The sequence below is a fragment of the Helianthus annuus genome, chromosome 4, assembly GCF_002127325.2.
Source record: "Helianthus annuus cultivar XRQ/B chromosome 4, HanXRQr2.0-SUNRISE, whole genome shotgun sequence".
In the NCBI taxonomy this organism is placed as follows: Eukaryota; Viridiplantae; Streptophyta; class Magnoliopsida; order Asterales; family Asteraceae; genus Helianthus; species Helianthus annuus.
In genome coordinates, this window is record NC_035436.2 from 194,905,260 (window position 1) to 195,049,438 (window position 144,179).

The 144,179-nt window shown below is 36.2% G+C and overlaps 11 protein-coding genes, 1 long non-coding RNA gene, 3 other non-coding genes and 1 pseudogene across 24 annotated transcripts; 12 read left to right on the forward strand and 4 right to left on the reverse strand.

The window, feature by feature from the left end:
- The first annotated feature begins 16,361 nt into the window (after positions 1 to 16,361).
- On the forward strand, positions 16,362 to 20,056 carry LOC110937728 (AT-hook motif nuclear-localized protein 1). Of its 2 annotated transcripts, none has more exons than XM_022180183.2 (7): positions 16,362 to 16,508; positions 16,612 to 16,649; positions 17,196 to 17,596; positions 18,098 to 18,159; positions 18,232 to 18,363; positions 18,432 to 18,593; positions 19,530 to 20,056. In XM_022180183.2, exons 3-7 carry the CDS (start codon positions 17,197 to 17,199, stop codon positions 19,812 to 19,814), a joined length of 1,041 nt encoding a protein of 346 aa, XP_022035875.1. In that variant the 5' UTR covers positions 16,362 to 16,508; positions 16,612 to 16,649; position 17,196; the 3' UTR covers positions 19,815 to 20,056. The 2 variants fall into 2 exon arrangements, with proteins under 2 accessions (XP_022035875.1, XP_035844631.1); XM_035988738.1 differs by having other exon boundaries at positions 18,232 to 18,324; positions 18,435 to 18,593.
- Positions 20,057 to 24,617: 4,561 nt separating this feature from the next.
- On the reverse strand, positions 24,618 to 29,797 carry LOC110937729 (transducin beta-like protein 2). The gene is made up of 10 exons (XM_022180184.2): positions 29,439 to 29,797; positions 28,161 to 28,266; positions 28,014 to 28,074; positions 27,642 to 27,925; positions 27,360 to 27,499; positions 26,850 to 26,924; positions 26,662 to 26,752; positions 26,369 to 26,572; positions 25,157 to 25,201; positions 24,618 to 25,010 (listed from the first exon to the last, which is right to left on the reverse strand). Exons 1-10 carry the CDS (start codon positions 29,649 to 29,651, stop codon positions 24,934 to 24,936), a joined length of 1,296 nt encoding a protein of 431 aa, XP_022035876.1. The 5' UTR covers positions 29,652 to 29,797; the 3' UTR covers positions 24,618 to 24,933.
- A 3,211-nt stretch (positions 29,798 to 33,008) lies between these two features.
- On the reverse strand, positions 33,009 to 36,187 carry LOC110937730 (vestitone reductase). Its single transcript, XM_022180185.2, has 4 exons — positions 35,960 to 36,187; positions 33,693 to 34,217; positions 33,419 to 33,614; positions 33,009 to 33,323 (listed from the first exon to the last, which is right to left on the reverse strand). Exons 1-4 carry the CDS (start codon positions 36,075 to 36,077, stop codon positions 33,173 to 33,175), a joined length of 990 nt encoding a protein of 329 aa, XP_022035877.1. The 5' UTR covers positions 36,078 to 36,187; the 3' UTR covers positions 33,009 to 33,172.
- A 3,926-nt stretch (positions 36,188 to 40,113) lies between these two features.
- Positions 40,114 to 40,696, forward strand: LOC110934105 (auxin transporter protein 1-like). Its single transcript, XM_035989515.1, has 2 exons — positions 40,114 to 40,409; positions 40,501 to 40,696. Exons 1-2 carry the CDS (start codon positions 40,114 to 40,116, stop codon positions 40,694 to 40,696), a joined length of 492 nt encoding a protein of 163 aa, XP_035845408.1.
- A 12,401-nt stretch (positions 40,697 to 53,097) lies between these two features.
- Positions 53,098 to 54,256, forward strand: LOC110934106 (protein PHOSPHATE STARVATION RESPONSE 1-like). The gene is made up of 2 exons (XM_022177297.1): positions 53,098 to 53,157; positions 53,954 to 54,256. Exons 1-2 carry the CDS (start codon positions 53,098 to 53,100, stop codon positions 54,254 to 54,256), a joined length of 363 nt encoding a protein of 120 aa, XP_022032989.1.
- A 13,365-nt stretch (positions 54,257 to 67,621) lies between these two features.
- Positions 67,622 to 68,780, forward strand: LOC118491615 (protein PHOSPHATE STARVATION RESPONSE 1-like). Its single transcript, XM_035989516.1, has 2 exons — positions 67,622 to 67,681; positions 68,478 to 68,780. Exons 1-2 carry the CDS (start codon positions 67,622 to 67,624, stop codon positions 68,778 to 68,780), a joined length of 363 nt encoding a protein of 120 aa, XP_035845409.1.
- Positions 68,781 to 74,569: 5,789 nt separating this feature from the next.
- On the reverse strand, positions 74,570 to 76,567 carry LOC110935213 (vestitone reductase). Its single transcript, XM_022177716.2, has 4 exons — positions 76,411 to 76,567; positions 75,753 to 76,274; positions 74,859 to 75,054; positions 74,570 to 74,781 (listed from the first exon to the last, which is right to left on the reverse strand). The coding sequence occupies exons 1-4, from the start codon at positions 76,523 to 76,525 to the stop codon at positions 74,634 to 74,636; spliced, it is 981 nt and encodes a 326-aa protein (XP_022033408.1). The 5' UTR covers positions 76,526 to 76,567; the 3' UTR covers positions 74,570 to 74,633.
- Positions 76,568 to 78,664: 2,097 nt separating this feature from the next.
- LOC110937738 (serine/threonine-protein phosphatase 5) lies at positions 78,665 to 83,447 on the forward strand. 6 transcript variants are annotated; one of them, XR_002590991.2, is made up of 9 exons: positions 78,665 to 78,820; positions 78,939 to 79,174; positions 79,268 to 79,393; positions 79,542 to 79,642; positions 81,540 to 81,655; positions 81,754 to 81,807; positions 82,145 to 82,201; positions 82,546 to 82,682; positions 83,249 to 83,447. XR_002590991.2 is itself a non-coding variant. In XM_022180195.2 (6 exons), the coding sequence occupies exons 2-6, from the start codon at positions 79,008 to 79,010 to the stop codon at positions 80,586 to 80,588; spliced, it is 387 nt and encodes a 128-aa protein (XP_022035887.1). In that variant the 5' UTR covers positions 78,665 to 78,820; positions 78,939 to 79,007; the 3' UTR covers positions 80,589 to 80,886. The 6 variants fall into 6 exon arrangements, 2 of the variants coding, with proteins under 2 accessions (XP_022035887.1, XP_022035889.1); XR_002590992.2 differs by lacking the exon at positions 82,546 to 82,682 and having other exon boundaries at positions 83,249 to 83,446; XR_002590990.2 differs by lacking the exons at positions 82,145 to 82,201; positions 82,546 to 82,682; positions 83,249 to 83,447 and having other exon boundaries at positions 78,939 to 79,040; positions 79,126 to 79,174; positions 81,754 to 81,994.
- Positions 83,448 to 85,111: 1,664 nt separating this feature from the next.
- LOC110934108 lies at positions 85,112 to 91,950 on the reverse strand (annotated as a pseudogene).
- Positions 86,742 to 90,555, forward strand: LOC110937737. Of its 2 annotated transcripts, XR_004890748.1 has the most exons (7): positions 86,742 to 87,568; positions 87,657 to 87,713; positions 88,572 to 88,720; positions 88,893 to 89,051; positions 89,171 to 89,205; positions 89,341 to 89,493; positions 89,609 to 89,847. XR_004890748.1 is itself a non-coding variant. In XM_035988739.1 (6 exons), the coding sequence occupies exons 1-6, from the start codon at positions 87,530 to 87,532 to the stop codon at positions 89,349 to 89,351; spliced, it is 450 nt and encodes a 149-aa protein (XP_035844632.1). In that variant the 5' UTR covers positions 86,742 to 87,529; the 3' UTR covers positions 89,352 to 90,555. The 2 variants fall into 2 exon arrangements, 1 of the variants encoding a protein (XP_035844632.1); XM_035988739.1 differs by having other exon boundaries at positions 89,341 to 90,555.
- A 5,438-nt stretch (positions 91,951 to 97,388) lies between the features above and the next one.
- On the forward strand, positions 97,389 to 103,230 carry LOC110937736 (probable protein S-acyltransferase 14). The gene is made up of 7 exons (XM_022180194.2): positions 97,389 to 97,767; positions 100,532 to 100,754; positions 100,850 to 100,941; positions 101,823 to 101,946; positions 102,045 to 102,130; positions 102,346 to 102,411; positions 102,761 to 103,230. Exons 1-7 carry the CDS (start codon positions 97,558 to 97,560, stop codon positions 102,884 to 102,886), a joined length of 927 nt encoding a protein of 308 aa, XP_022035886.1. The 5' UTR covers positions 97,389 to 97,557; the 3' UTR covers positions 102,887 to 103,230.
- Positions 103,231 to 104,369: 1,139 nt separating this feature from the next.
- TRNAL-UAG lies at positions 104,370 to 104,449 on the forward strand. Its single transcript has one exon. It is a non-coding gene; the product is annotated as a tRNA-Leu (tRNA).
- Positions 104,450 to 104,913: 464 nt separating this feature from the next.
- Positions 104,914 to 104,993, forward strand: TRNAL-UAG. Its single transcript has one exon. It is a non-coding gene; the product is annotated as a tRNA-Leu (tRNA).
- A 2,823-nt stretch (positions 104,994 to 107,816) lies between these two features.
- TRNAL-UAG lies at positions 107,817 to 107,896 on the forward strand. Its single transcript has one exon. It is a non-coding gene; the product is annotated as a tRNA-Leu (tRNA).
- Positions 107,897 to 109,443: 1,547 nt separating this feature from the next.
- LOC110937735 lies at positions 109,444 to 112,035 on the forward strand. 3 transcript variants are annotated; one of them, XM_022180193.2, is made up of 7 exons: positions 109,444 to 109,549; positions 109,803 to 110,013; positions 110,895 to 110,989; positions 111,093 to 111,173; positions 111,293 to 111,368; positions 111,445 to 111,577; positions 111,655 to 112,035. In XM_022180193.2, exons 2-7 carry the CDS (start codon positions 109,833 to 109,835, stop codon positions 111,776 to 111,778), a joined length of 690 nt encoding a protein of 229 aa, XP_022035885.1. In that variant the 5' UTR covers positions 109,444 to 109,549; positions 109,803 to 109,832; the 3' UTR covers positions 111,779 to 112,035. The 3 variants fall into 3 exon arrangements, with proteins under 3 accessions (XP_022035885.1, XP_022035882.1, XP_022035883.1); XM_022180190.2 differs by having other exon boundaries at positions 109,447 to 109,549; positions 111,445 to 111,537; XM_022180191.2 differs by having other exon boundaries at positions 109,549 to 109,648; positions 111,445 to 111,537.
- Positions 112,036 to 117,762: 5,727 nt separating this feature from the next.
- On the forward strand, positions 117,763 to 120,045 carry LOC110935212. The gene is made up of 4 exons (XR_002588956.2): positions 117,763 to 118,388; positions 118,491 to 118,710; positions 119,330 to 119,402; positions 119,882 to 120,045. It is a non-coding gene; the product is annotated as an uncharacterized LOC110935212 (long non-coding RNA).
- Positions 120,046 to 144,179: the final 24,134 nt, after the last annotated feature.

The following is a 144,179-nucleotide window of genomic DNA, read 5'->3' on the forward strand; positions in this document are numbered from 1 at the left end:
GAAGCCCAGTTCACAAACATGTGGTATATAAACATGTTTTTGTGATTAGGGTTTTAGAAGTTAGAGGGTTTTAGAGAGAGAAAGTCTAGAGAGAGATAGAATTCGAATTAGGGTTCTTGAGTCAAGATCACAGAGAGTGGCTGTGAGGTTGTAAGGTCTTGAATTGGTTGTAAAACTGCAAGTTTGGATAATCAATAGAAGACCGTTTGATTGTGAAATTCTGTTTCTACTCGTTTCTGTAACAAATCTGATCTAGAGGATTCCGCACTCTAGGTTAGATATACAATTCTGTGAAAGATCCATACATCAAGGGGACCTACATTCTGGTTAGAGGAGGTTCAGTTTCTGGGTCACATTGTTAATAGTCAAGGTATTCATGTCGATCCCGCGAAGATTGAAGCAGTTAAGAGTTGGATTACGCTCAAGAACCCGTCTGAAGTTCGTTCTTTTCTTGGATTAGCGGGCTATTATCGACGATTTATCAAAGGATTCTCTAAGATCGTTGTGCCGCTACCGCCCTTACTCATAAAGACAAGCCTTTTGTTTGGGGAACCGAACAAGAGACTACTTTCCAAACCCTCAAGCATATGTTTTGCAATGCTCCTGTTCTCACATTGGCCGACGGAAACAACGACTTCATTGTCTATTGTGATGCTTCCAACCTTGGTCTTGGTTGCGTTCTTATGCAGCGGGACAAGGTTATAGCTTACGCATCTCGACAGCTCAAAATCCACGAGAAGAACTATACGACCCATGATCCTGAGCTAGGCGCAGTTGTTTTTGCGTTAAAGATTTGGCGACACTACCTATATGGTACCAAGTGTACGATCTTCACCGATCACAGGAGTTTACAACACATCTTTAATCAGAGAGAACTCAATATGCGTCAACGCCGATGGGTAGAACTTCTCAACGACTACGACTGTGAGATTCGTTACCACCCAGGCAAAACAAATGTTGTTGCCGATGCACTCAGTAGATGGAGTTATTTGCTCGGTATTCGCAATACTCAAGCCTAACACGATCTCGAAACCCTCATCCGCGATGCTCAGCATGCTTGTTTTAATGAATGCACCTTGAAAAAGGAGAGAATCTATCACGATGGAACTCAGCTTGTAAGCAAATCAAAATTGGATCTTCTATTTTCTGGATCGAATTTGGATCCCTAAGCGGACCGAATTGCGAAAGATTCTAATGGATGAAATCCACAAATCCCGATATTCTATTCATCCTGGTGCCGATAAAATGTACCAGGACCTTCGCTACAAGTACTGGTGGCCGGGCATGAAAAGGGATATTGCTCTCTATGTCGGAAGATACCTGACTTGTGCAAGAGTCAAAGCTGAACATCAAAGACCTTCTGGCTTACTCGAACAACCGCCAATCCCCATATGGAAGTGGGAGAGTATAGCTATGGATTTCATAACAAAGCTTCCACCCACGCCATCAGGTCACGACAACACTGGGTTATCGTTGATCGTTTGACCAAATCAGCCCACTTTTTACCAATACGAGAAGACTACAAGGTAGAACGATTAGCCCGAATCTACACCGACGAGATCATTTGTAATCATGGTACGCCTCGCGACATCATCTCTGACCGTGATGCTCGGTTTACCTCGCGATTGTGGGAAACGTTTCAAGCAGCGCTTGGTACGTCGCTTAACTTAAGTACCGCATTCCATCCTCAAACCGACGGACAGACTGAAAGAACGATCTGTACACTTGAAGACATGCTTCGTGCGTGTGTCATAGACTTCGGTGGTAGTTGGAAAAAATACATGTCGTTAGTCGAATTCTCGTACAACAACAGTTATCATACCAGCATACAAATGACACCATTCGAGGCCTTATATGGAAGAGGATGTCGATCGCCTATTGTGTGGCACGATATCAGTCATTCGCAACTAACCGGTCCCGAGTTATAGTAAGAAACGACTGACAAAGTCCTCCAAATTCAAGACAACTTGTTGAAAGCTCGAAGTAGACAGAAAAGTTACGCCGATAGAAGACGCAAGCCCCTTGAATTTGACGTTGGCGACTACGTACTCCTAAAGGTATCACCTTGGAAGGGTGTGGTTAGATTCGACAAGAAAGGGAAACTAGCGCCTCGATATGTTGGACCTTTTAAGATTCTGGAAAGGATCGGAAAAGTCGCCTACAGACTCGAACTACCGGAGGAACTTAGTAACGTCCACCCGACTTTCCATGTGTCAAACCTCCGAAAGTGTCTGGCTGAGCATGATTTAATTGTACCTCTCGATGACCTTCAAATCAACGAAACGCTACACTTCGTGGAGAAGCCTGTCGAAATCATGGATCACCAAACCAAGCAACTCAGACTCTCACGCATTCCTATTGTGAAAGTCCGATGGGAAGGCAAACGTGGCGCAGAGTTCACTTGGGAACTCGAAAGCAACATGAAGGCGAAGTACCCGCAGCTGTTTAAGTGAAAGCCTAGAGAGAGAAAGTCTCAAAAGTGAATCACGGTGTTGTGCAGCTTTTGGCCTAACTTCGGGACGAAATTCCCTAAACAAAGGGAGGCTGTAACACCCCGTGTTTTCAAAAGTCAAAGTCAAGATTGAAGTCAAAGGAGGAAAAGATCGCTAATTGCGATCTGTCACTCCTTGTTCAATTACTGTTTTGACTTCTTTGACCGTAGTTAGTCTATTTTATGTTCACGGTGGTTGTATTATATGGAGTAGTTATAAAATCGAAGTAATCGAATGTTTATCGTTGCGAAACGCGTTACGACTGTGAATAATAGGAAGTAACAATGCGATAAAGTCAATTAATCAATAACCAAGTTAATCAAATCATCATCGAACTCGAAGCTCGAATTGTGCAACTTCGGTATTATTATTATACGTGTGTGTGTGCCTTATGTGTTACTTGTGCGTGTTTACTTTATGTTATGTGTGGTAATCAATCGAAACTCGCATCGAAATTGAAACCCAATCAAACTCAATCGAAATCGAATTATGATAACTGGTTGAGAAAAGACAGTGTAAGATATAGATGCTTGCATGTTAGATATAGTAGTTGGGATTTGTAACGCCCTGCTTTTTCATACTTTCCATAATTAGAAAGCTCGCCTTGTAATGCTATTTTTGGAAATCTTGTATTATTGTAGTCGCCTTTTCGTTGTAAAATCCGAGACTTGGATCATAAATAAAATTCGTATTTCTTTAAATTCACCATCTACATATTCATACATGTTCATACGTTCGAATTCATTGTACATCGAATCCTTATTTGTAATTCATACTTATACGATACTTATTCACGATGCATGTCCATGCTTGTCCTTAAATTGTTGATACCTAAAAACCCCTAATAATATGCTTATTTATACAATGGTTAATCATCTAATATGTGACATATACTTGTCACTTACAAACATGTTACATACTTGTACATTACACTTTTTACCTAGTTAAATCATGTTTTATTTCATATTTCACCTTGTTACAAGTTAGGGGAAACATTGTTGCATATTATTACACAACTTAATTAACAAAATTACTCATTATAATGTTTTAAAAAAATAAAAAAATAAAGAAATATGGCAGCCCCAATTCAGCAAAATTCAGCCCCATATAGTTGGGTTTTATGGGCTAGTTTCAAGGTGTAACCCCTTCTAAACACTTCCAAAGCCCAACCCATTGAAACCCTAATCCTTCCCCCTATAAATACCACTTATAACCAGCCTCCCTACCACTTTTGCAACACTAAAAACTCTCAAAACATCCTCCAAACCGTAGCTGAAAGCAAGGGTTCGAGCAGATTGACACCCCTTCACGAAAATGAGCATAACTCACTCAATTCTTATCTGATTCACTCGATTATTTTTCCTACTACTTTGTATTGACCTTATCTACGTTTCCATGGGTTTTTCACAGTAAATAAGTCCCTGGAACTCCGGCAAAAAGGCTCCAAAGTCCACTGATTGTTTTTGTTTTCATGAAATCCTTGTTATTTCTTACCAAACTTGAGTCTATCACATCTCAAACCTATGTCCTAATGCTTACAACACTTTAGTGGTTGGTTAGGCTTAAAAACAAGGTTGAGACACTTAAAAATCAGAGGATTAAACCTCATAAACTTGGTGTTTTGTTTAGGGTTTTTAACCCACAAGTCATGTCAAACTTTGTCTTTGATACATGAGTGATTATGGAACAACTTGGGTTGTCCAAACATACAATCCTCACATGATTTGATGATTTCTCTTAGTTAGTGTGTATATTTCTTATTCTTTATTGTATGTTCATGACCCTCCTTGGTTGTTTTTTTACATCAAGTGTAGTGGTGAACACATAGAGGTGCCTAAATGGAAGACTTGATCTTCCTACCTCCTACATGATTTCTATGACATTTAGAGCTACCAAAATGAAGATTTTAATCTTCTACCTCATGCTTGAACTATTGGACATATATTATATAACCTAAACATATTATTCGAATAATCGAATCTTTGATGATGAACTAGTGTTCATATGTCGGGGTACTAGATTACATCATCCTAGACTATGATAACTTGTCACGATTCTAATGGAACCTTGTTCCATGAAAACATCTAAACTCCTTCGAGTTTCCTAGTGTCAAGAACAAGCATCATATGTACTAAATGATTATTTTCCATGTTATTCTCATATCTTATTTTTATGTTGTTTTAAACACCGAATCTCGACTCTAAACATACTTGAACTTTAACCCTTATACATTCGGACTCTAAATCTCTACTCGTCAACAATTGGATAATCGGAAAGCATATGCAAGCCTTGTGAGTATACTTGACCCCTTTTTCGTTTACCACTTTTTGGGGTGTAACATGTTATTTATAAACTTACACACAAACTTTATCATAATACATAAACATTCCTATTACACGCATGCTTATTTGATTATTTGATACTTTAAACTTGGGTGATACTTATGTGTTGAACTTATCATTAACTTCGTACGAGCCTAACCGTGACATATGTAGCGCTATAGGATTAACAACCCGCCCGTAAACTTGTGGTTATGTCATGAGCATCTTCCGTTTCATTATTGGTTTGATATGTTAGACACATACCAAATTTATTGTTTATCTTGAATCGAATGCTTGCTATGAGGAATTGTTTAAAACTTATCTTTTGTTATGTACATATCAAACTTGTATACTCGCCTTTGCTTTTGCATTGAATTGTATTTTAAACATGTTACAGGTTGATGATGACGGTGCTATGAAAAGAAGTAGCGTTGATGCCTAGATACACATATAGACGTTTAGGTTTAATATGTTGTACCAATTTTGCTTATGTTGTTATGTACTTCTTTTAACTTGTTGTATTTGAATTTCTTGTAATGTTGACAATTTACTTTATGAAATGAAATCGGTTTATTAAATATTGTCACAAATAGCGTTATGATGTCTCTAGCAATCTTCACACTTCGTCTCATCCCGATGTTTCCGCCATTGGTTGGGTGTGACAGATTGGTATCAGAGCCATAACTATAGGGAATTAGGGAAAGTAGGAATGTTTTAGCCTAGTCTATAGTTTTAGAGCTTTATTCTTATGTTTTGCTTGAAACTACTTGCATGCTACCTTATTTGTTCTTATTTATTCCCTTTTGATCTTTTAAGCATACATGTCGCTTATGTGTTAACACTTGGCATGCTATATTTGCTTTGTTATGTGCTAATAGATGTTTTATTGTCCCATTCATTATGTGCTATTCTTAATATGTTTCATTGTGCGTTTAAATTTGTTTGTTTATTCCTTTAACATACTCTTTCCCTCATGCATTTTACTCGACTATTCTAAATCCGTAAACACTCGCATTATACAAATGAGACGAATTCACCAAAATAGGCGTGAAACCCACAATTTGGTGAACGACTCTCAATCTATCTATTCTTCTTTTTACACGAGATATCGCCATTAAGCTAGGAGTGAAATCCACATCTTAATGGTAAATCTCAAATTTCAAATTCTAGTGGACCCTTGTCAACATGTCGAAACTAAATTTTGACCCGACGAGTACCAACCACACTTAGGATACGAAATCGTCAAGTTAGGGGTGAAACCCGCACCTTGGCGACTAGTTCCACTCCTTGATATTTTTTTAATCCCGCCAAGTCTCGAAATTTCGATTGATTTGGGACATGTAGTAACCGGAAGGGTAAATACCGTTAACCGACTTATCGGCGAGAGTATTTTACCTATTAGGCCAAAGCATGCTCCTCAAATTCAAAAGACTTTTCGACCAGTTTGGTTAGTCAAAGTTCCGTTTTGGAACCATCCAAATTTTGATCAAACATGTGTTTCTATTATTTATTTATACGATGCAATCTTTCAAACTCGAGTTTACTTTCGATTTCTCTTTTCACACACACAACATATCGAACCTTTTCCATACATTTATATATATGCATGATTTCATATAATTTAAATTCATATTCCTTGTAATGACGAGTGGAGACATATCATTAAGATGGGAGTGATTTCCTTACCTTGACGATTAACTCCACTCCCATTTTCTTAAAAAAAACGACATCACCAACGAGTTAGGGGTGATTCACTTACCTAGGTGATCGTTACCAAAACGCCTCTTCAAAATATCTTATTATGCAAACTCGATCATATTTTATACCCAAATTGTTTATCATTATTCAAAATACCCACTCATACCGATTTCAAAATACATTGTTTTATCAAACGTACTTCTTATTCTACAATCTATTTTCACTCAACTCATATACACGAGATTCTTAATCATGTCTTAAAACGTTTTATTACTCGAACTCCAAAACCTTACGAAATGCTACCTATCAATTAAATCGGTCCAACGAAACTCTTGCCCATGAACTTCATATTCGACTTAATCACTAAAACTTGCTCACATTATATCGTCATACTAGAGACTTCCATTCTTAATTGAAACCAAACCAACCTTTCTCAATTACTTATAGGATCTTATAGATATTATGAGATTGTTTTACCAAAGAATATTTCCAACATCAACGAACCATTTGTCAAAACCCTTTAAAATGAACACTAAGACCTTTGATAGATCCCTTTTCCAAGGATCAACGTATTCACAAAAACTCCAAAATTTCTTGTTTTGATGAAACGAACTTACTTTTTCGAAGACCTTTTCCTACACCTATTTTCCAAAACACGTGGGCAAGAAGACTTCATGGGGACCGACCATCTTCGGATTTCGTAAACTCTTTTAAAACAAAGGTAGCATTTCCATTCATTACAAAATACGATATGCATGACCAATAAGTACTTTATATCCTCTTACATATGCAAACTATATTCTACCTTTTAAACCAAGCTCAATCTAAATTTGATTCAATAAACTCAACGTTTCGTTTAAACAACTATACATGCATATCATCATACACGTTTTTGTCGCTTCATCGCGACAATTTCACTTATATCGTTCGTATTTACATGCTCAACCTTTTGAGCACTCTTACATACGTAACTTTGTTATGTTTCAATTAATACTATATACGTAATCATTAGTATTTGTACTCACACTCTCACTCATATTCATAACAACGCATTTTATGCTTATACTTATAATCGTATTCATACTTGTACTCATGCGTTTTATGCTTATAATTATATTTATACGTTTCATGCTTACACGTATACTCATACTACTCGTACGTTTGATACCCATACTTACGTGTATATTCATACTTAAACATATACTTATGCTCATAATTTTGCTTATACTCATGATTCATACATTCGTACCTATACACGAGCGTAATCCGAGGGATTCGCTTGCGTGGGTCCCATACATACTTAAGCATGGAATTGCTTACATACTATATTCTTATACGTACACATTCTTATTCTTTTTATGTATACCCTGATTCATACACAACTAGTACAAGCTATGCAGATCATGCGACGATCAAAATAATCGCGGGTGCACACGGGATTATAGTAATAGGCGTATGAGAACCATAGAGTGTACTACAGTGTATGGTAAGACACGGAACGTAACCTGACACCGAATATGAGACAGACGTGATATGGTCAAAACATGGTGGATACGCCGCTGGTACTTCCTATATATAAGTGTTTCACCATGTTACCAAACCTTCGTAAAACGTGCCATGAGAAATTCAGTGTTTTGCAGACCCTTTGACCTAATACAAACTTTAAATAATTCACAAGCGCATTATATCCGATTGTCCATGACGAGACTTCATCTTTAACACGCTACTTTCGTCTATCTAATACTTATATCATTCATATACTTACATTCATTTAGTGTCAATTGTTCACCCCATACTCCTATTATTCTCCATTATCCTTTCTTTCATATGAACCCCGTTCGCAATCAAGCTTGTTTAAACATTCAAATCCTAACTTATCTCATTACCTTTAAAACCGTCTTCCTATTCTTTATTCTTATGTAAATGTACTTAGTATACCTTTAACGCGTTATTCAAAGTACCAAATCTTTTCGTAACTCTCAATAAACAATTTTTACGAAAATGTGATTTTTATACTATCCTTTAGACTCCCCATGCAAACAACCACACTTTTCATCAAAATACTAAACGCATTATACGAAAGTTATACTTCTTGGATATCATATTTTAAAGATACCTCTCCATTCTGGGACATTCAAACTTATTTAAACTCCTTTGCCTATGCGTACGCATACACGTTTTACCTATGCTTAAACGCCTCAACTCATTTTAGTCAAACAAATTCCTATCCTATCGTTCTTCAAAATTTCGTACTTTTCTAAACGTTTCAAAACTCCCAAGTCTCGATTCTTTTAGCCAAAATGCTTTTTCTCCAAGGTCTTCCTCTTGAATAAATTTCGGGACGAAATTTCCTAAAGGAGGGGAGACTGTAACGCCCTGCTTTTTCATACTTTCCATAATTAGAAAGCTCGCCTTGTAATGCTATTTTTGGAAATCTTGTGTTATTGTAGTCGCCTTTTCGTTGTAAAATCCGAGACTTGGATCATAAATAAAATTCGTATTTCTTTAAATTCACCATCTACATATTCATACATGTTCATACGTTCGAATTCATTGTACATCGAATCCTTATTTGTAATTCATACTTATACGATACTTATTCACGATGCATGTCCATGCTTGTCCTTAAATTGTTGATACCTAAAAACCCCTAATAATATGCTTATTTATACAATGGTTAATCATCTAATGTGTGACATATACTTGTCACTTACAAACATGTTACATACTTGTACATTACACTTTTTACCTAGTTAAATCATGTTTTATTTCATATTTCACCTTGTTACAAGTTAGGGGAAACATTGTTGCATATTATTACACAACTTAATTAACAAAATTACTCATTATAATGTTTTAAAAAAATAAAAAAATAAAGAAATATGGCAGCCCCAATTCAGCAAAATTCAGCCCCATATAGTTGGGTTTTGTGGGCTGGTTTCAAGGTGTAACCCCTTCTAAACACTTCCAAAGCCCAACCCATTGAAACCCTAATCCTTCCCCCTATAAATACCACTTATAACCAGCCTCCCTACCACTTTTGCAACACTAAAAACTCTCAAAACATCCTCCAAACCGTAGCTGAAAGCAAGGGTTCGAGCAGATTGACACCCCTTCACGAAAATGAGCATAACTCACTCAATTCTTATCCGATTCACTCGATTCTTTTTCCTACTACTTTGTATTGACCTTATCTAAGTTTCCATGGGTTTTTCACGGTAAATAAGTCCCTGGAACTCCAGCAAAAAGGCTCCAAAGTCCACTTATTGTTTTTGTTTTCATGAAATCCTTGTTATTTCTTACCAAACTTGAGTCTATCTCATCTCAAACCTATGTCTTAATGCTTACAACACTTTAGTGGTTGGTTAGGCTTAAAAACAAGGTTGAGACACTTAAAAATCAGAGGATTAAACCTCATAAACTTGGTGTTTTGTTTAGGGTTTTTAACCCACAAGTCATGTCAAACTTTGTCTTTGATACATGAGTGATTATGGAACAACTTGGGTTGTCCAAACATACAATCCTCACATGATTTGATGATTTCTCTTAGTTAGTGTGTATATTTCTTATTCTTTATTGTATGTTCATGACCCTCCTTGGTTGTTTTTTTACATCAAGTGTAGTGGTGAACACATAGAGGTGCCTAAATGGAAGACTTGATCTTCCTACCTCCTACATGATTTCTATGATATTTAGAGGTACCAAAATGAAGATTTTAATCTTCTACCTCATGCTTGAACTATTGGACATATATTATATAACCTAAACATATTATTCGAATAATCGAATCTTTGATGATGAACTAGCGTTCATATGTCGGGGTACTAGATTACATCATCCTAGACTATGATAACTTGTCACGATTCTAATGGAACCTTGTTCCATGAAAACATCTAAACTCCTTCGAGTTTCCTAGTGTCAAGAACAAGCATCATATGTACTAAATGATTATTTTCCATGTTATTCTCATATCTTATTTTTATGTTGTTTTAAACACCGAATCTCGACTCTAAACATACTTGAACTTTAACCCTTATACATTCGGACTCTAAATCTCTACTCGTCAACAATTGGATAATCGGAAAGCATATGCAAGCCTTGTGAGTATACTTGACCCCTTTTTCGTTTACCACTTTTTGGGGTGTAACATGTTATTTATAAACTTACACACAAACTTTATCATAATACATAAACATTCCTATTACACGCATGCTTATTTGATTACTTGATACTTTAAACTTGGGTGATACTTATGTGTTGAACTTATCATTAACTTCGTACGAGCCTAACCGTGACATATGTAGCACTATAGGATTAACGACCCGCCCGTAAACTTGTGGTTATGTCATGAGCATCTTCCGTTTCATTATTGGTTTGATATGTTAGACACATGCCAAATTTATTGTTTATCTTGAATCGAATGCTTGCTATGAGGAATTGTTTAAAACTTATCTTTTGTTATGTACGTATCAAACTTGTATACTCGCCTTTGCTTTTGCATTGAATTGTATTTTAAACATGTTACAGGTTGATGATGACGGTGCTATGAAAAGAAGTAGCGTTGATGCCTAGATACACATATAGACGTTTAGGTTTAATATGTTGTACCAATTTTGCTTATGTTGTTATGTACTTCTTTGAACTTGTTGTATTTGAATTTCTTGTAATGTTGACAATTTACTTTATGAAATGAAATCGGTTTATTAAATATTGTCACAAATAGCGTTATGATGTCTCTAGCAATCTTCACACTTCGTCTCATCCTGATGTTTCCGCCATTGGTTGGGGTGTGACAGGATTAAAAGTAATTTGAATAGGAAATCCTATCGTACTCGTATCGTCCTCAATCGAAATCGAAATTTCAAAAATGTCGCACCAAACACTCAAATCAGGAAGCTGAACGATCAGGCTTCTAGCCGATCGAACAGCCAGCCGATCGGACAGGCTGTCCGATCGAGCTGCCTGATCAATCGGCCAGCCCTTTCCTCATTTGGCATCCTATAAATACCCCTGTCATTGTCATCCTTTCCACTTTTGGAAACCTCTGTCCGACCAGCACGCTCAACTCAACCTTTACTTAGATTTCTCTCGATTCCGGTAAGATCTCATCCTAAATCTTGTACTTTCTTGATCTACACGCACTCCTACACCTTTCTATCTTTCAAATCTTAACTTTTAACCGTGAAATCATCAAGATTCAAGTGTTCTAGGATGATGTCATCATGGTATTCTTGAAGAACTTCATGTTTTGGCCTCAATCCACCAAGAATGACTTAGATCTAGCCGATTTCCACATAAACAAACAAAGATCTGTTATAGATCTAAACATTTACACGGTGAAAAGGATTGAAAGATGGTTTTCCAACATTCTTTCAACTCTTTTACACCCAATGCCTTCAAAAACCGATAGAACGGGGCTTGTGCCGACTTGCTAATCATTCCGGTGGTTGCATGGCTCAAGATCCGGATTCTATCCACGAGGTTCACCGATTTCGGGTTAAACGTCAAACAACCGTCCCGAACAGTTCACTGACCGGGTTTGGGTGATTCCTGTCCGATCAGGAGAACCAAGTAAAGGCGAGTTTTCTGTTGTTCAACTCGTTCTCAAAATACCTCAATAAAACGACAGACAAATCAGAACAGCCAAGTGTTAGACGAACAGGCCGACAGGTCAGGATGTTGACCGATCGGACTGTTGTCCGAACGAGTAGCCAGCCGATCGGATAGGCAGCCGATCGACCGGCCAGCCGATCGGCTAGCACATGGTCCCACACCTAATCTACTTAGAAGTCTAGTATTGAACGAACTGCTGTTCGATCGGACTACCGTCCGATTGGATTACTCTTCGGATCATGAGATACTATACTTTAACACTTAATCAATTTTTCAACATGTTTAACTCGCTAGGAGTGCCACCCGATCGAACAGCCGTCCGATCAGGTGACACCCTGCTGAGAACTTATTTGCTGGAGTACCTAACCGATCGGGCTGCCGGCCGATCGAACAGCCGTCCGATCGACCGACCTGAAAGGTAAAGATACTTCAATGTTTTCAAATACCGCAACAAAAACCTCAAAAGGTCAAACCATCATACACAAACACATCTTACTCAAAGGAAGAAACAATCCACTCGAACAGCCATCCGATCGGTCTACCGACCGACCGGACAGACAGTCCGAACGGACTGTCGACCGAACAGTCAGCCGTCCGATCGACCAGTTGTCCGACCCTCCAACACTTGTTTCCGTTTTACGCGTTGCTTACCGTTATGCTATCAAACTGTTCAGGCTAACCCTACTCCCAAGCGTTCCCTTCAATCCATCAACCAATCGCTGTGAGTATACTCGATCCCTTTTTGCTTTTAGCACTTTTGGGTGTTACATACGTTACTTATCAAAATCACCATCGAACACACTACTCAATTATTTGAACGCTAACCGATTATGCATGTATTACGTGACTAAATGAATGCTTGTTGATTGTGTTTACACGTGGAATGCTGTCTACCTGCCTTAACGACGATAGTACTATAGTTTGGACTCAGCACCCGTTCACACGGGGGTTGTTAAGGACAATTACTTGCATGGATTACGGTGGTAATCATGTATTGCGAACTGCCTCGGGCAGTTAACCCGCAGTCATTGGTATAGATAGATCCATGTCGATAATTAACATGCATCGTTTTCCTCTGTGTACGTGCTGGTTATGCGTAAACTATTTTGAACTCTATATGCTATTATCAAACTTGTATGCTCACCTTTACATTTTATGTATTGACTTTATTTTAACGTATGTGACAAGTGTTTAAGATGCTTATCTGCTAGGAAGGCGAGGCTAGAATAAAAGTCTAGAGCATAGTTGTCTGTAGATCTTGCAGCATGAGTCTCTAGACATAGATAAACAATATTTATATTTAAATCTGAGTTGTCGGAACAGAATATTTGCCTGGATTTTATCTATAATAATTTGTTTGCTATTTGAGGTACGGTATGGGACGTATTATATAAATTGAATAGTAATGATAATTGTTATGGAAACTTCTGGACAATCTGTTTCGCACAGTGTCATGCCCCGATGATTCCGCCATCGGTTGGGGTGTGACAGGAAAGCCTTTCTTTCGACTTGCTTGGACTTGTTGGAAGAAGTTGGAAGTGATAGGTACTACGATGGCAACGATTTATGAGGATGTAAACAGGTCAGCCAAGCCCACGAGTGACTCCAACATCTCTTTACTGATTATTATTTATAATTTTAGGGTAATAACACCAGACAATAATTCAACATGCTAAACAATTTTATAGGCGTCACATAACTCAAAATCAGGATCAAATCCAAATCTACAAAAATCCATGTTTCGATATCAATAAATTGTATGCAGATTAAAAAGTCGCATTGTAGGATGAGATGCAACTTCAATACTAATTTTCATCAAGTGAGTAAAGATATGAGGGTATTCTACAATAACCATAATCGTCGTCATCGATTATTTAACCAAATGGGTAGAAGCCAAGCCGTTGGTAAGTATAACAACTACATAAATCAAGAAGTTTTGTAAGAGTTCATCATTTTTCGGTTTAAATTACCTTTTTATGGTCAACTATAGTGAAAAACAATTCATGGACAAATACCCACTGGAATGATACGTTGAGCTTCATATGCAGTACATATTCACGTATGTGGCGCATCCTTAGGGTAGGGACCAAGTCGAAAGAGCTAATCAAAGCATTATCGAGGGAATCAAGACGCATTTAGAAAGAGAAGGCCCTATATGGAATAAACCATGACCAAAACTAACAGTAGCAAAACCTTGTTCAGCCTCACATACGGGACGGAAGCTGTGATTCCCACCAAAATTGGCATCCCGTCTGCACGCATCCTAACCGCAGATGTTAAAGCCGCTTTCTCGACCTTAGCCTATGCTAAAGGATTCGAGTTGGGATTGTTGGAACCCATAGTTTAGAAATAACTAATAAATTGTTGTATAAAAAAAATTAAAGTAGGATTTATTTGTTGTATAAAAATAATAATAATTAAAGTGGTATTTACTGGTGAAAATGTGATTTAAAAAAGTATAGAAATAATAATAATTAAAGTGGTATTTATGGGTGAAGAATGTGATTTTAAAAAAGTTACTATGATACAACGTTCATAGCGGGAGATTTGACACTTAAAACTATTCATCGGAGGTCCGCATGAGAGATGAGGTGCTACCACACGGCATCGCGCATAACACATGGCCTTGTTGTTTTTAAATTAAAAATGGACCAAATATAAATTTAACGTGATAGTTAAAAGTAACGATATGTTTTTCCACTATTATTTTAAATAAAAAATGGACCAAATATAAATTTAGCGCGATACTTAAAAAGTAACGATATGTAATTTCCAACTATGAGTGTCAAATCTTGTAAATTAATTGAAAAGAAGGGGTATAAATTTATGGCAATAACAGACAAAAATATGGTCAAAGGACGTTGAACATGATCTGACTATTTTTTCTGTTTTTCTCTCTCCGCTTTTATTTTCTTTATGTACTATCATCATCCTTTCTTTCCTGAAAAAATCTTCTTTTTTTCACTCAATAATCATTTTTATCGTTAACTAATGCAGAGTAATAAACATAAAATAGTAATAAGATGAACTTGCAAATTGATACCTATTAAGCATCAATTCTATACGTATAACAGTATAACGATAAAGTGTTAACAAAGTTACCAGATTAAATTTCTATATATAACTAAATGTAACATTTATGTATAAATAAACACCATTTTAAGTAACCATCAATCTGTCTATTCAAGAAAAACATTTGAACCAATACTTTTTTCGAACGGTGAGCCATTAATGATTTAATTCTCTGAAATCGGAATTAACACGAAAAATGGCAAAATTATAAATTCATGTACTCGAGCGTGTTTGAGGCGTTTTTTTGCTCAATCTCGCCCCCATACGCCCCCCCCCCCCCTCCCCGGGGCGTTTTTGAAGCAAAAAAAATCCATTTGACGTGATATTTTCCACACCCGTACTCCCATTTGTTGTCCAATCACCCTTTATCTTTCTATTCTTTGTCCAATAAGATTTTTTTGATGGTTTTTGTTTTATTTAATTATATTAAATCTCATTTAACATAATGCCCCACATCCATGCTACACTCATTTTAGAAAACGCCACATAATACTCCATTGCTGACTGAGTTGCCACATGATTCAAAACGCCAAAGGGTAAAGGCATTACCACTACACATGGTCTAATAGTTTCACTAAATCAAACTGTAGTTGTAGTTAGAATATTTTCAATATTTTTTGTATATTAAAGTTAGTATTTTTTTTTAAGTTTTACGTTCTTTAAGGTTTTATTACAACGATCTATTTCTTTGTCATCTATGTGACTTGAATTCAAAATCTTCGAATATAGGTTTTGGTAAATGCTTTTTCTTTGCTAATAGACTACTAACCCATTGGTTTTATGTTCTTTAAGTTGATCTTTGTTTTTATAAAATAAAATATTAATATACAACAAAATGCTATACATAACAAATTGAAAATAATAAAAAATAAAATAACTTATATACAATTACCGGTTTTATATATGCTATGCGTGTGTGTGTATATTGTAACTTTTTATTTAAATTTGGTTCTATATTAAAAGTTAACTATTGTCCATAAGTTTTTATATTCATAGCAAAAATGTTTTATTTAATAGTTTATTATATGTATGTAGCATCAAATAAAAAAAATATAACATTTCTTTTCACCCCGGACTTGAAAATTTTCAATTAATCACAATTTACTTTTAACAATTTATTTTTGAGAATTATTATTACCTTTTGAGCCCTTTAATCAATATTTATTTATCTCTATATTCTTTTTATTATTATTACATTTACACACAGAATCGATGCCCCTGTGAAAATTTTCACAGTAGTTTCTTTTCTGGGTTTCAGTGTGTTCTTTTTGCTCCGACAGCCCCTGAAATTCCCTCATTTTCATCGAAAACAGTAATGTGTTGTTCAAAATTTGGTTTCTTAGATGTTTTTTGTTGTTTTATTTCAGTTTCTAGGGTTTTAATTATTATTTTGTTGTTTTGTTTCTGCATTTTAGCTTGCCTGATTTGAAGAGATTCTGGCAAAAACTACTGTGTAAGTATTAAACTTTTGATTTTTTTATCTTGGAACTACTGATAATGTAGAATGATTCTTTTTCTAGTTTTAGATCATCTGGTTTTGTAGTTATTCTGTTATTATTATATTATCAAAAACAGAAAAATGAAGTCTTTTTTAAGATTATGGAGTCTTGAGTCTGCTTTTGTTGATTTAATATATTAATGTATGATTTTCTTTTTGTACTAATATCTGGCAAAATCAAAGTTGAAAGTTGGGTTTCTAAGATCGGTAATTATAGGATTATTTACATATAAAGCCGATTTTTTTTTAATAATTTTTTGATTATTTAAAGAAGAAGGAATTCAAAGTTTTATATATTTAAAAAAAAAAAATATCTAGAGAAGAAGGAATACAACTTTTATAATTTTCTTGAATATTTAGAGAAGAAGGAACTCAAATTTATATATATATATATTTGAATATTTAGAGAAGAAGGAATGAAAATTTTATTATTTTCTTGAATATTTAGAGAAGAAGGAATTCAATTTTTAATTATTATTAATTTTTTTTTTGAATATTTAGCATGGATTCAGCTGAAAATATGAGGCCAGCAGTAGAAACATTAGCACCGGATGCTCCATCAAGCTACCAATTGGCTCCAAGGACCGATAACTCTACTCTGCTGATCGGGCCACCGGGTTTTTCACCGCCTATGGGCGGTGGAAGCCTGGTGAAGAAGAAGAGGGGTAGGCCAAGGAAATATGGCCCAGACGGGGTGGTTGCTGGTAGTGGTGGCGAGACTGGCCGCACATTGTCACCGATTCCCATCTCTGCTGCGGGCCCGCCAATATCCGGTGGTTACTCGGAGATAAAGTTTGGTGATTCGGAAGGAAGTGGTGGCAGTTTGTTTGGTGAGAAGAAGAAAGTGAAAATGAGTTCTGTAGAGACCAAGTCAAAGCATGGTTATGGGAGTAAGGATTTAGGTAATGTTTTTTATATCATGTTCATATTAATAACTTTAGGTGATATTCATTTAAGTTTTACTAATATATAACCAAAAGTTTCATTTTGATACATTTTAGTATGTTACATATTATGGTTTAATCTGGCATTATGGTACTTATGATTGTTTTGAGTTAAAAGCTATACTACAGTTTAAATCATGACTCTGTTGACCAGTGGCGAAGCTTGAGATTTCCGACCAGGGGTCGAAAACATATATACCAAAAAGTTTCTATAAAACCGGGGGGTAAAAAACGTATATACCCAAAAAATTCTATACAAAAACTACATACTCTCCACTACTAAGCGAAAAGTTCATGGGGTCGGCCGCCCCCTCCCGCCCCCACTAAGCTACGCCAATGTTGTTGACTAATAGTCAACCACTTTCATTGGTACCATTGACATAATTTGTCTAATGTCTACATTTCATTTTGTATGATTTGTATCAACTTATCTAACAAAATTAATATTTAAAATTGTAGGTGACAGGATTGCATCTGGTGGAAGTTTTACGCCTCACATGGTTACTGTTAATCCGGGCCAGGTATGTTGACCTGAAATAAAAATGCATACCATAGTCGTTGCGCTTTTGAATAATCGTTAGTTATATTTGCAGGATGTTACCTCTAAAATCATTTCGTTTACTAAAGACGGGCCTCGGTCAGTATGCATTCTCTCAGCCATCGGTGTTATTTCACATGTGACTTTGCGCCATGCCAGTTCTTCTGTAGGAACCGTAACATATGAGGTGAGGAACGTAATTTGAATAATTCTGTGAAATTATTTCATTTAACGGAAATATATGGTTTCTTGTAGGGAAGATTTGAAATTCTTTCGTTATCTGGATCTTTCACACCAGGCGAGTTTGGAGGATTATCATCTTGTGAAACTAAGATGAGCATAACGTTATCGAGCCCTGATGGACGTGTGGTTGGGGGCCAGCTTGGAGGAGTTCTCACCGCTGCTGGTCCCGTTCAGGTACACCGTTTATTTTACTTTTTTTGATGGTTCATGATCACACATTGGTACAGTTTACTTTCGTGTTTCCACTTCTCACTGCTGCGGATTGAGTAACGGGTCAAGTTGGTTTGACCAACCGACATATATTTTTATGTATAAATTCCATACATAGTTAGCATACTAAGTTGTTAATACTTGATACATTATATAGGAAATGGTCAAATGAGCCTTTCATACATATTTTCACTTACAGCTTCCCGAAACCTTTTATATTAGAAAACTATGTTATTACCAAAATGATATATAAGATTCAAAAGTTGGCCAAAAATATGTTGGCGGGTCAACTCTAACAGATTTGACCCACACATAAAAGCTACCTGTTTTGACCCATTACCCAATTCTAGGGGTGCAAACGGCTCGAGATCGGCTCGATAAAAAGCTCCAAACGAGTTGAGCTTGAGCGTTATCGAGCCCGAGCTGAGCTTGAGCCAAATATAAAGCTCGTTTATTTATCGAGCCCGTGCTCGAGCCTGGCATGTGAAGCTCGTCAGGCTCGTCAAGCCTTAGTGTAATATTAGTTTATATTAATATTTAATAGCGTTTACCACTTATTTAAAGTTGTCTCGTAAATGAGCCGATCAAACTTATTTTAACTTGTTTACGAGCCGAGCCCAAACTTAAAAATAAGCTATTCTAGTAAACGAGCCTGAGTTTCATTTATAGAGCTCGCGAGCCTAAACGAGTCTATTATTTATATTATTTTTATTAATAGATAATAAACGAGCCGAACTCGAGCTTGAGAAACTACCAACGAGCCTAAGCTTTAAAAACAAAGCTCAAGCTCTCATAACAAAGCTCGGGCTCGGCTCCGCTCGGCTCGTTTGCACCTTTACTCAATTCCACCTCTAAAAACAGACTTTTTTCGTCTAATTTCCTGTGTATTGTTTTTGTTAGGTTGTTGTTGCCAGTTTTCTACCGCACATAGGCAGTCCAATTGAGCCAAAACCGAAAAAACAAAAGCCAATCATTAAATCCCTGACCCCCACCCTACCCCTCACTGAATCTCGTGCTGACGTGGACTATCAGAACCTAAACGAGCATGCGCGAGTAAGTCCCAAGGCAGAATATCCCAACTCTACCCCTACGCATAACTTCCAACTAGAGAACCGCACAACTGTAAGCGTGCATGATTGGAGAAGAGCTGTTACGGACATGAATGTGTCATTGAATGAAGATTAGTTGTGTCATATCTATTGCTCTTTTATAACTTTGTTCATTGATTAACTGATTTTAGTTGCATAGTGGCAGATGCTAGGATATTTGAGGTTAACAAGGGTTTTTAATCTTATTGTGGCTTATTTTTAGAAGTCAAAGTGAAAGTCAAAGGGTAGGAGTTATTGATATTGTATGGTGATTGTTGTTGTTGCTTGTTTTTTGAACCCTTTTAGGAATCAATGGGAATGAGTTATTGTTGCTTGTTGTATTGTTGTTGCTGCTGCTAGAAATAAATAACTGAATGGAGAACATGCATATCAAGAATCTCATACATGTAAAAGAGATACTAAATTATATATGCAACTTGTGACACTTTACATGCATGTTGAAGAGAGTAAATATATTCATGATCATTTGAAAGATATGTACTTCAACTCTCACACTAGTCTTTGAAGCCAGATTTTAAATCGGGGTCGCGGGGGGGGGGGGGGGGGGGGGGGGGGGTGTAGTAATTTCTTGATTACTAACATAGTCCTCATTTGTTGACTTTTGTGTAGCAGTAGGTTTGTTCAATCAAACAATATCGTTCATAATTTTGGTATTTGTCAAAAGATGCCATACCAAGGTATAGATGACAAACTTATTCATTTTGGTATTTGTCAAAAGATGCCATACCAAGGTATAGATGACAAACTTATTGTAAGTTGTCGAGAAACGAATTGTCATTTTGACTAACAATTTTATTAGTAAATTTTTGTTTACTACACAATTTTTGGTTACTAGCAAATAGTTGTAGTAATTTCTTGATTACTAACATAGTCCTCGTAGTAATTTTTTGGTTACTAGCAAATAGTTGTAGTAATTTCTTGATTACTAACATAGTCCTCATTTGTTGACTTTTGTGTAGTAGTAGGTTTGTTCAATCAAACAATATCGTTCATAATTTTGGTATTTGTCAAAAGATGCCATACCAAGGTATAGATGACAAACTTATTGTAAGTTGTCGAGAAACGAATTGTCATTTTGACTAACAATTTTATTAGTAAATTTTTGTTTACTACACAATTTTTGGTTACTACACAAATAGTTGTAGTAATTTTTTGGTTTGAACGACAAAAAATAGGTCGTTAAATAATTGTCAATAGATGCCATGACAAAAGCTTTTGATGTATTAGGTATATCTACATGACTCTTAAATTACTTTGAAATATTTATATTAATATCTCCTTAAGCATTTTTATAAACAACTGTTTTACAAACAAACACAAACATAATCGATTAACCAATATCGAAATCAAATGATTTATACTATCGCAAACAAATGATTCTTGTAATCAAAAAATCTAGTCAACAAATGACTACTAAAATGGATTTCATTTTCCAATTCAATTCATCGACGAATTGTGTCGACAATTGTCATGTAGATATACCTACTACATCAAAAGTTTTTGTCATGGCATCTATTGACAATTATTTAACGACCTATTTTTTGTCGTTCAAACCAAAAATTTACTACAACTATTTGTGTAGTAACCAAAAATTGTGTAGTAAACAAAAATTTACTAATGAAATTGTTAGTCAAAATGACAATTCGTTTCTCGACAACTTACAATAAGTTTTTTCCAAAAATAAATACTTTTCATGCCTATTTAAGGAGCACATACCCTTCAAACTAAAGGCATCACCAATCACTTTCACAAACAGAAAAACTTATTTTTGAAAAAATGGAGAATTTAAAGGCTTTACGCCTAAAAGAAAAAAATTCTTTTGATAGAACTAAAAGCTATTCGAGATCACTACATCAAAAGTTTTTGTCATGGCATCTATTGACAATTATTTAACGACCTATTTTTTGTCATTCAAACCAAAAATTTACTACAACTATTTGTGTAGTAACCAAAAATTGTGTAGTAAACAAAAATTTACTAATGAAATTGTTAGTCAAAATGACTATTCGTTTCTCGACAACTTACAATAAGTTTTTTCCAAAAATAAATACTTTTCATGCCTATTTAAGGAGCACATACCCTTCAAACTAAAGGCATCACCAATCACTTTCACAAACAGAAAAACTTATTTTTGAAAAAATGGAGAATTTAAAGGCTTTACGCCTAAAAGAAAAAATTCTTTTGATAGAACTAAAAGCTATTCGAGATCACTACATCAAAAGTTTTTGTCATGGCATCTATTGACAATTATTTAACGACCTATTTTTTGTCGTTCAAACCAAAAATTTACTACAACTATTTGTGTAGTAAACAAAAATTTACTAATGAAATTGTTAGTCAAAATGACAATTCGTTTCTCGACAACTTACAATAAGTTTTTTCCAAAAATAAATACTTTTCATGCCTATTTAAGGAGCACACACCCTTCAAACTAAAGGCATCACCAATCACTTTCACAAACAGAAAAACTTATTTTTGAAAAAATGGAGAATTTAAAGGCTTTACGCCTAAAAGAAAAAATTCTTTTGATAGAACTAAAAGTTATTCGAGATCACTACATCAAAAGTTTTTGTCATGGCATCTATTGACAATTATTTAACGACCTATTTTTTTGTCGTTCAAACCAAAAATTTACTACAACTATTTGTGTAGTAACAAAAAATTGTGTAGTAAACAAAAATTTACTTATGAAATTGTTAGTCAAAATGACAATTCGTTTCTCGACAACTTACAATAAGTTTTTTCCAAAAATAAATACTTTTCATGCCTATTTAAGGAGCACATACCCTTCAAACTAAAGGCATCACCAATCACTTTCACAAACAGAAAAACTTATTTTTGAAAAAATGGAGAATTTAAAGGCTTTACGCCTAAAAGAAAAAATTCTTTTGATAGAACTAAAAGCTATTCGAGATCACTACATCAAAAGTTTTTGTCATGGCATCTATTGACAATTATTTAACGACCTATTTTTTGTCGTTTAAACCAAAAATTTACTACAACTATTTGTGTAGTAACCAAAAATTGTGTAGTAAACAAAAATTTACTAATGAAATTGTTAGTCAAAATGACAATTCGTTTCTCGACAACTTACAATAAGTTTTTTTCCAAAAATAAATACTTTTCATGCCTATTTAAGGAGCACATACCCTTCAAACTAAAGGCATCACCAATCACTTTCACAAACAGAAAAATTTATTTTTGAAAAAATGGAGAATTTAAAGGCTTTACGCCTAAAAGAAAAAATTCTTTTGATAGAACTAAAAGCTATTCGAGATCACTACATCAAAAGTTTTTGTCATGGCATCTATTGACAATTATTTAACGACCTATTTTTTGTCGTTCAAACCAAAAATTTACTACAACTATTTGTGTAGTAACCAAAAATTGTGTAGTAAACAAAAATTTACTAATGAAATTGTTAGTGAAAATGACAATTTGTTTCTCGACAACTTACAATAAGTTTGTCATCTATACCTTGGTATGGCATCTTTTGACAAATACCAAAATTATGAACGATATTGTTTGATTGAACAAACCTACTACTACACAAAAGTCGGGGGGGGGGGGGGTAGGTATGGTTCACAAAACCTAACTTCTTTTTAGTGAAATGTTCTTTTGAATGACGTGAAAGGAATTGAAATTTGAATGAAATTGACGTCCATAAGGAATCAATAGACTACTTATGACGTCAATAAGGATCAGTTATTATACACATAATTTGCAATTCTCAATATTTGATGGCAGACATTAGAGGAATCTTTGGAGATATATTTAGTTGTCGTTTATAATTATGTAACTTTTGAATTTTATATTTTTTTTTCTTTTTTAGAATAATGTTGGATCCATTGTTAGACGTTTGTTAGTAGTCATAGTGTTGACGTCTATATAGAAGGCATTTCGTTCAGTATAGAGATATCCAAGAAAATAATAAGACTTTCCATTTATTCCACTTTCATGACCATCTAAACTTCTCATCCACTCTCTTTAATTCATCTTTCATAAGTTCTATTTCTTTTCCATATACTTCATGTTATATCCCTTACAAAATACACACACACAAAACATAACTTCTTTTTGTTGATTTGGAACATGTCAAATTCTTTTGAATGACTAAGGAATACGTAAAAGGAATTGAAATTTGAATGAATTAATGTCCGGAATCAATATACAATAAGTAATGGCTTATCAATTATTATAAATTTAATTTGCAATTCTCAAACTAACAAACACTAGAGGAATCTTTGAAAGATATATTTAGTTGTTGTTTATATTTATGTAACTTTTGATTTTATTTATTTATTTATTTGCAGTAATATTAGATCCATTGTTAGACATTTTGCAATTACTCATGGGCTAACTCAAATTACGCATGGGTTAGGTTAACCCTAGTTACGCATGTTATATTACATAATTACGCATGTTATTCGCCCACTTCGCATGTTAAAACCCATCTGTGTTTAAAACTTTCACTATATAGCAAATTATCAATAGAAGAAACAGGTTGATAATCAAAACTATCGATCATATAAATTTTATTATATAAATAATATTTATATTAATTATTTATTAAAATCAAAAACAAGTGAGCAGGTGGAGATCGCTAGTTCGATCCTTAAACTGAGTGGATTTTACCTCACCTCCGAAGACAGTTTATTGTCCGTTATAAAGTGGCAAAAGTGACCAAACTCATCAAGAAGCATCAATCACACAATGCAGGAGGTCAAAGACGCCTCCACATTATCCTGTCAGACGAATGCTTCACCGACCACAACGCACTCTCACCCTTTCTTACCCTGTTGTATGTGTTGCTATAAACCATCAATCGCATATGGTCTTAGGTCAAGGGAGTCTATTTCATTTTAGTTTTTACAACAAATTAAAAGAAAACAAAAACAAATTAAGTTCAAAATGTATAGCAACAACCAAAAGTTAGAACCTGTAAAAAAGAGCCGGTGTTTTTCGTTATTCAAAAACAAACTCGCATACCTACTAAACTACACTGATGTTCAAGATGGGAGTTTGAACCCCCGACCACTTCACACAACTCATGGTTGAAACACATGTGGTTTCTAGTGTAGGATCCTTGTGAGATCTGTAATCTTCCAAAACCCGAAAGAACTTTATAAAAGAGCTTTCATGCCGGTTGGTTGGTTGGTATAAGATTGTACCGTTGCAAAGTGCTTCCGGGGTCATCAAAGCGTGGGGCTCGCCCACAGCTTCACTTTCTTGTCGACACTTGATGAGGCTAATATACTGACGCGTTTGTCTCCTGTTGAGATATATAAGACTTCGTTAGAGGAAACACATTTCAAACCAAACTTATTCTGACATTTTCCCAACCGGACCAGCTAGCCATATAGTTTCTCGTAAAAATCTTAGTGGTATGGTGGGATCAGAGGGCGTAGTAATACTAACCTACAGGAATAGGTTTAGGTGCCCATGCGATGTCCGTGATGTCACCTGTATACATACAAGTAAACATTAAAACAAAAATATATCAATACTGAAAGAAGTTACCAATAAAGTAATATGAAAATGTTTATGTTAGGTAATTGGTATCAACTTACTTTTGTATATTAGTAACCATTGTAAAATATTACCCACCAAGGTAACCGTGGCAAATTGGGCGAGTCACGAGGATAGCATGTGGAAATGAAAACATTTAGTGTGTCCAAATGGCTAGGGTCGTGTCTGGCCGACCCACAAAACATCTTAATTAACCTTTTTTTATTTACTTTTTAGCTGAAAAGAAAATGTCTCAAATAGGTCAACTAGGTCAAAATCACCCGAAATGTTCTCAAGTGCTTTAGATCTCATAATTAGCTTTGTAAAAACAATGAGAATATTAATTAAAAGACAAAGTTGTTAATTTTTAGTTGATAAATTAATTATTTAGAGTTAAGTTCATGTAAAAATAAAATTAACGTACTAAGCGTACGAATTGGGGGAAAAAGCAAAAAGTGGCGGTGACATTTTGGTAATTATCAGCAACTTCAAAATTACTCTAGTAGAGTAATTTTGAGCTTCTGTAGAGTAATTTTGTAAATGTTCATGTAGAGTAATTTTGGTTGTGTAGGGTAATTATCAAAATTACACTAACCCCCCCCCCCCCCACAACCCCCCCCCCCCCCCAAAAAAAAAAAAAACCTAAACCCCCCACTCTACAAGACATTTTCCAAAATTACTCTACAGAAGTCAAAATTACTCTACTAGAATAATTTGATAATTATCCTACATTTCCCAAAATTACTCTACTGATGCTCAAAATTGCTGATAATTACCAGATTGCCACCGCCACTTTTTGCTTTTTCCCCAGTAATTTTGAAGTTGCTGATAATTACCAGATTGCCACCGCCACTTTTTGCTTTCTCCCCCAATTCGTACGAACGTACAATAATTTTATTTTTATTTGATCCTTTACCTAATTATATAACCTATACCAATGGTGGACCGGCCAACCTTTTTTTGACCCAAACCTGTTCCAATCTGTTACCAACCCACCGTATTTCAACCATCACTTTTTTTCCTTTAAATATAATAGATAAAACGTCCATTTCTTCTATAAGAAAAAAAGGAAAGTTTGACAGAAGAAAGCATGCTATACGATTAGAAGGGAATTAGAAATACCGTCATGTGCTTTATCAGCGGTTTCTAATACTTCCCCAGTTTCAACAGATAGCCATTGTAGTAATGAGCCATGAGTTACAGCCAAAATCTTTCCATCGGGGGATATACTGAGACGATCGTAATGCAATGCAGTACCATTTGAGTCATGAAGTGGAATCGGAAACACTTTCAAAGTCTTTGGGTCCTCATCAAGATGATATCGAACTTCAAAAATAACAATTCTGACATGTTAGAAGAGAAGTTTGTACAATAATAGCAGTCATCAAAAACTAGTTATTTACAATTATACATACCATTAATGTTCCACACTCTTATTGAGCCATCCTTTGATGCAGTAATGATCCTTTCCGAGTCGGGTGTAAACGACAGCCATGTAACAGCACTCTGAACATTTCCCAAATCAAAAGTTAAAAAAAAAACATCGTCAATGTGTGTGTGTGTGTGTTAGAGAGAGAGAGAGAGAGAGAGGAAGCTAAATGACCTTATGGCCTTTCAGTTGCATAACTTTTGTAACCTCTTTAACTGAACTATCCTTCGAATACACTATCTCCCAAACCTGTCAAATAAGGCATCAATACAATATTAGACACATATTACTTAACGACAATGCGCACACCAAGTAAAATATCTAAGGATCTGCCACTTAGTGTTTGAAGTCTTCTGCTAATTGTTCAGTCTTGTATTAAATTACAGACCAATTAAACACCATTAGAAAGATGCAAAAAAAAAAAAACTAGAAAGAAGTACCTTGATGGATAAAAGCAGATAAAAACGTAACGATTTATGCGCAAGGCAAAGGAACGTAAATGTTTTGTAATGATTTGAAGAAGATGTACATAAACTCACACTAGCATCAATAACCATAATCTTAAGCCTAAATATAAAGCATTTCCAAAAGAAAACTATATGCATAGTTCTACAAGCAAATTGTCTAAGAATTTAATTTACACATAATCTGAAAAAAAAAATATATGTCATTCGAACATGTCACCTTAACATCAGCCGTGAAAGCGGCGGCAGCAATAAATCGGCCATTTGGAGATACAGTGGCCATATTGTTTTTAAGCTGATTTGTGTCGACAAATCCCAACATCTTTCCGGACTTTCCATGCCATAGTTTAATATCAGTTCCTATGAAAAAAAAAATCAATCGAAGATTTCAATAACAAATGTTACTTGTTTACTTCTTGAGATAAAAGAACATGACAACTATGCCCTCTCAACTTTAAGTTCGTTTAAATAGCTATCAATGAAAAAGAAGGATAGAATATACCCTCTGAACTTGATGCAACTATTGTACTTCCATCAGCAGCACCATGGGTAGCTTTAGTTCCAAATAAAGTGAGAATATACTTTTTCTCATGAGCATTATGTTGCTCCCACTTAAGTTCAGGCTTAAAGTGCTGCCGATTTTCACCGCCTTTTGGGTTGTCTTCTCCATACATGTATAGAGAAGCTCCGGTGAGACTTTGAGAAGCCACAACAACCGAAGAAGCATCATCAACAAATGCAACTGCAGTTGGATGACCTCCAGCTGGCAGGTTGATTCTCATAAACCTACATTGGAACAACCAAGTGACATATATTTAGATAGTACGTAAAACATTTGATACGTGTTGAAGGTAATAAGATTATGAACTCTTACTTGAAGCTTTTGCTTGAAGCGTCATCCAGCTTGAATACCCTGACTACACCATCATCACAAGCTGCGAGCACACACAACAAGCAGCTGATTTTAAGATATACTATATGGTTTCTTCTATAAACATACTAAACGTGTGACGAGAGTTACCAGTAGCCAAACTATGTCCGTCCGATGAGAAGCATAGGCCATTGACGGAATCCCCATGACCTTTTAAAGTATTTAAGTCTAATGGGTGATGGCGCTTGTTCAAATCCTACATCCACAACCATTAGTGATATGAGCTGACAAATATGAATAAACAAATTATCTTGGCACAAATATACAGAGAACAACAATTAACAGCATCTGTGCATCCCGGATGTGCTTGCTAGCCAAAAGATAGATAAAGACATTACACCTTACACTAATATATCAAATTTATTACAAAACTATATGTACTTGTAAATTTTTCTCAAATCTATATTCATACAAGTCTTTTAAAAAGCCGGATAATCTACGACTCTATCATTACACCTTACCAAAACAAAGTTCTCGACTATCACAGTTTATAAAAGAACTGTACCGAATAAATGGTTACAAGTTTGGAGACCAATAGAAAATCAACCAATCTTGTTTCAAATTTGCATAAGTATTTCAAATAATTTCTATAAGCCCAAAAATGTATGCGCATTGATTGCATCTTACTAGTACGTGTGTGGATATTTAACCATAAAGCATAAAGTTTTATAGTTGATCAAATATTCAATTAATATGATATGAATATGCTGGCACCTTCGAATCGCTTATCACAGTTTAACAATACAAAGTAACTAGATCAGTAGTTTAATATTTCAGTCATGTACATACAAAACCGGGTTTGATTTAACTAATAATTCTTTCCATAATCCAGACCAAATATAATCATTTAACAACCATATATCCATCTCAATTAAAAAAAAACATTATGCTCTCTCACAATATGTTTACAACTTACAAAACCTTAGCCTGTGAACAGAAACGAGTTGTACACTTTCGACAATGAGATCAGGTTCATATCTCTTAACTTCAGTATGATATCATTTAATAAAAAATATATCAATCTATACTGCGAGACAATAATAATGAAAGTAGTTCAAATCTCTTAAATCACTTTAAATCTCTCTTGTATCTCAAATTACACAACTGTGTATGTCTGTATAAATGAACAAAAAAGCATCCGTAACAGAAAACAGTGTATAAACCCTAGAAATCAAAATTAAATCGGTTTTATTATTTATATTCATTCCTTACACGAAACTCAGCATAAACATTCATCAATGATCTCATATTATTTCAATTTAGGTTAAATATGATACATAATCTCAAATTCAACTTCAAACAACAGATTCATCTCAAATTCATATAACCTAAGAAACACATATCTAAATGTTGATTAGATTCGTTTACCTTATCAGCATGAGATTGATGAGGTTTAGCGTGAGATTTTTTAGTTTGATGAGGCTTTGAATTCTTCAGATTCAACGGCGCCGTATCGGCGGGATTAGCGATGGAAACGATTTCGGATTTGCGGTTGCGAAAGTAGGTGCCGAAGGCGATAAAAGCGATCAGAGCTCCGAGAATGAGAGAGGTGACTACGGCGATTGACACGATCGGTTCCATTTTCAGTTAGATCAGCAGATATGCAGAGTATTATGATCGACGGCTAGAAGATTCAGGAAACAATACGCATAAGAACGTGTGCTCAACAGAAATGAACTCCTCTATTTGGATTTGGGATTTGGGCTTCTGATTTCTATAAACCCTTCAAAAAGTATAAAAATGTAAATATCAAATAATATGTAGGAAAAATGTATTTTAATAAGAGAAAAATGCCCGGATAGTCCCTGTGGTTTCGTCTTTTTTCACCTATAGTTCCTAACTTTCTAAAATTACCTAAATAGTCCCTAAGTTTTCAATTTTTGTTCCCGGATAGTCCCTGGGTCTCAGTTTGTTTTCTCTGTTAAGAGGGTGTGAAATGTCAAAAATACCCTTTCCTTAAAAAGGCAAACCACAGGGACTATCCAGGTATCTTCTTCATTTTTATTTATAAAACTCCACCACCACACTTCATCTTCAACCTCCACCCACCATCACCCTCCTCCACCCTCCACCATCACAGAGGTGAGTGAGCCGCAACAGCCACAGCACCGGTCAAACGGGAGTAACCGGACCAGTCCCGGGCATTTTTCTCTATAAGAGTGGTCAAAATAACTTTTACACTTTTACCCCTATACGTGTTATAAGAAAGACCACAATTTTCTTCTTCTTCAGACACCACATGCGGAAGCCATGGAAGCAACCGTACACGTGGACGAACTCACCTCCGGCGTCAGTAACCGTATCATTCCGGTCTGCAAAAACCTCCACCGATCATTCTTCTCCTCCGCCTCCGCCCGCCGTGCACTCATCTTCCTCCAATCAATCTTCCTGTGGTTCATTTTCCAGCTCCGCCGTTTCCAGCGCCCTCAACACCGTTCTCCGCCGTCATCCAAGTAGAAATTCTCTTTCCGGTGAAGAGATGTTGAATATGAACAGGACGTTCTCCGGCGAAGAGCGCTCACGGAGGAAATTCGGATGATTACGTCATCGATCGATGTTGATGACGTCACTAACCAGTGTCGAGCTGACACGTGGATGTTTGTTGGTACCAGACGTAATGCTTCGTTTTGCCGGTCGTGGATTCCGGTGTGTGATGAGATCAGGTAGCTAATATTTGCCTAATTTTTGTGTAATTAATTATTAATTATTAATTATTATTATTAATAGAAAATTTATTTTGGAAACTTTGTGTTATGAAAATTATCAAGCGCTGTGAATTATGATACTGTGTATGTAATTACACGTATTTGATTCGGTTTTTGTAAATTTTTGAAGGTGATTGTTGGAAATTTGGTGATTTGTTTATTTGTTTATTTGTTTTGATGTTGTTTGTGCTTAAACTCAGCATGCAAAACTGTTTGAGATTAATTTTGTTACTAGATGCAGTGCCGCAGCTTTCAAGGGGCCGGGTGCCGTGGCTGTTGCGGCTCAATCACCTCTGTAATGGTGGAGGGTGGAGGAAGGTGATGGTGGGTGGAGGTTGAATATGAAGTGTGGTGGTGGGGTTTTATAAATAAAAATGAAGAAGATGCTCGGATAGTCCCTATGGTTTGGCCTTTTTAAGGAAAGGGTATTTTTGACATTTCACACCCTCTTAACAGAGAAAACAAACTGAAGTTAGACACAGGGACTATCCGGGAACAAAAATTGAAAACTTAGGGACTATTTAGGTGATTTTAGAAAGTTGGGGACTATAAGTGAAAAAAGGCGAAACCACAGGGACTATCCGGGCATTTTTCTCTTTTAATAATCTAAACTAGTGCTGCAAACAAATCAGACATTCGACGAACAGTTTCTGAATTGTTTGGCAGGAAGTTTGTTTGTGTTCGTTCATTTATTATACAAACGAACACGACAATAAGTTTCGTTCGTTTAGTTAAATGTTAAATGAACGAACATGAACGGAGGGCGCGCTCGTCCATTTATGTTCGTGAACGTTCGATAACGTGTTCATTTATGTTCAATAGTTCATTAGTGTTTTTAGTTTTTACATTATTTTTAAATACTTCAACATTTCGACAAATAATATATTTAATATGTGTCAATTTGTGTTCATAAACATTAGTTTGTGTTCATCAACGTTTGTTTGCGTTCGTTTGTTTCTATTTGTGTTCGTGAACATTAGTTTGTGTTCATCAACGTTTTCATTTGTTGCTTCAAATTAACAAATGAACACAAACAAACACGAACACGTTAATTTCTTTAACAAACGAACACAAACATTAAATTTCGTTTGGTAAGTGTTCATGAACAGGTCGTGGACACATATATTTTTTAACAAACAAACATGAATAATGTCTTGTTCGTGTTCGTTCAATCCGTTTGCAGCCCTAATCTAAACTATAATTTATTGTCGGATAATATTTATATCGACAATCTAATCAATAATACTTTTAACATTTACTTTTGTTTTTTGATAACAATATCACTCACATAATTATCATGGATTTGCATTTGAGTTCTCATTGATTTCTCTCATAATGATGATTGTAAGCAAAATGAGGAAACAGTCTTTTGTGACTATGTGAGCTAAATGTGATTGCCATTGACAACAAAAGTGAAACGTAAAAGTGTCGTTGATCATATTACTGTCAGTTTGTCAATAATATAAAACAAAGATTGTTGACTATAAACAATACGATGAAACACACATGTTTGGATTATAGTAAATTGAACTTTAATGATAGAAATATACACTTGATATCTATTCATAGGTTCTAAAAACAGGCTTGCTTTTTCACACTTGACATTTTGATTTTCTTCGTGGAATACAACATATACACATAGTAACATAAATGTTTTTTTAACATATTGTGAGGCAATACATGTTTTAAGATGTTGCTTACTTTTTCCACCTAAAAGGCTTTAGAGTTTAGATATATAAATTTTAAGATATGATGTAAAAAAATCATGTTTTCGTCCGAAAAAACACACATTATCCTTCATTAAAAGTCATATTCTTCTAAAAAAGTTCATTTTTGTTCGGCCAGCAAACTTTGGAGGGTTTAACTTATGTTTTCCTAATATACAACTTTTTAACATAATAGCAAAATTATGGAGATTTTCAACTTTTAAAAAGAAAATATGTAACATGAAACTCTTGAAGACTTGAACTCGTTACTCAACTGGTCATGAAGTATGGTTTATTGGGCTCAAATAGCAAGTTTGGCTGATCGCCTAAACTTGGGCTGTTTAAATGACTGGCCTGTTTGGAATCAGTTTTTGTCTGTATACACATTTTAAAAGTTGATTGCATTGAAATAAAACCTTGATATAGAATCATATGATAACATGTACCATTAGAAATTTATTTTACATGTTATATTTTTCCTGTGTTCTAACATCTTCATCTATTTTTGTATTTATGTTTAGAAGACTCCAATAATGAAAATATGCCATTAAAAATAGTTAAGAAGGGAAGACATTGGATTGGTTTTTATCATCAAAGTTCTAACACTACAATTACCCAATAAGTTCTATTTGCTTGGTTTAGCACATCAAACCCGCAAGCTTTATTTAGAAGTCTTGGATCTCCTATCAAGTTATAGTATGTTGTTTCGCTTACAGCATTCAATTGCATCATCAAACATCTCTTCAATCCCATATTTGAACTCAAATCCAGTACCCAAGAGCTTTTTCGATGAGACGCTAGGGAACATCAGTTTATCATAATCATCATCCGACTTCACAAAGCTATTGAAAACACGGTTAGGAGCTAGAGTTATTGTTTGTTCTAACAAAAATATGCTAAAAGATGATTTACAAGATATAACGATGTTAAAACTTACTCAATACTTGGTATTTTATACTCTGGATATTTGGTTGATAATAGTTTGTACACTTCCTCGATAGGAACTTCAGTTTTCGAACAAATATATCTCCCCTTCGCATTAGGGTGCTCAAAAAGATGAATATGTGCGCTTGCTACATCATCAACATGAACATAAGGCGCTCTTCGTAGCATTGCATAAAGACGAGTGTCCCCTGTAATTTAAATTTAGTTACTCTATTCAGGATTATTTAACTTAACAATAGTAAGAATGTTTACTAATTATAACCCACCAAAGATCATAGCCATCACGTCGCGCACAGATTGTGGGCAGCGAGGGCCAAGAAATGGACCATGAATAAACGAAGGATGGACCGTCGCGACATCTAGTCCTTCTTTCTCACCAAACTCGAGGATTGCTTTCTCGGTTAGTGTCTTTGAAATATGATACCATTCTCCGAATTTAACATGAGTGCGAATATAATCAACATCACTCCAAAATTCCTCGTCTACAACGTCATTGTGTTTTTTTCCGTTAAACATTACCGCTGACACGCTAGATGTGTACACAACCTTCTTTACTGTCTTTGAATCAACGCATGCTTGTAAAATACCTAAACTGGCCTTCATTGATTTTTCGGTTACAACTTCTATAGCATCGTTGCTCCCATCCATCGGGTGGGCAACATGAAAGACACCAATGCAGCCTTTGATTGGTGCCTCGAAGGTCTCCGGTTTGCTTAAATCCGCATCGAAAATTTTAAGCTTCTCTGATGCACAGGGTAGGTTTGTAAGGTAGCTCACATCTTTCTTTGACCCTAGCAATCATAAGGTTTTCAGTCTGAGATTTTAAAGTAATGTCGACTGCATTTGGAAAAATAATACATATTTGATGTGATCTCCCCTATAAGTTTGAGCTTAAATTTAAGTTTTTAAAATAATAAAATTTAATTAAAATAAAATTTAGACGTCGATATAATTTTGGTTTTGAATAAGAAAAGAATGAGCTAGTTAGTTTTCAAAACATTTAGAAGCTTTTAATAAAGCAAATTTAATTTTAGCATTTTGGCTTCTGTATAATATATAATTTTACGGGTTAAGTTATTCTACAAAGCTCCTAATTTGAAGGAGTGTAAGAAGGATTTATAGAGTGACAAGTGTCCAATAACCTAAAACCTAAACCCACTACATCATCACCCAAAACCTAAATACCCACCCCCACCCCACCCCACCACCACCCAAAAACCTAACCCCCCCACCCCCACACACACACACAAAAAAAAACACTATACCTCATCAAAAAACCTAACCCCTCCTCCTCTCCCCCCCCCCCCCCCCCCCCCCCCGCGGCGGAAAATTTATTTTTTAATTTTTTGGTGAGGGTGGGTGAGGGTGTGGGCTTAGGTTTTTGGATGGTGGTGGGTGTTTAGGTTTTTTTTTTTTGTATAGTGGGTTTTTTTAAGAGCCTATACGCTTTCTTACAATTAGCAGCCTTTGTATTTGATCATAATCCATAATTTTACATCTTGATTCTTGAAAATACTATTTATTCATTTTTAATCAAATTTTATAAAGTTATTTACCAAGAAATATTCACACTCGTTACATGTGTCATCCAAAATCAGATATAATCATATAACGAGAAATAAGATATACAGCTAAGGATAATAATGAGACTCATGACTCATGCGTTTAATTTATATTTATAATAATTAAAATCTAAATCAAATAAAATCGAAAAAAAATAGTAAAACTCTTAAAGTCAAAATTCGGATGAACGTATCAGTGTAAAAGAGTCCAGATCGGTGAGATGTCTACCTTTCAACCAACTGACATTCTGGTCTTTGGATTGGTAGGAGGAAAACACGCCTGTGTGGATCTAACAGGGGTTTCCCCGCTTGTGGGCTTAGGGAGTAGTGCTTTCACAGTGGGCCAGACTCCTTTAAAGGCTGCTTCGGGTAAAGTGATCAAGCATGAGAAAGCGTGCCTTGACAACCAGCACGTATTTATCCCATTTGCTTTTGATACTTTTGGTTTTCTGGCGTCAAAGGCTGTGGACCTACTTAATCGAGTTCAAATGGTCATGCATAGTAATGTTATGACCCCGAGATCTATGGACGTAGTTTTTAAAAGGCTTAGTTTTGCTATTCAAAAAGGGGTGACGACGCAGCTTGTAGCCCTTTACCAACTATCTCGATGTAAATGTAAATTATTATTTATAAATATAGTGCATGAAGAGATGTGAAAAAAATTGAAAGTCAAAAAAAAAAAAAAGTGATCAAATTTAATGTTGGTTTCGAGTTGTGTTATTTTCTAAGTCTTTTGCATCGAGACTCCGCTAACTCTTGGATCAACTTTTTATCAAGATTTTTCTATGTTTCTTAAGACCAAAACAATGAACTTAACTTAGGTTCCATTTTTTATATACCGGTTACTTCGAATCGATCAGTTTATGTGTGTTAAGGTGTACTAGAAGATTGAATCATATTCGTATCCAAGGCAAAACAGAAAATAAATAAAACTTAATAACGATAATGATAATTAATAGCATATTATATACCTGCTGCATGAGATCTGATGGTGGTATTAACAGAATACCCATCCTGAAGCAGTCTCTTGATGATCCATGATGCTAAAAACCCTGTTCCTCCGGTCACACAAATGCATCCTTTCTCCATTTTGATCTTCAATTCTTATTTGTAACAATGAATTGAAGTGGTTGTTGTTTCTATATGGTTCCACTTGTCACATGTGACATGGATGGATTTATACCAATGATAGCCAACCAATCCATGTTTGACTCATTAATTATACAAAGACCATTGTAGTTTTTGTTTTCACCTCCACAATTATTATTATTATTATTATTATTATTATTATTATTATTATTATTATTATTATTATTATTATTATTATTACAATTAAATTATAGTTTTCTTATTGGTGGTGGACTCGGGTTACTCTCGGAGTACTCCGTTTGTCCAGTGGGTGCCCCGAGAATGCTCGGGATTGAGTTTGTTGGCCGTTCAAAAAAAAATAACTTGTAATAATAAGTGATCTAATTGTCTTTTTTTTCTATAACCTTTTTCACTGTTTTAAAATTAAATTATAGTTTTCTTTCTCTTTTAAAATTGTAATAAATAATACTTTAAAAAAGTCGTACAAGATTAGTTTTATCTACGATGCAATAAAAATTTATCACAAAAAAGAGTCGTATTTATTAACTTATATCAAAATAACACGTCACAAAAAGAGTCGTATTAAATAACTTATATTAAAATTAAGAAATGATTAACACATCACAAGAGTTTATGAAAAAATATTTTAAATATTACACAGGTTAAATAAAATAAATACAATTAATAATGAAGATTAAAATATGATAAAATGGTTTTTGTGATAAGATGTTATTGATTTTTATTAAAATTTTAAAATTGAAAAATAGAATCTAAAAGAGAGTGAAATAAAAGAAAAAATAAATCTTGGCTCGCTAAACAACAACAACAACAATAAAAGTATTTATGCAGTTTTGTAGATAATTAGTAGAAACCCATTTATCAGACGTCAGGATAGCGCTAGGCTATAAGTCAGTCATCTTTTATGTAGTTTCATTTGTGTAACAACAACAATAAAATCATGAATGAAGTAAATTTTTCTTTAGTTGGAATATATAAGAGAAACATAACCTTAATGATTTTAATAACTTTATGAAATTGATAAAGTAATCAAATAAATTCAGTTAGAAAATATATAAATAATATTTGAACCTAAAGAATACGTAAAATAAAAGAAAAACTTATTTATAATTATGGTTTATCACCTATCAGTTAGAAAATATATAAATAATACTTAAACATAAAGAATACGTAAAATAAAAAATAAACTCACCTATGGGTTTGAATCTGCGTTAAAGAATGAAAATGAAATTTGGTAAATTAGTATTAGGTATGGATACAGGATAAATTAGATTCATGTATTACATACCGACTTTTTGATAAATTTAATAATTACAAAACCTATAACCAATGGGATGATGATCTATTGGTATTGGCATATCATCCATTGATTTCCTTTATTATATAGTATAGATATGGTTAAAAATTACAAAAATTAAATTATACTTTTTATAAAAAAAAATAGAAAGGAAAAATAAAATGTGCAGCAAATAAAGTCAAAAGGTGATCTTAAATAGAGTAATGCAATCAAATCAAATCTATCTATCTATTATACTAAAGCAAAATAAAGGTTGACTATTTGACTTTGAGGTGGCTGCGTTCTTTGGCCAGAGAAATGGGTATTTGGGCGGCAATTCCTTTTCCTCATTCCTCGGCCATTTTGTTCCTTTCACACGGTCTCTCTCCAATCAGTTCAAGCTTTCCAAAATTATGCAATCGTTTCCTTTCTCAAATTTATTTCTAATAGAAAACCCTAAATGTTTTGCATCAACTACAATCAACAAAAAAACTCATTGGATTTCTCTCTGCGCGTTTCGTTATTTCAAATTCTTCTTCAGTCGGTAATTGTTTCAGAAGAATCCATCATATATTCTACCTCTTTGTGCACTCTAATTCGTTAATCGCATGTTTTGTATATGGTTAGTAACTTGGTAGAAGGGGAGAGATGCAATTGGGTATTTCAACATCTTCTTCAATCGGTAGTTACATTTGTTTTAGAGAGTGTTTTGCAGAGAGATACTTTGGCTAGAGATGCTTTGCAGAGAGTATAGATGGATTCATCGCTGTGGTGGCTAGAGATGCTTTGCAGAGAGATGATGTTAAACATCTAGGGTTTGGGAGTATATATGGATTCATCACAGTATGTTTGTTCTCCTTTGATCAAGGTAATTTCGTTTCCATTTTTACAAAATTAGGGCTAATTTTAACACTACCAAGTTAAAGGTTATCACAGTATGTTTGTTCTTGTGGTATCTACCCAGTTCTTTCGAGTGGTAAATCATTTGTGGGTGTTTGTGTTTTCTATTCGTCTAATGCATAGATTGATTTTATGTCGGTAGATTTTTTTTCAATGATTTTGTGGCATGCTGTTATTAATTTTATGATGATGAAATTGGGTATTGTTCATAAGCATTTTATTTATTCAGGATTAACAGTTTGAATATAATGTAATGTATTACAGTATTAGTCAGTGTATATTTCAAATTTTGAAGTGTTTATGTGTAATATTTCATCTAGCATACATATTGTTTAATCCAATAATATGTAGTGTATATCAGTTTCAGAGAGAGATAGAACATATTTGATCACCGGTGAAGGACCTCTGACCAACGAATGTAATCTTCAAACTCAAATCGCCGCCATGGTAATCTTCAAATTCTCTCACTTCACTATATTATCGTTAAATTCACAATCTTATATTCTATTTTCATATGTGTTGATGTTCTAAATTGAAGGTTTTTGGTGCGGAGCTTGGTAGCAAATGAAGAGTTTTTACATGACCTTTTACATGTTTGGCAGATCAAATCCTTTACAGGCGACTTCTCAAGCTGAGTTTTTCCAGTAGTTATGTGAAGTGCACAATGGTGTTAACATGAGGTAATTAATATATCTTCTACTAAATTCATTTGGTTCGGTTCAGCATTTAACTTAGACTAAAAGGCACTCAACATGTTTAGCTGGTTCATCATCTTGCACTAGATGTTCTTTAAATGATCATAGGCACTTATGATAGCAATTTTTGTTTGCATGAATACCACATTGAATGAGTTTTGATAGCAGTTTTTGTTTGCTTGAATACCGTTTCGTACTCTCTTTCATTAATAAAAAAATTGGAGAAAATCAGTTTTTAATTTTTGTAGTCATATCTCCTACCGGCATTAATGCTTGCGTTTGGTTTTGAGGAAGTTCAGATGCGATGGATGCTTTTAAGCTTTTGCAAATGAGAAATGTGACGTTTGGTCGGCCCGCTAAGGTTTCTTTTGCAGATTCTTTCATCGACCCTGGTGATGAGGTCATGGCCCAGGTAATTGATAGGTCCGCTAAAGTTTCTTATGTCTTTCATCTGATCAAGAATTTCAAGTGGGCCTCTTTTTTAGCTGTCATACATGTGTAACATAAAGTTGTTAACGGAGACAAACGAATGGAGTTAAAGGAGTAGGATGAAAATGACAAGATTTCGAATCTTTTTGATCCAGATGCAAAAAAAACCAACATTTGAACAAAAGTTGGAAAAGTGGCCAAATCTCAGGGACGAAAATGACATTTTACTCAAAAACTAAATAAAAATGATGTAAACCAATGAAAATAAGATGATTTGTTTTTACATACTTATTTGCTTCCAGTTGAGAACATAAACTTTGTTTTTTAGTAGTGGTAAAAAACCAAACCCATCAGTTTTCATGACATATTGCACCATGTGCTTATACACTTGTACTTTAGTTCTAGACAAATGCATTAAACTAAAACATCATTTGATGCATGTGATACATGCACCTATATGCCCTACATGATGCATTTTCCTACGACATATATACGCATCCCATACATACTTATATTCACTGGTTTGATGCAGTGGTTTGAACTTTGAAGTGGTAGATGGTCTTTTAGGCCCACATTGGAAAGCTGTGGGGTTAGCCTTCAACTGCACCTTCCTTCTCTTTGGCTCTGTCATACAGCTCATAGCTTATGCAAGGTCAGCTTATTTTTCACCATCATCCAAACTATATATTGATGTTATATATTGTGTGACACATCATATATGATCATATGCATCAATATATACTACATAAATGATCATTTGGACAAGAGGACATGGACGTATATATTCGGAGCCTGTTGTGCTATTACCGTCTTCATACCGTCTTTCCATAACTACCGAATTTGGTCGTTTCTCGGGCTCGGTATGACCACCTACACTACATGGTACCTAGCCATCACAGCCTTGGTCCACGACAAGGTTGAAGGTATGGGTCATTCGGGTCCTACAAAGCTCGTGTTGTACTTCACTGGAGCCACAAACATACTCTACACTTTCGGCGGACACGCAGTCACAGTGTAAGTAAACCGCTTTCTAATTTAATCATAATTTATAATTTTAGTTGAGGATAATATATTAATATTGATTTTGTTTACATGTTTATTGCAGTGAAATAATGCACGCGATGTGGAAGCCGAGGAAATTTAAATACATATATTTGTTTGCTACATTGTATGTATTCACATTAACTCTCCCATCAGCTGCCGCAATGTATTGGGCCTTTGGTGACCAGCTTTTAATTCCAACGCCTTTTCCCTTCTACCACGAACGCGGTTTCGTGATGCAGCTGTTATCCTCATTCTAATCCATCAGGTTCCAATTATCGGTTATTAAAACATTTAATTAAGTTACTAAAGTTTTTGATAAGTGTATTGAGCAATTTGGGTCTGTTATTAATTTATTATTTTCTTTTACAATTTATAACATTTGGTTTCGCGTGTACTCCGCTGTATTTTGTGTGGGAGAAAGTGGTGGGGATGCACGATACAAAGAGCATATGTTTACGAGCTTTGGCATATTCTCAAGAAATACGGGTCGGTGGGAAAAATTGAGCTAGCCCGTAACATGCCTTCTGCCAAAACAAAAGATTACGGGTTCTTCACATTTGGAACACATGATTTAGCTGTAACATGTGCTAAAATATCAATAATGAAGAGATCGGTGAAGGAGAGAACAAGGTTAGTGTTTTCTTTTTAGTGTATTAATATTATTTACTTATTAGTACTTAATTCTTTTCTCATTTTTAATTGTTTCGAATTTCATTATTTGGCGGATGATCTTATAAAAGTTTTTTCATTGTGCATTAATAATCTTGAAATATTTGTAGCTAGATAAATCAGTTTTAAATTTAAAAATTCTAGATCAAATTTGTTTTAGGTTTTCTATATAATGACATATTCGATGTTCCTTTGTTGATTACCATACACAAATCACAAGTGTTCTTTAGCATTAGGTGTTTTTATGTGTTTGAAAATGGAAATTTGTTAAAACATTAACATTAGCATCACGTGTTACTGAATATGTAGCTTCTTTTTTGTGTATTTTATTTTATTTTTATGTTTTATACAATTTCAATTGTTTAACCCATGTACCACACGGGTAAGATGCTGAGCTCGGTTAATTTTGACAAAAGATTAGAATATGGCAAGATAAATGGATTGGCTTCCTGTTAAGTGGCATATTGTTAAGGATCTGCTAAATAATTTGTTGAAGCACATTACCTTAGATAACAATGAGTATAAACCTATTATTAATAGCGGGGATTATATACTTGGTTATATAATTTGTTTGATGTTTTATTTTTTTTAATCCTACTTTTGGTTTGCTTATTTACATATTTTGTTTAGTTGAAGTTAGAATAGGGATTGCAAGTGTTAAAGATCTTTAAAGAGGAGTCTAGCAAGCAATGTAGGTTAGACAATTTTAACTTCTACGAAGATCGTTAATAGAGAATTCAAGAAAAGAAGGCAAAACATCAGTTCGAGAAACAGGTTTGGTCCATATGCCTAATCACTACATTTTATTCATCTTTTTTAAGTAAAATTTATAAAATATTAACTTTTTATTTGTTTTTCTTCTATTCACTATTCAGATGTGGGAAGGAAAACCCAAAGAGGGAATTAAAGTAGAGATTGTACCACCAAAATCTTATGAAATTCCTAAGAATTGTGAATGAAGCTACTTTGATTCACGTAAATGGAGACGTGAAACCTGCAGCGAAAAGTATTATTGCTGATGGTGTTACTAATGGTTGCTAAATTCAGGTGCATGGGTAGGTTTTTGGCTGATGGAGTTTTTAAACCGTCAAACTATCACTCTCGGAACAAGATCTAAAAATGTGCACACAAGTTGTTAGGAGGTTGCAGTGGCCATCTTGAGGTATGACATGTAAAATAGGAGGATCCTGATTTGAAAGTCTTGTGCTTGGATGCCTATCACTTTTCTTAGTTTTTCATCTTCTACGGTGATTTTTGTTCTTATTTAATCTTTTAATATTGAGATATAACATTACACAATATTTAATTATACCAATAGGTTATTTTAAAATATTCACTCGGTTTCATTTTTTTTTATTAAATCCGAATAAATTCAAAGTGTTTTCGTTTGTTAAACCGCGTGTATACGCGAGCTTTAACCTAGCTTTATTTGCTGACATTAAAAGTCATGCTTATGCAGCAGCTCATATGGAGATCAAACCAAATGTAACAGCAACAGGCGTAGAAGATGAAAAACCATATGGAGGTGTTGATGAGCTGATGCCATCGCTTCCATCAGCAACAGGCGTTAAGGTTATATCATTTTCACAACTAATTACTCAAGTAATTCAATAATTTTTTTTCTTTTGACAAAAGCTTGATTTCCGCCTTTTGATTACTAATTTCTCTGTCGAATAAATCGGTGCTTTTTTAGGGTACTAGCAACCATTACCCCTTTTGTCCACCAAAACCGGAGGATGTTGCTACAATATGCTATACAAGTGGTACAACTGGGACACCAAAGGTTTGTCACTTATACTCTACGGTTAATACCAATACTATAAAAAACCAGTATACTAACTTAATACCAGCATACAACCCATACCTCGACCACAACCCTTCATTTTAATCTGCATTAACATCAGATTTATCTAACCCAATACCCTTCACATACTCATTTCGTACTGTTCTCGACATATTTTAGGCCTGGGTGTTGAAATGGCCATGGTCATCTGCATCGAGCCGCGTCAAAGATGGAACAACCTTTTCTACTATTCGGGATATAGCTTATAATAACATGTTCACATCATATCTAACTTTTGATCATGGAGGTAAATAGGAAAGCAGTGAGATTAATCGTGTTTTTCTGTACATGTTCGTAGAAAGGTGTTTTGAGTTGGTTTTGTTGTTTTGGGTTTCGTATCACGTAGCAGTTTAGATCTAGATTGTTTGTTTTGTAATTAGAATTTGCCAAATTTGTTTTGTTGGATGACTTAATAAACAACAAAAGCAGGGAAGAAAAAACTTTTGACTATTTTTATTGGATGTTATAATATTTAATGTGGTATTGTCTCTATCTCAAATGATGTTTGTACCTTAAAAATGGTACATATGCTTATCTAATATGTGCTTTATCTAAAAACGACACATCATATTCTAGTATTTTCATTAAGTTTCTCTTGCATGAGTTAGCTGAACATCTTACCCTCCTTCGATGATGACCCCCGTTCCAAATGCTAACAAATGGGTTTGATAAACTTCGTATTTGTAGATTTATATTAATTATTATACTTATTAACTTTTCAATAACGAAAATTTTAATCTTAGCATATATTTGTGTAAGACCCTAACTCGTAATTGACAAAAAGTCGCAGCGGAAGTTTAAGCCATAAAATTTCTTTCATTATAAATACCTTAACTTGTTTAAAATTTAACTTTAACATAACTCCTTCACATAGATCCATCAATCGACTTATTTATTAAGTAAAAACATAGCTTATGTTTACTACATTATATACATCAACGTTCCCGTACAATCTCACTAGTGACTCGGTCCTTGATCTCTATCCCTTGAAGATCCTTCGTATCTCGTACTACCTGCGCTCACCACATAAAATTCATAAACATCAGTACGCATCATAAACATGTAAAATTCATTCACGTTTATTTTTCGTTCCGTTAACTCTTTACATTCCGGCTTTCCATCTGATCATACGACCCGCGGTGAGACTTCTTTGCTATTCCTGCGTTACACTTCATTCACCATGGCACGCCATTAGTAACATGACCATTCAAACATGTTAGAGCCAAATATATAAGCATATATACCAGATCCTTTCTTTCATGCACAACATATCCTACTTCATGGATAAGTACCTACACACGTATGTTCATACACATTTCATACCTACATACATACATGCATACATACTTACTTACATACATACATACATACAAGCTTTATTCCTTTGTGTACATTCAATCCCATTTAATACATATATACATACTTTCATATATGTATAGTCATACATCTATTTACATACACCCGAAAACATACATGCAAACATAAACTCATCTACACGTACATGCTTACATACTTACATATAGTTATATAATGCATATAACGTATTTAGATAGCCTTCACACAAGTTTAGAGTTGAAGAATGCGAAAAATATGAAAGAACCAGCAATTGGCGCAAGAAGAAACCAATCTGGCGCAACCTTGTGCCAGTTCTGGCGCAATACAGAAGACATCAGTCAGGGCGCAACCTTGTGCCAGGGGGGCGCAACCTTGCGCCTGGTTCAGACCTGCAACTTTCAGCATGACGAATTTTTACAGTTTTGGTCATAACTTTCTCATTTCTTGTCCGTTTTACCCGATTCTTTTTCCTACGTGATCGTAATTTAATCCTCTATCATATGGACTTGAAATCCCACATTCGGTTTAAGGAAATTCTTAACTTACGCGCTTTCGGCTTAATAATCATTTTCAAATTATTCGACCCGTTTATGTTTTCATCAAACCACTCATTTGTTTTAACCCAAAACATACATGAACATTATAACCATAATACTTTTATTTTATCCAGAGTTTCGTACTTGGGGTTTACGCACCTGATACCCGGTATTCATTAAACTCATTCATTCCATTTAAATCTACGAATCAAACTTTGTTACTAAAACCTCAACTTGTGCAAATGTATATCTATTAAACCAAACTCACATCTGAGTCTTTTGACTATTAAACCACATCCCCGATTCCCGGATTGCGTACTTATGTGCAATTCTACTCATTAACCGGTTATACTACCGTAGCCATTTCTTATACAACATTTCGATATAATCATAAGACCTCATTTTGACCCATTTGGCCTACTTAGAAAAATTCACCGATTTCATTCAACTAAATCCATATTTGACATTATACATCATGTTTAATTAATTAAAATGCTACATTACTTGAACAAACTAAGAAGTGATTACGGAATCACTTACCTTGTGCGTCCGAGTCCATGCTTAGCTTCCGTGTTTACCTTGACCCGTTGTCCTTCCATGCTTGTGTCCATGATGACATACCTCCTATCCGTACATGTCATCATATTCATATCATTATTAGCATTCATACACTTATTCAATTGTGTCCTAAAGCTCATTTACGGCATTTATACATAGTTGACTTCCAAAAGTCAACTATCCTAATTACATTCAAATCAAGAACATGACTCCGTTTTAATATGGTAGACCATAATATAAACATCATTTACATTCCACACTCATATTGTATGACATGTAAACCTACAAGATCATCCGATTATATACACGTGCACATTCCATTCCGTTCATACTAGCACCTATATGTCTTCATTACCAATAACAATCATCATTCCAAATTTTACTCCTTTTTCTAGGATTTGCATATACCTCACATCCACCATCATAAGTCATCATTAAGACAAAGCAAACAATCCATATTGTGTGCATCACACCCTCAAATCATATGTTACAAACTACTAATGCAAAATTCCACTAAACACTATTTCAACAAGGTTTCTCATATGGGTTCAATTAATCACACTTCCATCACGCATCTTATTGACAACTTTTACCATTAACACATTTTATACCCATTTACCAAGTTCTTGCACACACATTTTATCTTCTAACTTCACTTAGGCATTTCATCATACACTTGGTGTGCATAACATTTTCTAAGCTCATAGTACAAGTAGTTTAAGCATGTTTCTCCCAAAATTCATCTCATGAACCATTTTATTTGAACAAGGTCACATTGTCATCAAAATTACATTATGTTTACTATCAAAACTTACCACATAACATCTTGTGCAACAACATAATCATAATATCAATAATTGCATGTTCATCATAATCATTCTTGTACTCCTACACATGGGTTTCATTCTAAATCATCAAATGACATCTAAAACTCACATAATTCGTGTTCCATATAGTGATCCTAACATATTCTCATGCTTAATTTCACATAATTTCACGGATTGATCATAACCCACTTCACATAAGATCACCAAACCATAAGTTTCAACTTACCTTATGTTCAATATGCTTAGATTAGAGATTTCTTGGACTCATGCATCCGATTCTTGCTTGATAACACCCTCAATTGAAGTGATTTTATGAGCTAGGTTAAAGGAGAAGGGTTTCTCCTTCCCTGCCCTTCTTGCGTCGCACGTCCACACCCAGAATCACTGGGTTTTCATTTTGATGTTAATATTTATCACCACTTACACATTTAGCCCTTAAGGTTACCTTGTTGTCATGTTTGCACACATTTTTCATTCTTTATAAACTTACATCATAATTATTGAACTTCACAATTTAAATTAGATTCTTTAACATCAATTAATCTATTATAAATTTTGGGGTGTTACACTTTTACTTAAAAGTTAGCATTACATTTAACTAGGTTAAGTTTCCCTAGTTACCCAACATCATGTCATACTATTTAAGCACATGCCCATAGTCAAATTAGGGATTTTGGGGCGTTACAAGTCTACCCCCCTTAAAAGAGGTTTCGTCCTCGAAACCTTGTTCATTTTCATTTAAATTAATTTTCTTTTTCTTTCTCCTCATTAACTAGATCGCGAGCCCGTCTCAGTGACGACCTTCTAACTTCAAGAACTCGATCTGGAGTTCTGATTAGTATCGTATTCCCTTTAAAGTGCTAGTTCCTAGCACACATCATCACTAGTTGTTCATTCATCGACTTCATTCGAAATGTATAGTATCGTTCGTACAGGCCTAAGTTTACGGCTTCTTCCTATCTTTCTAGTTAAACATAATGCATTCGTATTCTTAATTATTTAACATAATTAGGTTCGTTTCATTCTATTCATATATTATATATATAATATTTCATTTTGTTCACCGTGAACAAACCTTAACATTCCAATACTAACATTCCTTCTAATTACCTTCATACCCATATGAGAGGTCAACATACTATCATACTCAATCTATGAGCATTGGCTGACTTGTTAGTCATTACAACATGACTACTTGACACGAGGGTTAAACATCATCCTACGTTTGTTGTTGTCACATGATGCTAAGTACATTCTTAGGTTATTTTCTAAACTCGGTCATTCACATCACCTCGTGTTGTCCATCTGTTTGTTTACACATTACTTTCTATACGCACATATATGCGTTATTCAACGACATTAAGTCTGAACTAAAACTTCATTCCTTTGTTGGCCTCTACAAGCCAAATCTTTCATACCATTTCATACTCGTGTCACCACCAGTTCGCATAGAAATATTGTTCAATATGTAACTTTCTATTTAACATCCACAAGTTAAACCATTTACTAACCTCGCTAATTTGGCACAAACCAACGTGTAACGACCCGAGTTGACTTGCTCCTTCATGAATCCATAACTTAATAGGGTTGATCTTGTCCATCGGGTATCATAAGCTTTCATTCATGAGCATTCTTTCACCGTCCTAGGTAGATTTATCGCATCATGATTCCTGCCAATCTCATTATAAAATTAGGGGTTTACACATTCCATTCGATTTCATTCAGACATGATGTTTATCACATCGCCTCATTTATATATTAATACTTTCTCAATTCCTTCGTAAGACATTAGTGTGTTAGACCTATTTATAACGGGTCAATACATGGCCATTTCTTAATATATCATTCTTATTATTTGACACGTTCTTGACGGGTAAATACATAACCATTATTTCGTAATTCTATAACCCATTTGGTGTACTACTCTACACATTTCCTTTCTTCTCTAGCACTCCCACGGTTTGAAATTAAATTATTTCTCAGCTTCTGCAGTTTGACTTTTCAAGGTCAAACTGCCACTTATCTCTTATTATATACATATATATACATGCGTACCGGAGTACATGTTTGTACCCCTTTTCAATTCAGACATGCTTGCGATCTCATCGCTTCACTGTTTCAGTGTTTTCTTGCAAACACTTGCCCTTCCCGTTTTAAAAGTTAGTCATAATACTTATTTCGCTTACAATACCAACATTTTAGTTCCATTCGCTTATATACTTTCATTTCTTTTTACGCATTCGATTACCCAATTAAATGGGTAATGGCATATACTCTCATAATGAGATTCAAGCATACCGCTTACGACCCGGTCACATCGGGTTAATTGCTTTCAACATAAATCTTTCGTTCTATCCGTATAACGGATTGAACTTCATACATTCGTTATTGCATTCACGACCACCCGTTCTAAACGGATGGTACCTTATCCTTACTCGACTTGTTCAACTTGAACTGGTCGACTTGCATAGCTTATCATAGCATTCGCTATCATAACCAAATCCGCAAGGGATTTGCATCATTCGTATCTTTCATTCCTTGAATCCTTCTCGCGGATTCAATCGTTTCATTCATATCTTGTTGATCCGTACTTTCTTACGGATTCAACATTCTTCATTCTTATCATTCATACTTTTCATTCTTACATAATACTCTCGATTTCCTGAGAGTCTCACTACCCATTTCACCCGCACGCCCACCTGTTACCCAATTCTAACGGACATACCTGCGATAATTACCATGGTCTCACGAACGTCATATGTTTCTTGCGTACTGGCCAGGTGCGCAATTCACATACTAGTTCATGCCTTCATGAAATCATCGCCTTATGTCCGAAGTAGTGGGTCCCAGTTCGTGCAACATTTTTTTTTAAAATCTTACCAAGACAATATCGTTGTCTTCCGTTTAATACTTACCCTCCCAAGGAGATTTCTTCCTCTTTATTTTAACACCGGTACCCATACATATTAATATTGTGTACCTGGAGTCCATCTGTCTATTTGCATCCTTGCCTGCCTTAGCATCCATCTTAGATTGCATTCACAAATCATCCTCTTCAAACTTTTAAGCTTACCTTGCACATACAAAACCGTTAGTTTCCTCATATAAATGCATACATACACGCTTTCATTCCATTTCTACCTTTAGATCTTGATCGAGTCATGGATTGTACGGGTTCCTTATCACAAGAGCACACAGGTTTGAGTTCAAGCATTTCTCTTCTCGTGCTTGATTCACTCAAACCGGGCTCTGATACCAACTTGTAAGACCCTAACTCGTAATTGACAAAAAGTCGCAGCGGAAGTTTAAGCCATAAAATTTCTTTCATTATAAATACCTTAACTTGTTTAAAATTTAACTTTAACATAACTCCTTCACATAGATCCATCAATCGACTTATTTATTAAGTAAAAACATAGCTTATGTTTACTACATTATATACATCAACGTTCCCGTACAATCTCACTAGTGACTCGGTCCTTGATCTCTATCCCTTGAAGATCCTTCGTATCTCGTACTACCTGCGCTCACCACATAAAATTCATAAACATCAGTACGCATCATAAACATGTAAAATTCATTCACGTTTATTTTTCGTTCCGTTAACTCTTTACATTCCGGCTTTCCATCTGATCATACGACCCGCGGTGAGACTTCTTTGCTATTCCTGCGTTACACTTCATTCACCATGGCACGCCATTAGTAACATGACCATTCAAACATGTTAGAGCCATATATATAAGCATATATACAAGATCCTTTCTTTCATGCACAACATATCCTACTTCATGGATAAGTACCTACACACGTATGTTCATACACATTTCATACCTACATACATACATGCATACATACTTACATACATACATACATACATACAAGCTTTATTCCTTTGTGTACATTCAATCCCATTTAATACATATATACATACTTTCATATATGTATAGTCATACATCTATTTACATACACCCGAAAACATACATGCAAACATAAACTCATCTACACGTACATGCTTACATACTTACATATAGTTATATAATGCATATAACGTATTTAGATAGCCTTCACACAAGTTTAGAGTTGAAGAATGCGAAAAATATGAAAGAACCAGCAATTGGCGCAAGAAGAAACCAATCTGGCGCAACCTTGTGCCAGTTCTGGCGCAATACAGAAGACATCAGTCAGGGGCGCAACCTTGTGCCAGGGGGGCGCAACCTTGCGCCTGGTTCAGACCTGCAACTTTCAGCATGACGAATTTTTACAGTTTTGGTCATAACTTTCTCATTTCTTGTCCGTTTTACCCGATTCTTTTTCCTACGTGATCGTAATTTAATCCTCTATCATATGGACTTGAAATCCCACATTCGGTTTAAGGAAATTCTTAACTTACGCGCTTTCGGCTTAATAATCATTTTCAAATTATTCGACCCGTTTATGTTTTCATCAAACCACTCATTTGTTTTAACCCAAAACATACATGAACATTATAACCATAATACTTTTATTTTATCCAGAGTTTCGTACTTGGGGTTTACGCACCCGATACCCGGTATTCATTAAACTCATTCATTCCATTTAAATCTACGAATCAAACTTTGTTACTAAAACCTCAACTTGCGCAAATGTATATCTATTAAACCAAACTCACATCTGAGTCTTTTGACTATTAAACCACATCCCCGATTCCCGGATTGCGTACTTATGTGCAATTCTACTCATTAACCGGTTATACTACCGTAGCCATTTCTTATACAACATTTCGATATAATCATAAGACCTCATTTTGACCCATTTGGCCTACTTAGAAAAATTCACCGATTTCATTCAACTAAATCCATATTTGACATTATACATCATGTTTAATTAATTAAAATGCTACATTACTTGAACAAACTAAGAAGTGATTACGGAATCACTTACCTTGTGCGTCCGAGTCCATGCTTAGCTTCCGTGTTTACCTTGACCCGTTGTCCTTCCATGCTTGTGTCCATGATGACATACCTCCTATCCGTACATGTCATCATATTCATATCATTATTAGCATTCATACACTTATTCAATTGTGTCCTAAAGCTCATTTACGGCATTTATACATAGTTGACTTCCAAAAGTCAACTATCCTAATTACATTCAAATCAAGAACATGACTCCGTTTTAATATGGTAGACCATAATATAAACATCATTTACATTCCACACTCATATTGTACGACATGTAAACCTACAAGATCATCCGATTATATACACGTGCACATTCCATTCCGTTCATACTAGCACCTATATGTCTTCATTACCAATAACAATTATCATTCCAAATTTTACTCCTTTTTCTAGGATTTGCATATACCTCACATCCACCATCATAAGTCATCATTAAGACAAAGCAAACAATCCATATTGTGTGCATCACACCCTCAAATCATATGTTACAAACTACTAATGCAAAATTCCACTAAACACTATTTCAACAAGGTTTCTCATATGGGTTCAATTAATCACACTTCCATCACGCATCTTATTGACAACTTTTACCATTAACACATTTTATACCCATTTACCAAGTTCTTGCACACACATTTTATCTTCTAACTTCACTTAGGCATTTCATCATACACTTGGTGTGCATAACATTTTCTAAGCTCATAGTACAAGTAGTTTAAGCATGTTTCTCCCAAAATTCATCTCATGAACCATTTTATTTGAACAAGGTCACATTGTCATCAAAATTACATTATGTTTACTATCAAAACTTACCACATAACATCTTGTGCAACAACATAATCATAATATCAATAATTGCATGTTCATCATAATCATTCTTGTACTCCTACACATGGGTTTCATTCTAAATCATCAAATGACATCTAAAACTCACATAATTCGTGTTCCATATAGTGATCCTAACATATTCTCATGCTTAATTTCACATAATTTCACGGATTGATCATAACCCACTTCACATAAGATCACCAAACCATAAGTTTCAACTTACCTTATGTTCAATATGCTTAGATTAGAGATTTCTTGGACTCATGCATCCGATTCTTGCTTGATAACACCCTCAATTGAAGTGATTTTATGAGCTAGGTTAAAGGAGAAGGGTTTCTCCTTCCCTGCCCTTCTTGCGTCGCACGTCCACACCCAGAATCACTGGGTTTTCATTTTGATGTTAATATTTATCACCACTTACACATTTAGCCCTTAAGGTTACCTTGTTGTCATGTTTGCACACATTTTTCATTCTTTATAAACTTACATCATAATTATTGAACTTCACAATTTAAATTAGATTCTTTAACATCAATTAATCTATTATAAATTTTGGGGTGTTACACTTTTACTTAAAAGTTAGCATTACATTTAACTAGGTTAAGTTTCCCTAGTTACCCAACATCATGTCATACTATTTAAGCACATGCCCATAGTCAAATTAGGGATTTTGGGGCGTTACAATTTGTATCCTGTTTACAAAGAGCAACTTTCTAATTAGATCATGTATTTATAAGTGTCCTTGAACATATGGCTTTGATATAACATGTATTTTTAAAATATTTCATTTTTATCATATGTATATAAGTATTTTTTAGAGTAAATTACGATTTTAGCCCCCGTGGTTATATCACTTTAACCCTTTTAGCCCAAGAAAGAATTTTTTTAACATCGGTTACCCCCCAACGTCTTTTTTTCTAACCTTTTTGGCCCCTAACGCAGGATTTATCGTCATTGGATTTGAAAAACTAAGTTAGTTTTTTCTTTACCTTTATGTATTCACATGAAATTGAGGATTACTCTCATTACTGTACTATGCTAGGTAGTTTATTACAGTTACTTTTTTATCACTATATTAAACTTACAACTCAACAAGCTTTCGTATACAACAGGAGTTCAGAGATGACTGAAGCGTTACGTCTACAGATCGAAGTTCAAAAAAGACGACACGAGCAACTTGAGGTATACTTTTTTTATAACTTGGGATTCCTTTCTGGTACTATTTTTTTACTACAGTTTTCCTTTTTCATGTCAATAATCAGTAAGTTGAATTAGAGATGACAAATTGGTAATTGTAACCCATTTAGTTTCAAATGGGTCAACTAAGGTTGTGCTTTATTAAGAGTCAATTAGGTAAAAAAAACACTGGCTACAAAGAAATGGGTGAACGGGTCAAAATTTCCCAGTTTTTATTTAGAGTAAAATGTCATTTTTCCCCCTGAGGTTTGGCCAGTTTTGCAACTTCAGTCCAAAGGTTTGTTTTTTCCGCATCTTAATCCATAAGGTTTGAGATCTTGCCATTTTCATCTGGCCCGTTAACTCCATCTATTTTTCTCTATTAAGTCGGGGGTATTTCTGTCTTTTTTGTTAACTTAAAGGGCAATTCAGTTTTTTTCAGGGGTATTCGGTCTTTTTACATAAAGTGAAAAAGACCGAATTGGCCTTTAAGTTAACAATAAAGACAGAAAATACCCAGGACTTAAAGGAGAAAAATGGACGGAGTTAACGAGCCGAATGAAAATGACAAGATTTCAAACCTTTTGGATTCAGATGTGGAAAAACCAACCTTTGGACGAAAGTTGCAAACCCGGCTAAACCTCAGCGACCCAAATGGCATTTACTCGAATATTTCCAACATAATCTATTTATAGTATGTTTCAAGAAGTTTAAGCAAAAATAGCATACATCAGTTTTTTTTGGGCATTTGACCAATATGTCAAGTCAAACATTACTACATGAACATTCATCTTTTATGCAGATTCAAAAGAATCTACAGATGAGAATAGAAGAACAAGGGAGATACCTCCAGATGATGATATTTGAGAAGCAATGCAAGTTTGGCATCGATGCATTCCAACCCGCTTCATCCACCCTAGAGAAATCAGAAACCGAGTTGACGAATGAGATCTCGAGTTCTCCAGCCCGAACCAAAATAGAGCCCGGCCCGATTAAAGTTATGTCACCATCATCAGAGAAGCAAGAGGAAGAACGTGAACCCTCGGAATCACAACCCTCAAAACGCGCTAAATTAAACGAGTCGTCATCAACTGAATCGTCATAAGAAACGTAACCATAAATGCACCTGTAGATGTTCTGGAACATAGATCGCATACCAATAACAATTTTGACCTACGACACTGTTGGTGCACTTGTGTCTGTACTTTGTCTGTATTCGGTCTATATGTAAACGATGTCCTAGTTAGTCTGTAAGTTGACCGAGTCAACCATCCTCCGGATTGACTTGGTCAAACAGTTTGTTATATGGTTGTTCTTGTTCTGGCTCGAAGGATGATCATCGAAGGATAAGTGTTATCCTTCGATGAACTCGAAAGATGAACCTTCGATGGATGGTTCGATAGATCATCCTTCGAGGTTCATGCAGATCCTTCGAAGACTTTGTAATCGATAGATGATCCTTCGGACCATCTGTCGGATCCTTCGGACCATCTGTCGGATCCTTCGGACCAGACATCAGATGCTGGATATATATATCCATGCAGTGTGTTGAGGACAGACGGAGATGCACACCAAGAGATAGAGAGAAAGTTGAGAGCATTATGTCCGAAACACACACACACATAGTGAGAGTTTGCAATACTGATTTGTAAACATTGTGCTTGTAACCGGATCCTTCATACGTATTAATACAGTGGTGTTAATCAGTGAATTCTTGTGTGTTTGTTTCTCTACTTGCTTCATCCCGGTTTGCTTACTAGCTTGGATTCCGCACTCGCTAGTGGGTTTGTATAACAAGGTTTAGGTTCGTCATCCTCCGTGAAAGGGACCTACAAGTGGTATCAGAGCCTTGGCTCTTTACCTTGTTTAAAACCGGGTTTGTTCAAGTTCTTGGTGTGTTTGGACACTAGGTTTAGCACCCGTTTTGGTGGTTTTTCTTGCATCTTAAAACTGAAAAACGAGTTCTAAACTTTCGGGAGTGTTCAAGGTTGGGTTGGGTAACTTGAAAACTTGTTTTTAAGTGACTTTGACTTTTCCGGCCAAGATTCCGGTTATCTCCGGTGACTGGACTTGTTGGATAAGATTTGCCTTTTTGGGAAATCTTGTTTGAAAGTCAAAAAGTTGGTGAACAATCGTGTGCAGAACATCCCTTCTGGCGAAAGTTGGTACACCAACCTGTCACCTTTTTCACCAACCTGTCACCTTTTCAGTTGTGTCAGAGCTCTTCGAAAGACATCCTTCGACATCGAAAGATAATCTTTCGATCAAGGAGGCTCGACAGATACCCATCCTTCGAATATCCTTCGAAGCCTGTGTTCTATCTTTCGAGCCAAGGAATCTTGTCGTAGGATACATCTTTCGAGCTACTTTTACTCATCGAAAGATAAGGATCCTTCGTATTGGTGAATCTTTCGAGATCTGTGTTCGAAATATAAGGAGAATCTTTCAAAATCATCTTTCGAGAGATAAGGATCCTTCGTGTGGTCAGTCCTTCGAAATCAATCTTTCAGAGTCTTTGCTCGAAACTCAACAGTGATCTTTCGAACACTGTTGATCCTTCGAACAAGTAGTGATCTTTCGAACCAGGTTGTATCTTTCATTTCGGATCTGTTGCACTTAACAGTTTGTGTTTGTGTAGGTTATCTATTAATATTTGATTAAAATGAGTTGTACAAGTCCTTGGGATTGGAGTTTGAACTCACAATCTAGTCAAGAACTAACTTCTGCTGATGCTTGGGCAAAGAGTATGTTTCCACCACCATCAATCAGTCCAAGTCAATGGGCTCTGGTATCCAATCAAAGTCAAAGCATTCAAAACCTTTTGATTAGTGAGAGCGAAACGGGCAGCAACAATCGTCCACCGAAGTTGAACCATATGAACGATTTTCCATCATGGAAAAACCGTTTTCACACGTATGTTCAAGGGCAAAGCACCGATCTTTGGACGTGTTTCATCAATGCGTTCAATACTAATCTTGAAACTGTCGCGTCCACTTCAGAAGGTTATGCCAACATGCTGGAAAATGACAAGAAGGCTTATGAATTGGAGAAAAAGGCCTTTGCTACACTTACACAAGCACTCAACAAAGATATCTATCATCAGTTCTCATACTGCAAGACCACGAAAACGTTGTGGGATGCCTTAGTAGCTAGAGGAGAAGGCAACGCAGCTGCTCGAAAGTCTCGTCATGATTTGTTGAAGAAAGAGTTTGAATCGTTTCAGTTTTTGGAAAACGAAACTCTAAGTGATATGACAACCCGTTTCTATCATCTGATCAGTGAAATGTGTGCTTATGGGGTTGTTTCTACTCAACAAGACATGGTGAATAGGTTTGCTGACGCTTTGCCTCCAAAATGGAGTTCATTTATTGAGCTGTTGAAGCATACTGGAACTCTAGACACGGTTAATATCTACGAGTTCATTCAGAAGCTGGAACATAAAAACGATGAAGAAATCAGGAAAGCAAGGCGTGCTCCCGCTCCTCAGAATACAGAAATGTACCTTCCAGGCTTCGATGCTTTGGCAAGATCCGCTGCAGCTCAGCAACAGCAACCTAAACTGCAGACTGCTTTTGTGTCCAACACAAGTTCCTTTCCGTTTCCTCAGTCAACGGCTGCTCCACCACAACCTCAATTCGATCCGAGGTCTTACATTCCTGTTCCAACACAGCCACAAGTTCAACCTCAACAACAACAACAGCAGGCTCATTATACAAACAATCCTCAACCTCAAAATCCTCACACAATCCGAGTCGACAATTCAAACCTTTCACACCTTAGCATTGAAGTTGCTAAGGAGCACATGGAAATTATTAACACAATGGTCAGTGCTTACTGTGGTTTGGTAGCAGGTCAGCTTGGAAACATCAACATGACCAATGAAGATTATCAACAGATCGACAAGGAAGAAATGGAGTTGATGGATATTAAGTGGGCTTTTGCAAGTGCGGTTAGAAGGGCCAAAGACTTTATGGCTCGTACTGGTAGAACTTCGTTGGAAGGAAAGAAAGATACGAAGTATGGGTTTGATATCAACGCCGTTACATGCTTCAACTGTGGTAACAAAGGGCACTTCAAACGTGAGTGCACTCTACCAACAAAACACGGCAATCACAACCCCTTCAGAAACCAGACGAGTACGACAAATGTGAATGCCCAGCAAGAGAACCGTGAAAGGAGGATGGTGGCAGTGAATAACAATCAGGGCCAGCTTGGAACTTCAAATACCAATAGGGCTCTGGCTGTTCAAGCTGATGAGGGATGTGACTGGTCAGTTCAGTTTGGTGATGATGATCAGAGAAGTGGAACAGCTTGTTATGCAAAGATCATCGAGCATGTTCATAAAGAAGAGTCTTCTGGAAGTGATGACAGTTCTGGTTATTCTGGAAGCTCAGATGAAGAAGGCTCTGTTTCTGGGGATAATCACTCAGAGCCTGATGTGAAGGAGGAAGAAGGTGAAGATATTCAGGATCTTCTGAATGAAGCTGATGAGCTTAAATGTCAGAAATCGATTCTGATTAGGAAGGCGGATACTGCATCAAAGGAAATGGAAAAGTTGTTTTCTGAAGATGGAGCTTTTTCTTTTCAAACTGCCTTTATGGCAAACGGTTCAGCCTCTTCTAGTCAGGTAAATTCTGAACCTCCTGTTCCTAGTGTTTGTAAATCATGGGCTGATATGAAGCTAGAATCAGAAAAGCTTCATAGTCATAACCAGAATTTGGTTATTGAACTGTCGAAATGCAAAGAGGCAAACATGGCTTTAACCCGGAATGAAAAAGAATTTAAATCTGTAATAGAAACATTAAAGAAAAATGTGTCCGAGGTTAACAAAGTAGTTTACCACAAGCAAGTAAGTATAAACGAATACATTAACATTGTGGAAGAAACTAAAAAGCAATTAGCCATTGCCCAATGCGAGCATGATGCGATCAAACAGAAATTGGATAGTTATTCTAACTCCCAATTTGTGCTTGATCACATCATCGATGTTCAACAACCAAAGGGAAATCAGAAAGGCATAGGGTATAAGAAATGTCCGCCCCCTTTGATGAACAACTATACCAAGATGCCTGATGAGGAGGAAATGCCTCGGTATGAACCCAGTGTGCCTCTTGATGTTGAGGAATTTGCTACTGGCCTTGGGTTCAAACCGGACAATTCTACAAACACATCCTCCAAGCAACAAGAAACTTCATCATCCATGAAGCAAAGTCCTCCAATTATCGAGGACTATGAGACATCGGATGATGAGTCAGAAGTGGATGTGGGTGAACAGGATAAATCACTTAACAAGATGAAAGGAGTAGTTATTCCACGAGAGAATCACATTCTTTGTGATCCTGATACTCCTGATGTTCCATCTGTTAAGAAGCAAGTGATTGATCCTGTCAAAGCTGATAAGACAGGTGTGACTACTGTTAAAAGCAGTAACGTGTTGTATACATTGGTTGGAGATAATAAAATCTACTCAGATCATGTTTTCCCAATTAAAAATGTAAATAAATCTTTGATTGACAAAGTCTTTGAAGACAACACAAACAAATTTTTGGGAAAAACACTTCCGGGAATTGTGGTAACACAATGTGATCCAATTCCTAAGGCTGAGATTAGAAAACAGTTTGGTAAACAAAAATCTTCAACCACTCAACAACCTGCTGCTTCTAATGGTATACAACCAGTCAAACGAGCTCAAAAGCATAAAGACTCTCAGATGAAGTCTGAAACAAAAGGAGCTCGTTTTCAAAAGAAAGCAAAAGATGTCAAGTTCGTGTCATCCAAGGGTACTGATAAGATTGAAACTTTTGAAAACAAATCTAACACGGATTTTGTAAAACAAGTAACAATCTTAAAGCGTAACAGTGATAACAATTACACTCAACGCACAAATGGGTGTGATGAAAAGGCTAGTACCTCGGGTTCCACGAGTTCGACATCTTGTGGTCAATTAAGTTCTCCCAAATGTGTTGAGAGGAGAACATGCTTTAAATGTGGAGAAATTGGGCACATCATCAGAAACTGCCCAAATGCTCCAAAGAAGAAATTTGTTGAGAAAGCTCCACCTGAAACAGTTCACCCTCAACGTCGGTCAGTTTCACTTAAACATGATAAACGAACTGTAAAAGAACAAGAAACTAAACAACGACGTAAGAACATGAAAACTGTTGAAAAGGCTTTAAAATCTGAAGTTAAAACAGTTCAAAGGGAACCGAGTAAATCACAACCTGTAAAACCAGAATATTCAAAAACTGGTAGACAAAAACGAACTTGGTTACCTAAGGGGGTTGACAATTCAGGGGGAGCAATTGTTCTTGAAAATCATCAAGAGATTGATATCACGTTTCGTGATGCTCAGGGACCACCCAAGACCACTAAGGCTTGGGTCCCCATTCTCAACTGATGTTTTAAATGACATGTGCAGGATGTTCTAGGAGGAACTATTAATAGCCATTGGATTGTTGATAGTGGAGCATCCAGGCACATGACTGGCGACTTACGGCTCCTATACGACGTGAGAAATATTAGAGGAGGGTATGTTGCTTTTGCGGGTGACAAAGGCGGTTTTATCACTGGAGAGGGAAGTATCTCCAACGGCATCGTGTGCTTCGATAAGATCAATTATGTTAAGCAAATTGATCACAATCTTCTCAGTGTGTCGCAAATCTGCGATAAGAAATTCACCGTGCATTTTGATGATGCCGGCTGCTATGTGCTGAAACATGGATTCAAAATTCCACAAGAATGGATTCTCTTATCGGCTCCGAGAGTTAATGATCTTTATATTCTCGACATGAGCCAAGCGATTACAACATCTGCACAAGTCACTTGCTTTGTCTCAAAAGCCACGGAAAAGGAGTCAATATCTTGGCACAGAAGAATGGGACACATTCACTTGAGGAAGATGAACCATTTGGTGAAAAATAATCTTGTGAATGGTGTGCCTGTGAGAAGTTTTCATTTACAAGATATCTGTGTCTCGTGCCAAAAGGGGAAGCAAACAAAGAAGAGTCACCCTTTGAAGAAAATCAACACTGTCAGCTTGCCTCTCGAACGTCTTCATATGGACCTGTTTGGACCTATGAAGCACAAGACAACATTCGGAGACGCCTATTGTTTAGTAGTTACTGATGACTACTCTAGATTTTCTTGGGTATCCTTTATGGCACACAAGAGTCAAACTCCTGGCATCCTCAAGGATCTTCTTACAATGTTGGAGAATCTCTATTCGTTGAAAGTGAAAAGGATCCGAAGCGACAATGGAACCGAATTCAAGAATCAAGTTATGGATGAGTTTTGTACTTCTAAAGGCATTCTTCATGAATACAGTTCTCGTTATACTCCACAACAAAATGGTGTCGCGGAGAGGAAGAATCGAACAATTATAGAAACTGCAAGAACAATGTTAGTAGAGTCGGAACTCCCTATTCAATTCTGGGGGGAGGCTGTATCGGCTGCATGCTACACGTTAAACAGAGTTCTTACAGTAAAGAGACATGGCAAGACTTGTTTCGAACTCCTTCAGAAAAGGAAACCGGATCTTTCTTACCTTGAACCGTTTGGTGCTCCATGTACTATGATTGAGCCGGATGGAAAGTTTGGTGCAAGAGCTATCGAGGGTTTCTTCCTTGGATATGCTACTCCGAATTTTCGTGTTTGGAATCTAGCTACCAAAAAGATTGAGCTTTGGAGTGAAGTTAGAGTTCAAAGGTACACGAGTCCTGTTAGGGCTCCGGGTGATCCGTGGATGTTCGATTATGATGGGCTATTTGACTCCTTCAATCTGCCAACCTTTGACGAAGAATCAGCAGCGGCTAGGATGTTGTTGGAAAGTGACAACGCTGCTGACTCGCCTTTGGTTAGACCTATTGTTGTTGATCCTCAAGTTTCTTCGTCTGTCAACAATATGGTTCAAAATGAGGTTTATGAAGATGCTGCTGATTATAATGACTCTTCTGAAGATGATGAATATCATGATGCAGCTGAAGGATCTTCAGCTCCAGCTGCTCCTGTTCAAGGTGCCTCTGGTGATACACCTCATACGCAGAATGTAGACACTGCTGAAGGGAATGCATCCACCTCTACTCACATTCCGGGTGTGGAGTTGGTTGTTGATCTTAATCTTACCAATTTGGGTATCAATGCTCGTGTGCCAGATAATCCTGAAATGAGGATTCATGATACCCATCCCCAGCAAAACATAATAGGAGATGTCCATCGCGGTGTGCAGACGCGTAATCAGCTGAGAAACAACTGGAATGCTGGTTTGTATTCAGCTATAAGAGAATCTGGTCAACAAAATGACTGGTCCTTCGCGTGTTACGTGTCACAAGAAGAACCAAAATCATGGAAAGAAGCATTGAAAGACAGTGCTTGGGTTGAAGCCATGCAGGAAGAATTGCAGCAATTTCACAAGCTTGGTGTTTGGAAGCTTGTTGAAAAACCTGAGAACTACAAGAAGATTGGCACTCGATGGGTCTTCAAATGCAAGAAAGACGACCGTGGAGTGGTTATTCGGAACAAAGCTCGTTTAGTCGTTCAAGGTTTTCGTCAGATTGAAGGGATCGACTACAACGAAGTGTATGCACCTGTTGCACGTCTCGAAGCAATTCGAATCTTTCTAGCCTATGCATCTTTCAAAGGATTCAAGGTTTATCAGATGGACGTCAAAAGTGCATTTTTACATGGTGTGGTTGAAGAAGAGGTATATGTCGAACAGCCTCCAGGTTTTGAAGATCCTGTCCATCCCGATCGGGTTTGGTTGCTCAACAAAGCTCTCTATGGTCTTCATCAAGCGCCACGAGCTTGGTATGCAACCTTATCTACATATCTGCTGGAGAACGGTTTTCGAAGAGGTCTTATCGATTGTACTCTCTTCATCAAAGAACAAGATGGAGATCTTCTTCTGGTTCAGGTATATGTTGATGATATTATTTTTGGTTCTACTAATGATGTCTTGTGTAGGAATTTCGAGCGCATTATGCAGGATAAGTTCGAGATGAGTGCTGATGTGTGTAAAATGCAACATATAAAACACATCAATTAAGGCATAAAACTAACCCTTTAAGTACTAATGTTGGAAAAAGAGTGTTTTTGTCTTCCTTTTGTATTTTCAGGATAAAATGAGCTCAAAATCACAAAAGAAGCAAAAAGACCACTAATTCTACCATAAATACAAGAAAAGGAACAAAAGTAGACTGCCCGGACCCTCAACGGCACCTCCCAAAGCAAAAAGGAAGAAACAGAGTCTGAACACGCCCCGTGTCCAGCGAACACGGGGGCGTGCCCAGGAAGCAGCAGAAAAGACAAACCAGTAGAAGCTTCCATTGCCCACCACGGGGCCGTGTCTAGCGAGCACGGGGGCGTGGTGAAAGTACAGCAGGCGCATTAATTGTAATTCGCAATTACAATTAATGAGGAGAGAGAGTGTCAGGCGGGCACGGGGCCGTGTCCAGCGGACACGGGGCCGTGTCCAGCCTTCTGTTCAGCCTATAAATAGAGGAGCTTGGCTTCATTCTCTCTCATCCCTTGGCACACCACCTCTCTCACACCTCATCCACCACCCACCACCACCATAACACCATCATCCACCACCATCATCCATTGTCCATCGTAGAGTGTGTGAGTCGTCTCGGGATCCAAGATTGATCGTAAGAGTTCTTGACAATCAAGGCCATGTTTGCCTAAGTCTCTTACATCACTTGGTGAAGACAAGTGTTTAGTATAATACTTTTTATTTTTAATCTTTTGCACTTTTTATTTGGTTTTGTATTAATGACTTTAATAACTAGTTACTTATGTTGAAGGTGATCTTTCCTTATCGTTTGTCCGTGGTGTCTTGGCGTTATTTTACTGTCTATATAAAATAAAAGATTTTCACCATTCATATCTCCACGGTCTATATGGAGGTATGTTGGCTACCTGGTCGGGGGTTAAGGGAACGGTTTGGTAAAGGTCTTGCCCTTGTTCAGCGTTTAGAGGTCCTGCTTGGGACCTGGGTCAAATTTAGTAGGATCTCCTTCAATGCCCATAGGTATTGGATGGCGGGGATCCAAACTCTTTGACCCCCTCATAAGTTAACTACTATTAATACTATAACCCGGCTATTTAGGACTGTATCCCTGCTGACTCAGACTACTTAGCCGAGGGTAACGTCACCGCCAAAAGCGGGGCCTACCATAATTTGCATTAATAACTTAATTCATTATCTTTCAATAATCCGACCATTTAGGATTGTATCCTTGCTGACTCAAACTACTGGATTGAGGGTAACGTCGCCTTCAAAAGAGGGGCCTACTACAATAACTAAGATAATCTCTTAAACAAGTGCAAAAGTGCGAAAATAATCAAAGGTTATACTAATACACGTGTCGGATCCAAGTGATTCATCTTGTCTATCTGTTTTTATTTTATTTTTATTTTCAGCATTTAGTTAGTTTTTATTTTTCTTAGTTTAAAACATTTTTCTAACTTTTTGATTTGATTAGACGTTGAGGATAAACCGGTATTAAAAGCTCTTGTGTCCTTGGACGACCTCGGTATCTTACCAACACTATACTACGTCCACGATGGGTGCACTTGCCCATATGTGTGTTTAGTGTTAGTGAATATCGTGTTTTATAAATTTAAAACTTGGCTAAAAGTGTAAAAAGGGCTTAAATATACATCAAAATAATATTACACCTAACGCACATCAAGTGCTATGGGGGAAATGAATTTCTTCTTGGGCCTACAAGTGCAACAAACGGAGTCTGGGATTTTCATCCATCAGACTAAATATGTTGGTGACATCTTGAGCCGGTTCCAGATGTCCGATGCAACGCCCATTGGTACCCCATTGCCAACTAATCACGGAATTACTCCTGACTTGAAGGGTGAACCTGTTAGCCCCTCATACTATCGCGCGATGATCGGATCCCTTATGTACCTCACAGCATCAAGGCCAGATATAATGTACCCAACGTGCCTGCTTGCCAGATATCAAGTTAACCCGAAGGCCTCACATCTTGCAGCTGTCAAAAGGATTTTTCGTTATTTGAAGGCGTACCCTGACACCGGTCTGTGGTACCCTAGGGATAATAACTTTGAATTGGTAGCTTTCAGTGATTCTGATTTTGGCGGATGCAAAATCGACGGCAAATCCACAACGGCTGGATGTCAGTTTTTAGGAAATCGCCTAGTCACATGGCAGTGCAAGAAGCAGACATGCGTCGCTACTTCAACATGCGAAGCTGAATACATTGCTGCCTCAAGTTGTTGCTCCCAAGTTCTTTGGATTCAACAACAATTGCGGGACTACGGTTTTGAATTCCTAACTACTCCTATTTACGTTGATAATTCTGCTGCTTTAGATATCACTAAAAATCCTGTGCAGCACTCAAAGACCAAACACATCGAAATCAAACATCACTTCATACGTGATTGCTTTGAGAAAAGGCTAATCGATGTTGTTAAGGTCCACACCGATGACCAACGTGCCGACTTATTTACCAAAGCTTTTGACAAATCAAGATTTGACTTTTTATTATTGGTAAACGGCATTAAGGTCAAGCAAGAGTAAAACCAACATCGGAAAATCATTTTTGTAAATATCTTTGTGTTTTAAATTTATCTTAGTTTATTGATTTTAGGGGGAGTAAATCCAAAAATCTGAAAATCCAAAAACATCGAAAAATGCGAAAAATATGAAAGAACCAGCAATTGGCGCAAGAAGAAACCAATCTGGCGCAACCTTGTGCCAGTTCTGGCGCAATACAGAAGACATCAGTCAGGGGCGCAACCTTGTGCTAGGGGGGCGCAACCTTGCGCCTGGTTCAGACCTGCAACTTTCAGCATGACGAATTTTTACAGTTTTGGTCATAACTTTCTCATTTCTTGTCCGTTTTACCCGATTCTTTTTCCTACGTGATCGTAATTTAATCCTCTATCATATGGACTTGAAATCCCACATTCGGTTTAAGGAAATTCTTAACTTACGCGCTTTCGGCTTAATAATCATTTTCAAATTATTCGACCCGTTTATGTTTTCATCAAACCACTCATTTGTTTTAACCCAAAACATACATGAACATTATAACCATAATACTTTTATTTTATCCAGAGTTTCGTACTTGGGGTTTACGCACCCGATACCCGGTATTCATTAAACTCATTCATTCCATTTAAATCTACGAATCAAACTTTGTTACTAAAACCTCAACTTGCGCAAATGTATATCTATTAAACCAAACTCACATCTGAGTCTTTTGACTATTAAACCACATCCCCGATTCCCGGATTGCGTACTTATGTGCAATTCTACTCATTAACCGGTTATACTACCGTAGCCATTTCTTATACAACATTTCGATATAATCATAAGACCTCATTTTGACCCATTTGGCCTACTTAGAAAAATTCACCGATTTCATTCAACTAAATCCATATTTGACATTATACATCATGTTTAATTAATTAAAACGCTACATTACTTGAACAAACTAAGAAGTGATTACGGAATCACTTACCTTGTGCGTCCGAGTCCATGCTTAGCTTCCGTGTTTACCTTGACCCGTTGTCCTTCCATGCTTGTGTCCATGATGACATACCTCCTATCCGTACATGTCATCATATTCATATCATTATTAGCATTCATACACTTATTCAATTGTGTCCTAAAGCTCATTTACGGCATTTATACATAGTTGACTTCCAAAAGTCAACTATCCTAATTACATTCAAATCAATAACATGACTCCGTTTTAATATGGTAGACCATAATATAAACATCATTTACATTCCACACTCATATTGTACGACATGTAAACCTACAAGATCATCCGATTATATACACGTGCACATTCCATTCCGTTCATACTAGCACCTATATGTCTTCATTACCAATAACAATCATCATTCCAAATTTTACTCCTTTTTCTAGGATTTGCATATACCTCACATCCACCATCATAAGTCATCATTAAGACAAAGCAAACAATCCATATTGTGTGCATCACACCCTCAAATCATATGTTACAAACTACTAATGCAAAATTCCACTAAACACTATTTCAACAAGGTTTCTCATATGGGTTCAATTAATCACACTTCCATCACGCATCTTATTGACAACTTTTACCATTAACACATTTTATACCCATTTACCAAGTTCTTGCACACACATTTTATCTTCTAACTTCACTTAGGCATTTCATCATACACTTGGTGTGCATAACATTTTCTAAGCTCATAGTACAAGTAGTTTAAGCATGTTTCTCCCAAAATTCATCTCATGAACCATTTTATTTGAACAAGGTCACATTGTCATCAAAATTACATTATGTTTACTATCAAAACTTACCACATAACATCTTGTGCAACAACATAATCATAATATCAATAATTGCATGTTCATCATAATCATTCTTGTACTCCTACACATGGGTTTCATTCTAAATCATCAAATGACATCTAAAACTCACATAATTCGTGTTCCATATAGTGATCCTAACATATTCTCATGCTTAATTTCACATAATTTCACGGATTGATCATAACCCACTTCACATAAGATCACCAAACCATAAGTTTCAACTTACCTTATGTTCAATATGCTTAGATTAGAGATTTCTTGGACTCATGCATCCGATTCTTGCTTGATAACACCCTCAATTGAAGTGATTTTATGAGCTAGGTTAAAGGAGAAGGGTTTCTCCTTCCCTGCCCTTCTTGCGTCGCACGTCCACACCCAGAATCACTGGGTTTTCATTTTGATGTTAATATTTATCACCACTTACACATTTAGCCCTTAAGGTTACCTTGTTGTCATGTTTGCACACATTTTTCATTCTTTATAAACTTACATCATAATTATTGAACTTCACAATTTAAATTAGATTCTTTAACATCAATTAATCTATTATAAATTTTGGGGTGTTACACTTTTACTTAAAAGTTAGCATTACATTTAACTAGGTTAAGTTTCCCTAGTTACCCAACATCATGTCATACTATTTAAGCACATGCCCATAGTCAAATTAGGGATTTTGGGGCGTTACAATTTGTATCCTGTTTACAAAGAGCAACTTTCTAATTAGATCATGTATTTATAAGTGTCCTTGAACATATGGCTTTGATATAACATGTATTTTTAAAATATTTCATTTTTATCATATGTATATAAGTATTTTTTAGAGTAAATTACGATTTTAGCCCCCGTGGTTATATCACTTTAACCCTTTTAGCCCAAGAAAGAATTTTTTTAACATCGGTTACCCCCCAACGTCTTTTTTTCTAACCTTTTTGGCCCCTAACGCAGGATTTATCGTCATTGGATTTGAAAAACTAAGTTAGTTTTTTCTTTACCTTTATGTATTCACATGAAATTGAGGATTACTCTCATTACTGTACTATGCTAGGTAGTTTATTACAGTTACTTTTTTATCACTATATTAAACTTACAACTCAACAAGCTTTCGTATACAACAGGAGTTCAGAGATGACTGAAGCGTTACGTCTACAGATCGAAGTTCAAAAAAGACGACACGAGCAACTTGAGGTATACTTTTTTTATAACTTGGGATTCCTTTCTGGTACTATTTTTTTACTACAGTTTTCCTTTTTCATGTCAATAATCAGTAAGTTGAATTAGAGATGACAAATTGGTAATTGTAACCCATTTAGTTTCAAATGGGTCAACTAAGGTTGTGCTTTATTAAGAGTCAATTAGGTAAAAAAAACACTGGCTACAAAGAAATGGGTGAACGGGTCAAAATTTCCCAGTTTTTATTTAGAGTAAAATGTCATTTTTCCCCCTGAGGTTTGGCCAGTTTTGCAACTTCAGTCCAAAGGTTTGTTTTTTCCGCATCTTAATCCATAAGGTTTGAGATCTTGCCATTTTCATCTGGCCCGTTAACTCCATCTATTTTTCTCTATTAAGTCGGGGGTATTTCTGTCTTTTTTGTTAACTTAAAGGGCAATTCAGTTTTTTTCAGGGGTATTCGGTCTTTTTACATAAAGTGAAAAAGACCGAATTGGCCTTTAAGTTAACAATAAAGACAGAAAATACCCAGGACTTAAAGGAGAAAAATGGACGGAGTTAACGAGCCGAATGAAAATGACAAGATTTCAAACCTTTTGGATTCAGATGTGGAAAAACCAACCTTTGGACGAAAGTTGCAAACCCGGCTAAACCTCAGCGACCCAAATGGCATTTACTCGAATATTTCCAACATAATCTATTTATAGTATGTTTCAAGAAGTTTAAGCAAAAATAGCATACATCAGTTTTTTTTGGGCATTTGACCAATATGTCAAGTCAAACATTACTACATGAACATTCATCTTTTATGCAGATTCAAAAGAATCTACAGATGAGAATAGAAGAACAAGGGAGATACCTCCAGATGATGATATTTGAGAAGCAATGCAAGTTTGGCATCGATGCATTCCAACCCGCTTCATCCACCCTAGAGAAATCAGAAACCGAGTTGACGAATGAGATCTCGAGTTCTCCAGCCCGAACCAAAATAGAGCCCGGCCCGATTAAAGTTATGTCACCATCATCAGAGAAGCAAGAGGAAGAACGTGAACCCTCGGAATCACAACCCTCAAAACGCGCTAAATTAAACGAGTCGTCATCAACTGAATCGTCATAAGAAACGTAACCATAAATGCACCTGTAGATGTTCTGGAACATAGATCCCATACCAATAACAATTTTGACCTACGACACAACATGACCAGTTCACTACATCTATATACTACATCTTCAATCATATTTAAAAACACATATCATGCTAATATGTATATTTTATTATGAGAAGAAATTTAAGGCCATCTGCCACTTTGATGGTTATTAAGATAATGGGTCTATGCCATCTAAATATGATTGTGACTATGCCTATCTATGTAAGTTCGTTTACTTAATTAGATGAATGGGAAGATTGGATAACTGATCACAATGGGTTCGGGTGGAAATATATTACATTTTTATTCGAGTTGAAATAGTTGAAGTTTAGTTGATATTAAGTACTCTTTGCTAAAGATAGTTAATTATTTTTGTACTTATTAATGTGTTAGATATGATTCGATAAGTTAAACTATTTAAGTTTGTTGTTTTTTTTATAATAACAGTTTATGGGAGTTTATGGGGCTTTATGCATTATGTACCACTTTGGTTGATTTTGAGCCATTCTAAGTAAACGGGTCAAAATGACCAACTTTACTAAATTCCAAGTATTGCTAAACTAAATTCAAAGCAATTATATTGTTAGACTAAGTTGTTCCACACATATGTTTATATGGCAAGTATCACTCAACTCATGTGGTGCTGCTTTGATAAGTGTAGGGTTTTCACTCCTTGAATAACTACCATGTTTATTATTATTTTCTTCTGTTTTATATATTGTAGAATATTGTGGATAAGTGAGATCCTTACTTTTGACTGGATTTTTTAGGCTATGATGGCCGTTAAAAATTATGGTCGCGGATAAAGGGATCACTCAATCAGGGGATTAAACGCTTGGAAAACCTGTAATTCATCTTGCTATCCTACTAGGTTTTTAAAGGAAAGGTATACAAGCATGTAACTGGGTATTTATTTTTGTAAGGATTCTAAAAGGAGGGAACAACTTGAAATGTGATGATTTATGGTGGTGATTGGTCAATGGTGTAGGCTTCGTTGATTTATGGTGCGGAGTTATAGTAATAAGGACTTAGGCGCATTTAATCCGAGAATAAAAGCTTTGAGCTTGGTTCATGTGGGTATTATAAGACTTTGAACAAATGATGTGTTGGCCTGGTGGTTGCAACGTAAGGTTTAGGTATGAGTCATGATAGTGTTATAATTCAATATATTTATTTCCTTCGTAGAATTTAGATCATCATAAACGTATAACGTTCTTTGAATCCATACCTCGAAAACATATTATTATGTACAACCCGCGTGAACTCATTGAACTGTATAAGTTTGATGATCAACAATTAACACAGCAAAACATAAACGTTTTGGAGGAGATGGTGATAATTCATAATGGCGAACGTACTATGTATCAAGTTTACGATGATGACAATTAGCAGCTTTGTCCACATCAAATAATTTGGCGTATTTCTCTGTTTCAAATCATTGCTACATGGTTCTTTGTTATAATCAAAATAATATATATATATATATACACACACACTTTGGTTCTTAGTATTAGGGACGTGCGATTAAAATCGACAACTCATGACACACTATAATCCTAACAAATTATTCTCATTTCTTAAAATCTATTAAGAAATGTAATCGTTAATTAATTTTTATAAGATATTATTTATCGTAATATTCGAACGAACCTGTAATAAAGTATTTACGTATTAAAGTATAATTTTTTTGTTGTTTAGCCACCCGTGTATTACACGGGTACTTAAACTAGTACTATATAATAAAAAAACCTGTTTTGGTACACTTGTCATTCTCTCATTTAATTGATTAAAATTATTATTAATACTAAAAATAATAATATTTAATCTAAATTAATACAAATTTTTATTATCAATAATATTTAATAAAATATAATAAGAATTCATACGAATTCCAAAGTTGATATTAACTTTCAAATAATTAAAAAAAATCCGCCTAACATCACAAATGTTTTTGTTAAATTCGATTAATTAATTTGTTCAACAATCACTATTATCTTTATCATTCAGTACGGTTAACCGATTTATCATAATACAACCTCCCACCTATTCAATCATATGATTTTTCAATCTTATATTAACTAAATAAATAAAGATTAATATTCAATCTTATCCTAATTTAAATATAAAAAAATCCGTTAGTTCAGATTAATATTCAATCTTATCCTACTTTAAATATAAAAAAATCCGTTAGTTTTTTTAAATATATTTTTTTTATTATTTGGTATATAAAATCATATTTATTCAACCCATGTAATACACGGGGATTTTTAAAAATATAACTTTTTTATTATTTGGTAAACAATGTTACATTTATTCAACCCGTGTAATACAATGGTTTTAAAGATATAATTTTTTTTTTATTATTTGATATATAATATTACATTTATTCAACCCGTACAATACATATGGTTTTTATAGATAAAACTTATTTTATTATTTAATATATAGAATTACATTTCTTCAACCCGTGCAATAAAGGAGACTTTTAAAAAGATAGTGTTTTATTATTTGGTATATAAAATTCATTTATTCAACCCGTGTAATACACGGGGTTATAACCTAGTAATGTATATTATGTTTTTACCTTTTTTTTCTTTATTTATTTTATTATTAGTAGTAGTATTATCATATTTATTTCACATAGTATTTAGTTTTATTAGGTTTTTATACCATTTTTTCTTTTTTTTAAAATAATCACATTTATGTTTTTTAAATATCCTTTTTTCTCCGGTTATTAACAATAAAAGTTTCTTTAAAAATATATATTTACAAAAGTAAGTAAGTTTATATTGTTATTCTATATATGTAAATAATGACTAAAACTCAGTTGAAAAACACAATGACTATAACTTTTGATATAATGTAAAAAAAACTCATTTTTGTTGTGTCATACATTGTGTTATAGGTTCCAATAATAAAAACACAATAAAAATAATAACATTGTGTTATATGTTATGACAATAACACAATGTATACAAACCATAATAAAAAAAACATAATGATAAAACGCAGTTGAAAAATACAATGACCAGAACTTTTAACATGATTCACAGAAACCCAATAAAAATGTATTCTTTTATTTTATTACTATATAGCAATATCATACTTATATTACAGATAAAAAAACACTCATTATTGTGGTGATTTTTTTTTTGTAAAAATTAATATCGTATGAAAAAGTTATGGACATGTGTTTTGCGTGTAGAAAGAGAAAGTAAAAAAATAAAAGATATCCCCTTTATGCCATTTCTCTAATTTTCTCGTTAAAACCCTGACGTCACCTTCACCGCTCGGGCGATTATCGAAGTTATGTTGGTACACTTCTTGGAACGCATGACACTTGTTATTGATGTCAGTCCATTTGCTAGAAATGGAATCTTTGTCCCGATGTTCGCCTTGACCCCACGTGCTATAAAAGAGTGCACGAACCCTATCCCAAAAAACGGGGCCCGTTTGAAAGTTTGCTACAAATTTAAAAAATAAAAGAAAATATAAGTTGTATGTTAAAAATAAAAGAAAAAATATAAGTAAATAAAATATAAAAGTTACCGGTTTCGTGGTCCTTCGAAATGTCGAGCCACGCCCGAGTCAACGCGAATTCCTCATCCTTCGTCCATTTAAGGTGAGTTTTTGTACGTCGAGGTTCGTCCTTTTCCTTCTTCTTATGCGACCTTCTGCCGCGTTTCCATTTCTCTTGCACCGGTTCGGATGACATCGGGTTCGGGTTCGTCTTGTTGTTGTGACGGTTGCGACCCGTCGGCTTGACCATAGCCGAAGGTGGGAGGCACGAACGGAGTGGCGCCACTCAAGTAAGCCGAGTATGTTAAAAAGCTCGGGTCCATGTCTTGAAGGTTATACGGGTGTTGCGGTTGGGTTGTGTTCGGGTTCGTGGGTCTTGCAGGGACACCAAAAGGGGGTCAGAATGGATGCATGATTGTATAAAAAATAGGAGAAAGTGGGGTTTTTTTTTTATAAAAAATAGGAGAAAGTAGGAGAGAAAGTAAGAGTTTTTTTATAAAAAATAGGAGAAAGTGGGTTGATATATATATATAGTGGGTAAATTTTTGAATTAAAAAAAGATAAAAATAAACACATTTGACCGTTGGCAATGGTTCATTCTCGCCCCCTATACAATTTCAGCGTTTTAGATAAAACGCCAAACTCAATTTTTTTCGAAAATAACGCCCAGAAACGCCGGGTGTAATGGGGGGGGGGGCGTTATCCGGCGTTTTTTTTTTTGAATTTTTTTTAAAAACCACGTCCCACTACGGGTAGTCTACGAGTAATGAAATAAAATCTTTCTCACTGTTATGCACTTTCTATTTAATCTTAATCCTCTTTTTGTTCATATAATTTATAATTTTTAATGTTTTCACTTTTCCTTTTGTTCTAGATAATAGGCCTTTAAAGTAAATTATCAAACCGGACTTCAAGTGTTCTATTGTCGTTATTATCTTGCATCGATTAGCTATCTAAATGGTTACACAAACTTTACTTGTTTTTTTTAACTGCAAATTTCTTTTATTTCTTTCTTTCGGATGACTTTCTTTCGGATGACTTGAATTCAAGACCTTCTTCTTTTAAGTTGTTTAAATGTTTTACCTTTGCTAATAGAGTTTTAGTGATTTCTACATCATAACTATTTTTCAATTTAAATATTTTAAATTATGGCATTTGCATAAAATAACACAGTATAATTTTATAAACATCAATTTATATAAGTTTTTAGATGACCATATATAGACGGACATACAATTACAATCATATTTTCCTTAAGTCGACACCCTAACGAAATAAATGAAATATTAATCGAACTCCTGCCGCGTAGCGTGTTGGAAAGTCGTTCTTGATTTTCTGGTAAGTGTTCAAAACGCCAAAATACAAGTCGTCAAAGTTGCTTATGTCCCAAACACGGGCCCTATATTATTATTGCGTATTGATTTGTGACATAAAATGGTGACCCAAAGTTGACTTGTTGTTTGTGAAGTAATTACACTGATCAGTCTTCATCTTTTATCTTTTATCTTTTATCTTTTATTTCTTACTTTATTTCTTATATCATACGACAGGATATGTGGTATGGACATTTATCAAATTTCTCTGAACGTATATTTTAAAAATATCATAATAATAATTTTGTTATATATATATTAATTTCGATATTAGTTCAAGCAAGTTTTTTCTACCTCTGCAATCATAAAATACTTAAAAATACTTTATGTTTACTTGCAACTGAAATGCATTGTAATGCACTAATTTGACCAACAAATTATTATTATTTTTCATTTATATGCAAAGTGTTTCTCAAGAATCTACTATTTTTCTGGTATCAACTTTAGTTATCTACAATATTATTTCATTTGTTTTCTTAGGGAGAGGGTCAATTATGTACATATATTTATTACATTTATATCGTATGTGAAAAGATATGGTTCCGGACCTCGAACGATTCCGGTCATCTCACACATCTTGGCTACAAGTCACCTGCGGAGCCAACTGCTCATAGAGTACACCCGGTGACCACAATGCCAAACTAAGAATGTTGTGCATGGGAAGACATCCTCATTATAGAGTGGGCCCAACCAGGTTAGACCCACCATTAACGGTTGTCACATGAGAGACCGCAAGGATATTCTGATAGCGACATTCCAACAATAAAAAAAGTTATTAGACATATAATTTTGTAAGTATAACATGTCAATAGTTATTGCAACTCATCATAATGTATCATATAATGTGAAACTTTATTGATTAGATGTGTAACAAAATTAAAAACATGTATCACCTTAACCATATTAAATTGAAACACAAGTTTCTATAATCTAGATTATATTGTTTCGTTTACAACAATCAATTGCATCATCAAACATTTCTTCAATCCCATACTTGAATTGGAATCCAGTGCCTAAGAGTTTTTGTGATGACACTTTAGGGAACATCATTTTCTCAGCGTCCTCTGGCTTCAAAATGCTATAAAAAAAGATAGTTAGCAGCGCTTTTCATTTGTTCCAAGACTATTTATAAGAAATCACGATATTACAACTTACTCGATATTTGGTATTTCATATTCTGGATATTTGGTTGATAATAGTTTGTACAATTCCTCAATTGGTACTTCAGTTTTCGAACAAATATATCTCCCTACCGCATTAGGATGCTCAAAAAGATGAATGTGTGAGCTAGCTACATCATCAACATGCACAAAAGGCGCTCTCGCTAGCATAGCATACAAGTGAGTATCACCTGAAATTTATTTTGAATCTTATTACACTATAAATGATCATATATTAACTTATGAGTTGTTACCAATATATAAGCATAGCACACCTTATACGACAATGAAAATGAAATCGGATATCTTCTAAATAGTTAATAACAAACATATAGTATATTAACTTAGAGTTGTTACAAATACGGATAGTCATTTTTTTTTGTAAGAAAAAGTTATAACCTTTATAATTGTTCAAATAAGATGAGCTTGTATGAGTAAGTATTATGGGTGTAAACGAGCTAAATCAAGGCAAGCTCGAGCTTAGGACGTTTCAAGTAATATATCTAAAACTTGAGTCCGGCTTGTGAGAACATATTAATCTTAAGCTCGACTCGTTTTAATTATTAACTACTATATATATATATATATATTGTGTAACATATATTGATTCTAATTAATGAATTTATTACCTTTTTATAAATAATAAGTTGGTTTAGGTTCAAGAGTCTAACCAAGTTTGGTATATAAATTTCAACACCAGGGTCGGCTATTAAACAAGCTTCAATATGGGCTTGAGCTTGTTTAAGTTTGGCTCGATTCGAGCTTTTAGCAAACTAACATGGAGTAACTCTCGGGCAGCTCAACTCGCTTCCCAAATCTCAAAAAACTAATTATATGCAAAAACTTAAAAGAGTTTTAATATAACGTAACAATGATAGGACAAACTCACCAAAGATCATAGCCATTACGTTGCGCACAGATTTTGGGCACTCAGGGCCAAGAAACGAACCATGAACAAACGTGGGGTGGATCGTCACAACATCTAATCCTTCTTTCTCGCCAAACTCAAGAATTGCTTTTTCGGTCATTGTCTTGGAAATATGATACCATGCTCCAAATTCCATACGAGAATTTATAAAATCAATGTCGCTCCAAGATTCCTCGCCTATAACTTCAGTATGTTTTTTCCCGTTAAACATAATTGCAGATATACTAGACGTGTACACAACTTTCTTCACCGTCTTTGAATCAACACATGCTTGTAAAATACCCAAAGCACCCTTAACTGTTTTTTCGGTCAACACTTCCACGCTATCATTACTTAATGTTGGATGCGCGACATGAAAGACACCTATGCAACCTCTGATTGCTGCCTCAAAGGTCTCGGGCTTGTTTAAATCGGCATCGAAAATCTTTAGATTCTCTGTGGCCTTAGGTAAGTTTGTGAGGTAGCTTACATCTTTCTTTGAGTCTAACAATAATAAGGTTCACATTTTCAAATGCACTATTTAGAATATGAAAAACAACACACACACCTTACAAACACGTTTAGCTAAATGTGTCATAGAACCAATATTAAGTAGAAAAGATTGAATAAACACGTATACCTGGATGAGATCTAACGGTAGTATTTACATAATATCCGTCTTCAAGCAACCTCTTGATCAACCATGATGCTACAAACCCATTGCCCCCGGTTACACAAACAATTCCTTTCTCCATCTTATTTATCTTGATTTTGTGTGTAAAGATGAAAATATATTTGTTGGAATTGTGAGTTGGTTATATATATTCCATTTGAGAGACAGAAAAGTAGGCAACAAACACAAGTTTGACAAGTTATTCAAAGTAGAACCAAGACAAAGTGCTGAAAAGTCAGATTAAATTTATTTATATTTTGTATTCAGTAATCAGTAGTGGGCGGTAATATTTTATTTAACAATACCAAAAGGTGATCAATGTTACAAATTACTATTTTCCTTTGAAAATGGGGTCTTCTGTATGACTTTTTCTTTAAATGAAGTTTAAACATATATATAATTACAATAAGTACGTATATGTTGATATTCCTTGATTTGATTGAAGTTATACACAATGGCAATGAATTTCACAAAATATGGGTTGTGTTGTGTTTAACCAATTCATGTTAGTTAACGAACATTTTAATCTTATTTTTGAACCTTCTTTACCCCATAGAGATATTGAATACAGGGGATATTCCTTTTTCCACTGTAATTTTGAAAATGAACGTTTAAATGTCCTTCAAAAGTAAGTAAATAGATCCGACACATATAAAATGCGGTGAATCCCGCCGTAGACCAAGCTATTATTGCAAAAATAGGTGAATACAACCATCATTCAGAATTTCATCAAGTCAATCTCGAATCAACCTAACAGGTTTACAGTTCACTATTGTACTATTACATGGTACTTTATAAAGACAAATTGGAAATAAATAATCTCATCTAACTCAATTTGGCCGATAATAATCACAAGTCGGTTATTGGAAATAAATAATCCGAACTGGTCAATTTTTTTTTGTAAAATAGTCCGTTGTTAAAATAGCTTAACGGAGTTAAGTTTTTTTCCGGATTACACACCAATGTTTTAAGGCTTTTGATCAGAACGAGGATACAAGTCGATTGATATAAAACTTACCTCGAAATTATGCTCGAAATGTCTTGATTTTTGTTGATTGGAAGTTTAAACACCCGAATTGAAGCACCGTTTTCGTGGGTTGGGGAAATATTTCGAGGTAAGTTTTACATCAATCGACTCGTATCCTCGTTCTGTTTAAAAGACCTAAAACATCGGTTTGTAATTCGGAAAAAAACTTAACTCCGTTAAGCTATTTTAACGGCGGACTATTTTACAAAAAAAAATGACCAGTTCGGATTATTTATTTCCAATAACTGACTTTGGATTATTATCGGCCAAATTGAGTTAGGTGAGATTATTTATTTTCAATTTGCCTTATATAAAAACCTTAACTTGTTGGATATTATTGTTAGTGTACAGTGTAGCTGAGTCGGTTTAGAGGTTGTTGAATTTGGTACATCGGTCTTTTATCAGTTTAGATTCCTCCCCTCACCTCATGTATATATAGAGAACATAGGTGGCTTGTACTAGTTATCACATTGTGTTCTAGTGATGAGCTTCATACCTGATTACCTGTTATCATAAGTTTCTTCGTATATCTATAGAAAAAAAATGTCAGAGAACGTTTTTATAGAAAATTGTGGTATAAATCTATAAATTTAGAGTAGTGATGTATTATCTATAGAAATTTGTGGCATAAATCTATAAATATAGAGCAGTGATGTATTAAAAACTTAAAAGAATACTTCTTTTTGAGTTAAACATGGATTATTTGTGTCAACCTGTGATACGAGATATACACGAGACATGGAGTGGCCGGTCTTACATGAACAGGGTTCAACCGTTTCCGGTCCGGTTTAACTTACTATAGTAGGTGGATGTTTGTCTAGTCGTTTACTATTTAGGGGGGGGGGATTTGTAAATGTGTTCGTTCATAAAAGTGAATGGATTTCCCAACGTCAATATTGTGATTATATGATAGATATTTAATATAATCATAGGGGAGTAATTTGTAAATGTGTTCATAAAAGTGAATGGATTTTCCAACGATACAAGCCAAATGATTGTGATTATATGATAAATTTTTAATATAAACATATCTATATCTATATATATATATAATAAACAAATAAGGTGTGGGACACGTGTCACTAGATTGTGCAACCTCACAAAATTTTGGGCGGGAAAATGAGGGAAATCTCTAATTTTTACACGGGATCCGTTTTTCTATCCAAACCCGCATGAATTGACCCGGGTATATAAGGAATTAAAAACCCTAATCATTCTAATTCCTTCATACGTTTCACCACCGCTACTTTGCAAAACCCTAGAAAACTCTTCAGATCTTGAATCCCAATCGTAATCTACTCTTCTTCGATCGTCGCCACCCACAAGTTGCCTCTAAAGATTGTATTCATGGTAAGTTTCCGTATCCGATTCGAAGTTCTTGACATTTGATTTTGATATATTCGTTTTCAACTCTTCGGATTTTCGTGCTTGACTCTCACCACCAGACATTTTCTTTGATTCTATTTAGGGAGATATATTATAGTTATCGGTTTCATGAGTGTTGTTTCAAACCCTAGCTTTCCTACCATTCCTGACTATGTTCCGCCAATCGCTGCTCAATCCGATCCAGGTTAACTAGACACATTTGTTTGTGTTTTTTTAAACCATTTATTATCCTTCTCTAAAATGTCACTTTTAGCACTGATGGCGTAAAGCTCTCTGTCATCAGAGCCATTGATTGGTTTTGCGAGCCCCCAGAGGAAGGTATATTTTGCTAATAAATATTTGTACTTATGTTGGATAACAAGCTGCTAATACGAGTTTTAGAGGGTGCATAAATTTTTATATTTTGTTTAGGGTTGATGTGTGAGATATTATGGAGTGGTCCTCAACCTAATCCTGGTAGAGGACCAAGCAAGCGTGGTGTAGGGCTCCCTTTTGGTGGAGACGTAACAAAACGGCTTCTGAAGGATAATAATCTAGGTAGTGTTATTATTTTATCAATCTCATAAAATTGTATCACGTTTTATGCATTTGTGACAGTTTTATGAAATGAATACGCTAGGTGTTTTGATGATATGAATTCATATACCTTACACGTTCTCATTGTTTTTTGTGATTTGTTTTTTAGATTTAGTTGTGCGATCTCATGAGGTCAAAGACGAAGGTTATGAAATCGAACATGATGGTAAACTCATGACTGTATTCTCTGCTCCAAACTACTGTGACCAGGTAATTTTGATGTTGTTGGTTTTTATGTTTTGTGGAGTTCTGTTATAAGTGGGTGGCACACGAGCCAAGCGGCTCGCTAGCTACTTAAGAAAAAGCTCGAAACGAGTCGAGCCTTATCGATCCCGAGCCAAGTTTAGCCTAAAATAAGAACAAATAGTTTATAGGGGTTTTTTTAATGGTCTTTGGGTTATTCGGGTGAACTTGAATCCAAGAAACAAGATTTGCTTACCAAACTCAAGATGAGTATTTGAGTTCGGGTATTAATAATAATTGGGTCCGGGTCGGGATCTTTCTTTTCAATATTTGAGTTCGGGTACAAAATGATTTAAGAAATTATATAACTTTGATAATAATCTTAGTTTGTCTAAAAAATAATTTAAGAGGTTTTTTCTTTTCTGCATTTAAAAAGATTTCACCCATTTTTAGCTGACTTCTCTATTTATTTGTTTGACCCGTTAAGGATATAACACAACTAGAATCAACCTGTTCATTAGTGAGTGGGTCTAATTGCTACTTGTATATTGAAACTGAGTTTGACTTTGGAAAATGGTCAACACTTGAGTATCTTTAGTTTCAGTTACCTGTAAGGTATGTGGCTATTCTTTCTTTGGAGAGCATTGATGACATCACCAAGGGCCGAAAGAGAAATATTAATAGCTTTTCCTTCTTCAAATCTTCTTCCCCACGCTTTCGTTTTCAAACGCGCTCACTTCCGCCCAAATCAACCATCCAAATTTTATTTGTAACTTTTCGTCTTTCGGTAGCATGAGAACAAGTCATTGACATGCGAATCATGCTGCAAATAATAATAAAAAAACATTTGTTTACGACATTATGATAATGAATTGAAGTTCTTGCTCTTATTCAGGAAAGAAGAGAAAAGAATCACCAATGTGATCTACTAGAAACTTTATTGGAATTTGTTGAAGTAGTTGATCTGAGTTGACTTCCGAGTCTATAAAGACTTATTGCATGATTAAAGTTGCTGACTTGGATGCTTACAAGATTATCGATCACAATCCTACCGTTAGGATCGGTTTGGATGGAAAGACAGTAAAAAGTTTCGATTTCACATAATTATTAGTATCTGCGAGTGATATGATGAGTGTATAAATTTTTGCCACATTATAAAGAGTAAAATGTCATTTTTGTCCCTGAGGTTTAGCCAGTTTTGCGACTTTCATCGCAAGGTTTGTTTTTCCACACCTGGATCCAAAAGTTTGAAATCTTGCCATTTTCATCCGGCTCATTAACTCCATCCATTTTTCTCCATTAAGTCAGGGGTATTTCTGTCTTTTTTGTTAACTTAAAGGGCAATTTGGTCCTTTTCATGGGTATTCGATCTTTTTACATAAAGTGAAAAAGATCTGGTTGCCTTTTAATTTATTGAAAAAAACACGGAAATGCCCCTGACTTAACGGAAAAAAATGGATGGAGTTAACGAGCCTGATGAAAATGGCAAGATTTCAAACCTTTTGGATCCAGATGCGGAAAAACAAACCTTTTGATGAAAGTCGCAAAACTGGCCAAACCTCAGGATCGAAAATGCCGTTTTAGTCTATTATATATATTAAACTCACTGTCGAGGTAAAGGATCAGTAGTTTTTCTTGCATGAGGTATGAGTAAATCTTTGAGTTGACCAAGGTAAATTTCAAGCATGCCCCGCTTAAAAAGATATGTATGGTTGCTATCTGCTGATTGCTTGAATAATGCTTCGATTGTGCGGGGAACTACCCCTGGACAATCTCGATTTCCTTCCTATAAATGTATTTGTTTATTACAAAAATGATAGGATATGTATCGAATGCATGTTCACTTTGGGCTCTACAGTACCCTAACGATTGATGACTTTAAAGGTTGTTATTTTTTTGTTAATTTTTTTTGGTTTTATTGAAGTAAAAATGCAAGCTCACAAGGAGGCTCCTCCTGACATGCAATGTAGGGACAAGTTTCTCCTTTAAAGTATAATTGCAAAGGCGGGAGCAACTCCAAAAGACATCACCCCCGAGATGGTAAAGAACAATTTCCATTTTATTGTTTCGCGTTTTCTTTATTTGACTGGTCAGTTGTCTTATTGGTTCATCAAAATTGTTATTGTGCTTGATTGTAGGGTTCAAAAATGCATGTAGATTCTCTTGACAAATCCTCAGAGTTGAGTCAATGCGTACGTGTGCCGTGTTGTGTTATGTTCTTTTCCGTTTTTTACAAGAACAGTGATTTATATGTAATAAAAAGACAAAGATAATGATCACTGGTAATTAACTGATTTGTTCTGGTTTGTATTATATGAACATAAAAAGGTCATTTTCTGTATTGCTACAACTTGCATTCATAATTCATTACTTTTAGTATTTCTGTTGGTTGCCATGATGCTATGTGGTTTGGCGGTTTTATGCTTTTAACGAGTTCCACATAGACACCGGGACATGATTATGGGTCCCCTTTTCATTAATGGATTCTCAAAAGGAATGAGTTGGATTAACATGCTCATGGATTTTCAGGTGAGATCTCTCATTTCAAAGTTGAGTGAGGAAAGAAACAGAATTTGACAAGAACTGGTGAGACCCTTTTCCCTTTTAACAAGATGTGTCGGTTCAGGTTTGTTGTATGCAAAATAGGCAAAAACTTTCTTTAAGTTACCTAAAACTCTAAAAGGTACTTTTGATGTATAATATCAATTAAATCATTTCATTTTAAAAATATTATTACTGAAATAATCTTATTTTTGTAATCGTATGTTGGACAAAAAGCATTTTGGCTCAAGCCGACTCGTATGAGAAACTACTTATTTCAGTTCACCTGTCCATTGTGCTACCTCTACTTGTACCTATATGCAACTCCTCCTTTGTTGTATCCTTTTATTTGGTAATAATTTAATTAGCACCTTTGTTGCAAATATTAGGACCTCTTGAGGCCCAGAAGCCACAAAAGCCAAGGAGGTGTTGCACCTTTGATGTCTATCATCATCGTTGGCTTGATTAGTTGGATTCTTGGGTACATCATGAAGAAATAATGTATCGTTCATCATCAGCTTGGTTGGTTAGTGGTTGCTTAGCTAACTTATTTTTTTTTCCCTTAAATGACTAGAACATGTAGGAAAGTAAAGAAGTTCATGAGTGGTTTGTGGTTTGTTAAAAAGATATCTCCTTAAAAGTAGTTTTTTTATGACAACCATATCAGATATGGTTCAGTTTACACATCTTTTGATGACTCTAAGTTTGCATGCCCCAGTGTTCCTTTAAAAAGTTTATAATACGCATGAAATGATCTATTTGTAATTTTTCCAAGGTTATAATGACTATTATGATTCAAAGAAAGTGGAAGTTTTTGAGTCCATTGGCGAGGCAACTATGGTTTTATGGTCAATGTCTTTGGTATGATATCACAACCTGTTAGTATGCAGTCGTAGCGGAAAAAAATCATCCTTCTTTAGATTTTTTTGTGTCTATTCCTATGAAGCATTGTCACTGGTAGTTTCTGTCTCATCGCCTACGGTTTCCTTTGAAAAACATACCATTGCGAATGAAATGGGTTTTTTATTGAGTTTTGAATTTTTCGTTAGTGAAATGGGTTTTTTTTTTTTAAGTTTTGAATTTTTTTTGCAGGTGAAATCAAGAGTAATGGGAGATTTAAGCTACACAAGCACAATTGATTGTTTTATTAAGACTTTAAAAAATGACTTAAGTTGTTATCTCCGGTTTGTATGAAGAAGTAAATGGAAATTTTGGTGTAAATCAAATTAGACTTATCAACTCAACTGAAAATAAATGTTAATTGTGGCACTAGGGACCTTTATCATTCTACAAGGGCTTCATTTATGATCATGTTTCTAACACTTGAACAATATGCATCTTTTTATTGTATAAAACATCAAGTCAAATTAGCTTCACCTTTACACTTTTATCCGTAAATGATGGAGTGCCAATGCAGTATAGATATGTGTGTATGTGGGAAGTGGACGTTGAAGTTGGCACATAAAAAGATTCAATTCATTGGTTATTATTTATAACATAAATAACTAAGCTAATAAAACAATATCACGTTTGAAAACATTAATCAATGAGCCTTAATAAAAGAAAAAAGAAACAAAATAAATATAATTTCCTAAATATGTTTATAAATTTTATTAGTTGAAAATTCAAGTAAAAGCATAATATAATGTATTTTAAAAACAAACAATATAACATTTTGTATGGGTTTACGAAATATTTTTATAGCTTTACACGAAAACTATGAATACACATGGAGACAAAGTTAGAATACTGATGAAACGGAACAAATAAATTATTGTGGGAAGGGAAAAAGATACTAATGAGTTTGACGTGGTTGTTTGATCTTTATATGTTTTTTTATATCTATGAATAAATCTATCATTTTTCATCAATATTTTTTTCTCCTATCAATTTAATCAACTTATGATATATCGTGTATAGATTTCATCACAATTATCAAAATAGTAATATAACATAATTAAAAAACAAACAGTATAACATTTTCTATCGGTTTACGAAACAACTTTTAACTCAGATCTCAATAACAATTAAAACGTAATAAGCTTTACACAAAAACTATGAATACACATGTAGACAAACTTAGGATACTGATGAAACGATACAAATAAATTATTTTCAGAAGGGAAAGAAGATACTAACGACTTTCAACTTTCAATATGTTGTTTGTGTACCTTTTATTATCCAAAACTAAATTCTCTTAACCCGGGATGTTCCCGGGTGATAGCCTAGTATTATATACATGAGGTGAGGGGAGGAATCTAAACTGACAATAGTTCATATAATTCAACGAATGTGATAACTAAAGAGAGAGAGAGAGAGATGTGTATGGCGGTGGACGGTGGTGATCTGTGGTGATGACGGTGGTGTACGGTGTAGAGAGAGGGAGAGAGAACTGAGAGAGAGAGTGTGTGGTGTATCTGTGTTGTTTTAGTGAGAGAGAGATCGAGGGTTATATATATATATATATATTATAATATATAATTAATTTTGTTTTAATTTAATAGAAGAGTAAAATCAGAATGACCAAAATGCCCCTGTACTAAAGGACAAAATATTCAGGTTTCAACAGTCAAAATAGAGGGTTTCTGGATTTTGGACTAAAATGGCAACAAAATGCAAACCACAGGGACCCAGATGTAAAAAGTTTGAGATTTGGACTAAAATGGCAAAAGTGCCCAAACCACCGGAACCAAAATGGCAGTTTACTCTATATTATATGATGTTAATTTGAAACGAAATGTTTTTTTTTTTTTTTTTTTTTTTTTTTTTTTTTGTAAAGAGTAGTTTTAATAAAAGTATAACAGGTTGTTAAAAAAGAGATAAATATGATTAGTTAATTGAAAAAAAATAAATAAAAAGGAATAGAGATAAGTATGATATGTTGTTGAAATTACTAGTTTGTTAAATACTAAAACCACACTCATTTGGTAAATAAGTTTTGCAATCACATCCATAAGCTTAAAACATGTATTTGTATATGAATGTTTATTAGAAAAAATGTACCATATCATATCCAAAGTTTTTTTCTTACACAATTAATATAGGTATTATACAACATCTGTATATGCTACAATATGTTGTGTTGTTTACAACAAGTAATTGCATCATCGAACATTTCTTCAAGCCCATACTTGAATTGAAAGCCAGTGCTCAACAGTTTTCTCGAAGATACTCCAGGAAACTTCATTTTCTCGGCATCCTTAAACGAGCTTATAAAACAACATAATCAACAAATATTGTCAGCAATAATGAATCAAACACAATTTGCGCAAAATGACAATATTGAAGCTTACTCGATATTTGGCATTTTATACTCCGGATATCTGGCTGACAATAGTTCATATAATTCAGTGAATGTGACTCCTACTTTTGACATATATACCTTCCTTTCGCATGTGGGTACTCAAGAAGATGAATGTGTGCTCTCACCACATCATCAACATGCACGAAATCGGTTTTCGTAAGCATGTCATACTTCGTAGTGTCACCTAACAATTATTTTGAGTTTGTTACATTATAAGTGTAAGTCATAAGCCTTATAGAACATAATGAAATTAAAACCTAGAAACCTAACATGAGAAAATTATCAATAACCTTAAAGAGAAATTTATATGTACATATATGTTTACCGACTTTCCAAATTTCATATATACTTGTTACTCACCAAAGATCATCGCCATTGAGGCACGCACAGAGCCCGGGCAACGCGAGCCGGCAAATGGACCATGGATATATGTTGGAATGATTGTCACAACATCCAATCCATTTTCCTCACCAAATCTTAGGGTTGCTTTTTCGGTTAATGTTTTTGAAACAAAATATGGGGCTCCAAATTCATTAAAATGAGTGTGGATAAAATCAATGTCACTCCAAGACTCCTCATCTAAGACCTCAGTGTGTGTTTTTCCGTTAAATATAAATGTGGATGCACTAGATGTGTACACGACCTTCTTTACTGTCTTTGAATCAACACATGCTTGTAAAATACCCAAACTACCCTTGATTGCCCTTTCAGTTTGCACTTGTTCGGGTTCCTTGCCCTCAAAATCAATCGGATGTGCAACATGAAAGACACCAATGCATCCTTTGATTGGTGCGTCAAAGGTCTCTGGTTTGTTTAGATCCGCTTCAAAAATTTTAAGCCTCTCATATGCTGCCGGTAGATCGGTGAGATAGCTCACATCTTTCTTTGACCATGACGATTTATTACGATTTCAATATTGATAATGTAAACTATTGTAATATAAATTCATAGAATTCGTTAGATATAATAAAATCCATAATCAAATAAACCTTTTTTTAAGTTGCATCCATCATATTCAAATCAAGTAACCCGACTAGTCATACAAGTAACATGACAAAATGTAACCATACAAACTAGCAGAATTCTAAAAAATAAACAAACTAGTGGGTAAAACCCATGTGTTGCGGCGGGAATGTTAAAATTTGTAAGACTAAAAAAAAGTTTATATACAATTATTTTATTACACAAAAATTGTATTATATATGTAACCCAAAAAAACAAAGTCGTATTTTACATCTATCGAAAATCATAAAATCAAATACCGAGTCAGTACTGGCTCGGTTCGTCACATCACCGCTATTTCCGATTATGCTTTTTCACTAAAATTTATATCGGAGTATCAAGAAAAAAAATCAAACGCAACGACGTTTTTAGTTTTTACATAAGAAAGTTTAAAAAGCGTAAAACTATTTAGTTAAAGCCGTAAAGTTATAGTATATAAAGTGTTTGATAATATTTTCCTGGTGGGTCTAAAATGATTAATTAATGTAAGTTTGACAAATTCACAAATTTAACATTTAGTATATAAAGTGTTTGATAATCTATAATACTATAAAAAGGAGAAGTGATGGACAAGATAGTAATTTTATTTGTGTATAAATTTTGAAGCATTATGTACAATAGAGAGAAGCCATTTTAAAGGGGCTAAAGTTGCAACTTTTCCAAAATTTTAAGACACCATAGGGGTGTTTTAGGGATTTGATCATGGAATAACCGTACATTAACTTCTCAGACAATTGAATCGTTTCTTATCCTGGAATTGAATATATATAACCCTAATACCCAAATCACAGTTTCCTCTCATCTCTTCACCTTCATCACGACTGAATCCTCCATAACCCTAATATCCCTGTAAAGACTGCAAATGAATCGTCCCACCTTCAATTTGTCCTCTCCAATCCCCCTTACGTTCTCACTCCACCCTCTGTCGGCGACAGTGGTTCCAGAGGCTGTGGTATTGGTGGTCGTCAAAGGCCAACGGCTAGGGTTTGCCATGAAACACTGTAGTTATCGAATTACACTCTCTATTTGCTGAAGATTTTTGATCGATTCTGTGTATTGTAGCAAGGATGTTGGTTACTTATTTTCATCTTTTTGGATTTCAACAAGTTTGTTCCTCATCAACACCTTGAATTGCATATATCGGTTCATTGTTTTATATGTTTGAAATTGAAACAATTTCCTTTTCAATCGCAGGTTCTAGGTCTTGAAACTGAAATCAGAATGTTGAAATCGCTAGATCTTAAGTCACTGGTAAGTGAATTGATTCGTTTCTGCATTTTTTTTTGACATTTCATTTATGTTTGCACGTCTATCTGTATGAAAATAGCAACAGTTCGATGATATGCATACTGTGTGGAATCTATGTTGTTATTTTAGAAAACATTGGAATTTAATTCTTTGACTCTTGGTCTGTACAATCAATTTGAATTTGATGGCTTTTGACCGCCATGAAATGTAATTTATGTTCACCATTATCCTAAAGATAGGTGGAACCGCGATTATAGAGACGATGGGCCGCCTAGAGTTGACCGGGTCATCGGTTCCTTGCCGTCTAGCTTCTCGCCTAGGTACCCTGGTTATGACTCTAGAGGGTCGAGTTATAGTAGACGTAGCCCGTTGATACGTGAAACGAGTTCGAGTCATGATGATGATCAGTGGCACCCTTACTCATCTGATTCTTCGTCTCACCGAAGGGCGCCATGAAGACCGCCACCATTGTAGTTGGCGGTAAGCTTAATCGCCATGGGGGCTGTTTTCTATTTAGGGCCAGAAAAAGCAACAAGTGTACATGGGTTAGATGAGATGAGTTGACAGTTGGTTAGCAAAAGATGCTTGTGCTTTTGTTAGTTTAGTCTCAGTCCCAGTATATTTTACAACCATATTCTTATGATCTGTGTTTTGTTTAACGGCTATTATTTGTACTTTTTAGACTATCATGTGTTGTAAACCATAGTGTTTGGTGGGATTAGCTATTTAGCTCTCATGGTTCCTTTCATTAGCAACATGTTTCTTCATCGCTTCTTCTTTTCTTTTCACTTTCTTTCATAGGCTTGAGCTCTTTGCCATGAAGCCTTATGCAACAAACCAAAAAATCTTTATTCTATGCAGGGGTTATCAAATAGGAGGACTAGAACTACAAGTATAAACATGGAGAGCTTGTGCTCACATAGTGTTTTCACTTGTGTTATTGAATCAAAATGCAAGGAAGGTCAAGGATTGAATTGTTCTGAATATCTTCAGGCTGACTTGTTAGACATGTATTGTATATCGTTACTCGTCAATAAATTTTTTATGTCGAAACCCTTATACCATCGTGCATGTTCTTTATATAGTACGTTTTCTAACATCGTAAATCCTATTAGTTAGTCATGTTTGTAAACAAAAATTATGTATGTTTAATGACAATTTTTTTCCGTTTCATGACTATAGATTGAAACGAGAACGGCACAGCGGGCTGGTGAAATACACTTATTTGTGTCAAAAATCGGGTTTTTTTGCATTCGATCATGAAGACTCTTCGGTTCTTGATGTCCAACAAGCACCTATTAGCTGTTTTAATGGCTTTTTACTCATGTTTTCTGAGCTCAGGTATTTATTACAAATGAATGTCTGGTTTAGTGTGTTTATTACATAATGAATGTCTGGATTGTGATTTTCATTAGTAATATAAAGTTTGTTGGTTGATTATGGATTTGTGGTTTTTGCAGCAACGCAATGAAAATGGGCACCCTTTCCAAATCAGGTTAATTAAATAAGACTCTGGTTAAAAAGAGTAAATTTTCAAGCTATTTATAAGATTTGTATGCATTGTCTCATGGAGTTAAGTACTTAACTTCTTTTTTTTTCGGCTTCTGATTTGGGGTTTTTTGACTGACAGAAAGTGGTTAGTTATATCAGCAAGTTGGCTGAGCTTTTGCACCATAAAACCTTTGAGTCAGCAACTACTGCTTTGGAGGTTGTTGAGGAGGCTTTGTCAATAAGCCGCTATTCAGAGAAACTACTTGAAATGAAAGAGGAGGCTCTCTTAATGGTATTTACTTTCACAAGTTAACCGGGAGTTTTTTATTAATAAAGTGATTTAGGTTATGATACTTTGAGACATTGTCACTCTCATTGTTGGCTTTATCTTATGTGGAATGTAACAGCTGCATAAGCATGAAGAGGTGATTCAATTGTGTGAGCAAACACTTACTTTTGCCGAAAAGAATTGTGTGACCATTGATGATATTGATCACATGCCAAATGAGGATCAACTCCAACCATTGAAGCTTCCGAGATGGAGCTTGATGGCTAGGTCCAACTTTCACATGGCTAAGTTTGACTTGGCCCTTTCTATCCTTGAGAAATATGAGCAACGGGCACCTTCTGAAACCAAGTAATAATTATCTACACGGACACATAGGTGTTGTTTAAAACGAATGAAGTTTGATTTGTTTTTGTAACTTTTTTGTCCCACATTGTAGAACTCAAGGCCCATCTTCCCTTTCATGTGCCACTATCAATTCTTTGTTTATACTCAATTGCTATATTAGTTGTGTTAACAAATTGGTTTTAAAAATAAACTGTGTGAACTCGTTGGGCAACGTGCGGCAAAAACTAATAAATACCCGCGGCAACGCGCGGGCCTTCCCACTAGTATTTTTTAAAAGCAGGTTTGTTGAATTATATCGACAAACTTATAATATATTCATTAGTATTCGATTCCTATGGAATTTGTTGATACTTTGAACGATAAATGTTTCAAAATTTAAGAAACACTACAGTATAGTAAATGTATAAGGCCCTAACTATCTACACACCCAGATTGCCTATCTACACATTTAGGGTTTACCTACGCTGCGTATTGACCTATACGCAGCGTATAAGGTTACCTCTATACGCTGCGTATAGAGCTATACTCAGCGTATATAAACCATGGATTTCAGAGCCTTATCAGCAATCATTGCACAGAAAATAAGAGTTATATACGCTGCGTATAGGTCTATACGCATCATATATAAACCATTAATTTTTTTTGAGTCATTTTGGTAGGTTTGAGGGATCATTTTTTCACAAAGTTTAAATACGCTGCGTATAGACCTCTAAGGAGCGTATATAAAGGTCTGAAAATGTCTTTTATATCCTTGTGTTGAGGCTATACGAAGCCAAATACAAGGGTAGTTGTGTCATTTTTGTCTCATACGCTGCGTAGGGACCTCTAAGGAGCGTATATAAAGCTCTATTTTTGTATTTTTTTATTGTGTATTCCTTTGTTTATTTATAAAAAAAAGTAAATTAACTGTGTGTATTTTGGGGTATTTCCATGTTTATTTATAAAAAAAACAATATTATTAAAAATAATACAAATATTATGAATTATAAGAATTAAAAATAATACAAATATTAGGTCCCGTATTGACCTCGTATAAGCCTATAAGACCACCCGTAGTGGGGCGTGATTTTTAAAAAAAATTGAAAAAAACGCCCCCCATCCATTACACTAGCCGTTATTTAAAAAAAAAATTCAGAAAATTAATTTTGCCGTTATTAAGAAAACGCTGCATGTGGCCAATGGGCATTATTCCCATGTTTGACTAGCCAATGATCATTTAGGTTGCCTTTTTTTTTTGTTTAATGATTGGAAGGGCATTATTTGGGCATTATTCCTACTACACCACTTTTGCAATAACGTCCCATGCTGACTGGACTGCCACGTGTCGGATAATGCCCCATGGTGGGGGCATTATTTTTCTTAACCACTACACATTATTCTTTTTTTTTTATAAATAAACAAAGGAATACACAATAAAAAAATACAAAAATGGAGCTTTATATACGCTCCTTAGAGGTCCCTACGCAGCGTATGAGACAAAAATGACACACTACCCTTGTATTTGGCTTCGTATAGCCTCAACACAAGGGTATAAAAGACATTTTCAGACCTTTATATACGCTGCTTAGAGGTAAATACGCAACGTATTTAAACTTTGTGAAAAAATGATCCCTCAAACCTACCAAAATGACCAAAAAAAATCTAATGGTTTATATATGCTGCGTATAGACCTATACGCAGCGTATATGACCCTTGTTTTCTGTGTAATGATTGGTTATCAGGCACTGAGATCCATGGTTTATCTACGCAGCGTATTGGTCAATACGCAGCGTAGAGGGTTAACCCTATACGTTGCGTATTGACCAATACGCTGCGTAGATAAACCCTAATTTTGCTAGGGTTTGGTGTGCCAATAGGCACACCCATGTATAATCCATATTTATATCGACTTAAACAATATGAATTCAAAATTCATATATATTTTTTTTTTATAATTATTAGGTTATCAAAGTATAAGCACGAATTCTTCAAAAACAAACAAGATACGATGAAAGGTAAATAAAACCTGCGTTAGATCTGATTGTAGTAATTACATAATATCCTTCTTCAAGCAACCTCTTGACATGATGCTAAAAACCCAGTTCCTCCGGTTACACAAACACTCCCTTTCTCCATATATGTGTGTTGTTATTTGATCCCCGTTTTATAAAAAGAAAGTACTTACGGGTGAAGATGATGACGTCGGTCTCAGTTAGAATGCAACACTTGAGCAAACTTTTTGCATGCGATCACAAAGCGGTCCACGTTAGGTGGTGTGGACTCCTATCGTTTTCAATTTTTGGTTAGGCATCTTTCAAATTCTTAAGTGTAAAATATATAAATAACTAGGTTAGAACCCCGTTATTAATGTAATTTTATATATTAAAAATGTAATTTTATATATCAAATAATAAAAAAAAGTTATATCTTTAAAAACCATATGTATTACACAGATTAAATAAATGTAATTTTGTATACTAAATACTAAAAACGTCGTATCTTTAAAAAACTCGTGTATAATCGGGTTGGATAAATCTACCAAATAATAAAAAAATTACTTTCTTAAAAACCCCGTATGTTACACGTGTTGAATATATCTAAAAAAGAGTTATATCTTTAAAAACCATGTGTGTTACACATATTAAATAAATGTAATTTTCTATGTTGAATACTAAAAACGTCGTATCTTTAAAAAAACCCGTGTATAGTCGGGTTTAAAAATCTACCAAATAATAAAAAAAAAATTGTATTCTTAAAACCCCCGTGTATTACACGTGTTGAATAAATCTAATTTTACATAGCAAATGATAAAAAGTTATATCTTTAAAAACTTCGTGTATTACACGGGTTATTTAAATGTAACTTTGTATAGTAAATAATTAAAAAATGTTATATTTTTAAAAACCCCGTGTTTTATACGAGTTGAATAAATATAATTTTGTATACCAAATAATAAAAAAAGTTATAATTTTAATAAATTAGGATAACATTTAATTTTAATTTATTATTTATATATTTAATATAAGATAAGTAGAAAATAGAGGTATTTGTTTTAAAAATATATTAAATTAACAATTTAGATTTAAGGATAATATTTTATTAAAGTATGATAAGATTTAATATTAATTTATTAAGATGTAATATTAATTTATTAATTTATTTAGTAGATAGATTTTGTATATATAACAAAAATTAAGTGATATAGTGTAAGACATTTGAAAATAGTCCGATTTAATCTATTGCTATTATATATAAATAAACTTTGAAACATACATTTGATTTAATTAATTAATATAAATTATTACATACATCTGTGCCAAGTCTTATTATTATTATTATTATTAAGGATACCTTCAATTAATGACACGTGTCCAAAAGATGGTTTCTTTTATTATAGTAGATAGATTAACAACCACAAAAAACCAAAAAAAAAAGTTATTTAAAAGCGATATGGTTTATTTGTTTTTAAAAAAAATCCTTATTATATGTGCAAAAAAATATACATAATTACAACCACAAGAAACCAAAAAAAAAAGTTACTTAAAAGTGATATGGTTTGCTATTTTTTTTAAGTAAACTCCCGTTTTGCATACTGTGGTTTGGTCACTTTAACGATTTTGCACCAAACTTTTAAAAATAGCAATTTTCCTCCAATATGTATACATGTCCGCGTTTATTAATTTTATACATTTCCGGGTTTAAAATGTATATTAGGTGTCTGAAGGGGTATGGTCCCAGATCTCGCGTCAGCATCGACCGCGAGTGACCATTACCCTTATCAAAACCCCCACTAGCTAACAACCTACTTGTGCCCATGCGGGAACACGTCGACACAAGGGTTGAATCCAATCTATCTAGTGATGAAGGAGGACTTACATGGAACATGAGAACGGTAGAGTGATGCGACATAGCATCACATCTGATGTATGAAAACGGAAGTATTCACAGCGATGCGGCCTCGCACCGCGTCCAGTGAACACTTCTATCAATACAAGGAAGCTGGATAACAGCAACAGTCACCACAGGCGATGATGCGGCCAACACCGCATCTCGCGTATTTCTTGATCACAAGCAAGAGACGCGATAACATCAGATGTTACCGCAGGCAGCGATGCGGCTAGCACCGCATCCTATACGCTCAACAAGTGGGACTGACACTACAGTGCAAGTGGAACCAATGGCAGTCACCTGTCAGGTCTACGTAAGCGACAGACTGACGTGGCGTCGTCTCCCCGGCCGACATGTCTGACACACCTGCAAAGGTGCAGCATGCCGTCAGTCTATCCTTCCACCTCCTCCTTCACTCCTCGGCTATAAATACCAACCCCAAACCAGGTTTGAGGTATCTCTTCACAACGCTCTCACTACTACTACTATCTTACTTTGCTTCCCAAGCAAACTACTGATTCTCACGCCGGAGAGTGGTAACAAGGAGCACCCCCCACCCCATCCTCCTTGTTACGAGTCACGGTTTGTTTCCTTGTGCAGGAGATCAACCCACCGGTGATCCAGCCAGCGATCCTCGAGAGGAAGGGATTAACCCTTCTTGACGAGAACAGTGTTAACCCTGCCCGGTTAACCATTGTTTCATCAGTGTCCCGAGTTTATGTAATCAGTTGGGGGTCCGAGCTTATGCCACTAGTTGGGCCGAAGTTATATTAATTGTTAGGCCGAGTAATATTAATTATTGGGCAGGGTTAATATAATTTAATGGGTCTTGAGTTTATCAAACGGAAAGGGCTCCAAACTTCTTTTATATAATGTCCGGATTTCTGTGAAGTATATACATAAAGTTCCGAATTTATTTATTAACTCCGAATTTATATAAGTAATACACGTTCCGAATTTGTTAAGTTGATTTCCAAGCTCAAGAGGGTTCCATGTTTGTTCCAAGTTTATAATTTATAATTGTTCCGAGTATATGATATTTATAACCAAGTTTATTGAATATATGACTAGGGTAAGGTTATTGTAAAAAAGGTTAAAAGTGTGGGAAATGTGAGAAATATTGTGGAGATGACATGTGTCCTCCATCAAAATTAATTCAAAAGGGTAAACAGATAATTTTATAATTAATTCAAAACTTACCATAACTGCCACCTTAATTATAGAAACATGATTTTTTTTTAAAAGATCTCTAAAAAAACACTACGAATAACACTGCAACCACCATTCAGTACATATATAACACCATTCAATAATTATATAACATCATTCAACAAGTATATAACATCATTCAGTAAGTATATAACACCATTCAGTAAAGAATATAACATCATTCAGTAAAAGAAATATAACACCATTTAGTAAAGAAATATATCACCATTCAGTAAAGAATATAACACCATTCAGTAAAGAATATAAGAATATAACACCATTCAGAAAAAAAATAACACCATTCAGTAAAGAAAATAACACCATTCAAAAAAGAAAATAAACACCATTAATTAAAAGAAAAAAACACCATTAATGAAAAAAAAATAACACCTTTCAGAAAAGAAAATAACACCATTCAGTAAAAATATAACACCTCTGTATCATGTTCTCCACTTCCGGCACCGTTCGATGTAGAGAGAGAGATCGCACGACCACCACCACTGCCACTTCCGGCACCACCACCGCCGCTGCCGCTCGAACCACCACCATCGCCGCTGCCGCTCGCACCACCACCACCGCCGCTGCCGCTGTCGTGTTTGATATTCCGATTGATTGAATATGGAAGAAGAGAGAGAGAGAGAGAAATGTCTTTAAGCTAAACACTTACATTATTTATGTTGATAGACATTGATGATGGCACAACAAACGAACAGTCATATCAGTATCGGGTTTATTATTCTTGACATGTCTTTAAGCTAAACACTTACATTATTTATGTTGAACAAAATTATGAACTCGCCAACTTTATGTTGACACACTTTTTTGCATGCTTGCAGGTCGTTAGATACATCATGTCTTGGAACTTGTAGTCTGGGAAGCTGGAAGTGTCATGGAGCGTGCTACTTGATGAAACATTTAATACTTTGCGCTTTTAAAACAATTTGATTTTGTTTGTCTTAAAACAAATACGATTGCTTCCGCTGAACGTATACTTTTTAAAACGTTTATTTTTTAAATGCACTATTCATGTTGAACATGATGTTTGTGTTTAATATTATTTACTATTAGTTCGACATCATTAGTGGCTAGATCCTGGTACGTCACACGCCTTGCGATGAAATTCGCATGTGGTATTTTGAGGGTGTGACACTAGTGGGTGTGGGTGTTGGTTTCTTGACCTTTTGGCCCTTTAACACGGGCTGCTCCACCCCTGGTTGGCGTTGGGCATGGTGTTGCCCCTTTGGCATGGAAATTGATCCTGGCGTGGGGCGGGGGCTGGGTGACATGATTGGCTTTGGTTGGCTGGGTGAAATTTTAAATAATTTAAACAAAAAAAAAAATCCACATGGCTTGCCACGCCAAGCTAAGCCACGCCACACCACACCCCTAGTTTTTGGGTATTACCTTGTGGATCCCACCCTCGCCACGTGTCGAGCAATGCCCCCAACCCAAACCCCTCCACACCCCATAGTCTTAAAGTCTTGTTTATATGAGAGTTGGAGTTTGTGTGTAAATGCCTAAATTGCCCTCGTAGTTAAAGAGCCTTGGTCGATGTTGTTAAAATTTTGAACTAAAAAGGTTACAAAATAAGTGATTAGAAACTCAGCGTTAAACATTTTAATCTTGGACTTAAATGATAGATACGCAAAAACTAAGTTTCTCTATTTACTAGGAAAACAACGAGGCTCAAGAAGATAAGGTAGAACACTCTTTGATATCTCCATAGTTTATATAATAAATTATGTTATATTAAATTAGGGTTGCTCACGAGACGAGACGAGCCGAGTCGAACCGAACCGGTCAGACCTTTGCTCGTGCTCGGTTCATTTACAAACCAATCTGAGCTGAACCGAACCGAGCGTTTTTTCATCCGAGCCAAAGTCGAGCGAGCGTCTTTCGATCCGAGCATTTTTCAATCGAACGTCGAGCGAGTATCGAGCGTCGCATAACAAACAAGGAAAGTGACGATGGGGGTGCTAGTTATTAGAATAAAGTGCAATTTTCATCCCTGATGTTTCGTCTAATAGAATACAAGTAAAAATTTAACAAATAACAAGGAATACAAAAACACTCAACTAGTTCTATCTAGATTAACTAAGCGGGAATATAAATCGTCGACCGATTGAAACATACCCTTGTTCTATCGAAAGTTTGAAATTGAAAGAACCGATTTAAGCAAAACCCTGGCGAGTTGGCGTCTTGGCGAGCGGCGATGGAGAAATTAAATAATGATGACCAATGGGGAGTTTTGATTTGGGTCTTGTACTTCTGAAGCGAATGGCGGGTTAAGACTTGAGTATTAATCGACACTTCTTGTTTTAGTGTTTGAAATTTGACTTAATTACTCGAACATTTAAGTCTTTGATAATAAACTACTGATATTAAACTTAAATTCTAATTACTTAAACGAGCTATATTGGAGCGAGTTAGCGTCTCTAGTTATTTCATTAAAAATTCATGACCTGACTCACAGAAACAAATGTTACTATTAAAAAATCCGAACGATTTTGGCCCACGTCACAAGATTCAGATATAATCAAAACCCAGAAACAAAAATCTTGACTTTTTAAAACCCTTTTGGGGGTTTGATTTCTTCCTTCAATTTTAAACTTTCGTTAATTTCTATTGATTCATCTGACGAGTGTTATGTATAGATCTGGAGTTGTGATGGCATGGAACGTGTTCAAATTCTGTACGGCCCTTCGAGGTTTAGGGTCGATCATGATCTTGTTGGTTCTTGGTGTTGTTGGTGTCACCTATTACGCCGTCGTTTTGTGTAATTACGGCCCTGCTTTGACCGCCGGTGGCTTTGACTCACTCGTTGCAGTTCTAATTTTAATCGTATTTCATGCTCTGGTAATAAGTTTTTTAATTATTGTTAAAATTTATATTTGTATGTGTTTTCTTAATTATTGTTAAATTTCAAGGTGTTTTGTGACTGTTTAATATTGCAAGTTAAGATTAATTAATTAATTCATTAAGTTTATATAAATATATTAGAAAAAATGAGGAATATAAGCTGCACAAGTTGTGATTTAATGAAAATTTAGCTGTGTAAACTGTAAAGTATAATTGAGTTGAAATTCTATTAAACTTAGTTTGATCATGTACAAAATGCCATGAATTTGATTGGATATAGAGTAGATGTTTGGTAATTTAAGGAACATTTTAGTGGTTAATAGTAAATTCTTTTTTCTGTTTTAGCTCACATTTAATTTGAGGAATTTAATTAAAAAGAAAAAAATAATATTATGATTTTCAAGATAAGATTGCTATTGACCTCACTTCAATGTTCTTATTTTTGTAATTTGAATTACTTGTTAATAAATATCATGTACTTATGTATGATTCGAGACGAGATTTAGGCTCTAATCGGGTGTTTGGATGTGCGGTTACGAACTGAATGTTGTGATTTTAAGGAATGGGTTCTGATACAGATAATGAGTTGTATAAAGTTATAGATAGCTAGGTAATGTCACACTTATCTCAATTCTCAGTTTTTTTTTTTTTTTTTTTTACGGTTTCTCCTTTCCTGTTATACAAATCTGATTATTTTGTTGATCATAGGTAGTTAGGAAATAACTTTAATTAGTTTAAACACACGTCCAAACACCCTGTAATTTGATACTTCATGTAAATGTTAGTTTCTTCATGTCTTTTATGTTTTTATGTTTTTGTTGAATATACATGTAAAAGGGTTGAGATCCTGTACAAACAGCACATACTGTGAGAACCATAAGAACAGATCTGAACCATCCAAATTCTAGATCAACGGTTTGTGTTGATTACAATTAAAAACCTTAGAATTAAAAGATATAATTATACAACCAGGGGTAATAAAGTAAATGTGCTATTTGTGGACCCCACTAAATCTCCGAACTATCAGATTGTTCCCCTTTTTACGTCCGTATCCAACTACAACTCTTCCTTCCTAATTCATTCATCGTTATCTGTGCTAATTAAATATAAAAAGAAATAAACTTCTATGAATCACAATTTATTCAATCATCCATCGTTGTTATCTGATCGACCGAGAAAGAACAAGGATACGAAGAGTGTGCTGATCGGCTAGAAGAGGTTCGATTAGATCGAGAAAAGCTTCAATCTGGTAAGCATTTATCCCCAACTGTTCATCTTCTTTTTTCTAATTTTTAGGGTTTTTTTGGGGGGCGAAGTTGAAGGGTGCTGGTTGTTGTTGAGGGAGATGTTCACGGCCGGCGGGGATGGTGCTGACTGTTCATGTTGATGATATTTTTGCCGGAGATGTGTGATATTGTTCACGGGTGCTGGTTGTTCTTGTTCAAAAAGGTGGTGCTGACTGTTCTTGTTCACGGATATGGTGCTGATATTGGTCACAGCGATTGTGCTGACTGTTCTTGTTGATGTGTGTTGAAAGTGTGCTGATTATTGTTGCTTGTTCGTGCCATTGTGCTGACTGTTCTTGTTGATGTGTGTTGAAAGTGTGCTGATTATTGTTGCTTGTTCGTGCCATTGTGCTGACTGTTCTTGTTGATGTGTGTTGAAAGTGTGCTGATTATTGTTGCCTGCGAAGATGAAGATCTCTGGAAAATTTCAAATTTTGATTTGAAATATTGCATGAATATAGGGGATAATTAAAATTTAGAATTAATTAAATACAAAAAGTCTTGTGGGTAAAGTCTAAAATACCCTTGTCTAATTTTTTTAATGAAGGACACATGTCTAATAGTGGTTGGTTCTTATAGTTCTTACCAATATTAAGGTTTGTATTTGATCCCATCTCACATGTAAAATAGTGTATATACCATGCATAGTTGTCAATAGTGAGCGTAGCGATTGCTATAGCGCGCTACGTAGTGTATAGGTCAAGGCTCACTATTAGGGTTGTAGCGATAGATAGCGATAATAGCGACAATTTAATTTAATTTAATTTTTTTGTTTTTTTAAATGTAAATAGCTATTACATATAGCTATAAAATAGCTGGATTTTAGGTTTTTTTTATATATACATGTAAAATAGCATATATACTAGGGTAGTTTGATACAATATACACATAAATTTTTTTAAAAAAATTTCTAGTGTATCGCTATTTATAGGATAGCCGCCCGCTATTCGCTATGTAGCATATAGGTACCTTATCGCTATTTGTCGCTATTTGCCATTAACAACCATGATACCATGGTATTTTGATATAATATACAATTATACATATAATTTTTTTTATAGTGTATCGCTATTTATAAAATACCGCCCGCTATTTATCGCTATTCGCAATGTAGCAGATAGGTACGTTTTCGCTATTTGTCACTATCGCCATTAACAACTATGATTATATCTATTAATTTCTTGAATAATTAGACATGAATAAACACTCAAACATCTGATTATTACAACTAAAAGGTTTAAACAAAGAAAGCACATCCAAACACACTCTCTTACAACCCGTTTTCTGACTACTGATTATTGAAAATCATATAATCGATTAATCACCCACATAATGAGAATCCTAGGTTCCTAACAATGAGTTTAGTCAAATTGTTTAACTACGTTAATAAATTATTTTTGCTTCTTCTTTCTGTGCACCAATTATAGTGCATGTATGCTTATTGATCCTATATTATAACAATTACGTTGATCCAGCTGGCGATGCTACTATGGAGTTATTTTTCTGTTGTCTTCACCGACCCAGGTGGCGTGCCACCTAATTATCGGCCACTCATAGATCAAGAAAGAGGAGAAATGGATCCATTGGAAGCGTCTGAGTCTGTCCCGTTGGCTACACCCGATTCAACTCATACAAGAATCCGTTATTGTCGCAAGTGTAACCAGTTAAAACCGCCCCGGTGCCACCATTGTTCCGTTTGTGAGTTCACTCTCTTACTTCATTGATAATCTTTGTATCATTCTATTTTTTTAATTTTTTAATGTAAAGAATGTATGTTTTGTGACATTTTATAGGTGGAAGGTGTGTGCTGAAAATGGATCATCATTGTGTGTGGGTTGTTAATTGTGTCGGGGCACTAAACTACAAGTATTTTCTTCTCTTCTTGGTACGTTCGTTATTCTATCTTCATGTTGGTGATATGTCTAAATTACCCTTCATTTGTGGATAGAAAACTTTAATAAAATAGTTTGATGACTACAGGAAAATATGTAACTTAGCGTGACACTTCGTAAAATGAACATTTCAAGTTCCATGGAACATCGTAAAACATAAATTATTACTGTGAATGCATGAAGTGAGCATTTTTCAGTTTTCCGTATTACTTCAATACTTCGTATCACTTGCTTAAAATTGTGTTCGGTCAACACGCTGAAAATTGGGAAATGAATCAATCATACAGTCTTTCAAAGCAACATATATAGAATTATAAACTGGCCCCACTGATTGGTGAAAGTATGTTTTATAAAGGGAGTTAATATTCACACACTGTATACGGGCCGCATAACGTTATACGGCCCGTATAGAATAATCTGACATGACAAATATTTGGCTGTATAATGTTATACGACTCGTATAATGTTATAAGGCTCATGGAGAAAATATTAGGTCGTACAACATTCTATACGGGTCGTATAACATTATACGGATCGTATACATTATATGAGGTTTGGGTCGTATAACATTATATGAGTCGTATAACATTGTATACGGGTCGTATAATGTTATACTGCCCGTATACACGGAGACAAAAAAACGTTCCCTGACATTTTTTGTGTGCAACAATCAGTTATGCGGCCCGTATAACTCTATACGGGCCGTATACATATAGGGATGTGAAAATAAGATTTTAGGGGTGTGGGAATAGTGGGAGCCTTTATAAATCGTATTTATATTATCATGATTAATTAACGTATTCATTGCAAATCTTTTACAAGGGATAGTGTCACTATGTCACTCTTTATGTGATGTTTTTGTTGATTAATGCAGTTCTACACGTTTCTCGAGACAACAGTTGTAACCGCAGCATTGTTACCACGTTTCATAGTATTCTTTAGTGACGAAGAGATTCCCGGGTCACCTAGCACTCTAGCAACAACCTTTTTCGCTTTTGGTCCCATCTAATGAACCCGTTTTTTTTTTTTTTTTTTTACTTTTGATGTGACCCCTTTGTTTTTATTGCCTTCATGTAACCATTCATCCTTTTTGCAGTCTTGAATTTGGCTTTTGCTTTAAGTGTTTTCGGGTTTCTAATTATGCACATATCGTTGGTAGCTGCGAATACCACAACAATAGAGGTACTGTTTTCTTGTTATTTAAGTTTACACGTTTCAGTTTCTTGATCCTTTAAACAAAAACAAATGGTCCTTAAACCCCGTCACAGTTTTAACTGCCAAGACTATTATTATAACTTTTTTGAAATATATTTGACGAATAGTCATACATGTCGTTCAACAACATACGTAAGTTAAATGTGGCATTATTGATGTATGTGGATTGTGGTGGTGATCAGGCATACGAGAAGAAGACTACTGCAAGATGGCGTTACGATCTTGGTCGCAAGCGGAACTTTGAACAGGTTATTTTGACATTATTGAAGCTTATGTTACATATTTGGTCAATAGTCAAACCATTTCGTTTTAATTATATATCCTGGGCATATGTTAATATTTTCATGGAAGTTAAGGCATGTTATATATGTAAACATCGGTATCTTTTAGCCTATAAGTTTGAATTAATATTTTACCGTTTTTTAAAAACTGGATCCAAAGAAAGAGTCAGTGTTTGACTACAACAGGTCAACTGTTGTGCTATCAAAACTATTTGTCAAAAATCTTTTATAGTGATGACAATAGGTTAAAATGTAACCTTATGTTAGTTTTATTCATTATCGTTTAATTTATATAAAAATTTGGTGAAAATTTCAGGTGTTTGGGACGGTAAAAAGCTATTGGTTTATTCCAGCTTATAGTGATGAAGATTTGCGAAGAATGCCCGCCCTTCAAGGCCTGGAGTATCCAACAAAACCGGATTTCGACACCCAAGAATTCTAAAACGAGCATGATTAGAAAAAAGAAAGAAAATCTTGGTTAATAGCATCACCTCAGTCGTCACCCCCTCAAACCCACCACACATGCGATGTACCGAATGGCCTGCAACTGAGTTCGGTATAGGTGTTGTAGAAGTGGTAGTTCAGCCGTGAGCGGGGAAACATTGAATAAACGTAATGTTTATTTAATGGGTATAGTTTTTGCGAGTTTGTTTTTTTTGTTTTTTTTGTTTTTTTTTTTTTTTGATGAAGCTAGTGCAAGTCATATAGAGGTTGTTGTAAGCCATACATTAGTAACGATTTGACGAATAGCCCACACGTAAAGCATTCCAACTTTGTGTTGATTTTTTTTTTTGAATCGCAAATATTTCTACTTTACACCTGTTATACTAAAATACTTCTCTTGCTCAGGTTTGAACCTTATTCTCTAAGAGGCATATACCTCTACCAAGTGGTAGCCTCACATTAGCGCAACCTTGTGTTATTTTACATCTCGATTTTATGATCCGATAGAAATAATAGGCTTCTTATATTCTTACAGGTTCATGACTCGGTCATTAAGAAAACACGCGTTTTTTTTTTCTTTTACCATTAACAGGGTCAAGTTGAACTACGGATTCCTTAACTGAAATAAAACCGTTTAGTTAACAAGTCATCCGAGTGAACAAGCGATATCAACTTGCTCGATGATTAGTCAAGTGGCAAACATGCTACTACAATTGCATTTACTTTCTATGATAAATTTCCGGAAGTGATAAAAAATGTGCATTCCAGCAAAGTATGTATTTGAGTCTGATTGCAGCTCTCACTTAACAAATTATGAAAACTAATCACATATAAAACGACAGTTGCCGGGCCAGTCACTCGTTACCACCATACAGATGAGAAGATGATCACAATGAGATTTGCCATGGTGATCTTGGAACCTTTTTTTTGTTTCAGTGGTGGGGTGGTTGGCTACATGGTTATGTAGAGGAAGATACGATTGACACGTACCTGAAAAGATACGATGATAGGAATCATGTTCTAGTTTCTAGTCTAAATGTCAATTGTCTATTTTAGGAGGGAGGTAAGTGCAAATAATATAGTATAAGTATGGTATAAGTATGAGTCACTAATTACTTGGGGAGGAGGATAGGAAAATACGTAATTTGTTAGGCTCTGTTTACAGAGAGAGAGGGCGTAGCCCTGGGAACACTTCGGTGTTAGTCTGTATCATCTTCTTCGTATCAATTTCAATTCCAATATATTGTGCTTTTCTCACTTTCAATGAATTGTTAGTAATCAGAATCAAACCCTATCATACGATTGACACGTACCTGAAACGAAAGAGTGGCATCGCCTGCTACTGCCACATTCAAAGACATAATACGAAGTTACATTGACCAACCGAAACACTGTTAAAATCATTGAATTGTTAGATAGGATAATATCACACATTTATTATATTAAACTTTATGAATTTCTTCAATTGTTATAAATATCAAGACAGTTTGGCCGAGTGGTCTAAGGCGCCAGATTTAGGCTCTGGTCCGAAAGGGCGTGGGTTCAAATCCCACAGCTGTCAATATTTTTTTGAATACTGTTTTTATTTCTTTTCTGTTTCACTAGTCTATAAGGTTGTTCTGAATCATAAATCTTCAGTTCTGTTTCGGGTGGAAACTGGAACTTTTTATTTTTGGATTGGTAAAACAACAGTTTTTCTTCCGCTACATAATGACAGCATTCCTGCACATCACTTCAACTTTGTTGACTGACGACTATGAACACTTAGAATAAGACTTGGCAACAAAACCAACCAACCAACCCCTCCACCGCAACAATACTCCCCGGGTAGGGATGCTATCTGACAACATCGCTAATGTATTGAAACACAATAATCATCAAAGAAGATGTATTTTCAAACTCACATTACTTTACTTATTATATGTAGTACATTAAGACCATTACTTTTATGTTTACCAAAGTGTAATGAAAAACCCATTGTCTCATTTATATTCTAACAATCGCTTCCAACATTATAAACATCCAGACAGTTTGGCCGAGTGGTCTAAGGCGCCAGATTTAGGCTCTGGTCCGAAAGGGCGTGGGTTCAAATCCCACAGCTGTCATTCTTTTTTTTTTCATAATCTTGATTATTTATAGGTGACACTTTTGACCCATTTACTTATTCATTGGTTGTTTTAGTTGTGTTTTATATCAAACGAGTTGACGCTACCCCGCTCGTTGCGGCGGAATGTTGATTATAAAAGTCTATAGTATCACCATATTAGCAAATACTAATTAGGTATCTTTTAAATTTAAATTTATGGTAGTTAAGAAATGCCATCTCATCACAATTCCCTCTTACCATCAAAGGAATTCAAAACATGCATAGATCGATATCACACGACTGTGTTATTTTATTTTCAAAGAGTTTCTTGATCAAACTCTTATTAACAGCCACTTGAACCATGTTTGTTTTGGTTTCTGGTTTAAAACATCACACGTACTCTCAATGTATGTTCAGATCTATACATCAATCAAATGCTTTTTTTTAATTATATATAGTTGTATATTTCATGAGCCATTACGATGGCTCGTTATGTTTTTTATTTAATCCTTCGTGTTTTTGCTATTCAACCTCTCAAAAAGGTGTGAATATGCAAAATCTGGCAAAACTAGAGGGCACGATCATTCGATGTTAATTTTATATGATCCATCACGTTGGTTCGAATAAAACTCCTTACCATAACATGAATCATCTCACCTTTTCACATGGAACCAACATATTACTTTTATTCATAGGGAACCATGTTGCTTTTTGTATATGCATATAATTTCTAACAGACGCGACTTTTAAACTAAGGGGTATAACCCAAGTTGCTTTTTGTAGTATTGTATAATATAACGGGTCAAATGAAAAAGTTTAGTCGGAAGTTAACTGTGGCAGTATTGATATATGTGGTTAATATCAGGCATATGAGAATAGGGGTGTCCAAACTGCTGGACGCTCGAAGATCGTTCGACGATCGTTCGAAAAAGCTCGGAAATTTGCTCCTTCGATTCTTTGCTCGGTTAAAACCGAGCCGAGCAGCTCGGTTCGGTTTAAAACCGAACCGAGCACGAGCATAGGTACGCTCGCTCGTCGCTCGTTCGGTTTCGATCAAAATTTATTATTATATATATTATATTGATTAAATATAATAAACATGTAGTAAAATATCCACTTCCCCTAAATCCAAATCCTCTCGTATTCTGTCTTCATATCTTCCACTTTCATGATGCTTCTTTTTAAATTATTAATAATTAAGATGCCAAATGTGCTGTTGTGATGTGTTTTGTTGATGATCTATATATTTGTTAAATTGACAGCTTCATATGGGTTTGAATTGCTTCTTTTTCTAATTTCTCAATTTCTTTGACTCCTGGTTACAGGTAGATCAAGATTACATAATAGATCAAGATATGTGGACAGATTTTTGCACCTGAAAGAGCCGAAAGAGGGGTGTTTTATGGGTTTGAATTGATGTTACTGTAACACATTTTATGTTTTGAAATCAGTTTTTGATTGAAGATGTCTAGAATGACTTTAACACGTGTTTTGGAAGTTATTTTGCATTTTAGATGTTCTTAAACACTAAACATTTGAATGACATTTTGTGTTTATTTTTATGGGACTTTTTATGTTTGTATTTTGGCTAAATAAAACTAAGCAAAAGCGAACCGAACCGAGCACGAGCATAAGATTTTCGCTCGATTACCTAAATCCGAACCGAACCGAGCGGCTCGGTTTCAAACCGAACCGAGCACGAGCAGACCTCCGTTCGGTTCGGTTCGGCTCATGAACACCCCTATATGAGAAGAAGACTACCACAAGATGGCGTTACGATCTTGGTCGCTAGAGGAACTTTGAACAGGTTATCTTGACATTATTGAAGCTTATGTCACATATTTGGTCAATAGTCAAACATTTCTTTTTAATTATATATCCTGGACATGTGTTAATATTTTCAGTGAAGTGAGGGAGTGTTATGTATGTAAACATCAGTATCTTTTAGCCTATGCGTTTGAATTTATCTTTTACCGTTTTTAAAATTTGAATCCAAAGAAAGAGTCAATGTTTGACTACAAAAGGTCATCTGTTGTGCTACCAAAACTATTTGTCAAAGGTCGAAATTACATCTTTAATCTGTTATAGTGATGACGATAGGTTGAGAAGTAACTTTATGTTAGTTTTATTCATTTTGTTTGGTTTATCTATGAGTTTGGTGAAAATTTCAGGTGTTTGGGACAATACAAAGCTATTGGTTTATTCCAGCTTATAGTGGTGAAGTTTGCGAAGAATGCCCGCCCTTCAAGACCTGAAGTATCCATTAAAATCGGATTTTGACACCCCAGAATTCTGAAATGAGCATGATTAGAAAACAAGAAAGAAAATATTGGTTAATAGCATCACCTCAGTCCTCACCCCCCCCCCCCCAACCCACCATTCGTGCGATGTACTGAATGGCCTGCAACTGAGTTTGGTATGAGTGTTTAACTATTGTAGAAGTGGTAGTTCAGCTGTGAGTGGGGAAACATTGGATAAACGGAATGTTTATTTTAACGGGTATAGTTTTCGGGCGTTTTTTTTAATGAAGTTAGTGCAAGTCATATATAGGTTGTTGTAAGTCATAACGTTTTGAAGAATAGCTGACACGTAATTCATCTGCAACTTTGTGATGATTTTACATCTCGATTTTCATGTTCAGATAAAAATAATAGGCTTCTTTATTACATTACATGTTCATGACTCGATCGTTAAAAAAGATACATGTTTTTATTAAACCATTTTTATAACAAATCATCTGAATGAATAAGTGATAATTTCCAGAAGTGATAACATGTTTGAAAATGTCACACACGTTGATTATATTAATCTCTAGGAAAATATAAAGTTCATTAAACATCCAGACAGTTTGGCCGAGTGGTCTAAGGCGCCAGATTTAGGCTCTGGTCCGAAAGGGCGTGGGTTCAAATCCCACAGCTGTCAACTTTTTTTTTCATATTCTCGTGTCTTTCTTGAACGCAAGTCTATTGACAGGTGCACAACTGCTAACTTGCAGGGTCTTCTTTTTCCTCAAGTTGCAGTTTATCATGATCATTTCATCAGAAAAAGGATCAAAATTCAATGGATTTCCGTCTTTTATTTGCGGTATTTATGTGTGATTTGTTTTTTGTTTTATGGATTTGCCCAAGTGGAGAATTGGGAGTCTTGTTAAAAAAGAATAATTGGCATCTTTTTTACTAATCTAAGGTTGTACTGATTTATAAATCTTGATTATTTACTGGTCGCAATTTTGACTCATTTACTTATTCATTGGTTGTTTTAATTGTTTTTTATATCAAATGGGTCAAATGAAAAAGCTTAGTCGGAAATGGAACCAAGTTAAAGAAAGGGGTTAAGCCAATGAAGAACTCAACTTGTTTTGCCCATGGCTTTATAGCCTAGTGGTATCTTGGAGGGGGGGGGGGGGGATAAGACTTTGGGACCAATAGATCCTGGGTTCGATTCCCACAAGGGGGGTTTTTCCATGTTTATTGGGTTTATCTATAGGTTAAAACTACTAGGTGTGAAAGCTAGTGATTCAAGTAGTTTAATATAAAACCATTAAATCACAATCGTAAGAATATTTTATTATTAACAATGTTGTAAATTTCATTAATAAAGTACCTAAATGACACCAACTAATGAGGAACAACAACATTATTTCTTTACCAAACCCATTGAAAAATACCCGAATTAATAGGGATGTTCATAGAGAAGTACCTAAATGACACAAACTAAAGAGAAACGGTCACCTCGTCGACACCCCCACATTCAATTGATTTTCCCACGTACCAAAATTGGCATACACTACCTAATCAAGCAAACCGATTAACTACCCACACAAACCGAAGGCACTATCCAATAAACGTCCCAAGTACCCTTAAAACTTATTTCGGTTCCTGGTTGTGTTCAATTGACAAAGTTATTAGACTATCCGTAGTGGAGGGGTATATCACGCCAAAGGGTCATATGGCGCCCCATGGCGCCTTGACACACCAATACGGCCGGCGTTATATGTAGCCCAAGGCTCTTCCTCGCGAAAAATATATGTTATGTTGGTCTCTTACACACATATACTTACATACATATGTATGGATAATTGAAAGGGTTATATAACCCTATTTCTATTACATATTTTGCCACTTGTCACGTAACCCCTCTTATGGAGCTTAACCAGTACACACGGCTTTAGATTTAAGGTGCTGTTCTCCTTAAGGTCAAAGGTTTAAGCCTCGCTAAACACGAATTTAATGTGATTTAACTTGTTAAAAAGAAGTGGTAGAAAACAAAGTCAAAACAAGTAACCTGTAGATAAAGTTATTTTACTGGTCGGTGGGCAGGGGCGGATGCACCTTGTATCAAGGGGTAGCCTCCGCTACTGCTTGGTCGGAAAATTTTTGACGTTTTTAGTGTAAATTTTGGAAAAATTTGACGTTTTTTCGATTTCGTTACCGCCTATTTATAAAACGTTCCCGCTTGGTCGGAATACTAAATCCGCCACTGTCGGTGGGTCTCTTTTTCTGGAAGTTTCTATCGCTGTTATATGTTGATCCTCTTTCTTCCCACACAACAAAACCCTGCTTTTGTGTTTCAAAGGCAAGTTCTTCAGCTCCTCAAACTTTTTTTTTCTCAGTGTTATTATCACTTTTCTCTTAATCCACTTGCTTCAATATTAAATTATCACATATAAACCCCGTAAGTTGTATGTTTATGGTTAATCTTTAAAACTTGTGTGAACAGACTCTAATTAAGGATCATGTTTTAGAATTAATGTCTAATGATCAATTTTGCATATGCTTATGAGTTATGGATTATAATTCTACAATAATTGGTTTTTAACTGAATTCAGCTGTAGAATTTGTGAACTGATTGGAGTAAAATGTCTAAATCATTTTGGGGAAAAGATCCGTTTGATGACCCTTTCTTCACTGAGCCATTTGATACCCGTTTCGGGGGGTCGAGAAAGGAGATAACCATTGAGGAATTGGACAACGATGGCCGCGATTCGGTTCCGGACACACAAGTTGCAGTCAGCAAAACACCAGCTCACCAACCTCATGGTACACATTCTCAAAGTTAACTTTATATATTTATTAGACTAGACGGTGTGGGCGTGAAAATCCGGCACGGTAGCCGGTCCACGCCAAGCTAACCACCCCGTGTCCGGCGTGAAGTACGGCGTTGTGGTTGGCGCTTGAGGATATCCACCTGCACGGGGGCAAATGTGTGGGTAGGTGGGTTGATTTTGGGTTGGTTTTGAATGGTTATTTATTTATTTTTTTATAAAAATGCCACTTTCCATGCCCCATCCCACCCCTCCCTTTTTTGCACCACGTCACTTTTCTGACGCGTGTTGACGTGGCGTCCACATGTCGCATAACGACCCTTTTTCAAGCCCCTTCAGACCGTATAGCCTTATAAGTAGCCTTACAAGTGATTATGTGACGCAAAGCGGAAACAAATGAATATGCAGACATATATAATTCTTAAGCAACTTTGATAAGAAAAGAAATAAAGGAATGAATAAACCATTACAAAAAGTGCATTTTATAGGGAGTTTTTTAATTTGGCTGGTTTGCTAAATTTTCAAAACTACAAGTTGACTACAAATTAATGAAATTAAAGCCATAAATATATGTGTATATTGTACTAATCAATGATTTACCTTTTAAGCTAAAATGGAAGTTAACGAAAATTTAAGAAATTGGGGAAATCTTGAGTGATAAAATCGGAGCCTATGGCGGTTTGCCAAATGATCCGGCTCATCGAGATCTATTTGTCCACTAGTCCTTGTAAGAGTTAGGCACTTTTAATTCATCTCATTACTTAGTTTTCTTACACGTTTCTTATAACACTCATCATTTTGACCCGAAATAATATGAGAAAATGACAACCAAACATTTTGAAATTTCGTTTTAATCTTCTATCAAACCATCTATAGATTCCAGTGGCTTTAGCTACCGGAGAGTCGCATATGGTGGTGTCAATGGAGTGTACTACAGTTCTTCTATTGGCCAAAGGACCGGTAGTGATGGGGTATGATCGCCTGAATCTCGCCTTTTAAGTAATCTTTTCATTAAAAAATATTTCTTTGAATATACTTATGCGATTGTAAAATGCAATATTTACGGGTGTACAGACGGTTCTTCTGGAAATCAAAGAAGAAGATAAGACTGTGGGTCAAGCAATGCATACAATCTCTAGAGGAATACAAGAAAAGGTATTGCTTTATTTTTCTAAGATAAATGTAAGATATATATATTTTGTAGCTTTTAAAACCATTTCTTGTTTCTTAAAAATATATATGATTTTATTAATTTTTCATTTGTGCTTGTGAAGGGTCATACATTGACAAAAAGACGCGACCCAAATGGCAAAGAGGATTCCTTGCAAATTTTACATAACCTTAACGAGGGTATGCTTCCTTGTGAAAAGTTTGTTTTCTCTCCTTAATGAGTTGATCGTGACGTTATTTTGTGTAAATTACTTAGATGAACTAGACGGGTTTGAAGAAAATTGGAAAGCCAATGCAGACAAGTATATGCCCGGTTGGAATGACGGGTTCAGTTCTCTTGAGAACTCAGGCAATCGATCATTTAGTTACCATAAACAATTAAAGATCAAGTGATGATGTTTGTAAAGATTTGTTTATAAATTATGATTTATAAGTTTATAACCATAACTATGTGTTGTATTTATAGGGCTCGAGGCTTACGGTCAATTAGGATGGGACGGTCAAGGGGCTTGGGATGGGTGGGCACGGGCCCTGCCTTGGATGGATATGTGGGGAACCGAAGGAGCAATGGTGCCAACTGGCGAACCTGAACCCGAACCCTCTTCTGGTTCATCGGCCACAAGGGTCAAAAAGGTTACGCCTATTGATATCATGTAGTTGAGTTAAAAACAATATATGGTATGTGTATGTGGTTAGACAGGATACCCAAATAGTTGTGCAAGTGTTGGTGTCTTTTTTATGTTATCGGGTCTAGTAAGTATCGACTCTTAGACACATTATAAGTTCTTGTCATATGACATTGGTGTATCATCTTTACTATATAATAAAAGAAACCACTTTAGGGACACTTGTCATCATATTAGGACATCTATTATAGATAATTATTAGAACCCTGTGTATTACACGGGTTGATTAAATGTAATTTTATATATTAAATAATAAAAAATTATATCTTTATGAACCCCGTATATTCTACGGGTTAAGTAAATGTAATTTTATATATCAAATAATAAAAAAAGTTATATCTTTAAAGACCATGTGTATTACACATATTAAATAAATGTAATTTTGTATCCTAAATACTAAAAACGTCGTATCTTTAAAAAACCTGTGTATAATCGGGTTGAATAAATCAACCAAATAATAAAAAATTACATCATTAAAAACCCCGTATATTACACGTGTTGAATAGATCTAAAAAAGAGTTATATCTTTAAAAACCATGTGTGTTACATAGATTAAATAAATGTAATTTTGTATATTAAATACTAAATATGTCGTATCTTAAAAAAACTCATGTGTAGTCGGGTTGAAAAATCTACCAAATAATAAAAAATTATATCCTTAAATCTAATTTTACATAACAAATAATAATAAAAACATTGTCAGCGACCACCAACACCGGAAAATCTTGTAAAAACAAAATAAATAAAAACGGGAAAAAAATAACGCCGAATGAAAAGAAGACGTAAAATCTTTGAATCACGCACGCTCGTTGCTGAGAAATTAAATCGAAACGTAAAACATAGAAAAAAATAACTAAGTCAATCCAGGACCGGCGTGTTGGACGAACTTATCAAACGCAGAAAAATAGATGTGACGCGACGGTCCAATCAAATGGGAAAAAATATACGAAAAAATATGTTGTCAGCGACCACCAACACCGGAAAATTTTGTAAAAACAAAATAAATAAAAACGGGAAAAAATAACGCCGGATGAAAAGAAGACGTAAAATCTTTGAATCACGCGCGCTAGTTGCTGAGAAAGTAAATCGAAACGTAAAATATAGAAAAAAATAACTAAGTCCATCCAGGACCCGCGTGTTGGACGAACTTATCAAACGCAGAAAAATAGATGTGACGCGACGGGCCAATCAAAGGGGAAAAAATGTACGAAAAAAATGTTGAACCTCACACGCATGTTGCGATGCGTTAACTCACAAAATTTAGAACGAAACGAAAAACTTGGAAAAGATGAAAAGTATGGTGGACTAAAATTGAAAATAAAAAAGAGTTGGGATTAAATTGCAAAAGATGAAAAACTTTGGGTTAAAATAAAAAAAAACAAAGGGTTTAAATTGCAAAATTGAAGTTATTTATTAATTTTAGTTAAAGAAAAAGATAAAAATAAGTGATATTTATATATTTATATATTGGTTATTTATTAATATTATTATTAAAAAAATTTATTAAACAAATATAAATAAAAATTTATGGGGTTGAAGGAGAGAATGACACGTGTCTAAAAGATGGTTTCCTTTATTATAGTAGATAGATTATTATTTTAGTTTAATCTTTTCTAATTAATTATAGATAACTCACCTACTTAATATTATTTAGTTTAGAGTTAATTGATCGGATGGTCCCTGTGGTTTCACATTTTTTCACGTTTAGTCCCCAACTTTTTAAAATAGCATGTATGCTCCCTATGGTTTGTCATTTTGTTACTCGGATAGTCCCCCAACATTTACTCTGGGGACTATCCGGGTAACAAAATGACAAACCACAGGGAGCATACATGCTATTTCCAAACTAACTGACATCTACCCAGGGACTATCCGAATAACAAAATGATAAACCATAGGGAGCATACCTGCTATTTTCAAAAGGTGGGGACTAAACGTGAAAAAACTTGAAACCACATGGACCATCCGAGCAATTAACTCTTTAGTTTAATATCTTATGGATAATTAGTATTATTCCATATATAATTTTGCAACTTTTTTGTGCATAACAACTTGTAAATTGTGCTTTATGAGTTTTCCAAAAAAAAGTTGAATTTTTTACTTTTAACCAAAAGGTTTTTTTACCTTTTTTCAATTTTAACCCTACATAATTTGTTTTTTAACTTTAACCCAAAGCTTTTAATTATTTGCAATTTAACTTTACAACTTTTGTCACTTATACTTTTCATTTTTCGCAAATTTTCGTTTTACGTATAGTTCTAAAATTTTCGAGTTAATATGACGCAACGTGCATGTGTGGTTCAATGTTTTTACCTCTATTTTTTCATGTTGACAGGTTCGTCGCAACACACATATCCTAGGTCGAGTCAGTGTTGGTCGTCGATGACGGTTGTGTGACATTAGTACTATTTGACACACCGTTTTACGCCCCGCCGCAACGCGCGGTGTGCTTTGGGGGGTTTTCAAAGAAAAAATGGTTATGTATATGGTTGTCTTAACGTTGGCTTTGGGGGTTTTCCAAAAAAAAATTGTTTTTTTTTTACTTTTCACCCCAAAGTATTTCATAAATTACTTTTAACCCAAAACTATTTGTTTTTTTTTTTTTACTTTCAACCCAAAACTTTTTATCTTTTGTAATCTATTCTCATAACTTTTTGTACTTTCAACTTTGATCCTTTATAACGCGCGGTGTGCTTTGGGGGGTTTTCAAAGAAAAAATAGTTATGTATATGGTTGTCTTAACGTTGGCGTTGGGGGTTTTCCAAAAAAAGTTGATTTTTTTTAATTTTCACCCAAAAGTATTTCATAAATTACTTTTAACCCAAAACTATTTGTTTTTTTTTTACTTTCAACCCAAAACTTTTTATCTTTTGTAATCTATTCTCGTAACTTTTTGTACTTTCAACTTTGATCCTTTATAGTTTTCATTTTCCGCAAATTTTTCGCTTTATTCTTGGTTCTAAATTTTGTGACTTAACACATCGCAACGTGCGTCTTTGGTTTAACGTTTTTATGTTTCGTTCTAAATTTTGCGAGTTAACACGACGCAACGTGCGTGTATGGGTGAACGTTTTTACATTGTCTTTTTTTTCCCCGTTTGACAGGTTTAATATAACGTGCGGGTCCTAGATTGACTTAGTTATAACTAAAGAATCCCCGCCGCATTGCGGCGGGTCGCAATCCTAGTTATATGTATATGTATTGGCTGATCTTATGTGCACTATTTTCGCGTAATATATTACAATATATTTGATGAAGTTATCGAATTTTTAATGTTTGTCTAATTTTTTGAAGACTTATATGTTGATTTATTTTTTTAAGTTCTAGTATATAAAAACTTTTAACAAATATTAACTTCTGTATATAAAATAGTACTGTGATAATGATTTTTTTTAACAAATATTAACTTCTGTATATAAATAGTAGCGTGTTGGGCTGTAAATGAACCGAACGAACACGAACAAGGCCTTGTTCGTGTTTGTTCGTTAAGAAAATAAATGTGTTCATGAACGGTTCATGAACACTTGTCGAATGAGATTTTATGTTTGTGTTCGTTCATTAAGGAAATGAGAGTGTTCACGAACGGTTCACGAATACAAATCAACCAAGAAAGTGCCCAAAATGTTGGATTTTTATGGAACTCTCTAGAAACAAGATACAAGATGTTATGTATGGAATGCTCTAGACTAGGATCCTTTTAGATCTGATCCAAACTAATATAAATAGATGTAAAGGGTCTCATTTGAGAGGCACCCAACATCCTTGTAAACTTTCTACTTGTAACTTTAAGTAATTTATAAAAGAGTAAATTACAAGTTTTGTTCTTTATGTTTATACTAAATTATAGGCGGTGTCCTTTACCTTTAAATTTGACGAGTTTTGTCCTTAACGTTTCAAAATATTGCACGTTATGTCCTTTAGCCCTAACTCAGTCAGATTTTTTTGTTAAATATGGTCATGTGGAAGGCACATGAGGGTATTCTTGTCATTTAACTCTTCAGGGACTATTAAGTAAATAACTTATATCAAGGGACTAAATGTGTAAAAAAATAAAAATTAAGATATTAATTAAAAACCCACTATCTCTTCTCTTCTCTTTCTCTCCCTCTCTCTTCTTCATCTGTACTTTGTATCTTCTTCAATCTCTTCTCCCTCTCTTCTTCAATCCCTAAAAGAACCAGAAGACAAATCTATCTTATGCTACCAGCAATAGGTCTTTACCAAAGATGCCTAATAAGGTCCTTCAAATCTAATTCCTAACCCCATCTAACTAGTCAAACAATACCTACATGATTACGCATAAGTACATAACATAATCAATATGCTTCAACTCACACTTGCAACCAGATTATGTACGTTTTAATCTGTAAACTTAGGCAACTTTAATGCCTTGAATTCAAAAGCAATGTGAGACTAAATTACAACTGAAATTAAAAATTAGGGTTTTGTTATTCTTTCAAATAATTGAATTGAGAGGTAATTTGGGGCAGATAATTGGATACAAAACTTTTGTAGGTAAAATAGGCTGTGAATAAAAACATAATCGAAGGGAAGAAGATCATGTAACACATAGCATTCTAGTGTAGACATATGTTGGAGACTATTGAGCCATAGTCTGACAAATTCATGTTATTTCCTTTTAAGCAGAGATTGGATCTGGGACAATGTAATCCCTAATTGCTTGAGCTCTGAGTGGGTATTCTAAGAGCGAGCATATTTCTTGAAGGAGCTCAACCTTCTAATATCCAGAAATATGAAGTCAATTAAAATCTTTATTCACAATACTAGTTCTAATATAGTTAAGAATTAAAGAGCAATTGCAGGTTTTTTTTATGGTGGCTGTTATAAGTTCTTTGCAAAATCCAACTTTTCAAAGATGTTGACAAGTAAAGACAATCTAATTTTGGCAGGTATGAAATTAACAGTATAGAATTGAAGTGTATGAGGGTAGAGATGTGTCACACCCAATACATATCTTGATCTATCAGTTACGATATTGAAGAGAGAGAGAGAGAGAAGAAGAGAGAGAGAGAGAGTAGAGATGAAGAAGAGAGAGAGAAGAAAGAGTATGGGGTTTTAATTAAGGCTTCTCTTATTCCCACACCCCTAGATCTTATTTTCATATCCCTAGTGTATACGGGCCGTATACAAAATATACGGCCCGTATAGAATGTTTTTGAATAGGAAAATACGCAGAGAATGTTTTTATTTTATTTTATTATATACGGCCCGTATATAGTTATACGAGCCGTATACAAGTGTATACGATTTATAAAAAGTATACGGCTCAATTGATTTATTTATGAGGTTTTTGATGTTTACCAAATGTATACGGGCCGCATAAATGTATACGGGCCGTATAGATTGATGTTTTTCAATTATCACGTTTTTCCCGTAAAAACACCATCAATCAAGGGTTTCTAAACTCTTCATCACCTTTAAACAACGTTGATCGGAACACGCCGCTTAAACCATCATTCTAGGGTTTCTAAACTCTTCATCACCTTTAAACAACGTTGATCGGAACACGCCGCTTAAATCGGAGGACAAGTAGAGTAACGTTACCGATCAGTCCGTTGATAAAGTAACTAATGTAACGCCCCGCGTTTTCATAACTTCCATATTTAGAAACCATTGTTCATATTCTTATTATTTTTTTTTTTGGAAACTTTGTATCCTATTAATCGTCGTTTCGTTTTAAATGTCGAAAAATCTGTCTTTAATCTAATCCGTTATAAAAATGGGTATTTATTCATGGTTTAATTAATTAAATTAATTGATTTTACTATTTAAAAGTTTATTTTTATAATAAACTAGTTAGTCTCGTTAACTTTTAAGGCTAGTAAATGCAAACTAACTTAGTTAATTGTAAAGTTAGTGTTCTTTTTGAAAATAACATAAGTTAACCTAACTAAATTAAACATCAGGGACCGAATGTGCAAATTCTGAAATTATTGATTCAGTTAAAACAAAATAAATAGGACGTGCACAACCCTAGCCGCATACTTTCACTAATCAGTAATCTTTCCCTCCTGCCCTTTTGGTCTTCTCTACTAAACAAGAACCCACACATCAGACTTCATCTTTTCCCTCTCAAATCTCTTTGCCTACAACTTTATCTTCAAGGAAATCAACATTTACCTTCTCTAACTTACACCTGCAAATAAAAGCATCAGGCCTCTCACCTCACAACACACTCACACCTACCCCTTCCGTCCCTCTCGGTTCGTAATCCGACAACCACACCCCAAACCCCCTTTGTTAATCTGTCACATATCAGCGAGGGTAGCGCCGGCAGCGGCTAAACAGACAAAGATGGAACCGACGACTACAATAGCGATGGCTGTGGTTTCGGGGCTCGAGACGGCGGTGACAGAGGCGGTTCAAGTGAGCGACAGAGAGAGATGTGGATGAGAGAGGGAATGACTGCAACTGTGGTGGTGCTCGACAGAACCGTCAGCGACGGTGCCGCCGTGACGGCGGCTGTGGTGCTTCGACTCCGGCGAGACATCTGGTAAACCCTTCACCTTCTTCTTTTATTTCGGTTTCCTTTCTTTTGATCTAATGTAAGATACTGACAATGTTCCGTTTGTTCGGGTTCGGGTTCGGCTTAAAGTTTGATCTCGGCTCAGATTCTCGTGTTCGGTTCACACGGATTCGGGTTCGGTTCAAGAGGCGTGTCGGGGCAGATTGCAGCTCGGGTTACGACTTGATGTTCGGGCTTCGGTTCGGTCGAACCCGGTCAACTGTCGGGTCAAAGCCGGTCAGCACCGATCGAATAGTCAACACGGGTCAAATCCGGTCAACTGACGGGTCGACGATTCCTTCGAGACTTGGTAAAAATTTAAACAATGCGAATCTTATCATTTTCTTTTATGTTTTGAATAAGTATTATTTATGTAAAAACCGAACTCGAATTGATATAGTTAGTAACTAATTACATTTTTTCTTAGCACATCCTTATATACATTGTTTACAAACATTGATTAATCGTTGAATTTTGAGTATTATATTGACAACTTGTATTGTCGGGATCGTCCAAAAACAGAGGAAACTCTGCCCGTTTTTCGTAAAATTCCGTAAATCGAAACGCGTTAATTTTATAAAACAAAACCTTTCGAAGTTCTAATATTTTTATAAATAAAATATACACTATTATTATTATTTTGTGTTAATTAATGGTCGAATCACTAATGAAAACGCATTGGATTCAATTAAATTTTTATAACAGTAATTATAAATGTAAATTTATATAATTAAATTATTTATTTAATTTCTTTTCTTTTTGACAAAACTTCTATAATATTTTTGATAAACTTAGATTAAAATCTTTGTATAAACTTTATATACAAAAAAATATATATACTTAACCATCGACTAGTTATACTCTAAGTTCTACTTCGAATCCTCCGTCATAATTTCCGAATACTCATACACCTTCACTTGCCCATATAGGGTGACATCGGTGTTCCATCATCCTAACCTCACACTCGTCGACACTTGGATAATCGGAAGACTTAGCAATTTTGTGAGTATACTCGATCCCTTTTTCCCCTTTACACTTTGGGATGCAACATGTATGCCTACTCAAAACAACTTTTATGCTTAAACAAAACATACCCTATCTATGAACGTGACATGAAACTATTGTGAATATTTGCTATGCTTGTATGCTCTATGAACGATTTGGAACGTTATATGCTCATTAACTTTGCTAGCCCACCTTAAAATTTATAGCGCTATAGGATTGACGCCCCGCCCGTTATTCTTGTGGGTATTGTTAAGTTAAACTTTACCATCCCGCTAAACTTTTGGGATTAGGCTTGTTATGCGTTGTATTCTTGGGTTTGATCATATTGTACACCAAAAATTGCATTGCTAGTAAATTTATTCATTATGTAACATATTGGATATGAGTTTTTTTTTTATTCTATTATGCTTTGTAAATAAACTTGTATACTCGCATTTGCTTTTGCATTTGAAACTCTATTTTAATACATGTTGCAGGTTAATTGATGAAGTATGGACAAATGATGAAACGAGATTTAGGGTGGACTAGATACACACCTTGTTTAATCTATCTTATATTGTTATGTTTTGTCACGAAACAATGTTGTTATCTTTATTTGAATTTTGTATGACTTTAGTATTGGAAATGAAATTTGAATTTAATTAAATATTGTCACATAGTGTTATGAAGTCTCTTGCAATCTATACACACTTCGTCTCCTCCCGATGTTTCCGCCATCGGTTGGGGTGTGACAACTAACACCTTTGAACAACGTTGATCGGAACACGCCGCTTAAATCGGAGGACAAGTAGAGTAACGTTACCGATTAGTCCGTTGATCAAGTAACTAGCAGAAGAACCCGACACAAACAAGTTCTCCACAGTTTGTTATTCAGATATCTATTCGGTCATCTTTCCAAACTACAACACACGATAACTTTAAACTTTATAGTGTGTGATTTGACCAGGAGGTGATTTGCTACTTTTAATAAGCTGTCATAGTTGTCAAATTCGATTTCAACAAATCTTTTCCTTTTCCTTCAATTTCTAGAACATTCTCCGTAACATGAAGACGTGTCGGGTTCTTCTACTAGTGGTATTTTAATGAAGTATTGAAGATTGAATGTGCAAACCCAACCGTTTTTTACTACGGAAACGGTGGCTATGCGAAACACAAACCCCAACCGTTTTTTACTACGGAAACGGTGGCTATGCGAAATACAAACCGCAACCGTTTTTTACTACGGAAACGGTGGCTATGCGAAATACAAACCGCAATCTTCTGTGACTATGGGAAACACAAGTTTTCTTTTTGAGCTTGATGGATGTCCGTTATCTCAGTTGAGGCGGGCATTGTTTAAATCTCAATATAAGTAGATGTTACGTGTAACTTCATTAAACCAAGAACAAATCCTATTTCGAAACACATGTTTTCGTATCAACGTTGTTTATCACCCTGTGTGAGCATTGGAAACCCGACAAACAGTCTTGACAACTGTGACAGCTTATCTATCTGTGTGTGTCACATCCATCCTGTTATAGCAATCGATATGATTAATTTTACAGATTTTTTTCTAATTAGCGTTGTTAACTACCAAAAGAATGCATACACAAATAGTTCTAGTGGACGAAGCAAAGAGACCGTTGTGTATATGAATCACGTTTTTTTCTAATTAGCGTTGTTAACTACCTAGAAATTGATATGGTGAGTTGGTAATCAAAATCAAGATGTCAGACAACGTGCCTTTCGAGATCCAAGAGGAAATAATCAAATGGCTTCCAGTAAATCACTGATTCGATTCCGACCAGTCTCCAAATCATGGAAAGCCGTTGTTGTTATTGTGCCTATCTCGGTTGTTCAGTACTTTCGTGATAATAAAACAAGCAGACATTGATTTTGCCAATATTGAAGGAAAGAATCTGGCCATAAGCGTTGTGGAATCTCAGCGTTAGTCGAATGTAAGTGGATCGGGTTCTGCTAGTCATTCGGAATGTTTCGAAAACTCTCCTATATCAACATACTCTTCTCCAGACGCTTAGTTGTTACGAATGACAACTTGAGGGGTCTAGTTAACTTTCAGATTCAGATTCAGGAAGCAGATGATTGGAGCGCAGGAATCAATGCAAAAACCTCACCCTCAAAATCAACCAGAAACCAAAGGAAAAAGGGCAGATAATGGCTGATGGTTCTTCGTTGAGGAAACAGGTGATGAACTTGTGCTGTAGAAACCGGTGATGAATTTGTGTATCTAAATCAGGTTCTCTGCCTTAGATCGGTCATTCCTTGTGATACATGAACGTTGTATTCTTTTCTCTTTCAGAAATTCCATTGTTTAAATCAGAATCAGGTTCTCAAAACAAGGATCGTTCTAATAGATTAAAGAGAATAAACCAATTTTTACCATTTTTTACCCATAGTATACGGGCCGTATAACAATATACGACCCGTATACATCGTTCGTATACATTGTATACGACCGGTAAAAATTTTTTTTACCGAGAGTATACGGCCGTATAAAACGTATACAGCCCGTATACATAGGGTAAAAACCTCTGTAATCTTTATATAGTGTGTGATTTGACCGGTTGTATTAAGTTATCTCCGTAACATGAAGAGAAATCAATTGTATTTTTTTAGTTGCTTCTCTTGTTAAGTTTCTGAACCAACCGAAATCCATAAATTCCAACAGTTTCTTTGTTTTTACACAACTGAAGGTTCAGTGCACGAAAAGTTTCTTACGAACGATATGTATCAGGAAGCTCAGTATCAACAACTTGTGAGTGGGAATATGGCTATGAATATGTGTCGGGTTCTGCTAGTTATTCGGAATGTTTCGAATCAACACAGAAGACGTGTCGGGTTCTACTAGTTATTCGGAATGTTTCGAATCATAACAGAAGACGGATGCGGTTTGCATATTCAATCTTCGTTGCTTCATTAAAATTACACCCTGTGTGAGCATTGGTGTCACACCCCGATTTCCACGTGTATCACCGGTGGGCCCGGTGGGGGATTACCGTGACGTAGTTGGCAACAATATAGTCAAACCACACAATTATATGCATGCACAGTGAAAGCATAAAGATAAATATAATTCAACCATTGATTGTAATATCGAATGCATCACAAATAGTCGAATGGTATCCACAGGGGGATCAAAATAATAAAAAGTATTGTTCAACAGACAAGGCATCAAGAGCTTGCGAGACTCTCTAAGACGCTAAGGAGCTATAGCCAGCCGATTTCGTTTAGTACCTGCATTTAATCTTTTTGGGAAAATACGTCAGTTTACACTGGTAAATACATTCAACCAACACTTTTGTAAAATGTTTATTAAAATTGATTTTAATGCACAAGGCACAAACTCTTTTATAACTTGGGAGAATTATTTAATATTATAATCTTGTGAACGGATTACATGTTCCTTTTGCGTTCGGTAGCCCGGATCTAGTCCGGGTTAAAGATCAATAGACACACCACATAACATATAACACCGTGGCGGGTAACCAACGGCTATGCCTTTATAATTATGGACATAATGCCGGGTGTACGCCTGCACCCGAATGTCAAGGTCGTGGCCATTTCGTAAAATGCTGCCAAGGATATACAAAGCCTCGGGTACGTCAAAGGGTCACTCAGAGGTATAATTAAACATGTTGACACAGTTAACCCCTGCAGCTTGTAATCTCTCACTCTCTTCCGCGTTTCGCTTCCGTACGATCCATGATTTATTCGTTTGAAGGTACGAGCATCGTTTAGGGTTACTATACAGAATACTTACCCTTGGTTGACATTTATAACCCTCGAATTTACATACTTTCAAGGTTTGTCAACTTTAATCCTTTATTTAATATTAAATGCCACGTGTAAACTCAAGACACGTGTCAATACATTATTGGACACAAAATTTTGAGGTGTTACATCCTCACCCCCTTAGAATAAATCTCGACCCGAGATTTACTCAAACAAATAAGGATATTTCTCTTTCATCGTGGATTCAACTTCCCACGTGAATTCGGGACCTCTCCGGGCATCCCATTTAACCTTGACTATAGGTACATGCTTTCTTCGAAGCTTTTTCACCTGTCGGTCTTCAATCGACAAAGGCTTCTCCACAAACTTCAAGCTCTCATCTATATGCACATCTGTGTGTGGGATCACCAATGATTCATCAGCGAAGCACTTCTTTAGATTGCATGTCACACCCCCAAAATCCACCTGCGGAGTATCACCGCTTGGGAGCGTGACTGACCAGGATCAAGCCACCAATCATATTGAACATGTAATTAATATTAAGTGAAATAAATGTAAACCATCCATCCAATACGATAGGTGTTCAAAACATAACCATAGTTTCAAAATGTAGCGGAAGCATAGTAAATAATCCAACAATAGTTAATAGTTTTAATGTCATAATAGTTCAACGTAGAAACCACGATCCTTGTCCACAACGACCCGCTTCTCCAGTGCAAGCTCCAAGTACCTAACGATCTGCAAGGCATGTAACAGAATGATCAACAAACTAGTTGAGCGAGTTCACAGTAAGTAAGTGCGTAACAGTAAGTAACGGGTGGCTCTACTGGGCCAATAACAAGTTATACAGGTGGGGGCTTCCCATGTTAAGTGACCACTAGACTATTCGTATCAACTACTCGTATCATCCCTGTTCTTCGTCCGAGAACAGTAGCGCGTATGGGGTGTGCGTAGGTTTTACGCACGTATCCTTCACAACCGAGGATAGAAGTAAGTAATGCGTACACGTAGGTTTTACGTGCGTGCCTGACATCCGAGGCAGTAATTGGCATATGACCACGTAGGTGTTATCCTAACCTACGGAACTGTCCTGACATCCGAGGACCATGGTGCACGTATCCTTCACAACCGAGGATAGAAGTAAGTAATGCGTACACGTAGGTTTTACGTGCGTGCCTGACATCCGAGGCAGTAATTGGCATATGACCACGTAGGTGTTATCCTAACCTACGGAACCGTCCTGACATCCGAGGACCATGGTAGGTGATAGTCTAGGAAAGCATATATACGTTCTTAGTCAATGGTAATCTTTATCCCATTCCCACGACCCGGGAATCCCATGCCTTAGTAGGAGTGTGAACTCACCTTGGTTTGCTCGGTATGTTATTGCTTCTAGGGTTTATAAATCTCTAAGTCCGTTATACTCGACCTAGGATATATTGCACACGATTCGATGTAAGTATTTTACGTTCAATTACGTTTACAACTCGTTGGTGTTCAACCAGTAACATACGGTAACGTATCATGCAGCATCATTCAGTAACACGTAACATCATAATCAGACAGTATCACACAGTCGTATATAGCAGTAAACAGCAGCATGCAGAATCATATAGTTACCTTCAGTATCGTACGCTTATATACATATCGAATCATACATCACGTAATCAATTCATCGTATTCACATAATTCATGCGCGATAGGAGGAACATGTAGTTAACATACTTCACCAAGTTAACAGGATTTACGCACTAGCAATTGTTCACATTTACTGAGTTAACATCTTTACAGTCATAATGGAGTTAACATGTTTAACTTAACTTTCAATCTAGCGTAGTTTATCAATAACACCCTCTACAGTTTCCCAGACAATCAGTTGACGTAGTTTGCACATATTTAACGAAATGCACCTACCCAGTTACATCCTACCCAGTTAAATCTCTTAACATGAAATCATAGTTCATATCAGGCCATAATGTATTAAAACTCGGTCAAAAGATAAAGGGGGGGGGGGCTTCCCTACTAGAAAGTCGGATTAGGGGACATGGCACTAAACTCAGACATGTGGGAGGCACTAAACTCGGACATCAATAAGATGGATTAAACTCGGACCTTACATGGTTAAGCAAACTCGGACTCCCCATCTACTTCAAGAACTCGGACTAGTGGGCTCTTTAAACTCGGACCAATGTGGCTTCTTTAAACTCGGACCATAGGAGTTCTTTATACTCGGACATATGTGTTGCTTAATAAACTCGGATAGAACTAGGACCTTAACTTCGGACTTCATGTTTTAATTAAACTCGGACCATAGTACACATCTTAAACTCGGTCCACACTCATTCAACAAACTCGGACCTTGGATGTTATAGCAATAAACTCAGGCAAAACATGGAGTGATGAAACTCGGACCAAGCAAGGATCATAAAGTCGGACTAGGTGTCATCACATAATAAACTCAGACATGCTAGCTTCAAGAAACTCAGACTATTATACACGTTACAAACTCAGACAATACATCAATCATACGTTCAATGTGATCATAACAGTTACGTTTCGTATATTCAGCAGTCACGTTCTTGGTTTCAAAACCCTAATTTCACACATTCTCCTTGTGCAGAAACAGAATCAATCATCAACAGTTTAAACATATCATGCCTCTAGATCATCATGCAATTGAATTCATATTATTCTTATTCATTTCTCAACAAATCAGGCTAAATCTATAAGCAGAGAATATCAAATGAGAACTAGGGTTTAGCATGAATGAAGCAATCAACAATTAACAAAAACCAATGATTAACGATTACCTTGAATGATTCTAGAGAAATGTGAAATCAAAAGTGATGAATCTCTTGGTGATGATAATTGCTAGAGAAAGTGAAATACGTGCCTTGGTTTCTTGTGTGAGAATGATTAGTGAATGATTAGGGAAGGAGATTAGGGTTTTAAGTTGTTGAAGTTTCACTATTCGTACAAAACACCCTAAGGAATTATCTATCACATATTTCATGCACAAGTTCTACAATTTACAGTTTCACCACCTCATTTAAGTATTTGTCGAATCATTCACAAGTAATACATGACCATGCATAATCACACAATACACTTCATTATATTTAAAACACATACAATACCGTAGCAATTAATTGTGAAATAGAAATCTTGGAAATTCGAGTTGTCACATTATCCCCAACTTAAAAGAAATTTCGTCCCGAAATTTGGTACGCACTCACTGAGGAAGCTAGGTAAGTTATATCGTTCATTGGTTTTTTTTTCCTGGGGTGTCACATCATCCCCACGTTGATTTGGAATTTCGTCCCGAAATTTAGTAGTAGTAGCTTCAGCCTCAGTAGTGGTTGCATTGGTTTCGAATAACTGGGGTACTTTTCTGTCATCTGGTCTTCGCGTTCCCAGGTGCACTCTGGGCCACGTCGGGAGTTCCAACGAACTCGAACAAGAGAGATTCTCTTGTGTTTGAGGACCTTAACATCCCGGTCCGTGATTTCAATTGGCTCCTCGACGAACTGCAACCGCTCGTCGATAGTGAGTTCCTTAAAAGGAACTATGAGGGTCTCATCTGATAGACATTTCTTCAGATTCGACACGTGAAATACATTGTGAACTGCACCGAGTTCAGCTGGTAGTTTCAGTCTGCAGGCTACTTGGCCTATTCTTTCAGTGATTTCGAACGGTCCAACATACCGTGGATTGAGCTTGCCTCGTTTACCAAATCTAACCACACCCCTTTCAGGGTGAAACTGTGAGTAAAACCCGGTCCCCGACCTAAAATTCCAATGGCTTCCTACGCTTATCTGCGTAGCTTTTCTGGCGATCGCGAGTTGCCGCCCTACGTTGCCGTATCTGTGCAATTCGTTCGGTAGCATCAACTACCATTTCTGGGCCTGCAATCTAACTATCCCCCACCTCTGCCCAACCGAGAGGTGACCGGCATTTACGTCCGTACAATGCCTCGAATGGAGCGGTTTGAATGCTGGTGTGATAACTGCTATTATACGAAAACTCCACTAATGGGAGATGCTTTTCCCCAGCCGTTGCCGAAATCGATAACACATGCCTAAAGCATGTCTTCAAGAGTTTGAATTGTGCGCTCAGACTGCCCATCCGTCTGAGGATGATATGCTGTGCTCATGTCTAAACGGGAGCCAAACGCTTTATGCATCGCTTGCCATAGCCCTGACGTGAATCGTGCATCCCGATCCGAAATTATGGATGTGGGCACCCCGTGCCTCGAAACGACTTCTTTAAGATAAATGTCTGCGAGAGTGGGGAACTTATCCGTTTCCTTTATAGCTAGGAAGTGTGCAGACTTGGTGAGTCGATCCACGACTACCCATATTGTATCGTTCCCACGCTGAGATCTAGGTAGGCCTGTAACGAAATCCATGGAAATTTCTTCCCATTTCCATTGAGGTATCTTAGGCTGTTGCAGTAGGCCTGAGGGTTTCTGGTACTCTGTCTTGACTCTCGCACAAGTCAAACAGTTGCCGACGTAAATTGCAATGTGGGCCTTCATGCTAGGCCACCAATATGTAGTTCGGATATCGTGGTACATTTTATCCGAACCTGAATGTAACGAGTAGCGAGACTTATGAGCTTCATCCATCACAAGTTCCCGTAAGCCGCCATATAGTGGGACCCAAATACGTCCTGTCATATAGTAGGCGTCGTCTTCCTTTTGTTCTAATCGTTACCTTGATCCGCGTAAGGCTTCAGCCCTGACGTGTTCTGGTTTCAATGCGTCAACCTGAGCGTTTCGTGTCTGTGAAGGAAGACTAGACTGAATCGTAACCTGTAGCGCTCGCACGCGCTTAGGTAGGGTGTCCTTTCGACTGAGGACGTCGACCACAACATTGGCCTTGCTTGGATGATACTTGATGGCGCATTCGTAGTCGTTCAGTAGTTCAACCCATCTCCGTTGACGCGTGTTCAAATCCTCCTGCTTAAGAATATGCTCGAGACTCCTGTGATCGGTGTAAATCGTGCACCTGGTACCGTACAGGTAGTGTCGCCATATCTTAAGCGCGAAAACAACAGCTCCCAGCTCTAAATCGTGCGTCGTGTAGTTCCGTCCATGAATCTTGAGTTGTCGCGAAGCGTAAGCAATTAACCGTATCCCGTTGCATCAACACACAACCAAGACCCTGTATCGATGCGTCACGATAAACCACGAAGTCATCTGTGCCCTCCGGCAATGAGAGAAATAAGTGCACTGCAAAGCCTATCCTTTAGGTACTGAAGAGCGGTCTCTTGGGAATCTCCCCAACGGTAGGTGACACCTTTCTGTGTCAGCATAGTAAGCAGCTGCGCGATCTTCGAAAAGTCTTTAATGAATCGTCTGTAATACCCCGCCAAACCCATGAATTGGCGTATTTCCGTCGGTGTACGCGGTGCTGGCCAGTTCCTGACCGAATCTACCGTGGATGGATCGATATGAATCCCATCCCTGTTCACCACATGGCCTAGGAAATGGACTTCACGAAGCCAGAAGTCGCATTTTGAAAACTTTGCGTACCGTTGCTCCTTTCGAAGAAGTTCCAAGATAAGACGTAAGCGCTGCTCGTGTTCCTCCTGACTCTTGGAGTAGATCAGAATGTCGTCGATGAAGACAATGACGAACTTGTCAAGATAGGGTTTGCACACCCTGTCCATAAGGTCCATAAATACGGCAGGTGCGCTCAATAATATCAAACCATCCATCATGACAAACATAGAGTATAGTAGTTAAAATAATTCATAAAACTCAATACAATTGATGTTCAAACCAAACTTTGTTTGAGTAGCGGAAACATAATAATGAAAACCCAAGATAAGTTATAAGTTCAAATATCGTTCATTGCGTCTCCCTGACCAACCATGTACATGCTGCCCCGGCGTCATGGTTTCCATTGCTTCCCCCAACGCTTTCCCCGTTGTCGTCCCTGCTTCCATGGTCGTGGTTCCGAGTCTGGTCCTGGTTCATATGTGGACAATGCCTCTTGTAGTGATCTTTAGCATCACACTGAAAACATCCTTTAAAACTTTGTTGTTGCTGCTGATTCTGTGAAGATTGAGGCGGTCGTTGTGGTTCTTGAGTTACAGGGCGTGAGTTTCGACAATCCTTAGCTTCATGACCAATCTTGAGACACCGCTGACAACGAACCCTGTTGCACTGGCCACCGTGGTGTCTGTTACATTTGTTGCACCATGGGTGAATTCCTCGATATCTTTTCTGCCCATGACTACTAGAAAACTGCTGTCTGGGGCTCTGGTAGTCATCTATCTCTTGCTGCTGCGTCAGAGGCTGGACTAAAATTAATCCCGTGCTCGGGTTTTCATCCCACTTGCGTTTGTTATCTCCAGAAGCACATGCAGTATCAGTCTTAGCTCGTTTCGGTAGTTTGTTCTGTTCTACAGCCTGGTCTGTGAGACGATGAGCCAGTCGAATGGCTTGCTGGATAGTGCCAAGGTTAGCTGTGGTCATATGATTCTGAATTTCGGGCACCAGACCCTTGAGATACAATTCGATGCGTTTAGTGGAAGGGTCTACCATAGTAGGACAAAATGTGGCTAACTCGTTTGATCTTCTCGTATAAGCTTCAATTTCAGACCCCACCATCTGTAGGTTGAGGAACTCTACCTCAAGTTTGTGGATGTCCTCTCGTCTGCAAAACTCTTCCTTAATTAATTCCTTGAACTCGTTCCAGGGGGTGGCATTAGCAGCTGCCATCCCTAACATCTGAACCTGTGCTTTCCACCAGGTAAATGCAGCACCTTCGAGTGTTCTAGTGGCAAACTTTACCCTACGTGACTCAGGGCAATCATGCACCTCGAAGTCAGTTTCGAGTCTCTCGAACCAATGGAGGAGGCCTTCAACCCCCTCAGTTCCACTGAAGGTACAAGGCTGGCAATCCTTGAGATTTTTGAAGGTGTAAACAGGGGACTGAGCGTGTTGACCTCCCGCTTGTATGGCTGCAAGTGCCGCAGCAATTCGTTCGTTAATGAGAGCCGTCAACTGGGCTTGTGTCATGTTGATATATTCGGCCATGACCTTTATGGCAAATGTAACGTAAGTGAGAATGGTTCGCGAGTAGGGCGATGACAGAAAAGTGTAAGCACGTAAGTGTTCTCAAGCAATAACAAGTAGTGAGCAAAGTAATGTAAGCATACTACGAGCAAAGTTCTATGCAGTTCTAGCAAGCAGGTAACAAACATAAACCTTATTACCTAGGATGTCGAGTCTTGCACGTGGAGCGAAGCGTCGTTGTGGATCGTTGAGAGCACTGTTCTGGTTATAGTCTGGTTTTAATAAAAACGTTTTTCCATATTAAAACCAAGTTCCCTATAACCAATGGCTCTGATACCAATCTGTCACACCCCCAAAATCCACCTGCGGAGTATCACCGCTTGGGAGCGTGACTGACCAGGATCAAGCCACCAATCATATTGAACATGTAATTAATATTAAGTGAAATAAATGTAAACCATCCATCCAATACGATAGGTGTTCAAAACATAACCATAGTTTCAAAATGTAGCGGAAGCATAGTAAATAATCCAACAATAGTTAATAGTTTTAATGTCATAATAGTTCAACGTAGAAACCACGATCCTTGTCCACAACGACCCGCTTCTCCAGTGCAAGCTCCAAGTACCTAACGATCTGCAAGGCATGTAACAGAATGATCAACAAACTAGTTGAGCGAGTTCACAGTAAGTAAGTGCGTAACAGTAAGTAACGGGTGGCTCTACTGGGCCAATAACAAGTTATACAGGTGGGGGCTTCCCATGTTAAGTGACCACTAGACTATTCGTATCAACTACTCGTATCATCCCTGTTCTTCGTCCGAGAACAGTAGCGCGTATGGGGTGTGCGTAGGTTTTACGCACGTATCCTTCACAACCGAGGATAGAAGTAAGTAATGCGTATACGTAGGTTTTACGTGCGTGCCTGACATCCGAGGCAGTAATTGGCATATGACCACGTAGGTGTTATCCTAACCTACGGAACTGTCCTGACATCCGAGGACCATGGTGCACGTATCCTTCACAACCGAGGATAGAAGTAAGTAATGCGTACACGTAGGTTTTACGTGCGTGCCTGACATCCGAGGCAGTAATTGGCATATGACCACGTAGGTGTTATCCTAACCTACGGAACCGTCCTGACATCCGAGGACCATGGTAGGTGATAGTCTAGGAAAGCATATATACGTTCTTAGTCAATGGTAATCTTTATCCCATTCCCACGACCCGGGAATCCCATGCCTTAGTAGGAGTGTGAACTCACCTTGGTTTGCTCGGTATGTTATTGCTTCTAGGGTTTATAAATCTCTAAGTCCGTTATACTCGACCTAGGATATATTGCACACGATTCGATGTAAGTATTTTACGTTCAATTACGTTTACAACTCGTTGGTGTTCAACCAGTAACATACGGTAACGTATCATGCAGCATCATTCAGTAACACGTAACATCATAATCAGACAGTATCACACAGTCGTATATAGCAGTAAACAGCAGCATGCAGAATCATATAGTTACCTTCAGTATCGTACGCTTATATACATATCGAATCATACATCACGTAATCAATTCATCGTATTCACATAATTCATGCGCGATAGGAGGAACATGTAGTTAACATACTTCACCAAGTTAACAGGATTTACGCACTAGCAATTGTTCACGTTTACTGAGTTAACATCTTTACAGTCATAATGGAGTTAACATGTTTAACTTAACTTTCAATCTAGCGTAGTTTATCAATAACACCCTCTACAGTTTCCCAGACAATCAGTTGACGTAGTTTGCACATATTTAACGAAATGCACCTACCCAGTTACATCCTACCCAGTTAAATCTCTTAACATGAAATCATAGTTCATATCAGGCCATAATGTATTAAAACTCGGTCAAAAGATAAAGGGGGGGGGGGCTTCCCTACTAGAAAGTCGGATTAGGGGACATGGCACTAAACTCAGACATGTGGGAGGCACTAAACTCGGACATCAATAAGATGGATTAAACTCGGACCTTACATGGTTAAGCAAACTCGGACTCCCCATCTACTTCAAGAACTCGGACTAGTGGGCTCTTTAAACTCGGACCAATGTGGCTTCTTTAAACTCGGACCATAGGAGTTCTTTATACTCGGACATATGTGTTGCTTAATAAACTCGGATAGAACTAGGACCTTAACTTCGGACTTCATGTTTTAATTAAACTCGGACCATAGTACACATCTTAAACTCGGTCCACACTCATTCAACAAACTCGGACCTTGGATGTTATAGCAATAAACTCAGGCAAAACATGGAGTGATGAAACTCGGACCAAGCAAGGATCATAAAGTCGGACTAGGTGTCATCACATAATAAACTCAGACATGCTAGCTTCAAGAAACTCAGACTATTATACACGTTACAAACTCAGACAATACATCAATCATACGTTCAATGTGATCATAACAGTTACGTTTCGTATATTCAGCAGTCACGTTCTTGGTTTCAAAACCCTAATTTCACACATTCTCCTTGTGCAGAAACAGAATCAATCATCAACAGTTTAAACATATCATGCCTCTAGATCATCATGCAATTGAATTCATATTATTCTTATTCATTTCTCAACAAATCAGGCTAAATCTATAAGCAGAGAATATCAAATGAGAACTAGGGTTTAGCATGAATGAAGCAATCAACAATTAACAAAAACCAATGATTAACGATTACCTTGAATGATTCTAGAGAAATGTGAAATCAAAAGTGATGAATCTCTTGGTGATGATAATTGCTAGAGAAAGTGAAATACGTGCCTTGGTTTCTTGTGTGAGAATGATTAGTGAATGATTAGGGAAGGAGATTAGGGTTTTAAGTTGTTGAAGTTTCACTATTCGTACAAAACACCCTAAGGAATTATCTATCACATATTTCATGCACAAGTTCTACAATTTACAGTTTCACCACCTCATTTAAGTATTTGTCGAATCATTCACAAGTAATACATGACCATGCATAATCACACAATACACTTCATTATATTTAAAACACATACAATTCCGTAGCAATTAATTGTGAAATAGAAATCTTGGAAATTCGAGTTGTCACATTGCAGATGTGGAACACATTGTGAATTACATTGAGCTCTTTCGGTAAGTTCAACTTATAGGCAACTGACCCGACACGTTCGATAACCTCAAAAGGTCCTATGTATCTTGGGCTCAGTTTGCCCTTCTTACCGAAGCGCATCACCCCCTTCCAGGGTGATACATTTAGTAACACTTTTTCACCTACCTCGAAGTGAAAATCCTTACGCTTTGGATCAGTGTAGCTTTTCTGCCTATCACGGGCAGCTTTGAGACGCTCTCGAATCTGGACAATCTTGTCCGTTGTTTCGAAGACTATCTCTGGCTCTGATAATTGGACCTCTCCAACTTCCGCCCAACAAACAGGCGATCTACACTTTCTATCGTATAATGCCTCGAAAGGCGCAGCCTTTATGCTGGTATGGTAGCTATTGTTGTAGGAGAATTCGATTAGTGGTAGGTTCTTATCCCAACTACCACCTAAATCGATAGCACATGCACGCAGCATGTCTTCTAACGTTTGAATAGTACGCTCACTCTGACCGTCTGTCTGAGGATGGTAAGCCGTACTAAAATTCAAACGGGTGCCCAAAGATTGCTGGAAGCTTTTCCAGAAATGAGACGTGTATCTAGTATCTCGATCAGAGATAATAGACACAGGTATGCCATGTAAGGCTACAATCTTATCTATGTATAACTGGGCTAATGTGTCGGAGCTATAAGTCTCCTTGATGGGTAAGAAATGAGCTGACTTAGTCAGTCTATCGACTATAACCCATATTGTGTCGTTTCCTTTGCTCGTCTTGGGTAACTTGGTGATAAAATCCATAGTTACACATTCCCATTTCCATTCAGGAAGTTCAGGCTGTTGTAGTAAGCCAGATGGCTTTTGATGCTCAGCCTTGACTTGCGCACAAGTTAAGCATTTAGCTACATAGGCGGCTACAGACTTTTTCAAGCCTATCCACCAATAATTTGCCTTTAGATCCTGATACATTTTATCTGCTCCAGGATGGACAGAATATTTGGAACTATGGGCTTCCTGGAGGATAACATCTCGTAGTCCTCCATAAATTGGAACCCATATCCGCCCATTTAATCGCAAAATTCCATCCTTGCTAAGAGTTAACTGCTCCTCAGTCACTCCCAGCTTCTCCTTAGGATAGTTAGCTTCCAACACAGCTTCTCTCTGTGCAGCTAACACCCTTTCAATCAGATTATTCTTTACTTCAATGCTCTTAGCATTGATTCGGATGGGTTTCATCCTTTCTTTCCGGCTCAGGGCATCAGCGACTACATTCGCCTTGCCGGGATGATATCTGATTTCACAATCATAATCATTTAAGGTTTCCATCCAGCGGCGTTGCCTCATGTTTAATTCCTTCTGATTAAACAAATGTTGAAGGCTCTTGTGATCTGGATAGATCACAAACTTGATTTAGTACAGATAATGTCTCCACAGTTTTAGTGCGAACACAACGGCACCCAGTTCTAAGTCATGAGTGGTGTAATTCTTTTCGTGCACCTTTAACTGTCTCGAAGCATAGGAAATCACCTTGCCTTTCTGCATGAGCACACACCCCATGCCAGTGTGTGACGCGTCGCAGTAAACTACGAACTCCTCGGTACCTTCCGGTAGCGTCAGCACCGGAGCGTTGCTCAGCCTTTGCTTCAGAATATCAAAGTATTCTTGCTGCTTAGGGCCCCAAACAAATTTTATCTTCTTCTTGGTTAGAGAAGTTAAGGGCGCAGCAATCCTTGAGAAATTTTTCAATAAATCTCCTGTAGTATCCTGCCAATTCCAGGAAACTACGAATTTCGGTAGGCGTCTTTGGCTCTTGCCAATTTATGACCGCCTCTACTTTAGCGGGATCCACCTGGATACCACGCTCGCTTACGACATGTCCAAGAAATTGGACTTCTCGTAGCCAGAATTCGCATTTAGAGAATTTGGCATAGAGTTTCTCGCGATGCAGCAATTTGAGAATACATCGTAGGTGTTTCTCATGGTCAGCTTTGTTCTTCGAGTATATAAGAATGTCGTCGATGAACACGATGACAAATTTGTCTAAGTACGGCTTGCAGACGCGATTCATGAGATCCATGAACGCAGCCAGTGCATTTGTGAGCCCAAAAGGCATCACTAGGAACTCGTAGTGACCGTAGCGAGTCCTAAATGTTGTTTTATGTACGTCTTCATCTCTGACTTTCAGCTGATGGTAGCCCGACCTCAAGTCGATCTTTGAGAAATAACTAGCCCCTTGTAATTGATCAAACAAATCGTCGATCCTTGGCAATGGATATCTATTCTTTATCGTGACCTTATTAAGTTCACGATAGTCGATGCACAGACACATCGATCCGTCCTTCTTCTTAACAAACAGGACAGGTGCTCCCCAGGGAGATGAACTAGGCTTGATGAAACCTTTCGCTAACAGTTCATCCAGCTGGGTCCTCAATTCCTTCATTTCGGTTGGCGCTAGCCTGTAAGGTGCCCTAGCAATAGGAGCTGCTACAGGGATGATATCGATTCTGAATTCCACTTGCCTATCTGGTGGCAACCCAGGTAGGTCTTCGGGGAAAACTTCTGGATACTCCGAAATGACGGGAATATCTTCTATCTTTGGTTTGGGCTCTTCAATAATCACTTGTGCCATGTAGATGACACAGCCTCTTTTCAAAGATCTTGAAGCTTTGAGCATCGTTACGTTCTCGGGCAATCCGTACTGCGTATCTCCTCGAATGGTAAGCGATTCACCAGTCGGAGTTTTTAGCACTATATGTTTTCTGTTGCAGACGATCTGGGCCTGGTTGTGGGATAACCAGTCCATACCCAGAACTATGTCAAAACCAGCCAGTTTGAAGGGAAGTAGAGATAGAGGAAAAGAGTGGTTCTTAATGGATATCACACATCCATCTATTATAGTGGAGACGGTTTCTACTGTGCCGTCTGCTAGCTCTACCTCGTATTTCACATTTAAGGTTTTGACAGGCATATTCAGCAATTTGCAAAATTTTTGGTCTACAAAGGACTTATCAGCGCCTGAATCAAAAAGTACTCTTGCAAAGATATTATTTACGAGAAAAGTACCTGTGATTACGTTATCGTCTTGCAAAGCTTCCTTCACATCCATCTTGAAGACTCTTGCATTATTCTTTTTGGCTTCTTCCGGCTTCTTGGCGTATTTGGGGCAGTTGCTTCTAACGTGCCCCTTGTCATTGCAGTTGTAGCAGGTCACATCTTTTATCTTCTTGCAGTCCACAGTCTTGTGGTCCTTGGACTTGCACAGTCCATAAGTATACGACCTTGACTGAGACTATGAGTTCGACCCAAGTCTACATTTCCCAAAGTGATACTTTTGGCAGTTTTTGCACTTGGGCTTCTCTCCAGATTGCTGCCCATCTTTCCTCGACTCTGTCCCTCTCTTGCCATCATCGTTCCCACGGTGTTTCTTGCCCGACCTTCGTGAGGTATCGTCCTCACGCTTCCTCTTCTCGGCCTCTTTGTTCCTCAGCGATCTCAGTCGGACCGCGTCCATCGTGAGGGACAAAGAGAGGTCAGTTACAGACCTGAAGGTCGTTGGCCGAGAGGCCTTCACACTTGCCTTTATTTCGGGTTCTAACCCCCCGATAAAACGAGCGATTCTCCTTGGCTCCGGGGTTACCAGATATGGAACCAGCTGAGACATCGTGTTAAAGCTCGTTAGGTAAGCTTGGCAGTCGAGGTTTTTCATCACCAATGACACAAAATCGGATTCAATCTTTTCCACCTCATGTTGAGGGCAGTAATTTTCTTTGATGAGAGTAATGAATTCCTCCCATGTCATGCTGTATAGCACAGCTTTTCCCGAGGCCTGAACCAGCGCCCTCCACCAAGCCAGGGCCTCGCCCTTAAACGATTGCGACACAAACTTTACCACATCCCTTTCCGCACAGCCACTAATGTCCACCACGGTGTCCATCTCATCCAGCCACGTCATACAATCGACGACACCTTTTTCCCCCATGAAGTCTCGGGGTTTACAAGACACAAAGTACTTGTAGGTGCAGCCCCTGGCACGAGATGCATCAGTATACTCCCTTTCACGACGAACACTGTTTTCATTGGACGAGTGATTATCGTCGTCCTTCTTGGGATTTGACAGGGGTTTGCTGTGGGATTTTGAGTGTGTTTTCGGCTTGGAAGGTGGTTTGGATACGGTTCTGCTCCGAGATTCGGTGTATTGCCGATCTAGGGCTGCCTGAACAGCGTTGTCGACGAGAGCTTTTAATTGAGCGCCCGTTAAATGTACTTGGGCATTATCATATTCATCTTCACTTGTATGACTATTTTCTCCATTAGGATTAGCCATGGTAACTTGAATCTGTTACAGAAGATAACGAAAATTTTGTTTAGGAGTTTATTATTGAATTGTCTTTTATGGCAATTCATTAACCATGGTAACAGAGACCATATCTGGTTAATTTGTTACTCACTTTCATTTAGGATTTGAACATACTTATCCTAATTACAGTTAACATTGCTAGTGGCATTAAAGCCTAGTCACGAGGACGTTATATAATATTAGCCGAGATTACAGAGAATCAAGGTACGAAGGTTTGAACCGTAGTTCTTTTCCCTTTTCTGACAGGGAGTCATAGACCACCACTGTCTTTTGTCTTATTATGACAACGATTATGGCCCATAGGCACTACATCACTAATGGATGTTTGATAATTCGGCCCGTAGGCACTACATCGCTAATGGATGTTTAACAAGTGACCATCTTCATTGATGATTTAACCCATGATTTATTATATCATTAATTTGGGCTTTGAAATCCTTAGAAGGATTCTTATATAAGAATGACGCGTGCGATTTTTAACGAATCACATCTGCCATGAACGTTAACATGATTACAGAGGTTAACTGGGAATTCTGAATCTTTTAATCAGGTCTTACCATCTTGGCCGGATCTTATAAAGACACCTGGCTAGGTTTCACTCTTAAGATTCTTTATTAGGCAGATTTAATTTAAAAGGAATGATTTTGATTTATTTCATATATAGTAATAACAAAAATGAAATTATAACATAACATTCCAAAATTTCAAATACGATTACACGCTGCCCTAAACGGGACTTTTAAACTAGTACATACCTACATAGAGTTTAATAAAGAGACAAGTCCATGCAAGGACCAATACAAGATAAGTGTCCACACAGGGACTAAAGGATAAGTCCACGTAGGGACTGAAATACGATAAACGTCCACGCAGGGACTTATTTAAAATAGACATTACATTAGAACATATATAAGGACTAATGGTCGCGTTTCTTCTTCTTGCCCTTCAACAGGTTCGCTAGACCCTTAAGGAATCCCCTGTTGTTCTTTCGTTCTTCCTCGAAATCCCTTTCCACACGAGTTAAGCGGTGGAGGATTTCTTCTTGTTCGGGCGGAGAAAAACGTGGTTGTGGCGCCGGTTACGGAACTGGAGGTCTAGGAGGTGCTGGATACCCATGAGCTGAGTAGTCCGGTATCCCCATGTTTCCAAAAGCTCCGTCGGGATAGCGGGCATTATACCTAGCCGCTACCACATATGGGTCGCGCTCATAGTTGTAATTGTAATGCGCGTGCGATGATGGTTCGAACGGGTTGTATGCCGTCGGACCCGTGTATGCAGGTATTGGGTGGTCATACCCAAATGGTGGCGAAGATGGTGCAACGGGTGTGGAGTTCGCCTCCTGTACTGGACTTGAAGGTCCTTCTTCTTGTAGTGGCGGGTAGTGGCTACTACTAGAGTGTCGAGAGGTGCTGAAGTGGAATTCCTCTCCTCGGGTGGACATACGAGCACCCGATCTTCTACGCCTCGGCGGATCAGGCATTACTGGTTGAACCGGTGGCAGTGGTGGTGGCGTAACTGCCACGAAACGTGGATCCTCGGAGGGATCTTGTTGTTGTTGCTGCTCGTGTTGCGATGTTTGATGGGAGGGTGTGAAGTACCACTCGTGCTGGTTGAACAGCGCTTGAAAGCTATCTGGCCCTTGATAAGGTGTGCCATGAAAAGAAGATCCATCTGAGATCTCGATAGGATGTGTGGGCGTACCACGAGCAGGTTCGATTGGATCAGTGTCCTCATCCATATGGTCTTCTGGGAAGTGATCCTGTGGTCCTAACGGAACAAAGCCTGCAGGTTCCTGAATGTAATTTGTTGGGTTAAACTGGCCCCTGAAGTAAGGAGTGGGGTCGTCAAAAGCACGGTGCGATACCGAACGCTGTAGAGGCATGTAGGAGGGTTGAGGGTTATTGGGATCATTTTCGGAATCTGGCCCGAACGAGTGACGATACGATGGCGTCGAGCTGTGCGAGGTAGAATGTCTCGCAGGTTCGAAAAGGTTTCTCCGTCTTTATGGTTCTTCACTCCTTGTGGTCGAAGGAGCTCGCATATTTGAAGGTCCAGCTTCGTGATCATGGTGAGTAACGATCTCTCCTCTGCCTCTTCTTCCTCTTCCTCTTCCTCGGAAAATTACAGGTGCCATATTTCCTGCATTTAAAACTTTAAATAACAATAATAATAAAAAGACAAACTTGGAATAACAATTCGAATTTGTCCTATGTTCTTGTCTAGACTCAAGTATGTGCAATTGTGTCACTGAGATTAAACACATTAGGATAGTGTTTAATTCACTCAATGTTGGCTCTGATACCAACCTGTCACACCCCGATTTCCACGTGTATCACCGGTGGGCCCGGTGGGGGATTACGTGACGTAGTTGGCAACAATATAGTCAAACCACACAATTATATGAATGCACAGCGAAAGCATAAAGATAAATATAATTCAACCATTGATTGTAATAGCGAGTGTATCACAAATAGTCGAATGGTATCCACAGGGGGATCAAAATAATAAAAAGTATTGTTCAACAGACAAGGCATCAAGAGCTTGCGAGACTCTCTAAGACGCTAAGGAGCTATAGCCAGCCGATTTCGTTTAGTACCTGCATTTAAACTTTTTGGGAAAATACGTTAGTTTACACTGGTAAATACATTCAACCGACACTTTTGTAAAATGTTTATTAAAATTGATTTGAATGCACAAGGCACAAACTTTTTTATAACTTGGGAGAATTATTTAATATTATAATCTTGTGAACGAATTACATGTTCCTTTTGCGTTCGGTAGCCCGGATCTAGTCCGGGTTAAAGATCAATAGACACACCACATAGCATATAACACCGTGGCGGGTAACCAACGGCTATGCCTTTATAATTATGGACACAATGCCGGGTGTACGCCTGCACCCGAATGTCAAGGTCGTGGCCATTTCGTAAAATGCTGCCAAGGATATACGGGACATGGTCATTAACCCCCCAAAGGCTTTTAAGTAACAAGACTGTTTAAACGAGCCGATCAAATTATTCAATTAACCACCAAACGATGGAAGATTTGATGCTCGATCAAGCGGTATTTTATATATACCGTAACCCAAGCCCGTATAACGGAAAATAAGTTAAAAGTATTTACCTTTGCGAGTATAGTCCTTTATTGATTAAATCACAGATATCTTTTACTGGTCTCCTAATCTAGAACGAAGGTTTTAAAATAACCTATTAGAATCCTAACGGGTCTTTATATTAGCCGTAGCCTAGACCGGTCAGTTTCAAAGGATAGATACGGTTTAATCGCGTGAAAGGCGAAAACCGGGAATGGAATGTGATTCTGACCCAACAAGTTTGAAGGCTTGTTTTATATTGGTTTAATATTCACACTCTGGATTTTGGGGTCAAAACAATATGGTTTGACCCGTATCGGCTAATTTATGTAAACTAGTTACATACGCCGAACCGTGCGCGCAATAGGCGCAACGGGTAACCGTAAGAGTCCTACACTGTTTTCCTAAGTCAATATGCCTTAAAGAGGTTGTGTATCAGTAGGAAACCTTCCGTAATGCCCGTAACGAGTTAAAGTTGTTATTATGCCCCGTAGGGGTATTTTGGTCTTTTTAAAGATTATAAAAGAGGTTTTAGAGTTCTACAGGAAATTTGAGTTTCCCGAACAGTTTATAAAGTCTAATATACTTTATTTATTATTTAAAATTAGTAGCAACTGGAATCGGGTCAAAAGACCTTGTAGAACTCAAGTTATGGCCAAAAAGGGCATATTCGGTATTTACCGAACCGTAGCCATAACCGCAGGTTATGAGCAGGTTAAAAATAATTAAAAATCTTTAAAAATCCCAAAATATTATTTTACAACAGTGAGTAAAAGGTTTGGTGTCGAAATCCGGGTTTAGATAGGCGTTATGCTAATTGCGCCGTTTATTACAAAAGTTTTCTTTAATTGCGCTATTTAGCATAACTCATATTCTGGATCTCGGATTGACGTGAAATTTTAGGGACATGCTTAGAAATCAGTAACCAAGGTTATGATCCTTTCACATGTCCAAAATTCTCGTTTTAATTTAAAAAGGGCGTTACGGTCAACTTTTAAGCATTTAACGGAAATGTGTAAAAGACTTGGACAACGACGAACCGGTCACAGAGGGTGATACCGTCATGTAACCTGGTCCTAAGAGAGTCCTAAGGCATATCTAAATCCAACTTTAACTGTAACACCTCGAAATTTTGTGTCCAATGATGTGTTAACACGTGTCATTTGTTTACACGTGGCATCTGTAATAAATAAAGGACTAATTTTGACAAACCTTGAAAGTATATAAATTCGAGGGTTATAAATGTCAACAAGGGTAAATATACTGTATAGTATCCCTAAATAATGCTTAAACCTTCAAACGAATAAATTATAGATCGTACAAAAATAAAACGCGGAAGAAAGTGAGAGATTACAAACTACAGGGGTTAACTGTGTCAACATGTTTAATAATACCTCTGAGTGACCCTTTAACGTTCCAAAGACTTTGTAACGGTATTATACCCTCACTAAAATAATATATATGAATTCCGCGAAGTTTCGATATGAAACGAGTAAGTTACGATCGAATTCGTAGAAGAAGGGTTAAAAGCGTCAACAGTGAAAGTTAAGGCTTTCCAATATAATTAATAAATAAACCGGGGACTTAATAACGCGGGTAATTAACACGAGGCCCCTATCGGTAAATAACCGAGGGCCAAACCGCAAAGTTACCCCTTCAAATCCGAAAGGTCAGGCAAATCATTACGAAAGATTTCGTTATTAATGGCCCGATTCTGTAATCATTATAAAAGATTTGAAAAATTCAGAAAATATAACCTTAGGCGACCCGCGTGAAGTTTAAGGTTTAGTTGAGGCGGGCCGCGAGCCTCTTAAACAACGCGTCTGTTATATGAACTTTAGGCGACCCGCGTAAAAGAAGCATGGAATGTCCATGCGGGTCGCGTAAAGTGCCCAGATGCAGAAACTTTGTAGTTTCTTGACTTTTGAGCTCTTGAACGATCATTTGATCAATTATGGCAGCATGGGTGCCCCCTACACGACCCATACCCCTTAGGGACACCTGCCCATGATCCATGATCAGTTATAGCATGTTGTGTAATGATCTTGAGGGTCTTGTGTGACTATAAATAGGCCTCTTTGGCTCATAACATTCACACACTCAAAAACACTTCTACTAATCACCTCTCAAGCTCTCAAGACTTCTCTGAAGTTCCATAAGCAAGAACACAACCTCTGTAAGTGATCTAACCCTTTTTGGTGTCACATTTCCTTAGTTATGGCTCATAAACGCAACCGTCGTAACTAGCGGTTGTCATTGCAATATCTTGCAAATGGTTCAGTCTTATGACGAATCAAAAATGGTTATGAGTTGGTATTTATGTGGGTATTAAACCTCTAAAATGGTTCCCCCTGATCACCACTCTAACTATGTCAAATGTCGAGTCAAACGTGCGGTTAAAAAGTCAACAGAAAGCTATTTTAGCGATTTATGCATAATCTGTAATATATATGTTATGGAACCTGTTTTGATAATCATAAAACATGATAATAAGTATATAAACCTGTTTGCGCTCGTTTGAATCGATCATTTACTATGTAGAACCGGTTCGGAGCCGAAAGTCGCAAAAGTTTGACTTTTGCTTTGACTTCAGTTCTGACCCGTTTTAGTGAGGTATAAATATACCTTAGGACTCTCTTAGGACCAGGTCACATGTTGGTATAAGCCTCTGTGGTCGGTTCATGAGTTACCCGAGTCTTTTACGCAATTCCGTCATTCGCCTAAAAGTTGACCGTAACGGCCTTTTAAAATTAAAACGAGTATTTCGGACACGTGAACGGACCAAAACCTTGCTTATTAAATTATAAGCATGTCCCTGAAGTTTCACGTCAATCCAAGGTCTAGAATGAGAGTTATGCTAAAAGGCGCACTTTTAAGAAAAGTTTTGTAATTAACGGCGCAATTAGCATAACGCTCATCTAACCCAAGTTTTCGGCACCAAAACTTTTACCCACTGTGGTAAAATAATATTTTGGGAATTTTAAAGATTTTTAATAATTTTTACCTTGCTCATAACCTGCGGTTATGGCTACGGTTCGGTAAATACCGAATATGCCCTTTTTGGCCAAAACAGGAGTTCTACAAGGTCTTTTGACCCGATTCCAGTTGCTACTGATTTTAAATAATAAATAAAGTATTTTAAGCTTTATAAACTGTTCGGGAAACTCAGATTTCCTGTAGAACTCGAAAATCCCTTTTAAAGTCTTTAAAATGACCGAAAAGCCCCTACGGGGCATAATATTAACTTAAACTCGTTACGGGCATTACGGAAGGTATCCTACTGATACCAAAATACTTTTAAGGCATATTGACTTAGGAAATAAGCGTAGGACACTTATGGTTAACCGTTTCGCCTATTTGCGCACACGGTACGGCTCATGGAACTAGTTTTCGTGCAATAGCCGATATGGGTCAAATTACATTATTTGAACCCCAAAATCCAGAGTATGAACTATAAACCCATATAAAACAAGTCTTT

Bases quoted from the DNA above. Each gene is read 5' to 3' on its own strand.
- LOC110937737 (XM_035988739.1), top strand. From the start codon at position 87,530: ATGTTGGTTACTTATTTTCATCTTTTTGGATTTCAACAA. The intron at 87,569-87,656 runs GTTTGTTCCTCA...TTTCAATCGCAG, and splicing joins ATCTTTTTGGATTTCAACAA to GTTCTAGGTCTTGAAACTGA. The intron at 89,052-89,170 runs GTATTTATTACA...TGGTTTTTGCAG, and splicing joins CTCATGTTTTCTGAGCTCAG to CAACGCAATGAAAATGGGCA.
- LOC110934105 (XM_035989515.1), top strand. From the start codon at position 40,114: ATGATCATATGCATCAATATATACTACATAAATGATCATTTGGACAAG. The intron at 40,410-40,500 runs GTAAGTAAACCG...TGTTTATTGCAG, and splicing joins GGCGGACACGCAGTCACAGT to TGAAATAATGCACGCGATGT.
- LOC110934106 (XM_022177297.1), top strand. From the start codon at position 53,098: ATGACTGAAGCGTTACGTCTACAGATCGAAGTTCAAAAAAGACGACAC. The intron at 53,158-53,953 runs GTATACTTTTTT...TCTTTTATGCAG, and splicing joins GACGACACGAGCAACTTGAG to ATTCAAAAGAATCTACAGAT.
- LOC110937736 (XM_022180194.2), top strand. From the start codon at position 97,558: ATGTATAGATCTGGAGTTGTGATGGCATGGAACGTGTTCAAATTCTGT. The intron at 100,755-100,849 runs GTGAGTTCACTC...GACATTTTATAG, and splicing joins GTGCCACCATTGTTCCGTTT to GTGGAAGGTGTGTGCTGAAA. The intron at 102,131-102,345 runs GTACTGTTTTCT...GGTGGTGATCAG, and splicing joins CGAATACCACAACAATAGAG to GCATACGAGAAGAAGACTAC.
- LOC110937735 (XM_022180190.2), top strand. From the start codon at position 109,833: ATGTCTAAATCATTTTGGGGAAAAGATCCGTTTGATGACCCTTTCTTC. The intron at 110,014-110,894 runs GTACACATTCTC...AACCATCTATAG, and splicing joins ACCAGCTCACCAACCTCATG to ATTCCAGTGGCTTTAGCTAC. The intron at 111,369-111,444 runs GTATGCTTCCTT...TAAATTACTTAG, and splicing joins TTTACATAACCTTAACGAGG to ATGAACTAGACGGGTTTGAA.
- LOC118491615 (XM_035989516.1), top strand. From the start codon at position 67,622: ATGACTGAAGCGTTACGTCTACAGATCGAAGTTCAAAAAAGACGACAC. The intron at 67,682-68,477 runs GTATACTTTTTT...TCTTTTATGCAG, and splicing joins GACGACACGAGCAACTTGAG to ATTCAAAAGAATCTACAGAT.
- LOC110937729 (XM_022180184.2), bottom strand. From the start codon at position 29,651: ATGGAACCGATCGTGTCAATCGCCGTAGTCACCTCTCTCATTCTCGGA. The intron at 28,267-29,438 runs GTAAACGAATCT...TTGTGGATGTAG, and splicing joins ATCAATCTCATGCTGATAAG to GATTTGAACAAGCGCCATCA. The intron at 26,573-26,661 runs GTATGTATAATT...TTATTTTTGAAG, and splicing joins AAGAGTGTGGAACATTAATG to TTCGATATCATCTTGATGAG.
- LOC110937738 (XM_022180195.2), top strand. From the start codon at position 79,008: ATGTTCCGCCAATCGCTGCTCAATCCGATCCAG. The intron at 79,175-79,267 runs GTATATTTTGCT...TATTTTGTTTAG, and splicing joins TTGCGAGCCCCCAGAGGAAG to GGTTGATGTGTGAGATATTA. The intron at 79,394-79,541 runs GTAGTGTTATTA...TTTGTTTTTTAG, and splicing joins TCTGAAGGATAATAATCTAG to ATTTAGTTGTGCGATCTCAT.
- LOC110937728 (XM_022180183.2), top strand. From the start codon at position 17,197: ATGGATTCAGCTGAAAATATGAGGCCAGCAGTAGAAACATTAGCACCG. The intron at 17,597-18,097 runs GTAATGTTTTTT...TTAAAATTGTAG, and splicing joins TTATGGGAGTAAGGATTTAG to GTGACAGGATTGCATCTGGT. The intron at 18,364-18,431 runs GTGAGGAACGTA...GGTTTCTTGTAG, and splicing joins TAGGAACCGTAACATATGAG to GGAAGATTTGAAATTCTTTC.
- LOC110935213 (XM_022177716.2), bottom strand. From the start codon at position 76,525: ATGGAGAAAGGAATTGTTTGTGTAACCGGGGGCAATGGGTTTGTAGCA. The intron at 76,275-76,410 runs GTATACGTGTTT...TATTATTGTTAG, and splicing joins TACCGTTAGATCTCATCCAG to ACTCAAAGAAAGATGTAAGC. The intron at 75,055-75,752 runs GTGAGTTTGTCC...AATAAATTTCAG, and splicing joins CGTAATGGCTATGATCTTTG to GTGATACTCACTTGTATGCT.
- LOC110937730 (XM_022180185.2), bottom strand. From the start codon at position 36,077: ATGGAGAAAGGATGCATTTGTGTGACCGGAGGAACAGGGTTTTTAGCA. The intron at 34,218-35,959 runs GTATATAATATG...TATGATTGCTAG, and splicing joins CATCAGATCTCATGCAGCAG to GGTCAAAGAAAGATGTGAGC. The intron at 33,324-33,418 runs GTAAGTTTTAAC...TGTTTTCAATAG, and splicing joins TATAAAATACCAAGTATTGA to CTTTGTGAAGTCGGATGATG.